At 40.5% G+C, this 133465-nt stretch overlaps 9 protein-coding genes across 15 annotated transcripts in view; 5 read left to right on the plus strand and 4 right to left on the minus strand.

The window, feature by feature from the left end:
• The window catches only part of rnf13 (ring finger protein 13), an 82975-nt gene extending 57107 nt beyond the window's left edge, over positions 1-25868 (minus strand). Inside the window, exons 1-3 of the mRNA XM_084066326.1 lie at positions 25655-25868; positions 17417-17631; positions 15348-15428 (exon numbers count right to left, since the gene is read on the minus strand). Of these exons, the coding sequence (XP_083922452.1) occupies positions 15348-15428; positions 17417-17530 (195 nt within the window). The 5' untranslated portion in view covers positions 17531-17631; positions 25655-25868. The remainder of the gene's footprint in view (positions 1-15347; positions 15429-17416; positions 17632-25654) is intronic.
• Positions 25869-40172: 14304 nt separating this feature from the next.
• LOC311051373 (G2/mitotic-specific cyclin-B2-like) lies at positions 40173-45429 on the plus strand (the record flags this gene model as incomplete). Its single annotated transcript, XM_084065937.1, has 9 exons — positions 40173-40220; positions 41511-41636; positions 41820-42161; positions 42893-43093; positions 43633-43791; positions 43894-44139; positions 44687-44827; positions 44977-45087; positions 45424-45429. The coding sequence occupies 9 exons, from the start codon at positions 40173-40175 to the stop codon at positions 45427-45429; spliced, it is 1380 nt and encodes a 459-aa protein (XP_083922063.1).
• A 5115-nt stretch (positions 45430-50544) lies between these two features.
• Positions 50545-51978, plus strand: LOC311052103 (glutathione synthetase-like; the record flags this gene model as incomplete). The annotated part of the gene is made up of 1 exon (XM_084066914.1): positions 50545-51978. One exon carries the CDS (start codon positions 50545-50547, stop codon positions 51976-51978), a length of 1434 nt encoding a protein of 477 aa, XP_083923040.1.
• Positions 51979-59957: 7979 nt separating this feature from the next.
• LOC311051785 (EEIG family member 2-like) lies at positions 59958-78721 on the minus strand. 4 transcript variants are annotated; one of them, XM_084066426.1, is made up of 13 exons: positions 78478-78721; positions 74095-74215; positions 73676-73705; positions 73153-73269; positions 72542-72588; positions 70983-71086; positions 68595-68693; positions 67806-67829; positions 64927-65170; positions 64033-64169; positions 63167-63239; positions 62384-62454; positions 59958-61998 (listed from the first exon to the last, which is right to left on the minus strand). In XM_084066426.1, the coding sequence occupies exons 1-12, from the start codon at positions 78621-78623 to the stop codon at positions 62412-62414; spliced, it is 1185 nt and encodes a 394-aa protein (XP_083922552.1). In that variant the 5' UTR covers positions 78624-78721; the 3' UTR covers positions 59958-61998; positions 62384-62411. The 4 variants fall into 4 exon arrangements, with proteins under 4 accessions (XP_083922552.1, XP_083922551.1, XP_083922553.1 ...); XM_084066425.1 differs by having other exon boundaries at positions 59959-62454; XM_084066427.1 differs by lacking the exon at positions 67806-67829 and having other exon boundaries at positions 59959-62454.
• A 3023-nt stretch (positions 78722-81744) lies between these two features.
• On the plus strand, positions 81745-99973 carry LOC311052731 (mitochondrial adenyl nucleotide antiporter SLC25A24-like). The gene is made up of 10 exons (XM_084067898.1): positions 81745-82257; positions 84354-84480; positions 84720-84807; positions 87459-87570; positions 93221-93379; positions 95826-95978; positions 96463-96570; positions 97315-97482; positions 97796-97946; positions 99217-99973. Exons 1-10 carry the CDS (start codon positions 82078-82080, stop codon positions 99396-99398), a joined length of 1428 nt encoding a protein of 475 aa, XP_083924024.1. The 5' UTR covers positions 81745-82077; the 3' UTR covers positions 99399-99973.
• Positions 99574-103637, minus strand: LOC311052732 (transmembrane protein 69-like). 3 transcript variants are annotated; one of them, XM_084067899.1, is made up of 4 exons: positions 103610-103637; positions 102784-102867; positions 102053-102102; positions 99574-101793 (listed from the first exon to the last, which is right to left on the minus strand). In XM_084067899.1, the coding sequence occupies exons 3-4, from the start codon at positions 102095-102097 to the stop codon at positions 101011-101013; spliced, it is 828 nt and encodes a 275-aa protein (XP_083924025.1). In that variant the 5' UTR covers positions 102098-102102; positions 102784-102867; positions 103610-103637; the 3' UTR covers positions 99574-101010. The 3 variants fall into 3 exon arrangements, with proteins under 3 accessions (XP_083924025.1, XP_083924026.1, XP_083924027.1); XM_084067900.1 differs by lacking the exon at positions 103610-103637 and having other exon boundaries at positions 102784-102923; XM_084067901.1 differs by lacking the exons at positions 102053-102102; positions 103610-103637 and having other exon boundaries at positions 102789-102832.
• A 1757-nt stretch (positions 103638-105394) lies between these two features.
• On the minus strand, positions 105395-108100 carry tm4sf4 (transmembrane 4 L six family member 4; the record flags this gene model as incomplete). Its single annotated transcript, XM_084066401.1, has 5 exons — positions 105395-105535; positions 105933-106110; positions 106506-106651; positions 107387-107476; positions 107930-108100. 5 exons carry the CDS (start codon positions 108098-108100, stop codon positions 105518-105520), a joined length of 603 nt encoding a protein of 200 aa, XP_083922527.1. The 3' UTR covers positions 105395-105517.
• A 2642-nt stretch (positions 108101-110742) lies between these two features.
• On the plus strand, positions 110743-121351 carry LOC311052068 (glutathione hydrolase-like YwrD proenzyme). 2 transcript variants are annotated; one of them, XM_084066869.1, is made up of 12 exons: positions 110743-111154; positions 111896-112049; positions 112829-112982; positions 113881-114087; positions 116655-116807; positions 116909-116996; positions 117707-117878; positions 118829-118985; positions 119218-119400; positions 119886-119970; positions 120198-120293; positions 120703-121351. In XM_084066869.1, exons 1-12 carry the CDS (start codon positions 111055-111057, stop codon positions 120846-120848), a joined length of 1695 nt encoding a protein of 564 aa, XP_083922995.1. In that variant the 5' UTR covers positions 110743-111054; the 3' UTR covers positions 120849-121351. The 2 variants fall into 2 exon arrangements, 1 of the variants encoding a protein (XP_083922995.1); XR_014601465.1 differs by lacking the exon at positions 120703-121351 and having other exon boundaries at positions 119218-119408.
• Positions 121352-125880: 4529 nt separating this feature from the next.
• Positions 125881-133465, plus strand: part of tm4sf18 (transmembrane 4 L six family member 18) — an 11343-nt gene continuing 3758 nt past the window's right edge. The window contains exons 1-2 of the mRNA XM_084065938.1: positions 125881-126113; positions 133068-133136. Of these exons, the coding sequence (XP_083922064.1) occupies positions 125934-126113; positions 133068-133136 (249 nt within the window). The 5' untranslated portion in view covers positions 125881-125933. The remainder of the gene's footprint in view (positions 126114-133067; positions 133137-133465) is intronic.

A 133465-nucleotide genomic window follows, 5' to 3' on the forward strand; every position in this document is an offset into this window, starting at 1 on the left:
TGATTTGAGGGTTCAAGCCAACACAAACGTTGCTGCCGGGCAGAAACCTCTAATCTACATATTTAACTTTTTTAACTTTCTAACAATCTAACTTTTTGTGTTTATTTTGTAAATGTATGTCCTACTTGATCATACTACAGTGTCACACAAAAGTATCAAAAGCAGCAGATCTACAAGCTTGTCGATCTGCTACTTTTGATATTTTTTTATTTGATTCCTGAAAAGTAACAGTTTTTAACATAATGAGGATTCCACCCAACAGAGACTTTAAGTTGAAAGCTCTAGTAGGGTCTAGACTTTTGACCCTACTACAGGAACATCCATATTAAAATATAAACCAACAGGTTTTATGCCAGCCAGGCCATGCCCTTTTCCGGCAACACCGTCTCCCCCCTCCTGTTCAATTTCTAACGTACGGATCTACTGACAGGAGTGAAAAACAAACCTGGGGTGAATCTGGGGTGACAGGGCCTTCTCAGTTCCTGCCCCCTCCCTATGGAGCTCACTCCCATCTCATATCAAAGCTGCCCCCACCCTCCCATGTTTAAAACCACCCTCAAAACCCACCTTTTCAGACTTGCTTTCCCTACCTAATTCTAATGCCCTTTTTTTTAACCTTTTATTTCTAAAATGATTTTCTTTGTGTTCTTAGTTTTTAACATTTTAACATTTTTTTTCCTAATTAAGTTGTTTTAATTTTGTTTCTGTATAACGTATTGAGTATTTAGAAAAGCACTATATAAATTGTATGTATGGGGGAGACAATAAAACATATCCACCTAGTTTGGTGATGTTTGGAAAAACTGTCGATTTATGGCCAATCCCCATACAGTTCAATGTCACACATGGTTCAACAGTGTTAATGAAACATTGTATGAGTTTTGGGATGTTTGGCCCAACAGTTGTTGACTTTGGTCTATTTATGTGCTTAGGAGGTTAAGGTTTAGGAGATTTATATGGATATATAAAACATAATTGTATTTGTGAGACTTTTGTGAGACGGTTCAAAGGCTATGGCCAATCAGTATTTTCTTTTTTTGTCTGACTGAGCAGTGGGTGAGACTTCTAAGCTGCCAAGTTTCAAAACTGTAGCCATTACGGTTTCAGAGACCCAGATATGTTTGCCGGAGAAGAAATAAAGAAATAATAATCCTAACAAATACAGGGTTCCCGCAGGTTCGCTAATGGACCCCTAATAATTCTAACAGATACAACATGGTTTCAACCCTTCGGCCTTGAGCCCCGAATCAAATCAGGACAGAAACAGTGTGTGACTGAGCCAACATACTCAGACAGGCTTGTTGGCTTCCTCAATTCTCAATGTGATTTTCCATTGTTGTAGTAGTGAGGGGGGGGGAAGCAGCTGGGGGGGTTTTCCAACTATTCTGCGATCCTGCATGGTGATCATACTTAATCCTGTCATTAACATCCTCTATAGGCCCTGTTTACGGCTCAGCCCCGGCTTTAGACGGGGGGACTGAGGTCTTATGAACTCCGGCTTCTCATATTAAAGCAGATTAAGGCCTGTAAGAATCCACAGTCAGGTTCATCGATGCAAAATGCTCCCCATGTTTTCCTGCCTAAACCATGAGACCCATGAAAATGAAATGAAATGAAACATGACGACCCAAATACTACTACTACTGTCTATTTTCTATCATTGCAGGCAAACTCTCCCCTGGCTATTAGGAATCCCATCGGCAAGATCATGATCGTGTCCGATCGAAGCATGTTTTAAGTGATTCCGATCAGCTTTTTTTTTTATTTATCTCTAGACTAATGTGAACCAAATAAAGAAGTTTTTATTTTACTGGATTTTGGATTTACAGGCATGCAAACAGGGCATGGATGGAAAGGGTGACAAGGGGGCCCACACATTTTTTGGAGGGCCCAAATGTATTTTCATGTGCCCATAATATTTTAGAGGGTGGGAACACCACAATGTTAGGCTATATAGTTGCCCAATATACTCGGGACAACAAAGACATGGACAATAGCAAATAATAGACTAAAAATCTTTTCCTATGAGAAAATCGTATGGTATCGAATCGTGGGTTGAGTGAATCGTTACAATAAAAAAGAACAGACAAAGGCAGAGAGAGGAGGGGGTTGAGAAGAGGCTGAAGGGTGCTTCAGAAAGAATGACAGAGTGCAGGACAAAGAAAGGGAGAGACAAAAATGAATAAGACAGAAAGAGAAATAAAGGACAGGATGCAGAGAGACAGACAGACAGACAGACAGACAGACAGACAGACAGACAGACAGACAGACAGACAGACAGACAGACAGACAGACAGACAGACAGATAGAAATGCTGACTGGACGTTTGCCTGGAATGTTACACTGACTCGCCTCCACTGATGACTAATGTCACATTTTACATGAGACAGCTGATCCTGGGACAGCTCAGCACTGTCCTGAGTACAGCATACCAGAGAAGCCTGATTTATACTTAGTTGTGTGCCAGTGTCGTGCTCAGTAAATAGCAGATCTACAAGCTCACAACGCGCCACAAATGTGACGCGTTGTGAGCTTGTATATCTGCTATTTATGGCATGCAACACCAGCATACAACTAAGAATAAATCAGCCGTAACCCACCAGCAAAATATTATTATTACACAATGTGAGACAACCAGCTCATTCTATCAAGAGTATCAGTACGCCACTCATAGCTATGAACATGTCGTTGCTGTTGGGTGGAAACCTCATATGTCCAAAACTACTACTTTTCAGGATTCAAATATAAAAATAGCAAAAAAACAATAACAGAACTACAAGCTCAAATCGTGCCATGATGCGACGCGTTTTGAACTTGTAGATCTGCAATTTTTGCCACTGTTGAGACAGTGTAGTATGACGAAGTAGGGTATTACTTTACGAAAAGTTACAATATGGAGATAAGAGGTTTCTGCCTGATACCAACTACAGTTACAAGCACCGTAAGTGCCAGCTACCTTTCTGGAAGACACTAGAAGATGTTTATTACTATGGGTACTGAGAAAGAAATTATATGGCTGCTTATATCTAACCTTTATATTTTATCATCACTTATAATACTTCTACAATACATTATGATATTTGGTAGCCTGCAAGAGCCTAGATGTCTCCACTGGGCCTAATAGCAATTGTTTTGGTACAGCCTATCTTGTTATGGTTCATTTTGTCCTTGAAGCAGCTACAGTCTAACTATGTTCTCTGCCCTGGGCTCTTGGCAGAACTACCGTACCACTGACCTGAGTGTTATTGTACTTTTCCCCATGATATCATGTACATAAAGCATAATCATCACCATCTAGAATGTTGGGAGGTACAGAGTTGTTATGCATGTACATTCCTTTCTGTTCATGCCATACAATTATTTCTAGGGACCCACTTGGGTTAAAGTGGATTTAACTTATGACCTTAGCTCAGAGCATGTGCCATGCCATCCTGCCTGGCAACGCCACGCTGGGTCCCGCCACTGTGTCTGTGCTCACTGCATGACAGGATGTGACACGTAAGGGCTGTTTCCTGTCACCCTCTCCTACCCATGAGATGTCCACTTCCAACTAAACTAAACTAAACGTCCGGGGACCATTATGGATGTCCCCTATCTAGATTTAATTTGTAGCCTATGTGAGAGTTACTTATAGAGTAATTTACATTCCTCCTCTTGGCAGTGGCAGAGGCTCGTGATCTTGCAACTTGATAGGGGGAAAGCTTGGCAGCTGCCGTTTAATGCAGTGGTTCTCAAAGTGGGGTCCGGGGACCCCCAGGGGTACCCAGCAAAATGTGGTTGTTCAAAAAGAGCAGATGCACAAGCTCACAGAGCTTGTAAATCTGCTATTTTTGAGTATTGGAAAATCTTGCATAAATTCAAATTCTTTAACACAAATCTTCTCTTCTGGGGGTACCTGGCAAAAAACATTTTCAGATGGGGGGTCCATGGCCAACTACATATACATTTGGTTTGAGAACCACTGGTTTAAATGTGTTCCTTCAATGTGTCTTACGTGTTTCTGTATGTCATCGTTGGCGGGCAGAACCCTTGTATCTCAATATTTCAGCTCTTCCTATTTTTTCGTGAATTAGTTTTACTAATTAATTTGCCGTAACCCATTGAAATGCAAAAGTATCTATCGGTTTCTGACGTTTTGTCATTTTTTTAAAATTCAAAGTGAAAGTTGTTAAATATGTCTGTGGGTTTTATAAATATTTAACCAATGAAGAGTATTTAAAAGATCTTGTGACAAACTAATTACAATATTGGATCCACTGGAACACAGGTTCCTTTTTCAATTTCCTGAAAAGTAACCGTTTTGGACATGAATATCGTTGCTTCTCGAGCAGGAACCTTTTGTTATATTGCGAGCATAATATTGTGTTTCATGTCTTTGCTGTGAGCCACAGCCTCCCACAAAACATTGATGATTTTTTAATTTGAAAAGACATTGTTTTTCAGGACAGTTTATTTGGTTGTTCTGCTGTTGAGCCATAATGTGCAGCTTTTGTGTGCTTTTACACAGAAGGTGCTTTGATGTGAGTGGAAAACTGGTCGGTTGTATTTTCACACATTCGGTCATTAAAACTAGTTTTTTAATAAAACGGGCCTTCTAGGCCATTCTCATCCAATCGTATTTGCCCTCGTTTATTTTTTCTCTAACATTCTCTTTACTTGTTTTTCCTTTAAGCTGCACTATGAAACCTTGCTCTTCTACTCCGGTTTTGAACCTGGTTTCCTGCGCAAGTGCTGCCATTTTTACCATTGAGCTAATAGAGCCAGTCTGATTACACCGGGGATAAATGGAATCTTGACCATCAGGTCAAACTTCATGTCATATCCTGTATCTAGGTGAGACATGACCTTTGACACAATCTAAATGTCTCAGCAGAAGAGCAGGGAGACAAAATACAGCAACCCCAATTGTACAAGTAATATTAGCATTTCTAAGTATTAATATAGCATCAAAATCAGTTTAACCGCTATATATATTGTATATAGATTGTACATCTACAATCTACATGCTCACAATGTGGCGGGATGCAACGTGACACAAATCTTGTCCCTGGAACAAAATATTTTCAGATGGGGGTCCGCGGTCAAATATTTATTTGGGTGTACTTGACATCAAACAGTTTGAGAACTGCTTTTGTGTTTGTGTTTGTGTTAACTGCCTAGATGCCAAGATGTCATCATGTCCACATGTGGTCAGCATGGAGACTGAGCAACTACACTGTCCCTACTCATTATCATCATTATAGACTATAACTATCTACTGTGCACTGCACCACAAACATACATACAATAATAAAAAAAAGATTGTGTACGCGTGTGTGTGTATACGTGTATATGTGGGTCATTGTCTACCTGGTATCCTATAGTTTCAATGTACAGATTATTTTGGATAGTATATTGTTTAGAATGACGCTAGGTTCTTGGTTTAACTGTGATCCTAGTTCACTGAGGCACTACCACGGTCTCTCTGCATTTGATGTATGTGTTTACCTTGCATATAGTATACATAAACACACACAAACGCACAGTTAAGCACAACCCTTTAGAATGTCAAACTGGTTATCTGCATGTTTACAGATTCAATAAACCGAAGAGACTGAATTAAGACGTCCCGAAGGGCTGCATCTGGTCTATGTTCAGGAAATGAAAGTGGGCGTGAGGAAAAGAAAATAATAACTGAAACCAAAATGGGATGTTTGGTGACTTATTGTTGTGAAAAGGCTACAAGGATACTCTGACAAGAATCATGAAGAACTTCATTGCCAAGTGATGAGGTTTGTTTAAGGAATTCACAGCGGCACACAATGGTGCAGCTAGTCAGTGACAACCTAACATTAAACAACGGACACAGGACTAACAGTACAAGTATGTGCACATACAGGACTCACACAGTGCACCATGCAATCAGTGGTAGAACGTTGGTACAAGTCCACATTTTCTGAGGGCACACCAGGTGCCAAACACATCCCGCACTCAAGTTATTTTCCCCTGGGTGATGCCTGTCTGAGCCACAGAACTTTCTGCGCTTTCCGTGTGTGTGTGTGTGTGTGTGTGTGTGTGTGTGTGTGTGTGTGTGTGTGTGTGTGTGTGTGTGTGTGTGTGTGTGTGTGTGTGTGTGTGTGTGTGTGTGTGTGTGTGTGTGTGTGTGTGTGTGTGTGTGTGTGTTACTGTACTTGTGAGGACCAAATGTCCCCACAAGCATAGTAAAATTTGAGAAATAGACCTTGTGAGTTCTCACTCTCAAGAAAAAGATTTGGGGAGTTAGGTTTACAATTCGGAAAAGGTAAAGGCATTTAGAGGTTAGGTTGAGGGGTTGGCTGCGAGCCAGTGTCACATACCAAAGAATTGCCGATCTACAAGCTCACAATGCATCACAGCTCGACACATTGTGAGCCTGTAGATCTGCTAATTCGGGGCAATTTTTCTGATATTTTCAATGCTGTCCTCAAATATTTATTTCCTGTGTGTGCGCGCGCGCACGCGTGGGAGAAATAAAAAGTCTAGCCAATGCCCTCAGAAGCAGATATTTCAGAACTTTTAGCCTCTTGGATATCTAGCAACATTCTTCAGTCCTGACCACAAATCCTTTACAAGTGTATTGTGGATTGTACAAATAGTGAGAGGATACATGATGTATATGTACGGTTATGTACATAGTGAAATCCCCAGTATTATGTTTTATCCCGACAGTATAAACATTTGTCTATACAGTCAGGCTCAAAGTGAAAACAACACGGAGGATTTTTCTTTATAGTCTGTAGCCTACTCTGTATTGTGTGCAGTTTGCGGTTAGGTTGGGATCCTTTACGATTCCGGTTCCTTAACCATTCCCTTTAACAATATTTTTCAAATGGACCTTTACAGGTATGCAACCAGTAGCTTGGGTCCATTTGGTTCCATTTGTACACTCTCAGAGTTATATTGGTCCTTGAAAAAAAAAAAAAGAGAACCACCGGTATTGTAATTGTATAGCAGACGTGAAATCCACATACCAGCTCTGACAGTGTGATGAACCGGTTCCAGTAATGATTCCAAACGTGATGGAACCGATTCCGATTCCTCAACGTTGGTTCCGGATCCCAAGATGTACAATGAATAAAAAATTATTCACTGCTTAAGTTTGATGTTAAAACATTATATTAATAGTGTCAATAGCTGTAATGTCTGGCCTGTCTTTGTCTGCATTGTCTGCTTGTTCTGTGCTGTAACCACAAGCAAACTGTTTCTTTAGACCATGGTGTACACTACACAAGTACACATACTGGAAATGGACTGAATTGAAAATCTGAATTAAAGGGGTAGACTTTGCCGAGTTTGAACCTGAATCCTATCATTCTATGATTATGAGGAGGACATGTGAAAATCAAACATAACACTTCCAAAATTGCATCTCTCAGAGTCTCGAGAGCTTACTCCCTAAGGTGCTGGAAAATCTCCTCCCGACATCAAGTGTTGTTGAAACATGTCAGTTTATGTAGGCTAGTAAAGCTTTATCCTCACAGCAGAGCAACAGGATTCATATAGAAACAAACATGTCAGGTTTATGTAGGCTGGTAATGTGTCGTGTAAAAAGAAGACTTTTTAAACATGTAGGCTATCAAAATCAACAGCACAATGGAGCGACGAAAGGTTGACAGCGCGTGGAGCGCATTTCCAAAAAAGGTTGGCTCTGGTGCGGTTCATACCACATGTTTGAGCATGCCCTGGCCGGTCCACAATGGACGGGAAGCTTGTGTTGTTGTAGCTCATCGTTTTGTAAATTTTAACTCCCCATTGCAATTAGAACAGCAGACTCACTCCAAATTCTCCACCGTAATCTGAAGACTCTCCTCTTCAGACTCCACCTTAGCCTGTAGCACTTGGCCTAGCCTTGATAACCATGCGGTCTTATGCAAAAGGTTAAAATGTAATTTAGATAGCATGTTATTTAGACAGAAGCCAGGTTCATTTGTTGACCTGGCATCCTATAGTTTGTATAGTTTCAATGTACTGATTATGTTTTGGATATTATACTGTTTAGACTGATGCTGGGTTCTTGGTTTACCTATGATCCTAGATCAGGGGTTCTCAACCTTTTCAGGCCGCGACCCCCAAAATAATGATATTATTTCCCGCGACCCCCCGCATGCAATGCGCGGGGTACTGTTTAAGCGCGCGCACATTTTTTTTGCGGTTCTGGGCGGATTGGTTTTTTTCCCCGTTTTTTTGTTACTTTATTTCGGTTTTAGGGTTAGGGTTAGGTTATTTAATTATAATAGGTTATTTGATCATTATTTATTATATTACATTAAAAATGTTTTCCTAATGTTAATAATGAAATATTTGTATCTTGAATTTAGTAAATTAACTGATAAAACATGAATTAATAATAAAATAAAAAATATTTTGTTAAACTTTTTTTTTTTTTTTTTTTTTCACATTCACCAAAAAACCTGGCAACCCCCCCCAAATTATTTGGCGACCCCCAGGTTGAGAACCACTGTCCCAGATTACTGAGGCACTACACTGTCTCTATGCCTTTGATGGATGTGCTTACTTGCTTACTGTGAGTCGCTCTGGATAAATAGCGTGCCTAAATTGTAACCGTTTCTTCTCTTCTCCAGTGTGTCTTTGCCAGGTTGTGTTAGAAATCGGTGACTACATTTAGTTTAGTGTCTGTGTTTGCTGTCTCTCACGATGTTAGTACACGTCCATCGTGATGTCAAATTTGAGCAGACATTGGCCAGAACTGTTAGTAGCTGGTAAGGTTTCCCAGCACCTTGGAAGGTTTCATGTCTAGTTTTTCACATGCTCCTCACAATAGAGCGGGATTCCCATAAAATAAGTCGGCAAATATGCCCTTTAAAGTGCAACACAACAAAGTAGTGTGAACTTGGTGTGGTGAAGGTGAATCCAGCAACAAACAGCTCCTGGTGGTATTATTGTTGTCAGAGGAGACAGGAGGAGCTTTGTTTCCAACAGATCTCCTCATGGGGAAAATCATCAGCAGACGAGCCAAGCTGTCTTGTGATGCCACAGGTTGTTGCTCCAGGGATGTTCTGGGCTCTGATGCCATCAGGCTCTGCTGCTAACCTTCTGGTGCTAGGCCTGTCACAATTATTACATAATTGTCTAATCACAATTAATTGAGAAAATAAATCGTCATAATCTTTTCCATGTTGAAAAATGTTAATATATTTTCAAATATAGAAAAATCAGAAATAGCAGATCTACAAGCTTAACTCATTTAGTGCCATTAACGTGTTTCACGTGTTTTTACCGCTATGGTAATGACGTGTTTGGCGTGTTTTCGAAAAAATAGTTTAAAACTTTTGAGATATCATCATCTGAAGATTTGCAGCTCCATCCACTCCTTGTTTAACTTAGAAATGAAAAAGGCTGTATCTAGCTTCCTAAGCACTTTTTGTTTTCTGTGAAAAAAACTCTGGCACAACATCATTCTGAAATAATTCTGGCAATTCTGGCACTCAATGAGTTAACAGGCATTGTAAGCATGTAGATCTGCTATTTCTGCAATTTCTTATTACGAGGCCTAAAAGGCAAACAGAAATTACATTTGTTTCTTTTTATTCATATGTTCCAATGTCCAAAGCCAAAAACACAATTAAATCACTAATTCATTATTTATGTGACAATTAATCGTCAAATTAAATGTATAATTGTGACAGCCCTAGGCTCTGCTAGGTAGCCTCTGATACTAGCCTCCAATACTAGACTCTGATGCTAGACTCTGATACAAGGCTAAGATGCTCGACTCTGATGCTAGACTTTAATTATAATGATAAACTCTGATGCCAGGCTCTAATCCTAGACTCTGATGTAATACTGTTTGAGGCTAGACTTTGATGTTAAATACAGCACAGACAACACACTCTCACTTTTTTTTTTATATAGGCAGCAGGTACAGCAGCTAGTTCCTTGTGTCCCAAGTGCAACAGATTCACTCAAATAAGTATTTTTTTCATAAATGTAGATCAAATTCCCTTCAATCTGAAAACAAACCCGTTTCATTGAAAATCACAGCCTGTGCTGTTTTTTCCGCTCAGACAAGCTGGTGGTGGTGGGTGGACGGGCGGGCGGGCGGGTGGAGGAGGAGACAAAACGCAGACAGACTGAGCCAAGTGTCCATAGGGACTCAGACAGCACGTCTACACTGGCAGCCAGCCTCATGCAGAAAGGGGAGGGGCTGTGTGATGTGAAACGCAGCAGGCTGAGAGCCAGCCAGGAGGGAGAATGAGGGAGAAGAGGAGGAGAGGTCAGGGAGGGCGGAGGGAGGATGGAGTGAGCAGCAGGGGAATGCCGAGATGCAAAGTACTATAAAGCAGCGTAATAAGAGGGGTGTGTGTGTAAATGGTGCATTTATACAGCGCTTTTATCCAAAACGCTTTACATTGATTGTGCCATTAACCCATTCACACACACATTCATACACCGATGGCGGAGGAAACCATGCAAGGCACCAACCTGCTAATCGGGAGCAATTAGGGGTTCAGCGTCTTGCTCTTGCACTTCGACACTAACTCTAGGGGAGCGCCCCAGCCCGGGATCGAACTGGGAACCTTGCAGTTTTCCAGTTCACTCTACCCGGCCACTCTACCCCTGAGCCACTGCCGCCCTGTGTGTGTGTGTGTGTGTGTGTGTGTGTGTGTGTGTGTGTGTGTGTGTGTGTGTGTGTGTGTGTGTGTGTGTGTGTGTGTGTGTGTGTATTAAAGCAAAATAAAAATGGCTGATCTACAAGTTCTCAATAGATCTGCTATTTTCGGTGCGCAACATGCTTCCATAGAAGACATGCTGGCTTCTATGGAATCCAAATGACTGAAATCAGTCGTGGCGACTGAGAACTTTGCGTGTGTGTGCGTGCATCGGTGCTTGTGTGTGAAAATAAACATACTCTCTCACACATACAATGCAAATCCCAACTTATCTAAATGAGATATTTACCCGGAAGAGCTGTATGTAAGATAAAACAATGATGTTGAACCACTTTCAATGCAGCGAGTCCATGGGACTCATGTGCATGACTGACCAAAATCTAATTAGAAGATTTGACTGTCCTGGCAAATGTTCTTCTAATATTCAAAACGCCCCCACCCCCTAAAAAACGAATGCAACACAGGCGATATTTTGCTATTCTGTTTACTGGAATGGATCGATAAAATGACAGTCTACTGTGCACAAAATAGGCACTTCAGAATAATCCTTCATAACATGGAGCGTGTTCACTCCAGGGACTGGGGCCCGGATCCCAGTCCAAGGTCCAGTTGGTTTGCTTAGTGTGAACACTGTGTACCATAGACCCAGACACGGATCACCATTTCCACTATTTTTGAAAATGTTTGAAAATATATTTTCAACATGGAAACGATGACGACGATATTTTATGCGAAATAACTGTGATTATCTCAAATAATTGTGATCAGGCGATAATGTAATAATTGTGACAGGTCTAGGTATGACCGTTTAAGTTTGTACCGTGTCCGGGTAGGAGTTTGACCGGCAGTCAAACCGTTGCATCTTTCTTCAGTAGACCAGAGAGAGACCCTTTTGCATCCATGCTTGAACAGCATGTAAAAATAGTTATCGTCAAATAGTTATGACATCACACACCAAAATAGCAGTCCATTTAGATTTCACAGCTGATGTGTACCGTACCCGAGGACACATGAACCATACACTAGACTGTACACGGGCACAGAAACTTGCAACAGCTGCTATAAATAAAAACTGCTGAATTAAAGAACTGCCTTTTCAGAGATATACAGTACGGGAATTTCAGTTATTAGGTTCCAATTTAGTCAAGTGGAACCTTTATTCCTCCTTAGTTCTAACCATTCATAAGTCAACTTTTAAATCATTAAAATACAAGCATGTAAAAGTTTCATTGACTCTATCTATATCATCTATTTGTAGACTGCGAGTGCCGTGACTTAATTTGGATCACAAAGGATCCATTTGTGTGGCCTTGCTTGCACCATAAGTCCTCGGGAAGGCTCCTCTATCTCCGACAAGTTTAGTTTTCTTCCTGTCTAACGCCAGTAGTACCATAGAAATATCATCAACATACCCTCTCACTCGCTATGTATATACAAGTATCGGACATTTCACAGACTTTGTACTAGGAAGCAGGCACATTAAAGTTTGTTGCATGTCTGGTCCTACTGATTCTGATATTTGTGTTTTCATATACAGCACGCCTCTGGATAATGTCTAGATCAGTGGTTCTAGTGGGGGGGTGGGGGGTTTCAATACATTTTTAATCATTTTGAATTTTCTAACACAAATACTCTCTTCTGGGGGTCCCTGGCACAAGACATATTAATTTGAGGGTTCCAAATGTGATGGAACCAATTCCGGTTCCTCAATATTGGATCTGGTTCCTCCGGTTCCGGATCCCAACCCTAGTTGTAAATGGCCAAATTACAAACCCTCTATGTGACCGCAGTGTAATCCGAACAACGGTGCCACGCTGCCACCCCTCGCCTAAAGCAGGGCAAATTTCCAGGAGGTGAGAAGGGGTCTGACACGGACCAGCTCCTCTTGTGTTCTACAGGTGTGAAAGAAAGGGTAACTCGGGACAATGTTTGGGCCTGATTGTTCATATGAGAACACAGCTTAAGGGAGGGACAAAGATACAGAGTAAGAAAAATGCAAGCCATTGCAACCATCACACACAGCTTTCTCAAATCAGAGGCTCACACACACACACACACACACACACACACACACACACACACACACACACACACACACACACACACACACACACACACACACACACACACACACACACACACACACACACACACACACACACACACACACACACACACACACACACACACACAGTATTGGGTGTCTGGTCTCAGTTAGATCTCTTATTGGTCTAACCTGTTGGGCAAACAGCGGTGGGCCAACAGAAGGACATTACCCAACACTCTGAAATGACATGAGCCAATGTGGTCAGATAATATGATAATTACATTCATTCACCCATTCACACACGTTAGCAAAGGATGTGTTGTAAGAACAGACCTCCCAGGCAGAGAACAACTTAAGTTGTACACACACACACACACACACACACACACACATCTGAGGCATTCAGTCTCAGTCTGAACGAATCAAATGACTAAGGACACTAAAATAAGCGTGGAAATGTAATTATACTCCATGATATAAATGGTAACAATGTCGCAGCAACTTCAAACGTTCCAGGTTGCTGGAAGTGGCAATCAGTTCAAAAATAGCCCCCCAGTAGGCACGCACGCACGCACGCACGCACACACAAGAAGTGATGTATTAAAAGAAAGTGTGCCATTTTTATATCGACATTTAATGCAGTGCATAAACAAGCATTCCGCTTATTATAAGCGACTTTGGCTTATAAATATTGGTAGTTGCGTTTTCCCCCCGTTTTTCTCTCTCGCTTGTTTCTAAAGTGTAGTTGTTAATTTGGGCTTGCTTCCTAATGCTGTTTAAACCAGTGCTTTTCAAATATTTCCATGTCAAGGACCCCCAAATTGATATGCATTTTGTCCGCAGACCCCCCCCCGCCCCATCTGAAAATATTTGGCACCAGGCAGGGAACCCCATAAAGGACTAATGTTGTTAAAATCATTCGAACACATTGTGAGCTTGTAGATCGGCGATTTTCAAATAGCCGATATATATACGTAGGGCTCACGTGGTTAAACTGATTTTATGCTACGTTAACTCATTTTGCAGGGGAACCCCCTCAAGGACCCCTGGGGGTCCCCGGACTCCACTTTTAGAACCACTGGCATAAACAAGCATACACACACTTGCAGCTTTTCCTCACATCTAGTTAGTATGTAGACAGATGCCAGGTTAATTTGTTGACCTGGCATCCTATAGAGAGTGTGTATTTGTATAGTTTCAATGTACAGATTTATTTTGTTTTGTTGATATTATACCGTTTAGACTGATGATATGTTCTTGGTTTACCTATGATCCTAGATGACCATTTCTATGCATTTGATGTATTACCTCGTGCTTACCCTTGTTTACTGTAAGTCACTCTGGACCAAGAGTGTCTGCTAAATGCCTAAATTGTAGATTGTTAGTGTGCGCCCCTCAAAGAGCCTTGCTAGAACAACACACTGTTGACAGCTGAGAGAGAGAGAGCTGCCACAATGGGCAGCTTTAGAGCATCAGACATGAATCATGGCCACTGTTTGTCTTCTGTACGCTTCCAACTGAACCCTTTACAACACCGTGACATCATCACAGAGCCGCAGCACACAAGCAGCTCATTGTAATGCCAATAGCCAGCTAACACTAGGGCTAAGCCGGGGCTAATGCTACAGTAGCAGGCTGAGGGAGGATTTGGGAAGAAAATGACAAAATGACAATGGGTTTTGTTTCCAGAAAAAATAGGTGGCCCTCATTTGAGAGACAGAGAGGGGGGACTCCCTATTTTTAGAAAATGCTTAATAGTGCAAAATAAAATATGAAAAGGTGACACTTGTTTAACCGGTAAGTGGTAACAAAGGTGCTTGGATGACAAAACGATGAACACTTATACTGATTACTAGAGCTTGTAGGGAGGTGTTATTAGTTATTTAATATCGTAATATGGGTGTATAGTTTAGTTTCGAATAGATTGTTTGTATTATTTCAACAGCAACACAAGCACCTACGTCTCACAACCACAACAAGGCTGTAATGATGACCTACATCTTTGACCCATGTTCTATATTGTGGTTGCAATGTTAACATTTAACTGTAATAGCCTTGTATATAGAACACGTGTCAAGTCAGTAAATAAGCGGAAGAGATATTGTACAAGTAGTTTTACTAATGATTTGTGAAGTCTTTACAAGTCTGTCAAAGGCGCATATCTAGGGTCGCCAACTACTGGAAATTCAAATAAGGGACGCCCAGAAATCTCACTGTAGATATGTACAGTTTGTTCAAATTATATTAACCACTAGGTGAACCCCAGCATTCATATCATGGGCGGGGGGACGTCGGGCAGAAATGTCTAATCTCCAATGATGTTTTTTCGTAAATTAATGCCCTACTTGATCATTCAACAACGTCACACAAAAGCATCAAAAGTAGCAAATCTACTAGCTCGAAACGCGTTTTGAGCTTGTAGATCTGCTAATTTTGCTATTTTGAATTTGACTCCTGAAAAGTGACAGAGACGATATGTATATGAGCTGTTTGAACTTGTCATTGATTGATTTGCAAAAACAAGGAACACAGTGTGTCCCTTATCGGTTCAATTAGGGACACAGGTCTTTTAGTTTACAAATAAAGAGACGATTCCTTATTTCGAGGGCCGGTTGGCAGCCTTACGCATAATGATCCCTTTGTGTACTGACCTTCAGTCCATCGCTGGGAAGACGGTAGCCGAAACGTGCCGGAAGGTCATCGAAGTTCCCCGTTTTGTTGTCGAATGAGTACTGAAAGAGACAGTGGAATGTTGAGAGCTGTTAACTTTGTATTATCCACTTCATTAGGTTAATGTCCTGACTCATGATACTATGCATTTATATGTGTGTGTGTGTGTGTGTGTGTGTGTGTGTGTGTGTGTGTGTGTGTGTGTGTGTGTGTGTGTGTGTGTGTGTGTGTGTGTGTGTGTGTGTGTGTCTCTGTGAGTGCGTCTCTGTATGAGCGTGTGTGTGTGCGTGTGTGCGTGTGTGCGTGCGTGCGTGCGTGCGTGCGTGCGTGCGTGCGTGCGTGCGTGCGTGCGTGCGTGCGTGCGTGCGTGTGTGTGTGTCATGGCCACCATGCCCTTATCAGTGTGGCATTATGCCCCTCCAATAATTATAATAATAATGATAATAATACATTTGATTTATAATGCACTTTACATTTGAAACAAATCTCAAAGTGCTACAATCTGGGTGAAATATTTGTATAAAACATGACAAAGATAAAAAAGTTTAAATCACGTGAGGGCATAACGTTTAGGAGAAAGACAAATGTAGCTAAATAAATGCTTTATTAATAATTAAAAGCATGACGTGCCCTGCCTGCCTAACAGTACCGTTTTAACAGCGGGCGACTCTCGGGCGATCGCCGGGCGACACTCTCATAGACTTTCTTTATCTTTTGGACGATGTCGCCCGCGATCGCCCGAGTCGCCCGCTGTTAAAACGTACTGTAAGGTCACAGTGAATAAAGTTGTTATACACCCGTGTCTGTTATTGAGATTATGTATTCTTATTGGCCAATAAATGTTAAAATGAGTTTCCCCCTGGAATGTTTTGTCTATTATGACGTGCAGAGAATAGGGATTTACAATGTGGTTAAAATAAGATCATGTTTCACCGTTAATTCATTATTTCTATGTTGTTCACATGTTGTGCTGACCTCCCCCCCACAGAAAATGGGTATTGTCATAAAATATCATTACAAAATAACTGAAAAGGAACAGGCGTTTTATTGTAACAAACACTAATGTGGCACAACAACACAAACTACCTCCATGTTTGTGCACAATTGTTTCAATGTGTGAGAAATGGTGATGGAATCTACTGGGGCAGGAATTTCATGGCCACCGTACCGCCACAGTTTCGCCTATTTTTGTGTGTGTGTGTCTCTCCCTCTCCCTCTCCCTCTGTGTGTGTGTGTGTGTGTGTGTGTGTGTGTGTGTGTGTGTGTGTGTGTGTGTGTGTGTGTGTGTGTGTGTGTGTGTGTGTGTGTGTGTGTGTGTGTGTCTCTCCCTCTCCCTGTGTGTGTGTGTGTGTGTGTGTGTGTGTGTGTGTGTGTGTGTGTGTGTGTGTGTGTGTGTGTGTGTGTGTGTGTGTGTGTGTGTGTGTGTGTGTGTGTGTGTGTGTGTGTGTGTGTGTGTGCGTGCGTGCGTGCGTGCGTGCGTGCGTGCGTGCGTGCGTGCGTGCGCGCGCGCGCGTGCGTGCGTGCGTGCGTGCGTGTGTGTTCCCTCAACAAATTCACAACACCAAAGTGGAAATGATGCAGTTTCAGGCCTGGTGGTATGGTACATAGTATGTATACATACTGTATTTATGTATATGCTAATACAGTATGAGTGTTATGTAAACGATAACAGACTGTGAGGTCTCCTGACTCCTGATATAGGAAAATAAGGTGAAGAACGTATCCATTTTAATGGACACCTGCAAGCCAATCAGAAACAAGTACATGCACATGGTACATATGTGAGCATGGAGTGTTGGGCGGGAGGAGTAGGATGAATTCTCTATGCCCTCCCGGTGAGGGCCCCTCACAGGCAGGTGAGCCAGTAGGATACAACAGCAGTGTGGGGAGGAATTAATTGCCATAATGACTAAATTGTGAATTTGAGAAAAAAAGCAAAAAAGAACGTATCCAATTTTTGAAAAATCTTAAAATAACTACTGATATAGAAGGCATTTGTAGAATCAGCCTCAGGTCTTAATGGGTTAATAGGGTTTATAGATTAACTCACAGCAGCGATGTCTGCCTCCACTGGCAGCAGGTTGAGGAAGGCAAAGAGCTGGACAGTAAAGATGGTGTAGATCTGTGTGGCCGACAGCATCAGCATGCCCAGAGACAGCAGCATCTTGGCATCACGCTATGGTGCTCCTCCACCGCAATGCCTCACACGCACACACAGACCTGCCTGCAGACAGACCCCCTGGACACCGCCAACAGCCCTCACACCTGAAAGAGACATGGATGGACAGAAAAAGAAAATGAATTACCAAAACCCAGAAAAGTGGTTCAGTGGTACAAGTTTTAAAGTAAAAACAATGTTAGGAGCAATGCTGTTGTGCAGACTTTTATTCTTTTGAACCGTCACTCTGTGTCCAGCACCAGGGACGAACTGGATGTGCACATCCCACTTCTGAACTGAATGACCAAATCCCCTCACTTTAAGCAGTGAAATCAGAGTTAATTATAACAATGAGATGAGCCATTCTTTGTTAGGCTTATCCATACACAATTTTACATCCTTATCAAACTTGTTTCTGCAATAAGTATGCTTTGATGAACGGAGTCGTGCTTTTCGATTAAACATGATCATTTATCAAGTTATGTTGGTATATCAATCAGACTATCAATCAGCAACATTTGAATAAAAGTCTGTTGTTAACATTCCAACATCATTATGCAGCATGTTTACATTCACTGTATATCTGTATTCATCTGCTTCACAGCGCTCCTTTCTTTTTCATTATAATTGAGGTCCAGTCTGTGAGGCTATGTATCGTCTTTCTCTTCTGTAATACTGACTTTTCAAACAGCAACAGTATCAAAGAGGTCATGCTGCCTCAGCCCACCATTATGAGGTGTCTTCTGGCTGCCTTCCACTAGGGCTGTAAACGAATATGCCTCCTGTCTGTGGGCGATAGCTACCCAGCACAGTACTTCCTCACATAGTAGTTCCCACACTGGCATTAACACAGCACTAATATTCAAATACTGAGCCGCCCTACAGACAGGAGGTGGTGTGCACGGCGCTCATGCTTGGCACAAATCCGGGGAAGTCGAGAAGGCACTTTGGCCTATTGGCGTTTAATTTATGTTAATTGGAAACCAAATTAAATAGTGGTTGCAGTGAGCCTTCATCAGACACGCATACAAACATTCTCCTTCATATACTGTACTCATTGACTCCTCTCTAAAGGAGAGAGGTTGTGCATTTTCCCTCATTAAATGGATTTAGAAAATGCAATTGCCATTTTAGTTACTAATCTCGGCTGCATTTAATCTTGGTATCCCCACTTTGCTGGTAACTTGTTTCCAGAAGAGAGCTTTCCAACTCAAACACATACTATATATTACCTTGGAGAAATCAGAAAGTGGCTAAATGAGTTATCCTGTATTTTTCCACACCTACCCTAATTAATTTTTAGTTTTTTTTTTTTATAGACAAGTGGGATTCAAGTTGAAGAGTGTGCTATACAAAAGTGTAACTAATCTAGTTTGAAATGTGGGTGCAATGTGCTGCATCAACCTCCGTGCACCTGCTAGTGTGTTAAATGTACAGGTTAATCTATACATCACAATTTTAGCTCCCTTATTTCATAACGGTAGAATATTGTCTGTGGCATTAAAACATTACATTTAATAGAGAAGGCTGGCAGCAGTGACTCAGGAGGCAGAGCGACCATCTGGGAACTGAAAGAAAAGACAGATAGACCAAAGACCACAAATGCCGTTTACGTCATGGTTGTTTGACGTTAATGTTCAATTAATAGCATCTTTTTGCTTTTACATCGTTTACGTATTATGGAGTTTTTTTATTAATCGTGCAGCGATGTATAGGGGTTAAACCCCTTTTTTAATGGAGCCAAATGTATCCCTCCCTTTTTAGCATCTAGGCTAAAAATCCCATGAGTCCTGTACCCTCAGCTCCACCCCCCCAAACCCCAACACGATCTCCCACTAACGTTCCATCAGTCTGAGCACCAACAAAAGAAAGCAAAAACACAAAAAATAGTAGCCGGATAGGTTAACCAAGGGGTGGAGCCAACTGAAGGCCTTTAGTAATGATGATAGGCATGTGATCCGGTGAGGAGAAACCAGGCAGTAAAATCCTACATGTTAGTTTAACCCTGACATTGCTGAAACTGACACATAAGGGTGTAGGCTCTGTAAAGCCTGCATTTACATTACTAAACTACATTACCAGCAGGTCATAGGGTGTTTGGAAGAAAACACATGTGAGAGGAACTATGTCATCATGTGTTAATGGAAAGCAGAAACAGGATCATCAGATACTGCTCTGAAGTACTCTGACAGTCTTGTGCGAGTCATCTCAAAACCATCCATTCAAATCGAATTAATATTTCCATTAAGGCATGCTGCAGCTTAGTCAACAGTCTGCTATAAGTGGACAAAGACAGCATTATTCTGACTAAAAAAATAACATGTCAAGGGTGGTGCAGTGTCCCATTCATCTCCTGCATAGACCGTCTTCAAACAGATAGATTGGCGTCCAGATGTGTTGTGGTTAAGACTAGGCCTGTCACAAATAATTGCCTAATCACAATTAATTGAGATAAATGCAATTATTTTGCATAATCCTTTCCATGTTCAAAAATAGTGGAAATAGCAGATAGCAGACATAACGTGCCCGATGCGGCACGTTGTGAGCTTGTAGATCGGCTATTTTTATTAATGTTTTTCTGAAAGTATAAAGTTATTATGTGTCAGTCATTTCTTTGTATATTTAAGTTATTTGTCATATCTAAACATATCATATCCCTGTGCAACTTCAAAGCCTAAAAGGCAACCAGAAATGTATTTTCTATTCATATGTTCCAGTGTTCAACAACAAAAACAACAACAAACAACAATTATTTGTGTAACAATTAATCGTTATGTAAAATGTCAAAATCGTGACAGCCCTAGTCAAAGACCCCACATCTCTGGTGCCTCAGGTCCCCCTTCCTGACCTGGGATTGATTCCAGCCTGGCCTGTTCCTCTCCTCTGCAGTCTCCTAGACCACCCTCTACTAACAAAAAACTAAACAAAACAAAACGGAAAGCCTTGGCCTGAGAAGGAATGGTTAGTGAGGCCATGTGCAGGGCGTGCGGTGTGCTAAACCAAGATAATCAATCTCTTACAAGGTAATAATTACTGACTTTGAACCTAAATAAAGTCAGTCAGTGAGTCGTCTCCAAGAGTGCCATACAAATCAATTTACCAACATGGATCCTGTAGCGGATTTCCTGGATTGTCAGTCAGGGTGTGAAACTGTCAATGTCCAGGATTTCAAGTTGAGTCAGCTGTCTAAATATCAAAACATCCACAAAGTCCCCCATAACAAACACACACACCGACACAAACCTCACAGTTACACCTTCATCAACCCTTTTGAGATGGTATAAATTTGCCAACCCATTCAACAACAATGCATCACACCACAATAATGACACCTCTAATCTGTCATGTCACAGCATCACTGTCAACCACCTGAAGCTCCATGTTCGCGACCACCAGCCACTGTGATTTACATCCAAGAGAAGTCCATCTGCAAAAGTTAAAACACACAACTGTGTCTTCAGCATCAATCTCTTTCACCATGTTAATCCTGTAGTGCCGTGGTTCTTAATGTGGTGACCATGCTGACAACCTTCCCAGCTATTCATTACCTCCGCAAAAGGAATAAAACTATAAACCAAGTTATCTGTGATATCTTCAAAACCCCTTGTGTGTTTCTGTGCTATGCGAAAGGCAAGGCCGACTTCACCGCGTTAAGTGTCACGTTAACAACCGGTAACAATGATTTACCTCGCAATCAGATTCAGAAGCACTTTATTGCTAAGAATGAGGATCAATCATGCAAAGGAATATTGCTTTGGCACATGCAGTGAAGAAGACACAGATTTAAATGGTTAGGGGCTAGGCACGCTGGGCAAGACCTAGCCGGTTGAGTGTCTAAAAGGAAGTACCAGGAAATGACGTTGACGCTTTACATATCTGTTTACATTCTCCGTGAATGAAACGAGTGTTGTGATTGGACGAAAAAGATAGTTTCCGGGGGAAATACGTACGACGGAAGTCACACCCCTGTAGACACTATCTGCTTTAGGTCGTGACCAGGCTTTTCTCTTCGCAGATGAGTAAGGCTGGGAACGAGGCTAGGGGCCGGGGCTAAATGCAGAACTGTTGACGTCATGGACATTCAGGATTCACAACAGCGCAACAGGACAGGACATTGTTGCACTGTATACGAAGGTCAGAACATGATTGTCTTGTAGGTAACATACATTACGCAAATTAAATTGTACTCTGAGCAGAGGAGATAATGTGTTCACAGTGGTTGATATGTTCCCAAATTCACCAGCAACTGTCACTGCTTTAACATACACGTTTCTATTTTCTTCATGGGTTTCCTGCTTAGAATAGCTGACAGAGTTAAACACCCATTTTCCATCTCTCCTGCCAAACATTTTAACAGGACTTTGTCTTTGTGCAACAAAGTAAAATTGCTGGAGTCCTCCACATTCTGCTTACTGCATACATTCTGTAGTTCTTTAATTAAGGCTCTCAAGGGCAGTATTTCCCAAACAGTGGGTCGGGAGTAAATATCTTCTTTTTTCCGTTTCCTACATTTAAAAAAACATCTATAAATGATTTCAAAAGATTTAAAAAAGTTTAAACCAAAATAATCCCAACTTTCCATCAATTAAAAACAATTTAAGTTTAAGAAGTTGCAAAAATAGCAGATGTACAAGCTCACTTTGCTCTCTTGTGAGCTTGCAGATCTGCTATTTTCACCAGTTTGGGTCCCGGGCAAACGTCTAATTTCTCTTTTGGGCCTCGAGCTAAAAGGTTTGGGAACCACTGGTCTTGGGTACATGTCACAGCCTAACCTGACAATAACTTCTTGTTGAGACAGTGGTTTAAGTGCAAAAACCTCAACAAAGAGAACAAACAACCCACAACCTCTCAGCGATACCTTTGTGAGCCTCTGTGAGATTGTGGAAGTACAATCAGCCCCATTCAACAGCTGCGTGCATCATACCACCACAGCCATGACCATGATCCCACCATTTGTGTCACCTGCCCTTTATACCAGCCTCAGTTCACCACAGTCACTATCAACTACTTGAAATCGCAAACAACTGCCTGTAGAAATGTACATGCAAGTCCATCCATACACAACAAAAAGTCTTGCACACTGAAGGATTTACATTGAGGCTCTTTGGGTGCAAAAATAGTCCATTACTTACAAAAGTGCAAAAAGTGAGTGTGACATGGTGAAATTAATTGACACAGAGAGCGGACGGTCTTCAGACCATCATCAACACTGTTAAAGGAGTAGTTCACCCAAAAAATTACTTATTTTCTATCAATTACACAGCCCATGAAGCCTTGAATGATTGGAGATTTGTTTGTTTTTGTTGCATTCCTAAGCCAATCATTTGATGACCGGCGGACTCTCCGGTAGGAAGAGTCTCCTAATGAGTCTCCTATTGATCGATGACCCGGTCATCAAATTATCGTCGCATTATATCAAATTATTGCTAATAATTATAGGTTTTCCATCCAAAGAGGCCACAGTGGCTCATGTATTCCCAAATTCAACAGTTAGTTCTTTAATCATTTTACCAGCCCAACTTGAATTTTTGGAGGCTCAAAGGAGCCTGCACATAGCTAGCGGTTTCCTGATGGAGTGCCTGGTAGAGTAGACACCCACAACCAAAATTCACCAGAATTTGCGATGGTAAATGCATGAAATTATATTGTTGCTGTCGGACAGAAACCTCCATATTTTAACTTTTTGTGTTTTTTCGTAAATGAATGAATGAATCATACTACAGTGTCACACAAAAGCAACAAAAGTAGCAGATCCACAAGCTGGAAATGTGTCGTGAAGCAACACGTTTTGAGCTTGAAGACTCTGCTACTTATGCTATTTTTGAATTTGAATCCTGAAAAGTAACAGTTTTGGACATGTGAGGTTTCCACCCGAAAGAGACGATATACAACAGCCCTCAGCAAAATGCTAAACATCTGAGAGTTAAAAGCTCTGCTGTAGTGTATGCTACTCTCTCCCTCCCTCTTTAGCAAGTGATGTCTTATTAACTGCCTAAAAGCAAAGCATAGCTAGCCTTGTTACATAACTCTCCATCACTACTGTCCTACTAACGCCACTGCAGTCCCAAATCCTGCAAACAAGTCCTTAAGCCTCAGTTATACTCAGTTTCATGACGGTGTCGTGCTCAGTAAATAGCAGATCTACAAGCTGGATTTACGGCATGCGTGTTGCATGCCGTAAATGCAGTGTGCAACTAAGTATAAATCAGGTTTACGAGGCTGAGGGTGCTTCCCAGACAGGCTTTGCACCGTAATGGTGGCATAAAACATTCCCTGATAGATGAAAATTCATTTCTGACTGGAAACAGCTTCATGAGTTTGAAATCGACCATTAAAGTATTATAACAACATCATTATTAAATGGTTTGGTGTTCATCAACTGTGTATGTACGTCAACTGAAACTAAGACAACATTCAAGTCACACCTTAAATGTTAAGTCTCAGTGCTTGTCGTAATAATTGTACTTAAGAAGGTATAAGTCACCATTGCGTCATTAACGCACCAAAAGATACTGGGAGTGTCTATCAACATCAGCACCATTAAACAGTAGTTGTTTAGTATGAACTTATATTTGTTGATGACATGTATTATTGTGTACATTTTTTATGCTATGTTGATGAATTTAATACATATACCACAATGGAAATGAGTCCACAGGACTGTTTTGTGTTATCCTTTTAGCAGTCTTACTGCACCACGTCACGTGCTGTTTACATTTCTGACTAAAAAAGTATCAATCAATAAATCAAAGGGATATTTACCAACCTTTAATGATCATGGGGGGAAGGGGAAATGGACCTTTGCTCCAGACCTCCACAACAATTGTCTGCACTAGGGGAAGTGAAAGTAGCATAACATAACTTGAGGCCAGCTATTAAAAGATGCAGAGTAGCTTCTCCTGTGTTAACCAGCTATTGACACAAGTCTCTACAGAATGAACTGACACTGAGGTCATCTATTCTACTGCACCACTGCACTGTAATGACTAGTTGTTCTCTTTGTTTTGGAAAACATACACACTTTATTTCACAAACTGCAACCATTGCCAAATCAGTAATTATTGTTTTAACCATATGAACGTTGGACATATAATGTGTACACATTACAGTACATCCTTACAGTGTTATCCCTAGATGTACCAACTGTACCATTGATTGTGCTGTTTCAACAAAACAAAACATGTTGACAGCCTCAAAACACAACCGCAAATAGAAATTAATTGATTATTTACCTGTTATACGTATATCATTTTCCATTATAGCTCAAGTCATCAGAATAATTATAATATGTGTCCATCCATTGTCATTTATGGCTGTGGTGGTGGGGTGACCTAATGTTCAGTTGTTTAGGCTCAGCTTACTGATAGTGCCTTTGAAGTTAGTCAGCTAATAACAACATGTAATGTATCATAAAAAATTGCACCAATCTAAACCTTACACGAAACTCTAACCACATACACCACACAATTCAATTCAAATTGGCATGAGAAAACATGCGTTAACATTGCCAAAGCAAGTGTAAAAAAGAACATAGAAACAAACTGTAGGAAAGTATATACAGTTGGTGGGGGTCCAGCATTGTGGGTGGGGGTCCAGCATTGTGTAAACAGAGCTAAGTCACCTGGCAACAGCTGGAAAAACTGGCTGTTAGAAAATAGCCAGTTTTTCTTCTCTTAGTGTACCCCTCTTGTCCTATATGTATTGCTTCTAACTTTATATATAATATATATATATATACAATTATATAATAATATATTCTTTGTTTTATGGTTGTTTGCCTGTGGTTCTGTGTCTCAAAGTGGACCACAATGGAAACAAGCTTAGGCTTTTTTGTTGTATAGTTACAGTATTTGCTGTCTCTTACACACACACACACACACACACACACACACACACACACACACACACACACACTTGCCACCGGCGGGCCTGCTTCTCAGCTCATCAACAATAATATGAATTAATGACAATAACACGAATTGATCCACCATGACACAGATCGACAGTTGCCACACACACACACGCGCGCACACGCACTCACACTCAACAACACAACGGCGTTGTTTCCGAAACGTTCTGTACCCGAGTTAGCACCATGCTAGGCTAACTACCTTGCTGCTTGAATCTTACCTTATTGTTATTGTCGTTCGTTGTCCGTGGCCGTCCCTCCCAGGCTGCTGCCAGCACCACTGCACTGTGAAGAGGAGTGTTATTTAACGGTTGGTAAAGACGTTCATTTCGTGGTGCAGCAGCGGGTCATTAGCGGTGAGAATGTCAACATTAATCCTTTCCTTTCTGCTGCTGCTCGCTCTCTCATGTGAACAGTGTTGCCAGATGCTGTGAGAGTAACAAGCAACCCTATGAAAACAAGCCCAAAAGAAGTAATCACCACCAGCCTTTCCACCGCGGAGTACAAAAGAAGAGAACCCGGGCCGTCGCCCTTTAATCACTTGAAAATAGCAGTTCTACAAGCTCACAGATGGGAGGCGTTGTGAGCTTGTAGACCTGCTAATTGACTAGCTACTAACAACAAAAAAATCTTGAAGACATTTTAAAAAATGTGGGATTATTTGTGAAATGTTTTTAACAACACAAATATTGTACGTAGGTCCCTAGCTGGCACAATATATTTTTAGATGGGGGTCTCAGGACAAATACACATTAATTTGGGGGTCCTTGACATGAATATGTTTAAGAACCACTGGTTTAAACAACATTTAGGAACAAGCCCAAATAAGCAAGTACACTTTAGAAACAAGCCCCAAAAAAAACGCAACCCGCAACTATCAATATTTACAAGGGAATATAAAAAAAGCAAGCCCAAAACCGATTATAATGAGCAGACATGGCAACACTGTCTCTCATGGGTACGGAAGCGTCCGCCACTCCACCGCTTTGGACACGCCCACCAACCGAGGGCGTCGAATCCCATTGGACAAAGTGACTGCCGATCATCCCCCTTGCCCCCCGGAAGTGGTTTGAGACGTAAACATATCCACGTGATGGACCCGGTGTTGCCATGTCCGCTTATTATAAGCAGCGGGGGGGGGGGGGGGTTTGATTGAGTAAGACATGTTAGTAAGTTAGTAAGACATGAGAACAGTACATGACAGTACATAACAGTACATGGAAGTACAAATTCGCAATACAAAAATGTCTACTAAACTGGATAGCTCATTAAGCACTTAGCTTGTTTAAGATGAGATCCCCATGCACACAAATCATGTTGACATATAAGAGACAGACAGATATACACACTACTATACAGAATGTCATACAATCAGTTTACAGGATACTGGTATGAAGGGTGAAAAATATGTACAAAAAAGAAAGAGAGGGGGGGGGGGTAGGTTAGGTTAGGACATGGGGTAGGTTAGGACTTGGACAGGGGCCATTTTTGAATTGCAGCCTCCTGAAGGTGTATCTTTAGGGCATTTTTGAAAGTGAGTAGGGTTTTACACTCCTTTACTCTTTTTGGTAGGGCATTCCACATTTTAGATGAATAGCATGAGAAAGAGTTCATTCCCTTTGTTGTGCCAAATCTGGGTTGAACATGGTTTGTGGAGCTGCCTCTGGTGTTATGATCATGGACTTGATTAACATTTTGGAAGTATTTTGACAAATACAGGGGGATCCCAATGTTGTGGTGTATCTTGAAGACCAGGCCCATAGCAAGTTGCTGTACTCTGTCCTCAACCCTAAGCCATCCAAGCCTAGTAAAATGATCAGGGGTTAGATGGGTTTTGTAATTGAGGCCAAGAAGTAGCCTTACAAGTTTGTTTTGGGATGTTTGGAGCCTTGTTTTTAGGGCCTTGGAGGTGTTGTGATACCATGAAGTACATGCATAATCATAATGACCTTGTATGAGGGCCCCTACAAGAATCTTCAGAGTATTCTTACTGACTTTACGAACAAGTCTCCACATCCTCCGTGTTATTTTGTGGACCTTTTTGATCGTCTTTTCAGCGTTTTTGTCACCTGAGAGGTTTGCCTCCAAGATGGAACCCAGGTAGGTAATTTCCTCCTTTCTTGTGATAACATTTTCACCCACTTTGATCGTGAAACTCTCAGCCTTTCTAAGGTTAGGGTTGGACCCAAAGAGGATGGATTCAGTTTTACCCAGGTGTAATGAGAGTTTGTTGTCGGAGAGCCAGATGCAGATCTTGTTGAGTTCAGTGCTGAGAGTTTTCTCAACCTGCAGCCTGTCCCTGTCCGAGACCAGCAGAGCCGAGTCATCTGCGAACAGGAACAGTTTGCAGTCGCAAGCTGAAGACATATCATTCACATATATCAGGAACAGTAGTGGTCCTAGTATGCTTCCTTGAGGAACACCACAAGTCACTGGGAGGGGAGGGGACTGGGTGCCGTTTACTTCCACCACTTGCTCCCTCCCTTCCAGGTAGGATCTCATCCAGTTCACCGACGTGTCATCAAAGCCTATTGCTTTGAGCTTATTGATCATAATTGGGTGATTAACGGTGTCAAAAGCCTTCTGGAGGTCCAGCATGACCATGCCGTAATATTTGCCCTTGTCGACATCTTGTTTGATAGAGTCGTTCAAATAGAGAAGGCATGTGTCAGTGGAGTGGTTTGTTCTGAAACCAGATTGGAATTCGTAAATTAGATTTTTTTCGGCAAGGTACTTATCAACCTGTTCATAGACTATTTTTTCCATGACTTTCGAGATGGAGCTAAGAATAGAAATAGGGCGGTAGTTGCCAGGGTCTAATTGGTTTCCTTTTTTGTACAGAGGGGTCACTCTTGCTTTTTTGAAGTCGTTAGGGACCCGTCCCTGTATGATGGAGAGGTTTATTAGGTTAATGTAAAGTTAATGTAAAGTTGCTTGTCAATATTGGTGATTGTTGCGGGTGGTGTTTTTTTTAGGGGGGGGGGGGGGGGGGGGGTCTAAAGTGTAGTTGCTTGTTCTGTTTTTTTTTGTTTACTAATGTTGTTTAAACCAGTGGTTCTCAAACATTTTCAAATCAAGGACCCCTAAATAAGGACCCCCCATCTGAAAATATGATGTGCCAGCCAGGGACCCCCCAATTTCTGTTAAAAGGTTTCAAAAATATTGATCCCCCCCTTTTCTTTTTCTTTTTAGATCTGCTATTTTCAAAAAGCCTACCTTAATAGTCGCCTTACCTTTGGGCTTGTTTTCATATGCCAGAGGTTGCTTTTTACTCTCGCAATATCTGGCAACACTGATGAAGCAGCGCTATGGTTTGCTGCCATTTACAGTCACATGAATTTACACAGTGATCATCAGTTCTATTTACACCAGCTGTCCTCGTTGGTGTAAAGTAAGTAACTGAGTACATTTACTCATGTACTGAAAAATATATTACTTTTACTCCACTACAATTCTTTGAAAAGTTTAGTAACTAGTTGCTTTCTAGATATTGATTATTATTACAAAACAATGACATACATTGCTTCAGCCCTTTTGGCCATTTGTAAATAGCCGATCTACAAGCTCATAATGTGTGGAGATGCAACGCATGTCATACTTTTGGACTTTTGGTACTTTAAAGTACATGATTTTGATACCAATACTCTTGTACTTCTACTCAAGTACATTTTTTATTCCGGACTGTTACTTGTAACAGAGTATTTCTACATTGCAGTATTGACACCTTGACATAAATTAAAAAAATGTGAGTAGGCTACTTTTTCCACCACTGGCAGTCCTAATTGTTGTGTTTAAATCAAGTTCACTGCACTTAGATGGACATTTCGATTGATATGACAACATGGATGGAGCTCAAACAAGAGGACAGATCATAGATCTGCTATTTTCGGAGTGTCGGTTTAGGGAGAAAGAGCAGACCAAGACAGTACAGAGCCAATGGTCAAGTGGGCTAAATATCGAGGGTTTAAAAGGTTAACTATCTGAAAATGCACATTAACAAACATGGATCCAGCTATCTATGAAAAAAGTCTAATATGGCACATATCTGGAAGGACAACACCACACTGCCCTGGGATCTTCCCCAGTTCTGTCTCTGCTCTTTTTTAAACAAGCTTTTTAGTTTGTCTTCTTTATTTTGAGACGTTTTTATATTAGTTTAAATTAATTTAATCTTTTCCTGTTTTGTTTTTTTGGAAAGCTGCATAGATAGGTTATAGATGACTGTTTACATGCTTTTTTTTACTACATCAGGATTGACAGGGAGACAACAAGCCAATCAAAAGACTTACTAAACAAACAATAACAGAAACATGAGGAAGGACTCAACAATTCTCAAACATATCAACAAAATCAACTGGTTTCAACTTGTTGGTTTATTTTTTCTACTCCACCGCTTTCGGTTGGTTGATTTTGTTTATTGCGTTTTAATAAAGTCAGTGTACAACAGCAACCCTGGAAGCACTTGCCGGAAAAGTGCATTTAATACATAAAGAAACATGAAAGAAAAAAAAATTGGATGAATATGTTTTGATTCAAATATGTTTCTAGTCTGTGAAGTTGCTTTGTAATATTTTTTTTATGTACATTATTACTCTGTCATAGTTATGTACTACTATGTGTTATTTATAAGAATGGGAATAGCTCGAGCATTTGTGCAATTTTTGTTCATGTATTTTCTAATGTTTGTAATACTCGCTTTACAAAGCTAATGTCTTGAACACCTTCTGTGGACTTTAGGACAAAGACTTTCCTACTAATGTCGTCCTACTCACCTGTCCAGGCCTGAAATTTGTGTAAAAAAAATGACAGTCCAATCAAATGCCACCATGTTTGTGTAGTTATTTATCTCAAAGTGCCCAATGTAACTGCCAAAGCTTTAGTTCCATGAATGTGTCTCTGCCTAAACTCACTTCCTCCATTTAACCTGCTTAAAGGGTGTAAGAGCAGGAGCCCAAGGGAAAGTAACAAGAATGGAGCGATCCTGTAATTGTTTTGAATATGTAATCGATTGAACTGTTTGATGGGGACAGTTTTGGTCTTTGTAGGTTTTAATCTACTGCTGGAAGCCCAGTTGATATGATTAGTATTGCTTGTATTATTATTATAAATGTTATGTTGAATGTAACAGTAATGTACAGCTTCAGGTGTTCTACAGAGTTGCATGTTGAGTTATTTCTTAGTTCTACACAGAACAGGTGCAATGTGATGGACTCATCACGTCATTGTGTGCTGTAATGTTCACTGTTGCCTTGTTCATTTTAGCACCTTTTACTTTTAATTACTTCTACTGTTGTGAATTTTGTTTATGTATAATTGTGTTTTAAATGAGCAACACCAGGGATAAAAAAAGAAGTACATCTGACATCCATCATCAGCCTTTTACCCCAGTTTTTTAATTTTCTTCCATTCGTCATGTATTAACACACAAACACACATACTGTAGCCTACATGCTCACACAGATGCCCCTACTTGGTGTGCCTACATGTCTTGCAGACTGAACAATATGTTGCGAGCAACAATCGTTATCGCTTGTAACTTTAAAAGTAGGTTGCCGCTCCTGTTCCAGGGGTCTTTGGCCGCTGTCTTTCATTAGATGTTATCTTTAGATGTAACGGTCAACACACTGCGTTTCAATGTATGCTCTCTCTCTTTAACCTCCATTCTTCTGCCCTCCAAAACCCAGAGAGCAGAGACACTATAGTGTTTATTACCCACAAGATGTAACTTAATTTGTCCTCTGCTTCTGTTTTCCCATTGTGGCTAAAATACCTTTCTTAACAGAGGAGATGCTTAATGATTGCACAATCCTGTGTGTACAGTACAATAGATCTCTTATATTTGAAAGCCTGAACGTACAAAATGGGCTGTCCCTGCTAAAGTTTGCATCTTAGGCCTTTTGGAGGTTGGCTAGTTTGCCCATCCAGGTAAAAATAACTTCACGTACTGTCAGAGTGCATATACATGCACAATTGCACACACCCGTACACACACACGTACACACACACACGCACACGCACACGCACACACACACACACACACACACACACACACACACACACACACACACACACACACACACACACACACACACACACACCATTGTCTCTCTCTATGACTGTGTTGTGTATCTGACAGCACAACCCTACAGCAGATTGTTTTGTAGTAAAGGCTCTACCTGTTGTCTTGCCTGCATGCTGCTTTAGTTTAACAATGTATATAGACTTAATTTATTTTCCATTACGTGTATATTAACGATCATCGTATCTTCTGAGACGATGATTGGTTTCATACATTTAAATGTGATTTGTTTTTTGCTCTAAAACAAGCAGTATTTTTTTAGGCGATGAGGGGCTTTTTCGATTGTTCACAATCCTGCACTCTTTTTCCATGTGTAAATCTATCCAAATGTGTTTGTATAAAAAAAAGAATAGACCATAGAGAAAAACATAGAAACGAAGAAGCTGATTCTGGATTGTGATTGCGTGTACCTTGTTGGTGGTTCTATCTTATTTCCTGGCTCCGTCATCCCCGGGGTTTGCGTCCAGGACTTGTGGAGGGGCTAAGGGGAGTTTCTGTAGCCTACGCCACACGTCTGCTCTTGTATATGAGTATATCGTTGCTGTCGGGTGGAAACCTTGCATGTTTATTATTTTCAAAACATTTTAAAATAGTGAAAATAGCCGATCTACAAGCTCACGTGTCGCATTGCGACACGTGAGCTTGTAGATCGGCTATTTTCACTACTCTTGTGTGACACACTATGATTAAGGCAGGCGTTAATTTACGTTAAAAAAAAAGAGGTGTCTGGCCGACGGCAACGATATGAATCCAAGGGAGAGAAAACACGTGAGTATCATGGATGGACGTCCCTTCAAATCGTTCCCTTGGTTGAGGAGTAGGACACAGGAACTGACCCCAGTCCAGAGTACGGACACCATAACAAGATACTGTTGGAGAAACAACTCCTGACTGATTCCAGGTCTCATTGAGCTGTAGCCAACTACTCTTGCTGTCTGTAATAGTGAAAGTAGTTGATTATGTCACAGATCTAGGATCTATATACTATGTACACACTGGGGGCATTTTTTTTTATATTCCTTCAAGTGTATAGAGGTGAAAACAAAAACAAAATCTTCAATTGACTGATGTCTGTTATTTGTAGACATGGTCATGGAGATACAGTATGTATAACCCACTGACAATAATAGGGTTACTTTGTACAGTTTGATTGTTATGATGATGATGATGATGTTGACGATGATGATAACGCAAGCCCTGACATCACATTTTCTCATGGGTGATCATCCACTCGTTTTTACTGCTTGCTGAAACCTCATGATGTAAACGTGCTAGATATCTCTGCATCTTCCTCTCTCCCCTCTCTTGATGTTGTAACCTTTCTCTGACCTAAGTAGGGGAACGTGATAGTACCTGTAGTTTGCTAGGTTGTACTTTGATAAGATACAGAAACAAGATACAAAATGACAAATATGTTACGTGGTTAAATGTGATTTTAAGATAGATAAGACTAAAAGAAAGGAAAAGTCTTACACTCCGACCCAACCTCTGAGTTCCCTTTTACGGAGTAGTTTGTAAATGTTGAGTGTATAACACTGTACTATGATGGTTTTCCTGATGATATTTGTATTTCTGTATACACTTTGGTGATTCTGTCTGGGTTTTATAAACCACGCTTATTTTTAAAACTCTCGCCCTGTGTCTGGCCTGTTTTCTTTCCTGATCTATTAATTCTCAGAGTGACTACTGTGAAAATGTATTTCATGCAGACTTGCAATATCCTATGTTTCAGTATGGAACATGGAAACTCAGCATTATTCCACTACACCATAAAGCGGTGGTTCTCAAAGTGGGGTCCGGTGACCCCCAGGGGTCCTTGGGGTGGTTGCAGGAGGTCCTTGGCTAAATTGATTCATTAATAGCATCACAATCATTTTAAATTAAGGCTTTTCAAAAATAGCACATGTAAAAGCCCACGGTGCGTCACTCCGGTGTACTATTTCACTCCCATAACCAGACCTGCATGGAGGCAGTAGTTAGTTGTTTTGTGTCATCAGTCAAACCTCAAGCCTGAAATGAAACTTTTCTAAATCTCAGATATTTTTCTACACTTGATATCGTCAATCTTCAGTTACAAGAATGAAGAGCTTTGCATAACTTACATTTCAACACTAAAGCCAAAGAGAAATAAAGAGATGAAGCTTGATATATGATTATCATATAAAATGCATTATTTATTACACAAGCTAGAACAAACTTAAACTGCTACTTGAAAAACATGTAACTGCAACTTAATGAATGAACACAACAATAAAACACTTAATGTAAGAAATAAAAGCTCAAACCAAAGTCAATGTACAATATAACAATATTATTTACAGAAATGTTACAGATTTCTTCAAACAAAATATTTAATAATACTCAATTTGCAAAACAACACTTTACTATTTACAAACAAAAGATCATGAAAGCATACTTTATGTACAAGATAACATGACTATACTGTTGAAGTTTATTTAAAACAAAAGATGAAAGCATTACTGTAAAATAAAACTACTCAAAGGAAAGGGTAACTGGTTGTCTAAGACTAGGACCCATCTCGCAGTGGTGTCCGATAAGAGCTTAACTTAAATATCTAACCCGTGTACTGAAGTAAATACTCAAGTACCGGTACACAAAAGTGCAAATTACATTCTCTTTTTAATACCAAAGCATGGCTGTATTTAAATATAAAACATCTCCCCAAAAAATTTAAAGAAACCAAAAAATACATTTTCAGAAATAGTGAAAATAGCAGATCAAAAGCTCCCACCGCGTTGCACCGCAACGCGTTGTGAGCTTGTAGATCAGCTATTTTCACTAAGATTGAAAAAGGGCATACATTGTTAATTCATAATGTCAGTGCCAGTGTGGCTGAAAAGTCCTGAAGTTCGTAGAAACGGTAGGTAGTAGGAGATTCTGGAGGCACTTGGCAGACTATCTTCACCGTTGGCCGGGTCCAGGTCTCTTGGTGGCGAATCTGGCGACGCGTGATGGTCTCTGTGCATGGAGAAGAAACACAGGTGTTAGTATCAATGTCCAGCCCTTTCTCGACTGCAATACGTAAATATCTTGCTAATCAAAACCACATGAATAAAGCATACATAGAGTAAGCATACATATATAAGTCACAAAAATGATTTGGGGGGAGTTCAAATTAAGCTCTGTTTGGTGCCTGTATACGTCGGTAAGCTCCCTCCTTAATGAAATTAAAATATAAAAATAAAAACAAGGATAATATTTCGCAATTTAATCTTGAGTTGTAGTGAATAACAAATTAGAACATTTGGTGATTTACACATTGTTTGAATAAATAATTTGTGTACATTATAACTAGTAACTATGTCACTTAAGGTGAAGTTACTATATGAACGTTTTGCCAACCCACCTTCCTCCGGATCATCCTGCGGTTGGTGGGAATATCAATGACGATGCACGTCCTTCTGCTGGAGATGTAATCTTCATCGATCTGTTGGAGAAAATGTAGTGATTTGTAACTTGAGCTGATTTGCTTCATAAATTAAACTAAATAAACTTCAGACAGTTTTAAGTGGAGGTAAATGTACACGCATGCCACATCACTGGTCAATCGCTTTAACTCAACAGGCAACACTGTTTTTAACTATTTCACAATTACAGATAAACTCATGGATGCTTTTTTACATGTCTCTGCTTGCCGCTTAACCACATGAACTAAATTCAGAAACAACAAATAGCGTGTGGGGCAACTGGGCAAGCATTCGGCAAAAATTGAAATTGTACATGCTCACAACGCGTCGCGTTGGGAACTTGTAGACTATTTTTGAGAAAGAGATTTAGTGCAGAGGGGAAAAAGGAGGGGGGGGAGTACAGACCCCTAACTCCAGTCAACAACGTACGGTTGGTTAAATGAAGCCTTGAATTCATGAAGATTTTTTTGTTTTTGTCGCATTCCTAAGCTAATCATTTGATGACTGGCGGAAAGTCTCCATGAATTCAAGTCTCCATGGGGTGTGTAATTAATAGAAAGAAAGTGATTTTGGGGGTGAACTATAATCCCTTTAATTTTCCTCTAAGATGGATGACTGGTCTAACTAGACTAAACCATGTAACTGATGTATTTATCAATTAATAAATGTCTCTATTGTAGAGATCTGTAGTAAAGGTGTACTTACCAGAAGGTGGTGTCTGGCTAGTGGCCTCTTGCCTCTGCAGGCTACTCCTTGGCCGCAGTCTCCTTCGCAGTCTCCTCTTCCTGGGCAAATCCCTTCTGGCCTGGTGTTGTTGCCCGTGTTCTGAGAGCTGTGTTTCTGCCGGAGGAAGCTTTGCATGCTCCTGCAAAAAAGTGTGAGATGGGAATAAGCAGTGTAAGAATGAACTCCAGTCAATAAACAACAAGGTCACATAAGTGCAGAGAGAACAATGTAGTGCCTCAAAGAAACTAGGATTCCAGGTAAACAATGAACCTAGCATCTGTGTATACCAAGGGTTCCCAAACCTTTCAGGCCACGACCCCCCCAAAATAATCATATTTGAACAGCCCACCCCACCCTGACAATAACTTGGAATTATAGGCACTAGGCAGTATACATTTAGTTTGACTAGGTTCCACAGATAAACATTGTGAAAACAGCCGAACTATAAGCTCACAACGCCTCGCAGTGTGAGGCGTTGTGAGCTTGTAGATCGGCTATTTTCACAATGTTTGCCTCTTTCGTACGTAATATTTGACAATTTGGCCAATTTCGTATTAGAAAGGTCTTAAACGTCATTAAATAGAAAAGTGCAGAAACCCTGTATACACTTATACTGCATGTTGGTTTGTTAACTGTTAAGTGAGAAAACAATGTTGCACATTAAGATAATCGGGGTCCCGACCCCCAGTTTGGTAACCACTGGTCTATACAACATGCTATAGTATCTAGATAACATTCTTAAACATTTGTGGTCAAGAAAAACAAATGTATTGAAATAAAATAACAAAACCATGAGAACAAGTGACCAAAATGTATCTACATACTTGAACCAACCAGATCCAGTTCCTTGCTTCTTCTTGGCAACGGTAACCCTCTTCCTGGTGGTGACCTGTTGGGGAGGAGAAACAGAGGAGTCGGTTTCCGTGTCTGAATCGTCGGTCAAACACGGAAACCAACTCACCTGTGGCTGAGTGGGTGCTTCTCCCGGTGAGGCATCCTTCACTGGCACCCTCCTCAGTATCGCCCTGGGATTCTGGTCGTCGACCACGGTGCACGTCCAGTTGTATGGAGCGTCCTGTGTGAGGAAATGCATACTTGAGCTAATTTCTTTCAGTAAATGTAACTGCAGGAAATTGTTTTTAAATAGCATTTTTTGTCTAATGTTTCTTTCGAGACAGTCTACAAGCTCAAACTCACTGTGAGCTTGTAAACCGGCTATTTTTTCATGTACAAAATATAGAATAGGGTTAATGTATACATTTTGTAATAATCTAAATCTACAAAGTAGTAACTAAAATGTAATAATTGTAGTAGAGTAAATATTATTTGGCTGTGAAACATGGTGGAGTAGAAGTATTCAAAAATGGACATACTCAAGTAAAGTAAAAAAGATTCCTCTAAATTGTGCTCAAGTACAGTAGCCTACTTGAATAAATGTACTTAGTTACTTTCCACCACTGGTAGTAAGGATGTACTTACTTGAAGGCGCTCGGTCCGAACCCTCTTCAGAACCACCCTGGTGTTCTGGGGGTTGTTGGGGTCCTGGATCAGGACAGAAGTCCAGGTGAAGCTGGCAGCTGCAGCATTCTGTGGGAGAAAATGTAGAAATGTGTAAATTAAGCTTATTTCCTTCATACATTGAAGTGCAAGAAATAGAAGGCCATTGCATATATCGTCTCTGTCGGGTGGAAACCTCTAAAACTGATACTTGTTTGAGTATTAGAATTCAAAAGTATCAAAAATAGCAGATCGACAAGCTCGATTGCGGATCTGCTATTTTAGATACTTCTGTGTAACACTGCAGTATGATCAAGTAGGGTATTCATTTACAAAAAAACACAACAAAATAAAATATGGAGATGAGGTTTCTGCCCAACAGCAACTATATATATTTTTTTTAAACAATTGATTTGAAAAATTGATAAATGAAACTTAGCCAGGAGCCACTGCTCCTTAACGTGGAAAAGGTTCCGGCATCTCGTACGGACGCTTCCTCTCTCCCTAGGGTGCTCCTATGGGAACGTCCCACTGGGAGGAGGCCGAGAACCAGATATCCCCACGCTGGCCTTGGAACGCCTTAGGAAACCCCAGGATGAAGTGGCTAATGTTGCTAGTAGGGAAAGGAAAGTCTGGAACGCTGTGCTGCAGGAGCTGTTGCCCCCTCAACCAGACTCCAGATAAGTGGTTGAAGATGTATGGATGGAAGATAATACAGTTATTTATTTCATATTTACACAGTAAAATCCTCAGTGTTCATTTGTCCGTTTGTAACTCTGAGAGTGAATGATTATACTGTTTATGGTCCCCAGCACAATATAGTATCAAAATCAGTTTAACCACTTTAACCCTATATACATTACATCACCTTATTAAAATAGCCGATGTACAAGCTCACAATGTGTCACGGTGCAACGCGTGGTGAGCATGTAGCAAAAAACTATTTTAACAACACAAATCTTGTATGGGGAATTGGGGATCCCTCCTCCTTGTCACAAAAGATTTTCAGATGGGGGGTCCATAGCCAAAGACATTAATTTGGGGGACGTTGACAAAAAGAAAGTTTGAGAAGCACTGATTTAAACAGTAACATCCTCAGTGTTAAATGGCCGTTTGTAAGTAACTCTGAGAGTCAGCGAATATAACCGTTAACATTTGGGTACATAATATTTGAACCAGTCCATTTGCCTAAATGTGTACAATATCAGAGTTAAATTAACACCGAGTAATATAGGCCTATGGAACGAACAGCAACTCGTTTGAAAGATGCAGGACAATATAAAACGACTCCCATTATTACAATGTACATGAAGGCATTTAGCAGATGCTCATAATGTATCCACGGGCACAGCGACTCGAAAAAAGTGCAAAGTAAATTAATCCTATAGTCCAGTGGTTCTCAAAGTGGGGTCCGGGGACACCCAGGGCCAGGGGTCCTTGAGGGAGTTCCAGGGGGTCCCCAGCTAAATGATAGATAGTAACCAAATGAACCCTTAAGGTTCTGTAACCTCAGACAGTGTACAAATTGAACCAAATGGACCCTAACGGCTCCATTTGTACACTCTCAGAGTTAAATTAACATTGATTTTACAATATAAATTGGGGTCCCAGAGATATAAATGTCATTACATGGGGTCCGTCCGTAGGACCGCAGCCTAATGATGCATTTCAAACTGGGGGTCCTTGAAATTAAAACGGTTGAGAATCACTGCTAGCCGTAAAAAAACTTCTCTTATGGGGCTCCCTGGCACATCTTTTCAAATGGGGGTCCGCAGGCTAATAAGTGTGAATTTGGGGGTCCTTCCTTGACATGAAAAAGTTTGAGAACCACTGGTAGCCAACATACGACATCGAACGAAAACATGCTACCTAGGCTAACTAATGCTAACTAACGTTAAATTAGCCTTCACCAGATAGGGACTCTAAACAAACCGTCTTAAACGACGTGCTCTAAAGAACATTATAACACATTCACAGCCTCCATATTGTATTAATAAAGATGTTAACATACCGCCTCCATGATCTCAAGTAACGTCGTTGGTGTTGAAGTGAAGAAGAAGTTAGAAGTTAGTAGTCAGTCAACTGTCTGCTTGTGTCAGAAGGTCTCTCTCAACAAACGTCCAGCTCTCAGAGAAGATGTGACAGACTGAAGGATGAACGTTAGAGCATCACGAGATCATCTCAGGCACCTGCTGTCATACGTCACAGTCACAGCTGAAGACCCGCTGTGATTGGCCAGTCAAAACGGTAACCGCCCTCTCACGTGCCGCGAGAACAGACGAGAGAAGATCTACAAACTCGCAGTGCGTCGCACCTGCAACCCGCTGTGAGTTTGTAGATCTGCCGTTGACGCAATGTTTATTTTCAAAATGCAAGCTCTGACGTTTCCCATAATGCACAGAGCGGTACTTATCAACTGATGTCACATCAATGACCGAATTGTATTCATAAAGTTGCCAAAAACTCATTTCAATTTAGTATTTTTATAATATTAATTTAATATAATATAAATTCTTGTTTGTATTTTATTTTTGACGTTTAAACCTACTGTATTGTGTGTATAACATTGTTAAATAAAGTTGAAACCTCTAAAATGCCACGGTTTTCCCGTGTGCGGGTGGGTAGCTGATCTACAAGCTCATGACATGACGTTGACGCTGCCCTTTGTGAGCTTGTAGATTGGCTATTTTCCCCACACGCTACACTCAACTTTGAATGACGCAATGTGCATCCTTCAACAACCAATGAGCGGCGTGCATTCCGCGGGCGGCCGGCCAATAGGAGGAGGCGCGGGCGTTTGAGAACGTTAATATGGGAAGCAACGGCGGCAAAGCGTCAGTCGGTGTTTACTGTCACAACGGAGAGCATTCGACTCGCTACTGCTGTAGTTTAGTTAAGACTAACGGTTAACTGTCTGTTTGACTCGCTACTGCAGTAGTTACTAACTTTTTACTTCGGTGAATTGTTGTTATCACTTGTTATCACACATTATTACATTATCATCACAACATGGAAAACGCTGTTTTCGTCGTGTCCAAGGGGGAACCCAGCGATGCGGTGAGTAAACTGTTTTTTTTTTTTAAACTAGAGTTAGCTTGTTGTAACGTTCTCCCGGGCCGTTAGCATGGCAGGTTTAACAGATATTAAAGCTGACAAGGCGTCGGTTCGGCGAGCGACGACAGCGAGGCTCCATCCATCCTGTTCGTGCCCGGTTTAACGTCAACAAGATGGAGCTTCGCTGTCGTCGCTCGCCGAACCGACGCTTTGCCAGCTTTAATATCTGTTCTGGTCGGCAAGCGAGTCTTTTTGGTGTCGTTTGTGGTTTTGCTTGTGCATTTTTTTAACCTGAAAACGTTGTGAATCCTTTAAACCTTAAGTGCATTTTTCACGTTGCTTTTTAGCTAACGAGTTTGTAACGGTTTCTGTTTTTGAATGTTACTGAACAGTTATGAAAAACAACTACAGTTAAGCTTGTTCTCCCGTTAGGCTAAACGTTAGCCATGGTTCACATGACGCTTGTATGACAGTCATGTTTCAGGGCTAGCTAAACGTTAACGTTATGGTGTTGGTGTCGCTCGCCGAACTTATCTTCCAAGCTTATAACCGACGCTTTGTCAGCTTGAAGATCTGTTCTCTGCTGGTCGACAAGCGATGTGCATTGAGTTTCAGTCTTTTGTTTTGTGGTGTTTCTGGCTTATTTAACGTTATTTGGTTGTGTCTGTGCTGTTTTGGTTGCTGTTTGGTGATGTTTGCTGGTTCAACGGCTTTAAAACGTTGGTTGTTGAGAGAATTTTGAATGTTGTGAACGTTGGTGAAGTGTTTTGAACCTTCTAAACGTAAAGTATAGTTTGATCGTTGCTTTTTAACTACATTCAGAATTGAACGGTTTTATCGTATCTTCGGTGAGTTCAGCGTTATGGTGAGTAAAATGTGAAAAATAACTAGAGTTAAGCCTGTTATTCTCCCGTTAGGCTAAACGTTGACGTTATGGTGTTGGTGTCGCTCGCAGAACTGATCTTCCAAGCTTATAACCGACGCTTTGTCAGCTTGAATGTCTGTTTTGGTTGCTGTTTGCTGGTTCAACGGCTTTTACACGTTGGTTGTTGAGTGACTTTTGAATGTTGTGAACGTTGGTGAAGTGTGTTTCTTTTTAACTAAACACCTTGTTTTTAATGTCTGTTCTGGTCGGCAAGCGACATGAATTGAGATCGAGTCTTTTTCTCTTTTGGGTGTTCATTTGATCCAGTTTTGGTTGTGCATTTGTTTTTGATGAATCTTTTAAACCTCAAGTGCATTTTTAACATCGCTTTTTGTAACGTTTTTTGTTTCTGTTTTTGAATGTTACAGTTTCAACAGTGGATGAACGTGCAGAACCCAGCTGCATACATGGGGAAGAGGAAGACCAACGGTGCTCCAAAGAGAGCTGCTCTTGGAGACCTTTCCAACTTTGCCAACAAGGCTTCTAACACCAAGGTAATATTTAAACTCCTGATTCTCAACCTTTACAATTTCACAGTCCCCAATTTGATACCTTTTTTCCAGATCCCTACACTGAAATCCTTTTGTTAATTTAAACTGACTGTTAATTTAGACAATGACGTTGTTTACATTTAATTTGTATACCTCTAATGTAAGGTTCCCTTTGTACACTCTCAGTTCAAGACAGTACAACAGGACAAGGCCCTGGATGCTGTCTACACAAGAATCCTACAGAGGATCCCTGATGTACCATTGGTGAACGTGGACCACATCAGAAATGTGGACCTCTGCAGAGGCCTCCCGAGAGTCGCAGACAAGGTCAGGGAGAGAACGGTGGCTGGGCACTGTGGCAGACACCTGAAACTGATGGCCAGCAAACTGACACAAGGCACAGCTAGGAGGGTAGAGAGGCGCACCACCTATGTAGACACACTGCAGCGTGGCAGCAGAGCTAACAACACTGCAGAGCTCCTGATGGGGGATAGGAAGTTGTGGAGAGCATCCATCCTGGAATCCCGAGTAAGTTTTTGCTAGTCTGCACAGTAGCATTGCATATCATCGTTGTTGGGTGGAAACATTCTCTCCATATTTCAACTTTTTATGTTTTTATATAAATGAATACCCTACGTTGTCGTGTCATTCAAAAGTAGCTACTCGACTAGTCACGACACGTTGTGAGCATGTAGATTTGCTATTTTTGAAGATAGTCAAATCCATTTAGCCCTGAGGAAGATTTTCTTTTTTTAAACGGCCTCTAAATGCTAACCTTCTGAAAAAACTCAATTCTTTATTGAGTTTTTTTTTTTTTTTTAATTAAAAAAAAACCTAAAACTAAAATAATGTTGCTATATACATAGCAACATCTGAAATGACAGATGCTTAAAGGTATAACAGTGTATAGGCTTTCCAAGTCTAAATAGGTTAAGTGCGTGTGGGGTTTTATACATTTTGAACCAATGACCAGTATTAACAAGAGCTTGTGACTAAATAATAACTACATTGCATTGGAATTGGTTCTTTTTTCCATTTCCTCAAAAGTAACAGTTATGGACATTCATGGTTTCCACCCGACAGTGACGATGTACACTCATACACTCAGAGTTACTGAGTTACATTTGGACCCCTGGTGGTCTCTGGACCCGATATTCAGAACCATTGATTTAAACTATGTACAAGAAACAAATTACCTACAGTTTGACTTCAAAGAAGAATGTGTTTTGAATGTATTTGTATTCTTTTCTCCTTCTCAGAGGACTGGAGTTGCCAGAGTTCAGGCACCTCCTCAAGTGTCTCCCTCCACTGGTCCAGAACAAGCTGCAGATGTTTCCATGAAGGAGGCCTTCCCTGACCCGCTCCTCACAGTAGAGGACATTGATGCAGGAGACTCACAGATGTCCCTCCTATGTTCTGAATATGTCAAAGACATATATGCACATCTAATGGATCTAGAGGTATGTGATGCCAGAGGCATGTTTTCTTTACTACATGATGTGACTAGGGTTGTCATACAATCATCACTTTACTTGACGATTAATTGTCATACAAATAATTGTGAATAACGATTTAATTATGTTTTTCCATTGAACATTGGAACATAAAAATGTAATTTCTATTTGGCTTTTAGGCCATGTAAACAAAAAATGCACTGGGCAGATTTGACAAATAACTTAAATATGCAAAGAAATGACTGACAAGTACCTCTACCAATGATTAAAAGAAATAATGTGCTATGGCCATAATAGGCCACATTTCGTAATTTTATACTGAAAATGTGTAAAATAAATGTAAAACAATACCCAATCTACAAGCTTACAACGCGGTGCGACGCATTGTGAGCTTGTAGACCTATTTACACTATTTTTGAACATTTTTGAACATGAAAGATATTATGGCGATAATGCAAAATAATTGCGATTATGTAATAATTGTGACAGGCCTAGATGTGACCTGGTGTCATGCAGCAATGTAATGAAGTCTTTTGTCTTTACAGGTAAAGCAGGCTGTGCGACCTGGGTTCTTGAAGGGCTACGACATAACGGCACAGATGCGAGCTAAGCTAATCGACTGGCTGATCCAGGTTCATTTAAGTTTGTATCTGCGGCAGGAGACACTCTATCTCACAGTTGCCATCTTGGATCGTTTTCTGCAAGTAAGGGCAACTTACAAATGAGTTTGCCATTTGATCTGCTCTTGTCTTTCTTTCTTTTCTTTTCCTTTCCTTTTTCTAATGAGCTGTTGTGATGTATTACAGGTTCGGTCAGTTTCACCAAAGAAGCTCCAGCTTGTTGGTGTCACTGCCATGCTGGTGGCCTCAAAGTACGAGGAGTTGAGACAAATAGGTGCCCCAGGGATCCAGGACTTTGCCGACATCACAGACAACGCCTTCACAACCACTCAGATTAAACAGATGGAGCGTGTAATGCTGAGGTACCTCAACTATGAGCTGGGGTTTCCGCTGCCCTTGCACTTCCTCAGGAGAGCATCCAAGGCTGCAAACGTGAGTCACTGTTCACATGGTTCACTAACTAACATACAAGGTGTAGTGATCAGACTTGACTCTCTGCACCAAGGCTTTGTCCAGACTGCAGGCAAAATCTGATCTTTAGGACTGACTGTCAACACTGTTATTTGCAAGTGGTTAGTTTGGATTTGTGTATAAAATAGCAGATCTACATGGCACAATTTGACATGTAAGCTTGTGGATCGTCTATTTCCCACGAGCTCCAAGGTCGTTCGCAGTGTCAGTGTTCAGACTGAAACACACATTTAGAAAACAGATTTGAATGACATTTCAATCCACCTAGGAATGTGGTTCAACTCTGATTAGATTTCCATGAGGTTTTATGCTGTTCAGACTTGATGAAACAACTCTGATTTCCAATCTGGTTTGGACAATTATCAGATTTGGGCTGACGGTGTGAACATAGTCTAAAAATGAACATAGGTGGTGACTGGTCAAATGGTGGTTAAAATAAAGCATGTAGAAGGGTATTTTGAATTGTATATGCAAGCAGGCTTTTAATAGTGTTGTTTGTTTGTTCTAGTGTACTGTGGAGAGACACATGCTGGCCATGTATCTCATGGAGTTGACACTCCTCGACTACGACATGGTTCACTACCGGCCCTCTGAGATTGCTGCTGCTTCACTGTGCCTCTCTCAGCTGCTGCAGGGTGGCCTGCCATGGGTGAGTTCTATAGAATCAATGTATATGTTGGCTTATTAGTACAAATGGCTAGCTTTACATTTTGTCTTTGATTCTAGTTTTTGTTCCCCCTCCAGAGCAGTATTGCACCTCATATGATGATCCTAATGATTGTTTTTCATGTGTTGCAGACTCCTACAGAGCGGCATTACACCAGGTATGACGAGGCTCACCTGAAGCCAATAATGCAGCACCTGGCAAAGAATGTTGTTCTTTGCGACGAGGGGGAAACAAAGTTCCAGGTGAGTGGGCAAACAAAAGTATTCAGAAGTTGATGGAGTAAGATGTGGATGTTTGAATAGATGAATACTAATGCTAAGTTATTTAGAAGTTATTTAGACAGATGCTAGGTTCATGTGTTTATCTGGCATCCTATAGTTTCAATGTACAGATTATTTACGTTTTGATATTATATTATTCAGACTGATGCTAGGTTCTTAGTTTTCCTATGATCCTAGATTACTGAGACACTACACTGTCTCTCTGCATGTGATGTGTTGTACAGTATGTGTTTACCTTGGCTTAGTGTTTGCATAGATGAATAGTGAATACTAATATAAATGTTCCCTCTCCACTAGGGTTAGGGTTAGTATAATGTAGTATAATATAATGGAGTGAGATAGGGATGTTTACATATATTAAAACTAATGCTAGTTTTCCCTCTCCACTAGGCCGTCAAGACTAAGTTTGCTGAGAGCAAGCTGCTGGTGAACGTCACTCTGCTTTCTGAGCTGCAGTCCTGTATTGTGAAGAGCCTGGCTGCTCCCCTGCTGTCATAGCTATCAACGAAGTGATACCACCTCTCCACCTCCAACCGCCCATGCTTCAGCATATAGGTCTTTAGCCGGGTGGCGAAGACGGCCCCGCAGATCTCCGATTTGACGGCGTCGCCCTTCTGGTCGAGAGGAGTCAACTTAGCTTTTGACTCCACCAGCCGGATCTCAACCCCACTCATAGTATCCCAGCGCAGGTAGAGCACCGCTCCATAGGAGTCAGAGCTCCCGTCGGAAAAAGTGACCCCCCAGGGTTTACCCACCCAGCCAGGCGGGGTAACACTCCTAGGGAAAGTGACAGTACTCAGCCGTGCATACTCTTTGAAGAGTTCAACTGCCTTCCCGCGTAGCTCAGTAGATAACGGCCTGTCCCATGTATCCTTCGTTAATGTCCCAACCTCCTGAAAGGCCCTCCTGACAAGGATGACGCCCTTTTGCTTTAGAGGCGTCACCAGACCAATGGGGTCATACAGACCAGCTACCTGACTCAGTAACTGTCGGCGGGTCAGAGGATTTGATGTCCCCTTCAGTGAGATCCAGCTCCATGCGCATCTTCTTCTTCCTCATGGAAAAGTTGATTGCCACCATGAGGAAGAGACTGTCTTCTCCCACACGGTAACCAACCCCCAGGGCCTTGTTGTCCTCCTCCATATCTGTACAGCTATTATTATGTAAATGTGTCAGAAGACCCATGCTTATATATTCCATAAGCAATGCTGTTGTTGTTTTTACTTATCTTTATTTTTATTCCCCCATTGTTTTGTTTTTTGTTTTGTTGACTATTTATCAAGTTATGACAGACTACGACTTGGGTCAATTCTATCACTCTGAGTTATATATATATATATATATATAAATCGATAACAGTTTTGATAATAACTGTTAGGAATCAATAATCCCTAACAGTTTTGTTTTTGAGAGTGTGTGTGTGTGTGTGTGTGCATATATATTACTGTTATAGTGTGTGTGTGTGTGTGTGTGTAAATATGTAAATATTTATGTGTAAATGTTTGTACAGTATAGATCCATGTAAATATTTATATAATAAAATGATCCGTTTGAACCATGAGAATTGTTGGTTCTAATCTCTTTTCAGTAGTGTGGTAATGGTTATGTTGAAAATTAAAAGAAAGTTGTGGCACTAGGTATAATTCACACGCCCATGAAACCACCCGGTTTACTAATGTACTTTTTTCATTTGTATAAGAAATTAATTGAATAGACAAGTGGTTCCTCTTGGTGTGCCTTGGGATTGTTTGACACACACATTATTTCAAATATACAGTATAATATACAACTATATATTTTTTTATAATTATTTTGTGCGCACCCATTTCCCAATACAGAGGCAAATTATATACCCACAAAGAATATTTTAACCACTTTCAACCTGGCCTCCTTATTAAGGCATTTCTTTATATGCTCTATATAAGCTATATGATATTTTTTCCCAGACAAAAGATCTACAATTTCATATTGTGCCATACTGAGCTTGTAGATCGGCTATTTTTGCTATGAATACAGGTGTGCCTTGAGATTTTGACTTGTCTGTTGGTGTTGTGTTGGGCACAAAAAGTGTGAAAAGCTTTGGAATAGACAGCAGTGGGGAACCAAATTTGTGGTAAACTGTCTATACCACTGTACTGTATAGTAGTAGGCTAACACTGGTTCTCAACGTTGGGTTCTGAGCCCACCAGGGTTCCAATAAATGAACCCTTACTAAAGTGCATGAATGGAATGTATAGATTGGGGTCCCAGAGATGACAAACTGTATCAATGGGGGTCTGCGGCCAAATTCATATAAAACTGGAGGTCCTTGAAATGAAAAAGGTTGAGAATCAGTGGTGGTTGAACTCACACTCCTCCAAGGATGGATGCAGCTCTGTTGAGCATGTAGCAGCACTAAATTAAAACTGACAGAAACCTTGAAAGACCAAATATTGGCATAGATATACTTTCAGGATTTCAAGGGCCTTAATAGAATATCTGCCATAATCTGCAAGAAACCCCATTGGTTTTAGTGCAAAGTTTGAAGGCAAGACACCAGACTGCTCCTCAGGGGAATTTAGGTGTCTTAATGACCACATTCAGTGTACAGTTCCTTTATCTTTTCACCAAAACCATTCCTAAATGTAAACATTTTCTTAATGTGTAGTGGTAGTACACTGCCACCTGGTGTCCAAAATACACCACCTTGTAGTTACAATAACTATTATCATAACAAACAGTACAGAAGTCAGTGCTACTGTACATGTTGATGTTAGTTACAAAGCTTAATATTTGTATCTAATTCCTGTTCTTCAAATCTCACTGAATGATCGGAAAGAGTGTTTTCTTTTGAATAATACAAAAATACATTGAAAAACACAATTTTCAAATCAAGTTGTTAGAAAGATGACATCATGATCATCAGTAGATCATGCCTCTATATTTGTACATATCTCCTAAATATTCCTTCAACAAATCCTGATCATAAATCATCAGTTTTGACACTTGCTTTTCACTGCAAATTTTGACCAGTACAACGATGACTCCTCTATTCAGATGCTTCATCTTGTGTGGGTCTAAAAGTAAAAGACGCAAATTCCATCACAAAGGAGTCACTAAATGTTACTGCTGCAATGGCGCCCTGGTACAACTTCTACTGCAAATACAGAGTACATAAATGGCCTCAATATTATTTAGATTCATTAAGTGACATGTTGAGAAAAAACACAGAATCCAACCGTGTGCACAAAGGAGATTAAATGTCTAAAAAAGCATGCTGAAGGTGCTTCTAGGATCAGGAGGAATGCAGGCTTAAAAAGAACAGATCCGAGCACACATGTTGGCATTTTAACTCCATATCCTCTCCTCCACTTTTTTGAGTGCTCGGATCTCCTCTTTGACATGTTAAGTTATTGTTTGTAAAAGTTCACACCATCAGACAAACTCACTTAAGCCAAACATGGTTGAGGAAAGCAAGGTTCAGAGTCATATCAGCGATCTGGTTTTGAACAAACAGCCTCCAAAGCAACACTTGCAGACTAAAAATAATTGTCACTGATAAATCGATCAACTCTTGATAACCTTGGGAAGTTTTCTACCTAATGTATGTGATTACAAAATGCAGATTGTAGGAGCATTTGACTCTTGAGCCCTGTTCCAGGTCCAGGACATGGAATCTTTGCCCATGTTGTTCTGCAAACAGCTTCAATCTCCACTGGAACCTGAAGGACATCTCTTAGTTGTGATGATTGTAGACTTATGAATAAATTGTAGAAAAGTGAGTCTTGCCTTCCTGTGCATCTCTCTAGTGTCTCTTACCCTCCCTCTCAGGCAATTTGCTAAATCAAATGTGTGCATGTGTTTGTATTTAGGTGCCAAAATATAAGAGTGTGTCAAAGATGATGTGATAAGATGTGTCAAATGTATAAAATAATACAAATGCCAAAATGAACACCTGAGTTGCCATTAGATTTTTTTTAATTATTCAGTGAAACAATGAGGACTATGAAAGTAAAGAATTCAACAATATTATGTGAGCCTCCACAAAGGTAGATTCAATAGTTTTATAAAAATCAAAGACAACTGAAATCAATTATGTACAGGCTACATTTATGTATTTACATAAATACCTATCTTCTATACTAAAGGGTTTGTTTCTAACTATTTACAATGTACAGCATATTGTTATTCTTATTAAGAATATCATTATGTCAACCTTAAAACTATTTACAATTTACAGCATGGAGTTCATATTATATATTCATATTAACATGGTATGGTATTTGTGTGTGTGTGTGTGTGTGTGTGTGTGTGTGTGTGTGTGTGTGTGTGTGTGTGGGGGGGGGGGGGGGGGGGGGGGGCGCTGAGCTGCACAGATGTGGAGTAAAGGATCTGTGGGGAGAGGGGAGATTGAGAGGAGAGGAAGAGGGGAGAAAAGAGGAAAAAATAATAAATCATTAAACCTTCTTCACCACTTCAGAAACATATCATCACTATCACCATTGTGTTTTCTGTTATGATTACCATCATTATCATCATCATCTGAATGTTTAAAGCCTCCTGACACTCTTCTTGCTCTGAGCGCTGGTATTATTGAAGGAGAGGAATAATCGACCAAAATAATATTTCTGAACTCTTTTTGAGGAGTTTATAACAACACTGTAGATAAAGTGTAGTATAGAGTTATACTGGTATTCAAATAAGATAGCTTGCTGATGAATGGGTATATTTGTAAGTAGTCTATATTCTTATTCTAAATCACGGGAGAGCTGAGGCATAAATTGGATTTGTCCGTTTTGGAATTCCTCTCAAATTTGACTAAACATACAGAACAGATTATTTTGTTAAAGACAACTTTCTTTTTTCACATAGTAATCTGGCCAGGCCAATCTAAGCTTTGTACTGTGAAAATGTGGAGCTATTGAGAGATCATAATTATGTTATTATTATTATCTGAACAAACTGTTGCTATCACATGCTATCACCTGACAAATACAATGTATGTGCTTTAATATGAGACCGTTGGAATTAAATGTTTCACTTTCATTGCATCATAGTGGGAACAGGCTGAAACTTTGCCCAAATATGGAGTCATATAGCCTATACGTCATAGATAATGTCATAGATTTAAATAAATTTCATGTGTTAAAACAAGTATAATAATATTAGTATCACATTATAGATCTACCTCATTTGTTTGCTGTTAAAAGGCAGTCAGTTTTTCCTCTCTCGTGCTGCCCAGACAGAAACTCTGAGCTCTTTAGATAGCTCATTAAAATGGTAGGGTGTGCACATCGAAAAAGAAGTGATCAAAAAATGTGTGATCTCTTTTTTCTCCCTGAACCAATTATCTGACAAAAAGGCATTCCATCAACTACCAGTACTGATTACTGAAACCTGTGGATTTGCCTGTAGCATTACAAGGACAGGTGAATAACAATGGCTGCCAAAGGAATACCAGAGGACATGTTGATGAATACTAAACTGGTCAATGACTTGGAGACAGTGGCAAAAGATGCAGCTCTTATACATGGAGTCTTAATGCGTACCAAAGAGAGCCCCAACTCTTCAGAGATGGTGACTTATGCTCCTTTCACACTCTTCCCTTCCCCTGTGTCCAAAGCTGTGTTTTTGCAGGCTCTGGCAGTGCAGACGCACTTCAATTTGCTGGTGGACAAAATCAGCCAGGACTCTGGGTTTCTGGGGGAGGCTCTTGCCAGCACCATTGCAGTCGATGATTTTACTGGAAAGTTGTTCAGTATCTATCAACAGATTCAGAACGAAGGAAGATCTCAGTCTATTGTGTTGGGTCTGAATCGGTCTGACTACATGTTGGACCAGAGAGAGGATAGAATTTCATCTCTGAAGCAAATTGAGATAAACACCATTGCTGCAAGTTTCGGGGGTCTCTCCTCACGGACATCCGATGTCCATCGGCATATTCTTAGAGTGGCTGGTCGGCTGGATGAGAGCCGACGTGTTTTAGACAACAACCCGGCAGCAGGTCTGGCCAGGGGGATAGAGCAGGCCTGGGAGCTCTATGGATCAGAGACAGCGCTTGTCATGTTCTTGGTCGAAGAGGCTCAAAGAAACATCTTTGATCATCGGTACATTGAGAATGAGCTGTGGAAGAGAACTATTCCTACAATTAGAAGACGTTTTGAAGATGTATGTACGACAGCATCCCTTGACCAGGACAAGAGACTACTCGTAGATGGACAGGAGGTTGCAGTGGTGTATTTCAGGAACGGTTACATGCCTCAGGACTATACCTCCGAACAGAGTTGGGAGGCTCGTCTGCTGATGGAGCGCTCTCTGGCTGTAAAGTGTCCAGACATCTCAACCCACCTCGCTGGAACCAAGAAGGTCCAGCAGGAGCTGGCCAGACACGGAGTCCTGGAAAGGTTCTTCCCTCAGCAGCCCGAGGTGGTGGAGCAGATCAGAGCCACCTTCACTGGCCTCTACACACTCGATATGGGCCCCGAGGGAGACCAAACGGTGGCAATGGCTTTGTCTCAACCACACCAGTTTGTCCTGAAGCCCCAGCGGGAAGGAGGCGGTAACAATGTCTATGGATCAGACATCTGCCAGGTACTGGAGCGAGTGAAGGAGAGCAATGAGAGGTCAGCGTACATTCTCATGGATAGGATCCGACCAAGTCCTGTGCACAACTACCTGCTGAGGCCAGGCTCACCTCTCAAGCTCAGCAGCTGTGTCAGTGAACTGGGAGTGTTTGGAGCTTATGTTAGGCAGGGCAAAGACATGGTAATGAATGAATGTGTGGGTCATCTGCTGAGGACAAAGAGTACTGAACATGCTGATGGAGGCGTAGCAGCCGGAGTGTCTGTGCTGGACAATCCTCTCCTAGTTTGATAACTCCTCTGGACTCTGTTGGAGCTGCACAACAGGACAAAGTCTTTAAGTCTCACTCAATAACTTTCTATCGATTACTTTTTAGATTAATTGAATTATAGAACAGGTAATTTAGCTTTAGCACTAATATATTATACTTAGTCACACAGCGGTGTTGTGCAAAGTCAAAGGTAGTAAACATAACAGATGTACAAGGCCACTATGCTTCACATCATGATGCATAGTGTGAGCTTGTAGATCTGCCCAAAATAGATTAATTCATTATTAATCATATGAAACTCAAAAGATGAGTTTGATTAACTGTTGCATCCATATGTTAAAGAAGAGCAAACAAGCTAAAAAAAAGTGTCTTCCGAATCTTTGGCGTGTAAATGAATAAATAAATCATTTACTTTTGGCTACTCCTTGGATATTATTCCACACACATACCAGCCATAGTTAAAAATAAGGATACCAGCACATACCACCAGAGGGCGACTCACCAGGGCTGCCATGTCGGCTTATTATAAGCGACTTTGGGCTTACTTTTCTGTAAGCCCAACATACAAGATTTGTGTTGTTAAATGTTTCAAGTTTCATGTTTTTTCAGGAATATTTTTGTCTTTTAAAATAAAATAGCCGTAGCTTACCTAGTCGCTTCTTTTTGGCTGTTTTAATAGACCTGGTTGCTTATTTCTCACACAAAATCTGGTAACCGTGAGGGCGACTCACTTTCCATTCTAAATCATTTTTGCGACTGTCGTTTTGCGACGTTACGCGAACGACTTACGACTCAACGCCCCCCTCAACCCCAGCCGCGCACGGGGCCCAGCGTGGCCGCGTGTATATTGGGGGACCCAAATCGCCGGAGTAAAACTGTGGAAAAGTTTTTTTGAAAAAGGAAAAAATTAGAAGAAATAATATTTTCTATGTTTCAGGGGGTCCACAGGGGGTCCGCGGACCCCCTGCTGGTCCACTGACCCCCTGTGGAGTGTTGGGACGCGCGGGGACACCCCTGGAACATTGCGGACCCCTACGGTGGTTTTATTTTTGTCATGAAGGTGGTTGCTTGTTTCTGGCGCTTGTTTTTAGAGAACCTGGCATGCCTGGCAACCCGACTGACATCACTGACGTATCCTTGGTATTTGTACTTCCGGGTTGCATAATGATGACATCACTGTCGAGTCCTTTGGTGTCATGAACCTAGAACGGTTTGTTTACCACATTAGCCTGGGCAACGTGCTGTGCTGTGACCGTCGCTGTTTGTTTGTGTGTTTGGGATGAACATGGCACGTGAAGGACGGACATATTGTGATCGAGACATGAGTGAAGTGAAAGTAACGGCCTGGGTGGAACAAAGGAGGTACGTAAGAAGGGGGGGGGGGTTGAAGCAAAGGAGCTGAGTGTGTGGTGTTGTGGAGGAGATGGGCAGAGTGCAATGGCGGCCGCTCGTGTTGTTTCGGCGAAACCCGTCGGCGTTCGGTGTCGGTGGTGTGCACGGTAAACGGTACGAAAGTGATTCACCTTCCGTTTTGTCCGACATTTGGTGAGTAGAACTAATTATGTTGCGCGGTGGAAAAGGTGTAGTGAGCAATGAGATGTCCCCTACGCGACGCGTAAATTCAGCGCGGCCGCCGTGGCGACAGTCAGTTGGCGACATGTGGTCTGGCGGTGCGTTGTTTATTCGATAACAGAGCTGTGGGGTGTCCTCACCGAGGGTGCGGAAGTCGGTCGCCATTTATATAGTTATATATATATATATATATATATATATATATATATATATATATATATATATATATATATATATATATATATATATGTATGTATGTATGTATGTATATATATATATATATATATATATATAATTTTTTTGCTGTTTATTTTTTATTTCTTTGTGTAATGATATTCGAACTGTGGTGCCACTATATGTCTATGAATTGAATACCAAGGCCCTCATTGGAAACAAGTCCGCAAGGACTTTTATGAACGGACCTGTTAGACAAAGTATTTTAAATGTAAATGTGTTGTTTTACATTCTTTTGCCTAATAAAATATTCAATCAATCAAAAATTTGCACCACAATTTTATACAGTATGTAGTGGGGGGTCCCTGCTTCATCACTCTCTGCGCTAGGGGTCCTTGGACTGAAAAACGTTGACAACCACTGGTTTAGATCATTCTCAAAATAAATAATACAGGCCCCAAAAAGGTCTTGGGAATTAGGGTACTTTACTAATCTGTAGCACCCTCTACTGTACATTTGTTTAAACATGTTTTTGTTGTTGGACTAAAACCTTCAGACAGAGATGGTTTAAAAATTCTAGAATATACATTTGCCTAATTATTACCTGGTTAATTTGCATGCATTATTATGTGTAAAACAAAGTAGATTAAAATGCAATCAGTTTTCTGTGTTAATAAACAGATGGATGGTGATAAATATGTTTGTTTGTTTGTTTATTTATTTATTTTACATCTTTCTTCTATTACTTTAGTATTTCTTTGAGTCCTATTCAGAGGTGTTCACATAATCACAAGAGAACAGCAAACCAAAGTTCTTCAGAGCATAAGTACAACACAAGATAGCACAAATGGATAAAAATGTAGGCCTATAATGAACACGGCTACAAACAACAACACAACTTTCATGTCCACAAAGTGTCTTTGGCGTAATTGTGTGGGTGGCTGCGGTGGCACCTAATACAACCACAACGAAACACACAGAAGTATGAAAAGAAACACATAAAAGCTTGTTATGAGAGACACAAATTAATTCCAGGTTCTAAGGATATGTGTGTGTGTGTGTGTGTGTGTGTGTGTGTGTGTGTGTGTGTGTGTGTGTGTGTGTGTGTGTGTGTGTGTGTGTGTGTGTGTGTGTGTATGTATGTATGTATGTATGTATGTATATATATATATATATATATATATATATATATATATATATATATATATATATATATATATATATCTTATCTATATATATATATAGGATTGGATAAAAGCGTCTGCTAAATGACTGTAATGTAATATCTATATCTATATATATATATATATATATGTATATCTATATAAATATATATATGTGTATCTATATATCTATATATATATATGTATATATATATATATATATATATATATATATATATATATATATATATATATATATATATATATATATATATATATATATATATATATATATATATATGTATATATATATATATATGTATATATATGTGTATCTATATATATATATATATATATATATATATGTGTGTATCTATCTAACTATATAAATGGCGACCAACTTCCGCACCCTCGGTGTCCACACCCCACAGCTCTGTTATCGACTAAACAACGCACCGCCAGACCACATGTCGCCAACTGACTCGCCACGCCGGCCGCGCTGAATTTACGCCTCGCGTAGGGGACATCTCACTGCTCAATACACCTTTTCCACCGCGCAACATAATTAATTCTACTCACCAAATGTCGGACAAAACGGAAGGGGAGGCAGCTTCGTACCGTTTACCGTGCGCACGACCTCATCACCACAACAGCACGCAGCCGCTGCGGGGCTTTTTCCCTTTTTTTCCAAACTTTTTCTTTGGTCACCATTTTCTCCAGGCACCATTTCTGGTGTAACGTCGGGTGTTTCTTTTCACCAGCCAATCACCTTTCACGTTGCCACGTCCGTTGCCACGTCGCGCTGACGTACGCTAAACAAGCGCTGCCGTGCGCACAATGCAAACGAGCCCAAAGGCGCGCCAAAATCAGCCGACCATTGCTTAGACACAAAGTCAGACCTGGCAACGCAGCCTACGCCAATCATGTGTGAGAGATCTACAAGCTATGGGCCAGAGACGCCACCGTATCTTAGCAACAACTACAGCGCTCACTCTCATTGGTCGTGTCACGCTAAGAGCAGTCTCCAGACAATGGCATCGCAGACAGCTTGCTGTTACTGCTGTAGCCATCAGAGGCAGTTGCAGCACGACGGACAGGGCGCTGTGATAGCTGCCATGTCGCTAACGCTAACCTGGTTGTCATGCCTGCAGCGGCTGTGCAATCACTTTGTCAACAATGCACGTTCGTGTGGTGAATGTCTATATTGCTGCTCAGTTCGTCCATTGTAGATGGTGTATGTTTGTGTGTGTCTTCTGGAGAACTATGTCGCTCCACAGCAACTACAGTAACTAACGTAATGGCAGGACCGCCCCGTGCAACAGATGTTAGGCTGCATTATGGTCATGTAGTAATTTCAGATAATTTCCCTCCGATTAGAGCAGTGTTTATCAACCCTTTCACGCCGCCCACCCCCCCCCCCCCCCAAATACACGTACTTCATCTGGGACCCCCCCATTCTGTTTGACTCCGTTCCACAAGTACATATTGTGAAAATAGCCGATCTACAAGCTCGAAACGCCTCACGTTCAGAGGCTTTGTAAGCTTGGAGATCGCCTATTTTCTACATGATTGCCTCTTTCTTACATTCTTTGCCAATGTGGCCCATGTTTTCATAGCATAGTTTATTGACTACTTCTGTTGCAGAAATGGCCATTTCCTTTACTTTCGGTTTTTTATTGTCTCCGCCAGGCCGAAAGGCATGGCGCAACACTATGTTTCACCCCCTGTCCGTCCGTCTGTGATAGCTAATCTCTCACATCGTTGACTTGATCGCAGCAAAATAACAGCCCGATGTGGAGAGTCAGTGAGAGCTGGATAAACGACGTAAAATGTGTCAAAAGGAGTCTGTACGGCTGTCGATAAATGAACACATGACGTTGGTGGGAGAGCAGATATTGTGTCTTTTGGACAAACAGCAGCGTGGTGCTGATGTTTGTTGTGTGAAGCAGCATAATGTCAGAGTGTTTGTGTTGGAGCGCCTCAGTGCGGCTGCAGAGTTCATGTGCAACCTCTTCCAGAGAGACACAGAGACACTAGAAACTCTGCTGGGGAAAAAAAACACTGCTGGGCATTGACTTTCCTATGGACATTGATCTACACACTGCAGGTATATCTGCTACACACACAACATCAAACTACACACTGCAGGTATGATGCAGCGTTTGCATTACAGCCAGCATGCCAGCGTAGTTCCCATATGGTTTCAAGGTGGGCTAAACCATATGGACCCCATGTCAGCAATGTCAGCGGCATCCACTTCAGTCCCAACTGCGATGCCCATGCAGGCTATAAGTAGCTTCTACCTGGCCCTTAGGTGGGCCCCAACTAGCCATGTTTATGTGGGACCAAGGCGGGTCCTAACTGGGTTTGCCCATGCAGGCTTTAACTGGGTTCTACCTGGGCCCTAGGTGTACCCTAACCAACCACAGTGCAGTGCCCATCGCTCCAATTGTTGTGACGTCAGGGCTCTCAATACTGCACATTGGTGGAGGAGGAGGGGCCGCAGGGCGACCGCACACATCGCTGAACCAATGGTAGCCCACGGATGTTTCCTCTGTGGATTTACAATCTGCCCCTCTATGCCACATATCATCCGCACTACAGGGTCTTCACTGACCGAGCCACGGCCCCACTGACCCTCATGACGCTACGCCACTTAAACGTGCGGCAGCATGCGCTGGGTTGCCAGGTTTGCACAGCCTGCGCCAGAAACAAGCAACCACCTTCATGAAAAAAAAAAAAACACCGAAATGGTCCGCAATGTTCCAGGGGTGTCCCCGCGCGTCCCAACACTCCACAGGGGGTCAGTGGACCATCAGGGGGTCCGCGGACCCCCTGTGGACCCCCTGAAACATAACAAATATTATTTCTTCAAATTTTTTCCTTTTTCAAAAAATTTTTTCCACAGTTTCACTCCGGCAATTTGGGTCCCCCAATATACACACGGCTGGGCCCCGTGCGCGGCTGGGGTTGAGGGGGGCGTAGCCCCCCGAAACTCTAGTATATATATATATATGTATGTGTGTGTGTGTGTGTGTGTGTGTGTGTGTGTGTGTGTGTGTGTGTGTGTGTGTGTGTGTGTGTGTGTGTGTGTGTGTGTGTGTGTGTGTGTATGTATGTGTGTATGTATGTATGTATATATATATATATATATATATATATATATATATATATATATATAGGATTGGATAAAAGCGTCTGCTAAATGACTGTAATGTAATATCTATATCTATATATATCTATATATATATATATATACACACATACACACACACACACACACACACACACACACACACACACACACACACACACACACACACACACACACACACATATATGAGGTCAGAGGTCACTTAGCTGGGTCTGAGGTTCCAGGTTTTCCAGCCATGCCAATAATTCTGGAAAAGTACTACTCCTTATTAAGTCTGCATTGCAATTGCTAAAAGTTGCTAAACCATGATGACATTTCAAACACGAGTACACTCTTGATCAGAGCCATAGTTGTGCCATAGAATTGTGCTCAGTTTCTATAATCAGTTTTCTCACATTGAGACGGTTGAGTTTTCTATGAAGATAAAGGCACTGTGAACACCCTTTACGTCTGAGTGTTGGTTTTACAAATATTGAACCAATGAAAAGTATTAAAAAAGTGCTTCTGACTAAACCTCCTAACTCCATTGGATCCTCAAACTGTCGAACAAACTACATAACTCCAACTTGTGGAGTTAGGTGGTTTGTCCCCCATTGATTAGAATGACGGATTGAGGTCAGACGGAATCTCCACATTAGGGGTCAAAAACCTCCTAACTCCAATTGAGCTGGATTTGGGTAGAGTGGTGATATAAATAAAAATTCAAGTATCTGCATGTATAAAGTCACCATACTTTGATGTGGCAGTATTGTGTTGTTCTATAAACATGTTTTTTTTTATTTCCTGAAAAGTTAATATTTTGGACATAGCTGGTTTCAGCAAAGATATATTCAGTAGCCTATTTTCAGAGAAGCTCAATTTACAATCCAGAATTGTGCTAAAGGCTTGCCCCAAAACACACTGCCCCCATTCTTTCTGCGGACCGCTCGCCCCCAGCGGTTCTTGTATTCTTGTATTTGTTTTACAGAGGTTAAGTTTAGGAATAAGGTTAGGGTTAGGCATAGTTGGTTACGTATGTTATTAGGTTAGGTGTAGGCATAGTTTTACTGAGGATACGTTTAGGAATACCTGGTGGCGACCATAAGGTCACTGGATTTGACCAGGGGCGAGCGTGTTTTGGGGCTTGTACCTTGAAACTGTACAGTTTCAACAGGTTGAAGGCACTTTAAATGGTGTACCAATTTGGGGCATGCAATTACTATGCTAAAAAGAAGAAAATAGGATCTGATGCGTTGTGAGCTTGTAGATAGGCTGTTTTCAAAATGTAGATTGTGTTTATTAAGTGGTTTTATTAAGTAGTCCTGATTTGTAGCTAGCCAACATGTGATCAGTTCTTTAGTTTGAACTCCAGAGCACTGCTTTGACACCATGTTTGAACTTTGAAGAGAGTGTGCGTGTGTGTGTGTGTGTGTGTGTCAGATCAGCATACTTGTACAAACTGTAGCATTGTTCTTTGATCATTTCAAAGGGTATTAGTTGATGAGACATAATTGCCATTGTCTGTGTTCAGCTGGCGAGGAAGCCTCTTATCCAAAGAATGAGGCCTCAAGTTCTAAGATCTAAGAAATCGAGGGGGAAAATAAATGTTCTTTGTACTACCTATAATTCTAGAGTTATATGCCAAAATGTAAAGTGGACTGGTATAGTGGCACCATGAGGTATTTGAAAAATGTAGCACATTTTGCATTTAGGTTTGATGAACGTGTTCATCCCCCAGCCGTGATTACACCCCCTGGACATGACGCCTTTTGTATGACCCGGCCGGGGAATCCAACCCCAACCTTCCAATCTCAGGGCGGACACTCTAACCACAAGGCTACATCAATTACGCATGGTATGTTGGGTGGGCTATAATTGTTCAATCCTCAAGTATTAATAATGCATATATGGAGAAAGGTTAGTTCAACTGGCAGAGAAATACCATATACTGTAGGAAGATTTGTTTTTTAATTAACATTTTATTCAACAGTGAAAGGTACACATTTATAGCATACATTACACTTGTTAAACAAATATTGGTCAAAACGACAGGTCTGCATTGGGAAACACTGGACACCGTCAAGACAGCAAAGAACATCACTTTACATTTTAAAAGCTCCATATATAAGCACAGCTTCACAGAAGAGAAGAAGCAACCATGTTTGTAACAACATGTTAGGTACCTGTCTCACACAGGTAAAATAAGTGAACAATAAACAAATACAAGTTTCGTTTTCAATAGAGGTCTCATTGTAATTTTTTTGCTGCAAATACTACACTGTACTAGGTGTGGTGGTTCATAAAACAAATGATCTCCCAAGTTTTAAACGCTAAATACATGAGGTGGAAATATTTTGAGTAACAATGGCGAAATATTTTGGGTAATAATGGCACAATATTTGCAAATGAATTACACAAGTGTTTTAAAGACAAAGTAGCAATAACCTACCTGTGATGGAAATACATAGTCAAAGCGTTTCAACTAACAAAGGACATCTAAATCATGCAAAACAAACTGAGAACACTGTTCATCTTACAGATAAAATACTTATTTTGACACTTGTGCAGAAACTGTCTTAAGATGTATGGTTAGGCAAGTACTGTATAGCTACCCCTGCTATGGCTTATGATGGGAGAAATAGGTCACACCAACTGTATAGTCTATAGTCATATGCTAATGATTTAATAATACTAGTCTGTCGCTACAGTTTACAGGCAAAATAAAACCAAGTCTGTTAAACGAATGGTTGTAAAAGACACCGTAATCCTTGTTCTTAAACTTGATAATGCTGCAAAGAGATATAGATACATTATGGCTCTCACAGTGTCCCTCTGATGATGTTCACTACAGGTGACATGTTAAGTACTTCTCTGATGGCAGTGGATTTTCCATCCTTCATTGTACATTGCTAGCATTAAACCACAGTATGCATCAGTTGGACAATAATCAGTTTTTGGCATCAGTGTGCAAAACTAATTCTTGCAGCAGTTCATCATAAGACCATCCATTTGTTAATTGTTATGAGCCTCCCTGACCTCACATGTCTTACCCCAGAGTTTTGATTAGATTACTTTGCCAACTTTAAAAGAGTCAAATATTTGAGCTGCAGTGCATGAATAGTGCATAACCAATTGACACGCTGGAGATATTGATAATCCTCCCTGCCTGCAACCACCTGACAGTAGTTGGCAAGAGGTAATGGGTAAGATTTTTAACTTGACGAACCATGAACGTTAAAATCCGGCACTGCAGTCACCTCAGCAAAGATATCTTAATGCTCTTTGTCAGTATGACCTCAGCGTACATTACACTGCTGTTATTCAAAAGAAAAATACTTCCAGCACAGAGCTAGGTCACCTTCACAGCACAATCTGTACACAGACTTCCTGCTCACAACCAGAACACAATACTGATGTCAGCATTACAGTGGATGATCATACAGTAAAGTGTGGGCAGGTTTTCCACTCAGTTGATAAATGGGTTGCCATCCCTAACAAGAGTATACGTACACGTACAGTATATCACACCCCTTCATTTATCCTTGATGACAGGATTACTGTCACTACAGTGGCCTTACCACTTACAAGTCACAATCACACCCTTCGTCTCCTTCACACAACCACATGCACACAAAAAGGCTAAGGTTGATGCTATGTCTTTGTAGTAAAATATCCCCATCAACTTTATAACACAGATGGGTTCAACGACTAGCTTATTAGCAGCGTATTGGTTAACATAAAATATAAATTTAAAAGACAGTCCAAAATAAAGAACAGATGTCATCCTCAAGACAAAAAGAGAACAGTCAGGAATGTATTCAGAAAGCATGGCATATTCCTCTTCAGCAACGTTTTCAGTTCATTCTGATAAAGCACTCAAAACCCATCCACCCATAGTCAGTTATCGAGGGAGGGTTTGTCCTTTTCTTCCAGTATGTACTAGTCTTAAATGGGTTCATGTTGAAGGCAAGGTGATAAACAAAAAGCACCTGGATAATCTACCAACATATGGAAAGAAAAATAAGTGGTCAGTTTTGTCAGCAGAACAGTAAACACCACGAATGCACACTGACACCCAACGGAAATTAAAAGGTTGAAGAGAAATCAAGGAGTGGCGAGTACTGTCAAAGGGTCACACAAGCATTGAGAATGGTCAGCAATCTGATCCCCGTGTTTGTTCTGAAGGCTCGTGCTACTGAGCCAAGTCTGGACTGTAAGAGAGCTACAGTGCACATAGTCTAAAAAAAGCACAAGAGGGCACTGTTGTCTCTACCCTCCACAGAGTGGTTTGCTTGTTGTGGCGCTCATCAATGTGTGTGCTGTCTGTTACGATTAACATTAAAACCGACGACCATGATCCTGACTTTTGGAATTCTGCATTACCATTCTCCATGTGTGGGAATCGTCAGGGCTAACGTTTTATCACCACCTGCTCATAAGCTCCAGCGCCAACCCTGGAATCACAAGAGAAGATTAAATTAACATTCTCTGGGGTGTCCTGGTGGCACATCATACAGTCTATAAGATTTGCACTATCTAGGGTTGTGAGACTTATAACATCATATTTCTTTGAAAAAATGTCTTTGAAGATTTCCATTGAAAGGACTTCTCTGAGGATCTTTTCAGTTAAAGTTGTAGGACTATTCTAATCCTATCATCTTGAATAAAGTAAATACTTTTTGATTTCATTTCTCAACCCAAGCCTTTTCATATAGCTGTGAATTTGTGATGAAACATTCCATTGACAGCAGAAAAACACATCCTTGTGATTACTAAGAATATGACCAGTTTCCATTTGAAGTTCTCAAGTTGATTGCTGGTTAAGATGTGCATCAAAAGCAGTATGCCGGAGGGGAAATAATGGTGACTCATAAGTGGCTCATAAGGTAAACAGATTGCACCCTTGACATACATTTGTAAAATATGTTTGCAGAATATCCTTCAATGGACACATTAACCACATTAACACATTAACCACTTAAACCCTATATACTTCATTGACCGGAGTCCCCCAGGGGTCTATACTAGAGTCCCTTAGCTTTTTCCGCCTACACCGTAGCTAAAAATATTTATTATTAATATTTACAAGCTTGTATACAGCAATTTTCGAAAAATGTTCGCCTCCAGAATAGAGACTCTAGGGTTCCAATACTATGCAAAACTCACCTGCTGTGGATGTGTGGATGGCTTCCAAGGGCTGTGCTTCCCCCAGGGCCAACAAATAAACGCAAGCCTTCCTCTGAAACAGACAGGCACATGCACACACTTTTAACTCAGATTCATGTAGTAGACAGAGGGAACAGTAACAGTCTCCTGCATATTCCTTGGCATCGGTAGCTAGGCAATCTAAAAATAATCCTCTATTGACAGGACCACTTTTCCCAGCTCAGGGCTGAGCTAGATATGACCTTGGTAAGCCTAGAACATCCTCTACATCTCTCAGACTCATTTTCTGTTATATTAGTGTGCTATAACATGACCTGGTATACATGAATACTTGATTCTGATGGAGGGGTGTTAATAAAGTTGTATGCTCTATGGTGCCCTCAGCTGAAAGTAAAAACTTATGAAAGTAAAATATTATTCAGCTATTACAAGATGCGGCTAGCATAGTTTGGCGTTTGGAAGTGGTTTATTGATTTTGGGATCACTATGGGATCATCAGCCGGCAACAGTCAATCAATTATCAAGAAAATAGGTAGTTACAGAGATTCAACAGCTCTGAATTCCTTGTGTTCAGTAAAATTATTCTAGCCTACTTCTTATGTTCACTACATTCTTTTCACCATATAAAAAAAAGAAGCTTAGTTTGGATGGCAGGAGCTTTTGAGTGCCCAGAGTCAGTGTTAACATTTTCCATGAGAAAGAATTCATATGGTGCATAAGTTCCTCTTTTGTTATATTTGTTTATAAATGGTTAGATGATCAAGACTACCCAAAGGATATCAATTATGCAATCATGTGGCATTGCTATCTGTGGATAGTTTGCCTGTCCTGCTTGTTTTTCAGTGTTTGATTTATTTGTGCCTTACCCTCAGCGCTAGAGTCCATAAGTGAGGCTGTGAAGTCTTGACTTTGGAGAATCTTCTCTACTACATCGTCGGCATCTACTCGTGTGTCATCCATTCTCTTCAGCTGGGATTCAATAGAATCCTGCTTCACCATGTGTCTGGAGGACACACAAGGGATTACTTCTGTGTTCACCAATTGATTGCATCCATCTCTACTAACTTGAACTACCTGCATCTTTTGGAAAATAATTTAAAGAAGCACTAACCCATTTTAAACCGCATCTTTTACCTCACTGATAGACAGTTCATAAACCTGTCTATCAGTGACATAATTGATAGGGATTCCTAGCTAATAGAAACTACAGCCTTTCTCTTACTGGAAAGTTAGCATGCTTAGATAGAAGCCCATTGTTCTTGCATTGAAAATGCAAGAATAAAGTTTGAAATCTTGTTTGAAATGACCAAATCGGTCTACCGATGATGTCACTGCTAGGCAGATGTCCACAGCCCTCCTCTGAGACAGAGTGAGTAGACATAAATGGTGCCATCATGTAATGAGCATTAGTGAGGCCCAATTATATGAACATAGGTTGAAAATGGCAGAAGTGGTCCTTTAACAACTTTTAATACCACTGCGAGTGAAATGTAAGACCAGTTTTGCATAAAATGTAGTCATCGCTAAATACGCATGTCTGACAAAGCAAATGGAAGTGAATACGACGCGGTTTTCAAATAAAGCGAAGCTGGCTACCCAATTTTCTTTCTATGAAAAGCAAACAATCTATGATCACTGGAATTCATATTTGCCTGTTGGCAACATACTTTTTCAGACTTTACAATGACCTGCAGATACCCCACCAATACAACAAAACGTTATACATTTCCTCACACTTCCTACTTGTGGATTAAACTCACCGGTTGAGCCGTTCACAGGATGAGGCACTCCGGACCGGTGTGCCTGCTGGGGTGGTGGTGGTGGTGGTGGTGGTGGCGGGTACGGGGTGTTCAGGAAGGGCATGGCAGGGCCTGGTCTCCCTGTCTCTGTCCTCACTGGGTTCAGGGAGGCTGCCGATGCCTGTGGAGGCACTGCCGACTGAGAGGTTCCTGCGATGGCTGAACTCTGATAAGCTGGAGGAGCGGGAGTGACCTGTGCTGTAGCCTGGGAGGGAGTGAGGCAGTGATGGAGTATTAGTTCTTAAATGTTAAGGCAAATTTATAATACAAAATAACTGATGTTCAACTAATAAACACATCGTGATGAGGCGTTTTTCAATTGAAAATCAGTTATGTGGTGGTGGGATAAGTCTGTAAAGTTTGTTCAAATCATATTGTCATTTTAAACTGTATTGTCTCTGCACCTACATTATGGTCATCATATTAGGTTTATGATATTTCTAAGCGAGCAGTCATATTGCATATCTCCTGAGACACATTAGCCTGGCACGGCCAGACTAATATCACTGAGGGCTATTTTTTTTTGTTGCACTGGCAGATTTGTCTGGTTTCCAGGGTAGAGACACATTAGTGCCATTAGATGTCCTAAACTTTGTTTATGATATAGTACCAACATTATAATTTATAATAGCCTAGTTATGATATCATATTGGTTATGTAAGGGGGTCTTTAAAATTGACCGGTTCATCCTCCGGGGCTTTTTGGTCAATCGCGGCACAATTAGAAAATCCAGACAAAAACATCCAGTCATATTGTCTGCCATGGTTTGCCCATTTAAATGTGAACCCCCCAAAAAATCCTATCAGAGGAGTGGTACAGCACAAATTAACACAGGAATGTCTCTGGCTGGCAGCATCTCAATGGTCCAGGTGTTACCCGTTTAGTAGCCTCGAGCTCCAGGCTTTTATTGTTTAGTTTTGCAAAAAAATAAAAGCCTGGACCAGCGCGTCGGTGTACCCGATATAGGAAGTGTTTCATTTCCCCAACCAACCAGAGTACAGTGGGCGTCGCTCGTAATGTTGTGTTGACAGGGCGGGGGCTGACGGCCAGATCGGTGAACCAATGGGATCACACGCATTCTCTCGCCGGAGATGTTAAACACGCCCCTTTAGGTCAGAAAACAGGAGCGCTGGTGCAGCCTACCCGTTTAGTACTAGGCTACTATTACTTTGCAACCACATCTAACAAGATGGGATAACAGTATTGAGAATGAGTTTGGAAAGAGATGCCATGATGCAAAAGACAGACGGATACATTTTCATCATGTTGAAAGGGAAATGTATTTGTCTCATTGCAGCTATGGCAAAGAAATGGCATTTGGAACTTTCTGACAAACTACAAATGACTTGACTTTTCCAGCTAATAGTGAACTGAGAAAAATAAGGAGGAACTGAAAGCTCAACTATATACTGTATGCATGTGCCATATATAAAACTTATGGCGTCACGTGTATTGGAAGTCCCATACATTATTTTTGCATTATTGTCTCATGTGCATAACAATTTTTCAGAATGTGTCTTGAATTATTGTTTGATGTGCAAAACACGTTTTTCATAATGTGCCTTGCCTTAATTATTCATATTAAACTATACAGACTTATATTACTCTTTGCTTGCATTATAGTTTTCACTATCTGGGTAAGATCTCACCCCACTTGGAAAACAAGTAGATCTTGTGCTAACATTTACGGCACAAGATTAATTCACTGTGCATGTCCTGCAACAAATTAATTAACTCATATGAACAAATGACTGTTTGTTGTTGAAACCCCAGGTGCCATGCAGTCAAGTACCTTTTAGGCTTGTAGCGTGTTCAATCATTTAGTAGTTGAGTAAAAGCAGCACAGCAGCACCACACACTCAAATTGTATTACAGTCAGCAGTAAAACACATCACAGGTCCTGAATGCACTGAAGCAATGAGAAAGCAAACCTCCCACACACTATCGACAGTAAAGTATATAGTATAAAGCATATACTGTGTATATCTCATTTGTTTATGCCATTTACCCAGACAAATAACTCTAATACAGACCACAGTCTTAAGACATAGAAAGTGCATTCATCATATTAAGATGGCAGTTAGGGATGTTTTTTTTACCACATCTTGTCAATCCCCTCAGTCTCTAATCCTGATCTGATCTGCCGGTAATGGAAACTCGAGACATAGATCTAAACTGCTCTAACGGAGTGATATTGGCATCTCCCACCCCTAGCTTATAGTACATTTCCTACATTCTAAGAGAGAAAAATGTAACTTTGCAGTTTACATACTAAGGACTACTTCACCAACAAACCACTGTCCTTTATACCAATGGAACTTCACTTTAAGGTGTACAAAAAGAGTTGTAGACCATTTATACGGTGTATACATTGGAAGATCAGGAAAAAGTGAGACACTGAGATTCTATATAATATGACAGACGATCAGACAAGGAGTCAGATGGAAGTGTTCCGTGGTCACTGGATATGGAAAACAAACCCTTACTTTAATCATTGTCAGATAGAGCTGAGACAGAACTGGGGAGAACTGGATTAAGGTTTATATGGCAGCAGTGTTTACACCAGGCATGCAGAGAAAGGTTTTACATGCAGAGAAAGGTTTTACCAAATTTACAAAGAAGAGCGAGAAAAGAAGAAAATATCTAGAAATGATGGGGCAGGGTTTTTGATGAGACTTTGGATCAGTTCCAACTATCCCACAGAAATTGAGTAAAAAGTAGGAGTGAAAACCCAATAGCGACAATCAACATGTTTTTCTTGTTCACAGAACCCTGATTTTCCACCATCTGGGAAGGCAACTTGGCCTTAATTGATTCAAGACATCTTCAAGAAGCCTTACCGTTTGCATGTGCCCTAAAATGTACTGGACAAACAAAATGGAAAAGTTAGCATGGAAGTGGGAAAATCTGACTTTTATACTTGGCTGCAGGGCTCCGACAAACTGACAGGCCATGATGTTCTTTGTCTGTCACTGTTGCCTGTGTGATGAAAATGATTTGGTATACCATAGAATGGGAGCAGATCAGATAATCTGATTGCACAGGGCATGAAGCAAAGGATTTGGCATGTAATGTGTGCTAGGGAGTTTGTTTGTTCTTATAACTCAATTAGTTTCTTGGCATTAGAGCCCGACCGATGCCAGCTTTTGAGGTCTGAAGCCTATCCGGATTTTGGAATAGACCACCGATCACCCATGTTTTGACCGATATTTTGTCCAAAAAAACAAAAACAAAAAAAACTGCAACACTTTCTGATTTGGAAAACCTTGAATTGATTAAAGCTTCTTTTCAAAAACTAACCTTTTTGAAAGATGAAAAATAAACAAAAATAAAGTGATTAAAAATCAGTTGCATGATCAGCTGCATAATTGCCTACACCAATGTCGCCAAAAAAGTTAAATAATGGGCAATATATCAACCAGACAGATATATTGGCTGGGCCCTAATTGGCATTACATACTTATTTGTCTTTCCTGCCTAGATAGGTTTTGCTCCACAGATATACATAAACTGTCCTCAAAATACATGACATGTGTGCAAAAATGGTCATCAGGAGTGCTCGTCTCTCAAAGTAGGCAAGCCACAAGATATGAAAATCCTACGTTTTTGTAAAGAGAAGGAGAGCCTACCTGAGAGTTTGGACTGTTGGCTAGCGTAACTGGAAGTTCTGGAGTGGCCGCATGCCCCTAGGTCATCAGGAGCAGTGGGACACTTGCCTTCTCGACTCTCTGCAAGGTTTTAGAACAGGCGGTGTGATGATGATGATGATAAGGGCATGGAGTACAATAAGGGTCTATCCTTGCAAAAAGTGGTGTCCTACACCAACCGTTCCTACTAATAGTCAGAATTGAACCAAAGCCAGCAAGTAATGAGCAGAGATGCCACTGAAGAGCAGACATTCTAGCATTCTAGAGTAGGAAACCTTAATTATGAACTGATCATCATTAATTATGAACAGATCATTAAATAAATGATAGCACATATACATACACAATAGTATACGCACAGACAGGATAGGTCAACCATTTTTCTTGCACACAATGTGTGGTTAGGCAACATAGCTAAAATATGAGCAGAAAAGCACTTCATCTAACACAGATAGCAACACACACAGTTCCTATTTTTAACTGAGCGCGAGCCCCCCCAGGGTCAGAGCAGATTGTAGCGAAGCTAAAAGAGATAGTTTAAATGATACATGAAAGAGAGAGAAGCACAACTCTCTGAAGGCTCTGGAGGAGATGAGCACACAACGCTCCAGTGCATGCATTCACACATGCATATACAAGCATAAGAGGATAGAGAAGAATAGAAGAGAATATCTTTATTGTTCACCAGGGTGGAAATTTGTCTTGAGCTCACCAAACACAGCATAAAAAGCAGAAAAGCAGTCCCTCATAAAAACTGTTCATGTCAATGTCTGTGGCTGAAACTCATCAATCACATTGTTGAGTTTAGAAAATTGATGGCATTTGGGATAAAGGCTTCTTGAATAAATCTTCAGTTGCCAGAGGTACTCTATAGCGCCTTCCATAGCTAAAAAAGGCTCAAACTGGATGAAGAGAGGATCTGGAGCTATTTGCCGAGATACTTCTCGCTTTCTTCCTCATCCTTTCTGTAAAATGTTGAGTCAAGAGCTTTTGGGGTTTGCCAATGATTTTGCTTGCCATGGATGCAATCCTAGTTTATTCTTAGATATACAGTTTGTGAAAACATGATTGTACCATACAGGCAGTTGAGCCGTTAGAACACTGTCACCAACAGCTTTATACAATAGTTCTACAATCTGCAGAGAAAAGTCACACGGAGGAGAGGGGAGGAAGAGTCTTCCCAGCACTGGGCGCATACACAGTATATACTGTCACACACACACACACACACACACACACACACACACACACACACACACACACACACACACACACACACACACACACACACACACACACACACACACACACACACACACACACACACACACACACACACACACACACACACACACACACACACACACACACACACACACACACACATTAACTTGCCAATATTAAATGCACTCAAAGGACTCCAATGGAAATAAGCTCTCAAGCTATATTGTGTTCTATCTTTTGACAAATATTGATGTACAAATATATGTTTATGCATTTGCATTTTGTCAATGAAGATGTCAGCAATGCAAAGAAAAGCATACTGAATCAACAAAGACCTTTAACGATGCGCTGCAGTTAAACTGAAGCTCATTTATCACCAACACTTTAAAGAAAAGTAGGGGTAAAAGACATGTCACTGGTTAATGATGATGGACACAAACAAACCCCCCCCCCCCCCATCTACTTAAGCCTGATTTATAATTCATTGTATGATGGTGTCATGCCCCCAAAATAGACGATATTGAGCTAATGTAGACCTGCTCTTTCTGGTGCTTAACACTGTCGAACGGCAGAGCATAAATTAAGCATTTTACTTTCCTGGAGATGTTGTCATGCATTTCTGAGAACAAGCAATTGCCAGTAAGGTCTATTGATCATACCACACTGACGAACCTTTTCTCTGAGTCATTATATTCGGAGAGATTTCAAGTACCGGTATATACACAATAGTAAGTTTGTTTAACTTTTTAAACTTCTTCTTAACTGTGTTTAGCTGATCTTTGATATGAATTTTATTCATTTCACTGTTTTATTATTATTATTTTTTTGTTCTTTGTTTTTAACATAGCACTTTGAGATTTGGTTCAAATATAAAGTGTGTTACAAATAAAATGTATTATTATTAGTATAGGAAATTGTGATCCCTTTCATTTAATACATTTAATAAACTGAAGACCAGGCTTAATGAACAATAGTCACGTCTGTTTCCAAGACCAAAATGATCCTCACCCGCCACAATTTAAATAGTAGCCAGTTAACAGTGTCTGGGAATGGCAGTCAAAAAGACCTAATTAATGCACCCAAAATCTATTGCGTTCTGGCTCTGGTCAGACTGCAGTAAGCTGTAAGAGATGTGGTCAGTCTTACCCTGACAGACTGTTTGCGTGTCCCCTCCTTTTCTCTCCTCCAGTAGGCTCTCTCCATCTCCCTGGAGGAGATGGATTCCTATCAAAGTGGCTGTGGAGGGAGGCCTGGGCAGAGAGGAAACAGTAAAAACATTTGCCAATAAACAAATGCTTAAAAAACATCAAGGAAGAAGAAGAAATAAAACAACAAACAAACAGGGCAGTGACAAGAAGGTAGAGGACGAGGAAAATGAAAAAGGAAGATGCCATCATCGCATATATTTTTGTTGTTGTTGAACTCTTGAATATAACAGACAAAAAAGAGAGACAACTCAAAATAGTCAACCAAATAGTGCCCGTTGGTTACCGGCCTACTCAGGAACGTAAGTTAGGAATGCATGCCCCAGTAGGTCTTGTCAAAAAAATGTTTGCATCATCTGTCGAAAGAAATGTATCTGTTTGTTTGTCCACAAAAGAAAATAAAGTACAAATCATAAAAAAAAGGAATGCATGCCCCACTCGGTTATGTAAAACCCGTTGTACCCCTTGTTAGAGACCCTGTGAACCCGTATGTCTGTTTGTGTCTCTTTTATGCCCATATATGGAGATCTCTCTTTCATGCCCATATATGGAGATCTGTGTGGGATATGGGCATGGGCATATCGGTCAGATCAGCGGTTCTGGACAACCGCCTATCTGACCGACTTTACGCCAGGTACCGCACTCCCTCGTGTCCTCTGCGATACGCACGCCGAGTTCGAAGTCAACCGGTCGGACGGTTCTCCAGGTACGAAGAACAGACACGCACACATGCAGAGATTTGTGTAATATATAGTTAGATAAAACAAAATTTCCAATATTGCTTGCCTACATTTCAATGCTGAATAAATAAATAGAGAGGATATATGGTTGGTAGGCTAGCATATAAACAGAAGCTACTGTATAATTTTTAGGTCATATTCTGCCTTTGGGGCAAGGAGCTTTGCCTATCCTGGCAGTTTCACTGAAAAGCCTGTATCCCTTTTCTGTGGTGTAACAAACTGTCACTAGTGAAGAAGAACTGGTTTTACAAGCTATGGCATATCACTTGTTTACAGTGTCATATTATCTACAACAACAGTCAGTCACAAGGCCCGACTCATAGGATAGCAAATTACTTTTGAACCAGGTATTTATTCTGACTGGAAAACGCCTGTTTAAATAAATGTCCAATTTTAGCTGCACGGTCCAGCAGTTTGCGAGATTAGCTCCGGACACACAGACAGTCAGACACACAGAAAACGTGACACATTGAGACAAGATATTGTGGAAAGGCTAAGCATATAGAAACACCACCCTAGTTTTAACATTTTGTAATAAAAAAAGGACATTTGTATATTCTTTGTAAATCAAAACGCTTAAAAGAAAAGATTTGATATTATGTCATGGATATGTCAGCTATGTGACTATGTTATGTCAGCATAGTTATAATTCAGTACTATATTTTTTCTCTTGCAATAATCAATACTGAAAATTGTACAAACCATACCATATTTAGCCACATTTAAAAGTGGGGAAATATTGCATAATAGCAACACTTACGTTTTAAAACATGGGTCTCCTGACATGAGCTGTGTACTGATGATAACCTAATACAAAAGACAGAAAATACAAAAGAAATATTAATTTTGCATGAGAATTTTATACAACATAAATGTTGTCTGATTTTACACAACATAACATTTAACCTGTCCTGCGGTCCTGCTGTGAATATAGCACTGGTGGTATAAACCTTCATCCTGTTGTGACTACGGCTCTGGGGGTTTAACCTGCCTTCCTGCCGTGGCTATGGCTCCAGAGGAATAGAATTATACTTACAGTACTACAGACTTACATATTCAAGCTTTTAAGTTATATTGATTGGTACCAAAGGGGTGAACAGACGGATGAACAGACCGACCAACCCACATAGCGCTTACAGCCCCACCGCTAGCAGGGCTGAAAAGCTGAGTCGAGTTTAATTAATTACTAGTCTTGAGAAGAAGAAAACAAATCTGGGTTACACACAGTCCCAATATATGTTTAAATACTTGGTTTGCTGCCCCTACGGTACTGTCAGCTATCTTGCAACTTTTGATACCTGGTTAGTTTCGAGGAAACGTGTACACTGGCACGCTTTACTGGAACTACACCACAGCTCAAACAGTACCTACCTTGAGAATGGAATTATCCTGGCGAGTGTTTTTGGTATCATAGCCCTCTAGCAGACATCTGCGCGTTGTATTCCCTGAGCCAGCAAATTCTGCCAAATTCAGGTCAGCAAAACCAAGCTGTAGGAGAGCAGTGAGTGGGCAAACTTGAGGGCTAGATTCATTTCATCCTGTTTGTCTTGGATATTGTTTGATATTCTCTATTGATATCGAAGCTGTTTAGGACAATGACATATTTTTCTTTGGTCATCTTATAAAATATCTATGTGGCCTAACATTCTAAATCCTGTACACATGAATATTAAAATGTTTATATCCCGGGGACTGAGTACACAATATTTAGTATTAAAATGTGTATTGTGTATTCTACCAGTAGAAGTAAACCGACATAACATGCCAAGCCCACTTGCAGCCGGCAGTGTTCTCTCTCACTAGGCCATTAACATAAACACATATGATTACTGTAAATGTAGGTTAACTAATCTGACACACAAGGGTGATAATAAAATAAAATCTTAAGTCTTACCTTTGCATACGCCTTTCCACCCTTCAGCTCCTGGAAAGGATAAAAATCCATAATTATTTCAAAACAACGCCCCCAAGATGTCTTACAGTACCATACAATCTCTAAACTGTTATGATCTGGACCTAAGCCAAGAAAAGTCAGCACTATCCTCATCCATTTGAACTGAAAATGTTTTTCGTTTTAGTTTTGGATCTACACCATAGCAAGGGACAAAACCAAAATTATATAAACCAAATTCCCCTGGAAACGACCCGATGGGCTGCTCCTGATGAGCAGGTTGGTACCTTGGTTTCCTCTGCTGTTAGTGTGTGAATGTAATGCACATTGTGAAGTGCTTCGGATAAAGACGCTATATGCACCATTTATGTCACTGTCCAAACTCCTAAGAAATCAAGCAGCTCCGTAGGGCTATACTGTACCTTTCTGACAGACACTCGACACACACAGGGGTCCAGTATTCCGGTCCCTGCACTGGCACTCATCTTACAAGGGAAAGAGAATGTCTTTCTCCAGCGAACAGAGTTGGCTTGTACTGGTTCCCTGTATGGGGAATAACAAAGACTTGTTAGTGCATTCTGGGTGGTTCAGCAATGAAACCACCATGTAGAGGAAGACTACTCATTATGTTTGGATTTTAAATCCAGCTATAAAACTACCTAGCTACTCATAAGGTGCATTCATGCAGATATGCCTTCATCTTAACCCATTAAAACCGGGAGAGTTCTGTGTCATTTCAGATTTTAAAAATTAAAAAATAGCAAATATACAAGCTCACAGCGCGGCACGATTTTTTAAAAATCTTGAAAGTGTTTGAAAAATCTTGAAAGTGTCAGATAAAGTTTGAGAACTACTGATTTAGAAGGCATTTGTAGAATCGGCCTCAGGTCTTAATGGATTAACGTTATTACGCTCATTCATATGATGGCCCTGTGCAGCTTGTTGGATAAGGACACAAACACTGCCAGGGTCAGGCGTTCCACAAGAAGGGCCAGAGCAAATTGCTCTTCCTGAGGCGGCTCAGGTCCTTTGGTGTGTGTAACAGGATGTTGCAGATGTTCTACCAGTCTGCTGTGGCCAGCGTCCTCTTCTCCGAAATTGCATGCTGGGGGAGTCACATCACAAAAAAGGGACCGTAACAGACTGAACAAGCTAGTGATGAAGGCGGGCTCTGTCGATGGCTCTAAACAGGATGGTGTGGAGGTGGTGGCGAAGGTGAGTACAATGGCTATCATGGCTAACCTCCCCACCACCTACAAAAGGAAATATTAGGGCAGCCGAGTATGAACGGTGAACGCAGATTCATCCTTCCAATACAGAAGGTCAGTCTTTTGTGCCGGCAGCCATGAAGCTGTACAATGATGCTAATGCTCGTGTCCCGTCCAGTCCGTGGTCGTGGTTGAATGACCAATGGGACTCTTATTCCCCACAAACTTATGACAAATGTCTCTCCCATTCTGGTGTCTCTAAATCTTTCATCTGCTGTGTTCTTATTAACTGTTCTTTGTGTCTTTTGACTGCTGTAACTGCCATGGCGACTACATTTCCCTCGTGGGATCAATAAAAGGTATATCTAGCTAATGTATAGTTTGTTACTTTACAAAACACAATCGATTTGAAATAAAGTCTACAATAAGGCAAGACATTAAAGCAATAGAATCACTCACTCTCTCTGTGGCACACTGAGTAGGATGTAGCCATATCTTCAAAAATAAAATAAAAAGATATGTGGGTACCATTCTGATCTTTTCTTGTACACACTTGAATAGCACAGAACAAGTCTTAAAAACGAAGCTATCTGAACTGCAAATGACAGAGTAAGACAGTGTTTGAGAGTTAAGAGAGTGGTTTGTTTTTCAACCAGTGTAATAGACTTAACACATTATACTGCAATTATGTATAATTACATAATAATATGGCTGATATGAGACAACATATTAGTAGGGCTTGATGGCTTCTGTTGTTGTGAGATCTACGTTACGAATGGGGGTCTATAGTATAACTTAGGGGCAGTGCCTCATCATTACAACTAAAAAGCAGCAGATGTGAACAATAATGTTCCCAAACAATGATGTTAACCTATGTTACATATTTTCCTGCCTAATCCTGAGTCAGAGAAAGGGAACTCCCAGCCAGCTGCACTCTTAAGTACCATGGGATTGTTACTTGATTACATCATGAAGCCAGCAGCACTTCTCAGCGCAGCAAAATCAGTTTGTGTGTGTGAGAAAGCCTGTTGTGAGCAGGATAGCAGCCAGAATAAGGTTGGCCTCTCATCTCATTTGCCGGGTCTCATACCTTGTTAAAGTGTGATTTTGAGGGCATAATACAATCAGACAAAAAACTCCTTCAAACTGGACTTCTTGGACGCCAGTGTGTGACGTCGGTCGTCTGACGCATCTATGACATATTACTCCAAGGTTTCAGCCCGATCCAAGCCCCTTTGAGTTCCAGTTTGAAATGATAGTTTTCTTAAATACAAAAATTTAAAACAAATGTGAAACAATTTGTGTAACCTCTTGGCAGTGTGCACAAGAAATATGGCGCTGAACGGTCCAGCAGTTTGCGTGATTAGCTCCAAACACACTGAAAACGTGATACATTGAGAGCTTGTACATTGGCTATTTTCAGCTAAAGAGATTTGGTGTAGAGGGGGACAAGAGCACACAAAGTACAGTTAAGAATAGAGGGTTTACGTGGATAATATATTCACAGCCGGGGTCGTGCTAAACGCCGGTGTAGGAAGTATCATTGACCCAAACAAACAGAGGGGCTTTATATTCAGCTAAGTTAAAGGAACTGTCTTTAGAACAAACAGAGGGCTTGAACCCATCCATCTACATACAACATTGCTCAAAGACAATGCATTCTCTGAGTAAAGATGCCAATGAAAAAGGACAGTGTTTCTTAAATTATTGATCAACATGGGTAACAACATGGGTTACAGAGGACAGTTTCTGCTGCTAGGTGACCACATGACAGGAGTATGTTTACATGTGTGTGGGTCTCAATCAGGGAGAGGCTGAAATGTAGTCACATGTGACACGAGCTGCATAAAATGGTTGCTGACCGAACTACCTGGATGGGTTGTTTTTAAAGTAAAAGTCTAACATCGGTGACATCGTCAATGTGACATTGTGCGACCAACGGTAATGAAATTGATACTGGACAATGATCACACAATAAGCACATTTGTGATCAAGGACAATGCATTTCCAACTGTCACCTATCTGGGGATGGCTCACGTAAAGCCATAAACTATAAATGTTGGGTAATTTGACCCCATCTGTTCTCCAAATCCCTGACTTGTGTTCCCTGCACATAAAATTGCAGAATCATCCCGATGACTCAGATTGTTGGAACAGATCATTATTTCTGCTGAATTTTGTAAAATAATGTATTAGTGAAGTGCATCTTACTTATGCACTATTTACAAGACTATTCTTTAGTCTTGTAAATGAATTATCTTATACTATACAATACACCCCAGTAAATTCCTGTGTCCACTTTCTAGTGTTTGGCTCCCTGCAGCAAAAATGTGTTGCTAATTTACCCTGTTTGATTAAAAGAAGAAAAACTTAGTATGTAAGTTTAAGTAAAGTTGAGTGACAATAATTCAAAATGTTCTCTTTCAACAGGCCACATTCATTATCTTTCCTGTCAAGTGGATGAAATAAGCAACTCATTGCATGATTGATAGCTTATGAACAGCTTTATGTATGCACAACAATGACAACTGTTTGTTTCTGTTTTTCCACAACAAACCAGTTCACTTTGTCAACATGTCTGCTGCACAAGTCACCAAAATATCAAGGTTTTATTTTGATGTGGTCTAAAAAAGGCCCAATCCATCATGGTTTGTTTGGGAATCATACATTATATTCTGAAATAGCTACATAGGTTAAGTTACATTACTAGCCGGTTAACGTTTGTAATGCCATCATAATAAGCTCGTTATTACGAGCTAGCAGCGCAAGTGTGCATGTATTAATTAGTTAACATCTGGTTTAGCTGGCAACACTCCTATCTGCAGCTTAAGGAAATATCAAACACAAGTATTGGTTTATTGTAAGCAATAGCCAGCTGTTTTTTATTAATGTGGTGGACTGGTGTCAGGGGGTAAGACAATGCTATCCAGTTAGCTTCGTTAGCCTGTGTGATGTTGAATGAAAAGCAGCTCTGGTCCAGAGCGTTAGCTGTGTTAGGAGCGGGTGCTATTCCCATGGACTGAAAATACTGTGCGAGGTCTCCAACTTTAGTAAATAAAATAAAGGAAACGATTTAGCTACTCATCAAAACAAATGGCTGTTTTGTGTTGTTGAGAGACTATTCTCCGCGGTGGGAAACGTCTGAGGACCCCACCTTTTCTGTATAATACACTTTTTGGGCAGAAAATAAAATATGTCCACCCGACGGAAATTATTTTATTTACTCCACTGCGCCCTCTACAGATCTGGTCAATATAAATTACCATTGACCAAATCTGTAGAGGGCGCAGTGGAATAAATATAATAATTCCCGTCTTGCGGACATATTTTAATTTCTGCCCAAAAGTGTATTATACAGAGAAGGTGGGGTCCTCAGACGTTTCCCACCGCGGAGAATAGTCTTTAAACAACACAAAACAGCCTTTTTTCAATGATTAGCAAAATAGTTGTCTTTATTTTGACTCAAGTTGGAGACCTCGCACAAACGTGTGGCATTTTCAGCCCATGGGAATAACACCCGCTCTGAAACAGAGCGTTAGAGAGAACTCGCTAACGCTATGGGGACCAGAGCTTAATGAAAAGCAGGCAGTCTCTCACCGTGATGACTCCTCGGAGAAGCCGCCGTCCAGGAGTCTGACTTTACAGAACAGAACACCGTTGACAAAGGGCACCGACGACAGCTCGTCGAGCTCAAAGTCCACCTTGAACTTGAACTTCTTCTTTTTCATCATCATGAAATCCATGCACCGCCTGTCGTCGTTATACAGTCTCTTCTTGAGAGAGGATGTTCTCTGTCTATCTTAAGACCAGAGCAGAGCAGAGCCGTTTTCCTTGTGTCTGTGTCTGAGTGAGTGTGTGTGTGTGTGTGTGTGTAATTAAATCACACAGTGTTGCCAGGGAGAAAACAAGCATCCAGGTCTATGAAAACAAGCCCAAAAGAAGGCCATATTAGACACTTGGCACTTTAAACCTATACGTCTATTTGAAAATAGCCAATCTACGAGCTTGTACTTGTAGACCTGCTATTTATTTATCTAATTGAAGAAAATGCGAAAACATTGGAACATTTTAATTACACAAATGTCGTATGGGGGGTCCCTGGCATAACATATTTTCAGATGGGGGTGCGCAGACAAATACATATTAATTTGGGGGTCTTTGACATGAAATTACATTTTGGAGAATCACTGGTTTAAACAACCCCAAAATAAGCAACTATTTTAGAAACAAGCCCAAAAAACTGCAACCCGCAACAACCAATAATTTACAAGCAACTTTACAGAAAAACAAGCCCAAAGTCCCTTATAATAAAGCAGACCTGGCAACACTGATCACACACGCTCGTCAATAAACTACTACATAAGCATGTGACTTCCTGTTGGTGGACTTCAAAATAAGAGCAAAGTAGAGTAACATCTGATCAGAGCCTTGTATTTAATTGGATTTATTGTCAGATTATTGTTGGATGTTCTTGTCAGATCAGTTCATGTGCCTGATTATACAGGGAAAGAAGCTTTTTAACAGTCTGTTGCCAGGGGCTCTCGCTGTCTATGGGCCGAAGTCCAGACTGATACTGGGGAGGAACGTGAGAGTGAATCCACGTTATCAGTCTGGCCAATGCCACTGAACTCTGACCTTTTCTACTGCAGCGCCCCCGATCTGCATTGGGAGAGTAGAATGTCCCTAATTACAAATAAGCATAAAAAAGGGCCAGAGTCAAACCAACCAATGAGGAACTTGATCTTCATTTTATTGTGTTCATCATTTCATATTTTATGTTATTGTTCTCTTTATGTTATCACTCTCTGTTGTGGATCTTTTGGTTCTGTGATATTACATGAGTGTAGGCTACTTGATCATGAGCTTTCCTTACACAAACACATACATATGTATGTTTGTATCTAATTGTTTCTGAGCATGTGAGTTGAGCTCAAATCAATTCCCTTCTTCGATTCTTATTGTGTAGTGCTTTTTGAGGCTCTTCCCCACCTTGCTGCCTGACAAAGAGCTCTAAATGAGTTGAGCTGCACAAATACAAATGGACATACTTTTGCTTCCAATTCAAAATGATGTTCTCTAATACTTTAAATTTGAAGACAAAGTCGCTAAACGGAAGTAATATTTTGCTGAATACTTTACATTGCAAGACCTCGACGTACAAGACAATTCATCTACGATCAATCGCCAGAGGGCGTAAGAGATCTAAAGACTGAGAAGACAGTACCCCGATTGCTACAGTTTCGCCATCATCAGCACCACCAGCACCACCCCGTGGTCATATCGAGGCACATCTGCTGCTACAAAGTAGGCCTACATTAGTCGGTAGACTCACTGCCAGGTCAGCCCCCATTACTGTGATAGTATTCAGTGGTGGAAGAAGTACTCACATTGTGTACTTAAGTAAAAGTATCAATACCACAATGTAGAAATACTATGTAACAAACTGTATTCAAAATGCACTTGAGTAAAAGTACAAAAGTATTCGCATAAAAAATGACTTAAGTAGGACAGTAAAAGTACTTATTTTGCAGATTGTCCCATTTTACAAGTTTCCAAAAGTAATAGCAGATAGATGCATAGGGCTGAAGTGGTTAATTAATGCATGTTTTGTAATAATAATCTAAATCTACAAAGTAACTAGTAACTAAGGCTGTCAAATAATTGCAGTCGAGTAAAAAGTACAACGTTTGCCTCTGAGATAGTGGAGTAGAAGTAAAAGTATTGAAAATTGGAAATACACCAGTCAAGTAAAAAAATCCTCAAAAGTGTACTTACAGTAAGTACAGTTCTTGAGTAAATTTACTTAGTTAGTTTACACCACTGGCTGTGTTTCTCTCGCTGCCCCCTGGACCTCCAAATTTAAAAGGATATTTTTGACCAAGACAGCTGTTGTTATTATTGCTCGGCTGTGCCAGCTGGCTTTACTCTTGACTCATTGAGTAAGAAATAGATGGCCATATGCAAACTGCATTACGAGATTACAATGTGTGTGTGTGTGTGTGTGTGTGTGTGTGTGTGTGTGTGTGTGTGTGTGTGTGTGTGTGTGTGTGTGTGTGTGTGTGTGTGTGTGTGTGTGTGTGTGTGTGTGTGTGTGTGTGTGCGCGCGCATTGAATGCTCATCAAGTTATTTTATTAGCATGTAGGCGGCGGCCTACTACTAGTACTACCTATCCTGCGATATCGCGTCCAGTTGCGTTGGTTACCAGTATGAAAACACAGGCAACACAATCATAAAGTCAGACTCAAGTAGGCCATGGATCACACGATCACACGACGGTCGCCTGTCACAACCGTCACATGGATGAACTTCAACCTGGTGTTTGTACTTTCTCCCTTTTTGACCCGTACATCTAGATAAACGTTCATATTTCAAATATAACGTGCTTATCCTATGGCCACTGATGTTGCAATTACGTACGGGCCCTCAGAAGTACCCGTATCTTTCGTATTGTTCAATAAAAAGCATTTTAATCCGATCGATGGCCATTTTCTCATAGCGTTATAACGTATCAGAGACTGAGTGCAATACACCTCCCCAACTGATCGGTTCGCGTAGTTGAAAGCATACGGATAAAATGGCCACCGATCAGATAATAATGCTTTTTATTAAACAATACGAAATACACGGGTCCTTCTGAGGGTCCGTACATAATTGTTACGACCTTGAGCATGGGGTAAGAACTTTATATTTGAAATTTGAACGGTTATGTAGATGAACGGGCCAAAAAAGGAGAAAGTGCAAACACCAAGTTGAAGTTCATCCATGACTGTTAGTCATGTTTCAGGGCTAGCATAGTAGACTATTTATCCCAAAGGGTGTGTCTATCCTTTCCCTGCAGAAAAGAGGAGGTCGGTTAAGGCAAAATTGTGCGCCTCTCCCCACCACCGCGCTGAAAAGCTACCTCATCCGGATACGTCCGTAATCCGTCCACCAGTTGTAATTAAATAGGTTTACATCGTATCGTTTGATAGTTTGATGATCTACTATCGAGGATTTGTAAATAAGCATTTTTGTAAGCTGCGCCACATCGCGATCAATCTTTTTGGAAACTATATATAGACGTATCATTTACTGAAACCAGAAGTCGATACCAACCACAGAAATCGGACAGCCTCCACTTCCAGTTTTTACTGATTTCACAGCCTTTTCCTTCTCGTTTTGTGTGCTTGTGGAAGATTCGCTACATCACAGTAACAATGTATCAGGCAGTGAGGAAGATTGTGTTTACTGATGGGCAGTGTGCAGCTGACGCGTCAACAACATACGAGGAGCTGTTTGCAAAGTTAGACACCAATAATGATGGAAAAGTGGACGTCGCAGAACTCAGGGCAGGCCTCACTGCAATGGGGATCACATTTAAGAAAGGCGCAGTTCAGGTGATTGATTGAATACATTGTTAACAGTTTGCAGAGAAAGTACAGTTTAATACAAATACAATGCTGAAAGGATTGAACCCAAGAAAGCACTATGGCTTGTTTCCATTGGGATCCTGTGTATTCAAGTACAGTAGATACTAGGCCTATGACATGTGGGCCCAATAGCTCAATATAGCTACTGAACAACAATTTATGATCACAGTCATCCAGTGGTGGAAAAAGTACTCACATTTTGCACTGAAGTAAAAGTATCAATACTGCAATGTAGAAGCTCTGATATTAAAAGACCGGAATTCAAAATGTGCTTGAGTAGAAGTACAAAAAATATTGGTATGAAAATGTACAGGTGACGCATTGTGAGCTTGTAGATCTGCTATTTTCAAATGGCTGAAATGTATATAGGGCTGAAGTGGTTAGGGTGTTTTGTAATAATAATCGAAATCTACAAAGTAACAAGTAGCTAAAGTTTGCAAATAATTGTAGTGGAGTAAAAGTACGATATTTGCCTCTGAGACGTAGTGGAGTAGAAGGAAAAGTACTGAAAATTGGAATTCATCCAGTAAAGTAAAAAATACCTCAATTGTATATAAGTAGTTACTTGAGTAAATGTACTTAGTTACTTTCCATCACTGCAGTCATCTGCTGTAAAATAATCTGCGGTAAAACAAGAGACACTAGTGTGATAGCTATTAATTGCCTTTTAGTCTAGCACAGGATAAGAGTTCACCCATTGTTATCAGTTTTTGATTGATTGTTTGAGGATGTTTTTCAATAAATCCGTCTAGGCGTGTCATTTGTAAACGTTAATGAATAATGTCAGAAAGGCAGTGGTGGAAAGTAACTAAGTACATGTACTGTAAGTACTTGTACTCAAGTACTTGAAGTAAAGTCTTTACTTCAATTCTGAGGTATTTGTACTTAACTTGAGTATTTCCAATGTCCAATACTTTTACTTCCACTCCATTAATACATCTCAGAGGCAAATATTGTGCTTTTACTCCACTGTCTACAATTATTTGAAAACTTTACTTTGTAGATTTGTGTTATTACTACAAAACATACATTAACCACTTCTGCCCTATAAGTTTCGGCCATTTGAAAAAGGCCGATCTACAAGCTCACAATGCCTCGTGATGCAATGCATTGTGAGCTTGTAGATCTGCTATTTTCAAAAGGTTTTAATACATTTGAAAACTTGAAATGGGACATTCTGCGTAATGAGCACTTTTACTTTTGGTACTTTAAGTACATTTTGATGCTTCTGTACTTTTACATTCCGGACTTTACTTGTAACAGAGTATTTCTATATTGCAGTATTGATACTTTACAAAAAAAAATGGAGTACCTTTTCCACCACTGCAGAAAGGAATGATACATAATCCACTTTGACACTCACCACGTGTCAAAGTTCAAGCCAGAAAGGTGAGGTTTTATTGTGGGGTGCGACTTAAAGGGACGGCCACACCTTACAGATCAAATATTATACATTCCTTGCACAAGTAAGGTCTAATTATTGAACAATTAAGCCACTAATTAGTGCAGAAATCGATAAATATAATCTGCACGTTTGAAATGATGCAGCTGATCTCCATGTGATTATTGGGCACAACACAACAAAACAGAAGCTTTCTGTATCCAAGCAACTATCTGATAAACTAAAGCATAACATACAGTAGGTTTCAGATTACCTTGACAAGAACTGATGCTGAACATCACTTTAATTATTTCGGATTATTCCTAATAGAATTTTATCTAGCTTCACTCACTCACTCACTCACGCACTCACTCATCCACCCAGTCCACCCCCTATTTGTGTAATCCTAGCCAAGATATTACATTTAGCTGATACTCTTGATATACCGTAAATATAGAGATAAGGGGGGGAAACAGTAGGGGGCAGGATAATGCAGCTACAAGGAGATGATATCAGACTGTTCATCTTGTTACAACAAAATACAAGGCAATCCTTGCCTCCCACAGCAAAATATCTTGGCTAATCACAAGCTTGTACATGCCTACATTCCACAATGTCATATTGGTAAAGCAACTAAGGATTTTGAATTCTGACGTTTTGTTTTGTTCCATTCAAATCTTAGAAAATCGTGTCCTCTGGAGACCAAGACAAAAATGAAGGACTTGACTTCAATGAGTTCTCCAACTGGCTGAAAGAACAGGAGAAGAAATTGAAACTGACCTTCAAGAGCTTGGATAAAAATAATGACGGTATTGTGTAATTATGTTCACTTGCATATTTCATCTATATACTGTACTAGATCTAATAAACATTTATAAAAAAATACTTTCTTCAAGCTGAAATTTGGATTCAGACAATAACATGGGAAAATGCAGGCATTTCGCCTCTTAATAATCCACTCAGCTAGCAGCCAGGTAAACAACGAATCACTTCACTCATTTCGGTCATAACAATTGTCAAAATTCTAGCATGTTTCTTTTCAACACAGGACGAATAGACTACCAGGAGATCAAGCAGTCACTGGCTGATCTGGGAATGGACATAACCAAGGAAGATGCTGAGAGGATTCTTCACAGGTATATTTTGTGTAATTTGTACCTATCTGTAGTTCATGAACGCTTGCAGGCATGGAACTTGTTTTGGGGTTCTTCTTCTTCAGCCGATCTATTTCCCTGGAGATTGATCTCTTACACTGGGACTCAAGTTCATTCAAATCAAAGGTACATGGTAAAATCCAGTGTTAATTTACCCATTTGTGACTTCAAGAGTGCACACGAATGTAACTAAATGGACCCTGACCGATCCGTTTGGTTAAATGTGTACACTCTCAAAGTTAAATTTACACTTTGTTACTGTGTATTCTTGTATACCAGTAAGTTTCTTACGTATATATCGCATCTGTAGACCCTGATCGAGATCCGGTTTTGGTGCTGAACTAGTGTAAGAGAATCAGGTGCTATGCTTAAGATGTGAGAGGTGGGACTAGTGTCACTTCCCTGCAGAGGGACTGATAACACAGCCACACTGGGGCTGGGACGGGTATGAAGACACATGATAAAGAGTCAACATATAAAATGGCTAGAGACTGTATCCAAGTGTCAATATAAGGTATAGGATACAAAGCTTGTTAGTATTTCAGTTTTCTTTTACCTTCATCTCATTATCTTGGTACAGAAAATAAAATAAAAAAATGTAAAAAAAAAAGTTGCCTATGCAGTAACAAATTGATATAACGTTTTCTATGATGTAATAAACCTATACTGTAGATATATAAACCTCCTACTTCATCTGTTTAACTGTTGGCTATCCTTGTTATGGTGTTTCAAACCAAATACGAAAGCAAATGTTCACCTCGCTTTTGGAGTGAACACATAGTTACATCCTACTGTGTTGTTGTCACATCCCCAGAAAGAGAGGGATGTGACATGAGTTTATTTGCATAAACCAACCACAGAAGAGAAGACATTATCCACAGCTGTGAGGCAAATGTGCATGGGCTAACGCAACATGAGCAATGTAGTCATGAGCATTAATTACTTAATTTAGACTTATTTGATCCCACAGGGGAAATTCAGCTTTCAGTTTCACCCAGCTGGGGGGGTTATCGAACCTGGGACCCTCTGTTTCCCAGGCGGCCCCTCTACCCATTCAGTTATGGCCGCACCTAAACACGTAAAACATGAATAATCTATTATACAAATGACAAAAGTCCTATTCAGTTTCTGTTTTAGGGCATATGGACTGCCCTGTATCATTTACATGTAATAAATACAACACTATACTGTTGTATTTAGGGAAGCAAAACTTCCACACAATATTTAGATATATTACCCCCTAAAATGGACATGAACAGCTTAAGAATGACCTCTTTAACATCACCATTAGTTATGTTAAATGGGTAGATAACCTGCAAGGCTCATAAGCAAATTATTATGGTTCATGTCATGTAGTTTGCATAAACAAAGCCTTGCCATAATGTACTGTAGATGTGCCAGGTCAAGAACAAACATGGTGAGAAGAACTGGAAAGAGCAGTAGTAGTCCATTATAGGAGTATGACTATGACTCACACATAAGGATTCTGTTGATAACCACAGGGGGGCAATTAAGGACTGACATGGCGGGAAGTTCCCACTTGAAACAAAAGTCATAAATCCATCCTTCATGAGGACAGTGTTGGCATAACTAATTAAGATATTTAAAAAAATACTCACCAATAGACTTAAGTACAGTAAGTTTCACAATTATCTTAATGACCTAATTCACTTTCATTTCCTTAAGACCTCAGTACAGTGTATAGTTGAAAATGTAATCGTGCAAAATCGTTAGTTTTTCTTTCATTGAATTTTTCATACCAACATCATTGTTATTGTGAAGAAGTTTAGGTGAACTATGATAGGCTAATCTTTAACACAAATAAGAACAAAACTACTTCACAAGAACAATGTTTGAGAGATTATCATCTACAATGCTAGTGCAACGAGCACTCTGAAGACGTGCACCATTTGCCAGGCACAGTGATATCACTCTGACAGTTGAAAATTTCCAAGTGGAAAAAATAAAATCGTCTTCCTCCCGACTAAATCCTAGAGAGGATTTCTGTTCATCCCAAATATCCTGTATTTAGGATTGTCCCCTAGATGACGGGATGGTGTGGTTTTGAGTCTTATAACAGTCATTTAATGTGCAAACAGATACTATATGGAGCTTCTCCATAAAGGAACCCAATGTGTGAATGTGAATGACTATCCAGCAATGTTATGGATTCCATGTGCGAAAAGGGCTATGGAGGGAATTATAGGCTACACTGTAGGTAGGGGAAACGGGGAAGGATATAGAGGCAACAACATATTTATTTGTCCCTGTCTTTGAACAAAATAAAGGAGGGGTGGTCTTTCATAACATTTGGTAGGAATGATCAGTAGTAGGCTGATATAATTAACTCTTGCGTGTAAATGGTCATGGTCACAATCAAGGTTACATTACATAATTGGTCATATCAGGAAAGAAAGATGTAGAACAAGAGTTGCTGCAGAGATTGCAAATATTTTGAATACATTGTATTTCCTTGCATAGTTGTCAGCCATTGGAGATCAGTTACATTTATGTTTGGACTTTTTCAGGTGGTATGTGCACTGACTGTGTGTTGTATACTGAATTGCCCCATGTCACTGTGCTCTCCTTTGCCGTTTCTGTCCTATTCACATTGTTCTATTATTGATCCACAGTATTGATGTAGACGGCACCATGACTGTGGACTGGAATGAATGGCGGGAGCATTTCCTGTTCAACCCTGCCACCAATCTACAGGAGATCATCCGCTTTTGGAAAAAATCTACAGTGAGTAAAAACCGAGCATGTTTTTTTGTTTACAGTTCAAGGTTTTGTTGCTGTAATGACAATAAAATATGTGTTATTATAAAAGGTTATTACATTCTAAGGAACACTATTCACAACATCAGTAAACACTGCCTAAAATAATTTATGAAGAAAGACAATAGGGTAGGAAAGTAGAATTGAATGTGATTGTTGTAAAACCCTTTTGCCAGTAGGTTTATTCCAGGCTTCATCTCCTCATGAGATGGAGAGAAAAAAGGGGATACGGTTACTCTGTAATACAGCTGCTGTCAGGTGTTTTCATGAAGGCATTCACATTCACATTTTTGTGCTACATATCTCCATAGATACATATCTCCCCGAATAGTCTTATTCGGGGGGAAATAGTTTTATATGACAAGGTGGAGAAAACACATTATTTTGTTTCTCTGTTAACATCTGTATTATTTAAATCATATCAAATCAAATAAACTTGCTCTCTGTTTGGATGCAGTTTGAAACAACTGAAATGGCAAACCGCATTAAATCATAAAAACATTAAATGCATACCTTATTAACATTACTGGATGAAAAAAATGGGGTTAAACAGCATACTGTACCTTATCACCATGCACCCACTCTACTAAAGAGAAAGTCGTGAAAGAACGTTTTTTTTCTGACGCTTGATGTAAACCAGGACTTGTGCATTACAGTACAATGTCTGTGTCAGTGGATCAAGTTAATTTAATTCCAGTTCCAGAGGTAAGGGAGGAACAGCGGAAGTGAGGATTAGACAAGAGGGTTTGAAAGCGTGTGTGTGCGTGCGCGTGTGCGTGCTCGCACACATGTGTGGTGGGGATAAAGAGAAAAATCAAGCCGAGGAGAATTGAAAGTCAAGACACTTAAGCTTCTCTTTACAAACATCAGTGCATGAAATGAAGGACAAGGAAGAGTAATCGAACAAGTCCTTGTCCTGTACACGGAAATTTTAAATCCATATCACCTGGTACACCTTAGAGTGTTCAATAAATGAACCAGGAACAAACACTATGATTTGCAGAATTGGCAGTGTTTTTGGTACTAACGACACCAAGTGAATTAATTGGTCATTGGTCAATTTACTATGCGTGCTAGGCCAGGTACACGGTCAGTGCCAGTCAATCTAAGTAATCTCTGACATTTGCAATTTCTGGCCCAACTATAGAGGTTAAGTAAACCTGTGCCTGCTAAGCTATCCTCAGATAAGCTATTTCAGACTGTCCTAGGTGGGGATTAGTGCGTCAGTGTCCTGGGACAGGACAGGGGATGAGTGAGTCTGGGACGATAGAGAGTTGCTCACTGACTGGACAGGAGCGAGGTAGCCTAGTTGAGTGGGTTGATGCACTGGCGACCCTGGCATAGCGACAGTCATTGGCAGTGCCATCTCTTCATCTCTACCAGTAACGTTACCTGCATCAAGTCTAGCCGATGGTAACTGGCAAAAAGGAGTTTATTTGCCCTCAGCCTGGCTAGAAATTACAGACACGCGCTGGGACTGACGTTCAATAGCCACTTTATTATTTCACCTCTACTTGAAAAGGACTTATCTCAAGCGGCGAACCAGGGGTGTATAGGAGAGAGTTTCTATACTGAGGGGCTCTGTCACCCCGAATCAGTGACTCAAAGGCTGCAGCAGAGTCAATGGCTCTGCTGCAGCCCCAGCCCCATCAGCTGCACCACAGGCATTGGCATTGGTTATTCATTGATTTCATTGATATTGATGATGATGAGTTCTATGAGGTGGATGTGGTACAGGTAGGTTCAGCTTTCTCTTATTCAGCCTTTGTCAACTGGTAATTCAGACTTGGCTCAATGAGCAAGGTTTTCAGGCCCTGCAGCAGATGGGCAATTATTTTAAAGCATAGATAAAGTTGTTTAAATTCCCTTAGAGCCCACAGTTAGTTTTCTGAATGTTTAGCTTCATTAGCTAACATGAATTCCTACCCTTATTGAAAACTATGCCCAATGCCCAAGACATTTCGCCTACTTGAAATTGTCAACAGTCAGTTGCAGCATGTTTTACATATTTTTAGAATTGAGATTTAGAATTGACAAATTAATTTCCTTAATTTGCAGTTGACAAGATTGCTGTTAACATTACTGTAAAATGCTGTTGCAAGAGACAATCGTAAGACTGTAGGGCCTATTACAGTAGGCTATTCAATAATACCCAGTTTACCAAAGTTCCATGATGAAGTACAGTAGTGTCATAATAAGGCTATATTTGATTGTAGTGTTAATGTTTGTTGCATAAGATTTTCGGATTAGGCGTGTCATGAATGGCCAGAGGATTAAAAAGGTGACTGTACGGGCTGTGAATGTCAATTTAAAGTAGGCTTCATATACCGGTACATCATTTCGTAGATAGTGGGGGCTGTTGCTGGCATGTTATTTAAAAACTATAATTATAGATGATTTACTTTTTTGACATTTACAGTTTGCTTGGTGACCTATCTGTAATATGAACGCTTTTGTGCATAGTTTGGCATTTATTCTTTAAAAAAAAGAACAAAGAAAAGGTTTAATGAAGTAAGGTGTGGTCCCAAATTATGTCATTTTTCATTTAATGATGCTGTGCATTTAATCATTTAAAAAAGCTCAACTGACGCTGATACACCAATCACAGCTCAGAGACTTAAGCAGTCAGCTGTATACCAATCAGCTTAGCAACATTTCAACACAAAGCTCATGTTAGCATCTTAGCTAATTATTGGTGATGTAGGCATTGTTCAAGATCATCATTGTACATCATCACTAGTACATCTACCCTGTAAAAAGATGAAGGAAAGCATTTCAACCGCTAGAGTAAGTTGAAGAAAATAATGTTTTCTTAAAATCTTAAAATGAAGCCAGGCCAAAGCTCACTTGTTAGCACATCGTTGTCTTTGCCTGGCTGACAGGCTTGGAGGCGAAGACTGTTTTCACCCCTGCACATGTTTCCATCTGTCTGTGTGTGTCTGTGCGTACCAGTGTTGATTTTGTCGACTAAAACGACAAAAAATATTCGTCGACTACCTTTTTCCACTGACGAAAAACTAAATAAAAAACTAAACTATGGTACATATATTGACAATTTTGTCAACAAATAAAAAACTAAACTGCTATTTTCAGCATGCAACAAAGTGTAAAATCAGCCATCACAACGCCATCACGGTCCGCCAAAATACATTTTAGTCTACTAAATCAAACTCTAGATTTAGTCGACTAAAATCTTATGATATTTAGTTGACTAAAACTAGACAAAAACTAAATCATTTCAGATGACTAAAATATGACTAAACCTAAATGGAATTTTATTCAAAAGACTTTGACTAAAACTAAATCAAAATTTGCTGTCAAAATCAACACTGGTGTGTACCTAATCTCGGACATTGCTGGACAGACCGGCATCAAACTTTACGTGCACACTTCCAGTAAGCCAAGAAAGACATTCCACCCATCCATTTTTCTAATGGTGGCGCTATACCAGGGTGCTTTACGTTTTGGATATAACTCTTGAATTATAGTAATACTATCAAAAATCTTTTCCCCCTGGATTCCTTGGTTAGAATCATGGTGCAACTTCCCATACAGGCCATACCCAATTCCACCTAGATTTTTCTGCCTATTAAGCATTTTCTTCAAAACATACTTTTAGCTACAACTCCTATAGATTTAGTCAACACAATTCACACAAATTGGTGCACATTATATCTGGAGAGATGTAATAAACTTGAATCATTCAGACTTTTCATTGGCTCTTCCAGAGTGCAGCGTCACATATTATGTATCACATATTGAGGGGTAAGAGACATGTAAATTACACCCATAGGGGGCTTCATAAATACTACAGATGTCACTGTTTGTAAACTTTGTTGCTGAAACATTTCTTTTCTCTAAATTGGGTACAAATGTCTCGCGAGTCATGTAACGTCAAACACCGTCAAACAGGGTTCTGATATTCCATACTGTTTGCCTGTAATTTGCTTCAAAAATGTGTGCGCGGTACTACAGTACACTCACGAAGAAGACGAGCATTCTTGTCTTTTTTTTTCTTTTAAACTTTATTTTTATTATTTTTTCTTAGAGCAAGTTAGGTCATGTTGGGCATCACATATACATTAAATGAGTACATTTCTGGTGTAGTTAACACTCTTATGTTAAGGGCTATTCAGTCCAGATGAAGGGAGAGGGATCCTTATTTGAAGTAACTTCAGTCCTTTTGTTGAGAGATCTCAGTTTGTTTGTCTTTACTGTTAAAGTCCATGGTAGTTTGTTGGTAGATATTCCAATGTTTCACTCCTGATTTTTGGGCAGGTTTCCAGATATTTGCAGAAAAAATAATAATAATAATTAAAAAAAAATATATATACACACATATACATATACACATACACACACACATACATATGCATATACATATATATATATATACACACATATATATATGAAAGAAAATACACCTAAGCACGTATACATAAAAATAAAGAGCAAGCAATAAAGTGTACAAAAAAAATAAAAAGTATATAACATAAAAATATAAATCAAGCAACGAGCACTCTTTTCTTGTTGGTGATGTGTAGGCACTGTTCAAGACATACAGACTGTAAATATCACTACTCTCAGCTGATGCTGAAGATCAGATCAGCACGTTAGCAAACGCATTTAATGTATTTTGTGCTTTGCTTGTGTTTTTAAAAAAACATAAAAACAAACTGCACACCTAGTGTTCAAGCTTCAACTGTGTTGATTAATTTATTAATAACATTTATTTTACCAGCAAAGGGACAGAAGGGAAGGGATGGAATACTAATACTAATGTGGATTGATAATAACTATTGGCCTGAGTAGGCTAATGTCCAATTCACAAACCTCACGATTGTGATGGATCACAATAGTGAAAATGTGTCTAATCTACACAACACACCAGTAGAAACCCTGCCCTTCACTTGCACGTCACTTGCTTCCTGCACTGTTGGCCCACTGCCCAGAGGGATCTATTTAATGATCCTTAAGAAGTAGGCTACTGTACTAGTGCAGGAAAGATGCAGGTTGATGGGCCTTCTACAGTAGTTGCATACAGTGGTATAGGCAGTTGCGCACTGTCTGCTCTTTCCCATGCATTGAAGCTTTATCACTGCATGGTACGGACTCGACTCGATTCGACTGGCTTTTGGTACCAGGTTCTTCATTTTTCATTGCAGCTAGACCTTTTCACACATATAAACATTCTAAATGAGTACCAGTTATTGCCTTTTGCAGTACTGTGTACCTAAACTATGTGATCGAAATAAATAAGTGGAGCATATCACGAATGTGTGGACTTGCATAATTTTGATCGTATGTTGATCTTTCTCTTGCACCTGGATACTTACTGTAAGTGAATGTATCTCTCTTATATAGGGGATCTATACCCCCTCAATGTAGCTTGTCATAACAGTGACGTGACGTCCAACCCTCTGAGTAGCAGACTGCTAAGAGCCTGGAAATAATCTCTATATCACCTATACAGTCTAACAAAACCAGTTAATGACAACGCAATATTGATTCATTTCACATTTACAGTGGCAAGTTGTATGTTTTATATGTCTCCTTCAGTGGGGAGAAAAATATGTTTTGTGTAACATTCTATTCTTTGCTCCTCTGTTCTGTGTAGGTGCTTGATGTTGGCGACAGCCTGACCATCCCAGATGAGTTCACGGAAGAAGAGAAGATAACTGGTGTATGGTGGAAGCAGCTAGCGGCAGGGGCTGCAGCAGGCGCTGTGTCTCGCACAGGGACGGCCCCTCTGGACAGGATGAAAGTCTTCATGCAGGTGTGGCCAAATGTATATTTTGTTGCTGCTTTTGTAGAATTGTTTGTTATCACCATTGCTATAAATAGCATTTTAAATGGATTTTATGGGCTCCAGTCTTTCTAACTATTTCAGACCAACAAGGCATGATACTGCAAACAAAGTATTCCATGTTCAGTTGCAAATTGAAACTACATTCAATTTCATTTTAATATGAAGCATTTGTTTTCGTCCAAAATTACTGATGGACTGATTACTGACTGATAGACTGAGAGAACGAGCCCAATCGATGGTCTTGAAGGGCGGATCCAAAACCAGGCGCTGGATTCCAACGCCGCTTCCTATTGCTTCACCAATCTATGTCCCCGCCTCCCCTCCCCTTCCCCTTTAATGGATTGTTGATACCCATTATTCTGGCAAAAAACAAATTGAGTTTTGATGAACATATTGCTTTATGCTAATGAAATACACACCAACAGCATCTGTGGCAAAAGCCACCTCTGGGTTAGGGTCAGGAACAGCGGGAGGAACAGTCTTCCGACGGGAAACAGGGTGCCCCTTCCAACTCGGACCAGCTGTTAACAGAAAAAATAAAATAATAATGCTGGGAAGTCACATTGTGACTGGAAGGGGTTCTGCACAAAAGTCAACATGTGACTTCTAGGCAGTGAGACTGTGTTGTCCAGTCTGATCTGTCATCACGCATGCATAGAGCTAAGTGTACTTTGTATGTTTTTGTCCGGGGATGTGTTTGGTATTCTGGGCCCATGTGCACGTCAACGTTCGGCCGTGTCCGCGTGGGCGCACGCTGTTCCTTCTTTGACGAACACAGCGTGTGGCCAATTGCATTTTAGGGGGAAAAACAACCAGCTGTACTGTAAAAAGATTTATCATGGGTCCAGGAAGAACTGATTAACTGGTCACATGCATCATGAAGTTGTAGGGGACGTGATGTCAGAAGCGCCACAACACCCTATACACGAATTCACGGAGCGCTGCCCTGCGCGCAGCCATTGCTGCGGTGTCAACGCTCTGCGGACGCGACACCGCAGCAATGGCCGCCTACAGGCAGCTACAGGCAGCGCGTCTGTGGATTCTTCTATAGATCAACTGCCACCTCGGTGGAGACCTGTGCTCTACTGTCACATTTTGTTTCTTTCCAGTTCCCACTTCTGCTTTATACACAGAGCATCATCTGTTCTATTCTTGGATTATTTTTAAAAATGCAAAAAATGTTTTTGTTGTTTTAAATTTTATATATTTTCTTTATATTATCGTATTCTTTGAGTGTTGTCAAATTCTCAAATAGTGCTTAAAGGGATATTTCACTTTAAAAAAAAATTGGTAATTTTATCGTCTACTCAAGCTTATGGGAGCACCCCGGACAATTTTTAAGTTGCTTGATTCAGTATTTAGATATTTGATATTCATTTTATCAGACACGCCCTTCCTATACATACCTGTCCAAAAAATGTTCAAAGTGAAATATCCCTTTAATCTAAAAGAAGTTTAACATGTCTGTGGAAAATAACTTGATTTGAATGATTTTAAGCCGTCAAAAAGAGGAGGGTCTACTCTAGACAGAGTGATATATCTCAGGGATATCTCATTGTTCTATACTCCATTTGACTCCACACATGACACCTGAGCTGATGACTTAATGAATGAAGCAAATCATGCCTTTATTAATCCAGACTGATATTTTTATTGCTATCTGTTTATTTTACATGTTTTGTTTACATTACATGTTCAATATGTACACACACACACACACACACACACACACACACACACACACACACACACACACTACAAGTTACTACAGTAGTAGTAATTAGTAATACAGTAAGTAATGAAGTGTAAAAGGACGTTCCCAGGCAGCACTATAACTATAATGCTATATTATATTGTTTACCGTTGTTCTCTATGTAATTGTATTTGTCATAGTCATGGTGTGGACTCTGCCGTCCACTTGATTTAGAAGGATTTTTAAAACTATATCTCTATAGTGCTTGGTGCGAACGGCCCTTTAAACCTAATTAGTGTAAAACAGCATAAGTATACTGTACTACACAGACATTGGTGTGGTGAATGACCATAGACTAGGTTATAGTATATACATTTTAGAACAGCATCTTCCCTGCATGTTATTGAGGTAGGATATATCGAAAATAATACAGAATATACTAGTACAGAAAATAAATCGATGAATATATTAGTGACTGAAGATGTACAAAATATACATTCATCAGAAGGATGAATAAATTAGAAACCAAGTATATACATACGTGCAAATAGTATTCCGTGTTAGGTGGTTCTGACCTAGGTACAAACCATAAACATAACCATTTATGCAAGGAGGTTGTGCACAATGTTCCAAAAATCCTAGTAATCTTTATACTGTAATACTGCACTAGTAACATTTCAAATGATTCCCCATGAATTTAAATTAAATCTTTCTCTACAGGTGCATTCCTCCAAGAGCAACAAAATCAGCCTAGTTGGGGGTTTCAAGCACATGTTAAAAGAAGGCGGCACTGCCTCTCTATGGAGAGGTAATGGTGTGAATGTCCTGAAGATTGCCCCTGAGACGGCCATTAAGTTCATGGCCTATGAACAGGTAAAGACTCCCATGTCCATTTTATTTTCTCTAAATTGGTTACTGTGTACATCTGCGATTTCATTAGAAAATTCTCCTCCTCCTACTAGGCAGGGTGTCCTACTGGCAGGGTGTCTAATTGCAAAATTCAATTAAGGTTGCAGGAGAAGTCAATGATGCATACTGTACCATTTGATTTGAGGAGCAATGTTTCAACTTTAATACAGAGGCAAATGTACTACTTGATTTATTATGATTTATATCATTGAATTAATTGTCTCATGTATGTGGACTGGTCATTTGAAAAAGCAAGCAAAAAAACAAATAAATTAACTAGCCTCCTCTTAACATGAATACATTCATGTGTATACAAACTGTACACATAAGGAGCATTCATTGATTTGTTCTCCATCACCATGAAAGGACATGGCATGACTATAAGATCAGACTGAATGGGCTGCATTCAGATTATTCATGCTATGTTGTTTGACTGTGTTTTCGGCAGTATAAGAAGATGTTGACCAGTGAGGGGGGAAAGATTCAGACTCACGAGAGGTTCATGGCCGGTTCACTGGCTGGAGCCTCAGCACAGACTGCCATCTACCCCATGGAGGTGAGAGGAAAGCAGTCTTTTAACAACAACGGAGTGTAAGGTGTTTGTGTGTCTGGTCGTAATGCATCCAAACAGTCTACCCCATGAAGTTGGGACTGTGTGTCATTGTTTGTGCTGATTTTGTAAAAAGCTAGTTATGCTCCTCCTACTGTAGTATGCTACTCTCACAGAAATCCTGTACTGTCTGATAAGTGGAGAACTAATAGGTTTTCAGGGTATAGTGTGATGCACTTATTAATATTTAAATAAGATTCTCACCATATTACAAAAAAATGCTTATTGTACAATTAACTTCCTGATTACATGAAAATATATTTTTAATAAAAATGTGATTGTTGAACAGCACACCATCTTGCCTCTGTTGGAAGCAATAGACCTAACTAAATATTTAAATATCCAGCACAACAATAGACACACATCACTTAAATGCACATTGTAAAGGTTAGAGAGAGTGACTTAGTATAAATATGACAGCAATTATAAGATTCAGAAGATTGAAACCAACCTCCTCAATATGGACTCTCGGTTTTCTACTACATCAAAGTGGTTTGCCAGTCCATTTGGTGGGATGCCTGCTAAGAACCAGAATGCATAATTTATACACCATCATATGCCGATATATCGTGCACGGAAAATTGCAGATCTTCTATTTTCGGTACACAACACTGTTGTACAGCTAAGTTTAAATCAGGCTGAAGAACTACAGTAGAAATACTCAGTGATGATGATCTTTTGTCTATGCAGGTGATGAAAACCAGGCTGACTCTGGGGAAGACTGGACAGTACTCTGGAATGTTTGACTGTGGCAAGAAAATCCTCAAGAAAGAAGGCTTGAAGGCATTCTACAAAGGCTACATTCCTAATATTATAGGCATTATTCCATATGCTGGGATAGATCTGGCAGTGTATGAGGTACACGATGACTAAGGATACTACAGTATATAAAATATATAACAAGTAGTTAGACTGTATATTGTGTGTAAACTGTACACACACACACACACACACACACACACACACACACACACACACACACACACACACACACACACACACACACACACACACACACACACACACACACACACACACACACACACACACATACATATACACACGTACTCTATTATAGCTTTGATTTGTCCAACCGATTCTGTATCTATGGCTTTCTGGCAACTTGGACATAATTTGATCTCTCAAAATTCTTTCTGCCTACCATCTCTAGAGCTTAAAAAATGCCTGGCTGTCCCGCTATGCCAAAGACACAGCCAACCCTGGGATTCTGGTGCTGTTGGGCTGTGGTACCATCTCCAGCACTTGTGGCCAACTGGCCAGCTACCCTCTCGCTCTAATCCGCACCAGGATGCAAGCAGCAGGTAAGATATCCACAACAGGGTGATGGGGTTCACTTCTCTTTCTATTGAGTTAACAATTTTAATGGTCTGTCATTTTGGAGTATAAATATAATAAAACATTAGAGGTTCTTTATTTTATATTTTTTGTTTTAATTTTGTGTTACAAAGTTAAAGCTCTATTTCTGATGGTACAGTAATTGTTGCTATAGAGCATTTATTTTTACATGAGAACTACTTTTAAAATGACAAGCTCAACACGGTCTACTATCCAAAAAATAGTAAGAATCCCATTGCTGAAAATACTTTGCAAGGGTGATAATAATAACATTGTTTCAAATTAATTTATTAACCATTCCAATTACTCCACATTAGAAGGAGCTGAACTACAAAGCTACCTTCAAGAGAAACCGCTGATCGCTTGCATCTCTCTCTTATTCCCCCTCAGTCTCTTATATGATCTCTCTCGCTTGTTGACTGAGTGTCCCTTCAATTCCTTGTGAAAACCACAAAAAGCAAGCAAGGCAAAAAACCTGAACCTATTACAGCACCTACACAAGCAATATTAGCTCAGTGTCCCAATACCAAAAGGGCACCCATACATACAACCAATACTACAGCGCTGTCCATGGTTCTGAAACACCAAGCGTCATTCAGTCAGGACACACAACGCACACACCAACCACCGAGCCGTCTGCACAGAGTTTTACACTACTAGCTTTGAAAACAAAGCTTTGCATTGGGGGATTTCAAGCGAGTGCAACAGACTGGCAGAGCTTCAATTCATCTCCGTCTCAGAAAATACATTTTCAGGTGGGTTACAAATTTCATCCAATCGGAAGAAAGAACCCCACAAAGATAATGTTTCAGATTCAATTTTACAGTATTCCAGTTCCAATTATGTTTACAATTTGTTTTGGTTTCATCGCTTCCGATTTCTCTTGTTCATCCTGTATGCTGTAGTGTATGGGTTCTCTCTCCTGATTGGATAAAATTGGTCTTCAAATCTGGAAATGTATTTTCTGTTTATTAAAGAGCTGGAGAAACACGGAGAACCCTGTTATTGAACAAACACTATACTATCGAGTGTTTGTTCAATATCAGGGGTCTCCCCGTTTCTCCATAGCAATGCTTACTATCAGAAGATAGAGCTAATTAACACTTATTTTAACAAAATAATATTACACAAAGTTTAACTCACTGTCTTATTTTTATTTAATGAGCTTGTCTGAATTTACCTCAGATCTGGACAGTTTGTCATGTATGTTCATCAACTTTTTGACTTCTTTCTCAGCATCTATTGAGGGCTCAGAGCAAGTGCCCATGGTCAGGATGGTGAAGAAGATTGTAGAAAATGAGGGTTTCTTTGGACTCTACCGCGGTATCCTGCCCAACTTCATGAAGGTCATACCAGCGGTCAGCATTAGCTATGTGGTGTATGAAAACATGAGATCTGGCCTGGGCATTCAAAAGTAAGAAGCAGAGTAATCCATGATGACTGTCAACCAAATTGAATGGGTAGCAAGTGGCCATATTCACATGGCAGCCACCTTTCTCTCACGTACATATTCAAGGGATGGAGAACCAATTTACTTCACAGGAAACAGCCAAAGAAAATATGTTAAATGTCAGGGTTTCTTTTTATTTCCTGATTTCCTTCCAGATGTATCCAGTCTTCCAAATTATATCATAAACAAGGTCCTAGTAACTCCTATGGGAGTTGTTTCATATATGCATAGATATATCTGAAGAAAGTGCAATATTGTATTCACACGTTGAATGTCCCCATTATGTTAAATGTGTAACAGAGAGGCCTGTGATCTTTCACGATTGGATTACACTTGAGTGCCGCTGGTTAAAAGAAAGGCTTCCTTTGTTGTGAAGAGAATTGGAAAATATTTTGCACTTTTCTTATGTGCCTTGAGACTTATTCTATGTTGTCAGATATCTGTGGACATATCTGTTCCCCACCATCCCATTTGTCTTGCCTTTCGTTCCAAATTGTGTTCACTAAATATTTGTGTTTACATTAAAACAATATTTTGTTACAAGTGTGTGTGGATATGTGGTCATTCAGACACAGTTACAGTACTAGCACCTTGCCTTTGTTACTTTTATTTTTTCCTCCCATAAGGTCCAATTTTCTAGTAAATGCAAATCAAGGAGGAATGAAATTAGACATCCATGACCATTTCCTTGTTTAGGGTTGGGTGCCCAAGCATTTATTAACTGGAGAAATTGTGATCGACTCGTCCTTTTATGTAGCTGGATTTTATTTTATTACTTGTGCCCACCAGACTGAGTGGTACAGAAACTGGACAATGAATTGATGGAAGCTTGTCTTGCAACAACTCAAAGTGCAATTTTATCCCATTTGTGAGTGACGTTATATTTATGGTATCTCAGCTACTCAGAAACCCAAGTTTATTAAAATGTGGGCTTGTCTAATCCAAGAATTCAGCCTTTTTTTTACTTGCAACAAAATGTCTTAAGTTTTACATTAAATATTTGTTTTGCCACTCAAGAGAAGACAAAGAAAACAAGAGGAATTACTCTCTTTGAGCTGAACTTGAGCTAAAGGATATGCTTCCATAGATGCATTCAATGTGTATTACAAAACATTCTGTACTAAGCAGTTATAGAAATGTAGGCTTGATTTGAGTACATCTCATATCGTGTGATGTATTCATCGTGTACAAGCTTATGTTGAAGCTCTGTCTCAGGATGGGTAGTTAACACCCAAGCCCTAAGCACCGATTACTCCTATTAAGATCTTATTATGTAATGCCTGTTCTTGGCCTATTAAAAGGACAGAGTTGTGACGTATGACAAAGGATGTGCTCAGTTTCAATACTAGATGTGCAGGCCACTACTAGTGCTGACCGGAACACTACGGCATGCCAATCAACTAGAGGAGTGAGGAGGGAAAAGAAGGATAATTGTTTATGGTTTTTCTTCTAATAGCACCAAATTCACATTTTATGGAAAGTCTTGACAGTCTAACCCCCCCCCCAAAAAAAAGTTCACAACCTTTCACCTTAACCTTTCATAAAATGTACATTTCCATTTAGAAGACAAATAGCCTAATTCAGAAAATGGTCTTCTCTGGGTAAATTCCACCCAGTATCAGTGTGCTAATCAGGGACACAGAAGCCACAATGGTAAGTATGGCGCGCAAAGCTTTGAACCAACTGGGGTAAGTTGGTAGCAGAGAGAGGTCATAGTGTAGACTAATTCCAAGTCCCATGATTACAGTGATGACTGCTGGACTGATACTGTCACTGAGCAGCATAGCCACCCAGGCCAGCAGAGAAGGAACCACGCTATTGGCCAGGTTAATCCAGTCAGGTTTCGCTGGGCTGCTCTCTGGAAGTGCAAATCCCCAGCGTGCTCCACCCAGGAAGGAAATGATGGACGCTCCATACGCTAACTGTGCGTAAGCCACCTGCGGGAGGTAGGTCTCAGTCAAAGCCATTATTAGAGGAGCAGCGATAAAGGGGATGAGCCCAGAAAGTCCCAGATACATGGCTGGTTTGGGGCTCTTCCAGATGTCCTTCATGTCATAACGCAGCAGATCAAGCTCTCTGGGTGGGGGCTCTGGCTGCTGCCGTTTCTTCAACCACACTGCAGAAGTGTGGAAAGGCTGCGTCCTCACTAAACCAGCAGCAGCATGAGTCTGGATCCTCTGGAAGGGTGCAGGTCTCGATACACTGATAAGAGCCAAACTATGTGCCTTTAAACCAGCATCATTCTTCCTAGAGGGAAGCTTGGCTGATGAAGCCCAACAGGGCTCCAGGGAACTAGATACACCATCAGGAACTCTGGCCAAGGCAGGTATCCAGGACATTTGTGGGAGACTGGCCCTCCATAACTAAACAGAAGTGGCAAAATGGAAATACGTCAAATGTACAAGCAAGGAATAAGGATATGATCAGACCAGAGAACACGAACACACACACACACACTGTGCGCACACTCACTCACTCACTCACTCATGACTCACTCACTCACACTCTCTCTCTCTCTCTCTCTCTCTCTTAACAAAAGATATTTTGAAATTACAGTTGTTGCCTAAGATTAAACAAGCCCTAGAATGATCCAAGCATTTAAATGAGATAAACAACACGTACCTTGGGAGCAGTCAAAGCATTTCTTCTAACTATAGCAGAAAGCATTTTATCTGTGGAAACAGGTGAACAGATTAACTGTCTATTTCCATCTCATCACAAAGCGCATGCACATGACCCTATCAACACAGAGGCACACATGACAGGAGTGAGGACTCAATCCCTAATTCCGCACCACAGTATAATCCTAAACATCTCTTATCCGAGAACAGGATCCCAGATATCTATGTTGTTGTTGTTGTTTTTTATCTAGAAGCAGTGTAGTCTAAGTCTTAACTGCATAGTGAGAAGGAGAAATTGTTCAATGAAAAGCGTTTAAATCTGATAGGTGGCCATTTTCTCATGGAGTTGTACTGTATCAGAGTGCAATACACCTCCCAACCACTAGGGTCGCGTAGTTGAAAGCATGTGGCGAAAAAAAAAATGAATAAATGGCCACCAATCGGATTAAAATGCTTTTTATTGAACAATAAGTAATAAACGGATACTTCTGAGACACCGTAGATAATTGTAACATCCGTGGCCATGGGGTAAGCACTTTATATTTGAAATCTGACCGTTTATGTAGATGTAGGTGCCGTAAATGGAGAAAGTGCAAACACCAGGTTGAAGTTCATCCATGACGCTCGTGACAGACGACCCTAATGTATCCATGGCTTTGAAGAGACGGACTCCGCAAGGTTACAGCAATAGCCTGCTAAAACAATCTAAACAACACAAAGTGATATTCTTACCTTACTTTCAAGTCACGGTGGACCCACTCATAACGTGATCATTTGTAATGTTCGTCAGGGTCAACTGGAGTCCCTTACGCTAGGCTAACTGTAACATAGAGGTATAATATAACTAGAGGGAGGATTGCCCCGCCCCCAGCTATCATTTCAATGAATGTGCTCCCTGGCGCGTTATTATGATTCCCACACCGCGTCGTGGCAAACCCGCTGAGCGGGCGCTGTGATTGGTCAGTAGTCGCTGTGATTGACAGTTCTCGTTTTTGCTACTATGCCTATACCTAACCTCAACCCTAACCCTAACCTCAGTAAAACTATGCCTAAACCTAACCCTAACCCTAACCCTAACCTCAGTAAGACTATGCCTAAACCTAACCCTAACCCTAACCCTAACCTCAGTAAAACTATGCCTGCCGGGGAGGCCAATCAGACACGTAAGGCGGGTCTAAATCCAGGACGCGGCGTGGGATTCATAATAACGCCTCACGCGTGTTTTGAAGCACCCGGAAGCCTGCCGGAAGTAGAATTATTGAGACGGTTTTGGGTTGGCGTAAAGTTATGAGCATGCGCACTAGTGTCATTTTTGCGTTCTACGGCAGCCCGTGTGTCAAGGATTGAACGCGAGATATTTATGAAATTCACTGGAGATGCCTATGTATATGTAAATGCATATGTATTTATGTATAATATGTTTACATATTTATATCTCTATATATAAATATATATCAGTATGTTTTGCTCGCGCATGTATTTCTCCCCGCCTGCAGTTCCAGCTTTGGCCACTGGGGTGGCAGCTTCAAGATTTCTCAGCGGCTCTGGGGGCTTGAACTGTAACTGTAAACGTGTACGTCATTTATTTCTTCCGGGCTCGCTAGGAACTTTAATGTTGAAGGAAGGTTCCACGCAGTGGTGGGAAAATTACTCTTTTTTTCCCCCCCACTTAAGTAAAAATCAATACTGCAATGTAGAAATACTCTGTTTAGTAAGTAAAAGTCCGGAATTCAAAATGTCCTTGGGTAAAAGTACAAAAGTATTGGCATCAAAATGTACTTAAAGTACCAAAATTAAAAGTACTCATTATGCAGAGTGTCTTCATTTCAAGTTTTCAAATGTATACAAATCTTTTGGAAATAGCATATCTACAAGCTCACAATACTGCATTGTGAGCTTGTAGATCAGCTATTTTCAATGCATAAAGTATAGGGCTGAAGTGGTTAATGTATGTTTTGTAATAATAACCTTGCTTGAATAAAAACATATAAGAGGTACTGTAGTGGTGGAAGAAGTTCTCACATTTTGTACTAAAGTATAGTACTTCGTACTTGTACTTGGTTACTTTCCACCACTGTGTAGTAGTTTACTTTTCACTGTGAGTGAATGCATTACACATATTGAGCAAAATTCATCCTATGAACTTGGTGTAGTACTCACAAATGTCCACAAGAGAGCAGTAATGCAACACTACTAACTAGGGCAGGGGTCTTCAACGTGTTTCAGGCCAAGGACCCCCTCAGCTGAGAGAAAGATGAAGCAGGGACCCCACTACATTTTGTATAGCATTTTGCAGATTAAACCTTTTCATAGATTTCATAGATGGCTTCATAGATTTGTTTGACAGCAGTGACAGCACTGCACTGTCATCAGTGTTGGATTCGTGTTAATGTGTATTTTCAGACAGTTAACCACTTAAACCCTCAATACTTAGAACACTTGTACTTGATCTGCTCTTTTTCCCCCTACACCCAACCTCTTTGCTGAAAATAGCTGCGAGGCGTTGTGACCTTGTAGATCTGCTATTTTTGGCTAATGTTCTCCTCAGAAAAGGAATTCTAGGGTTCAAGTGGTTAATACAAAAAAAAAAGTTCCTATCACACAAACATTTGGTGGCCCCCCTGTAGTAACTTTGAGGACCCCCTAGGGGTCCCGGGCCCCCTATTGAAGACCCCTGAACTAGGGCGGTCAGACTCAAGAGATGCTCATTGAAAAGAGAAACACTATGGAGATAGAAAATGGATTTTCTCACATGTTTGCTGATTCTGTGTCTGTTTTTCTTTATAGGGTGAAAAAAATTGAGATTGTCCTGTCCTGTATCCCATAGACTGTCCATGTATTTTGTTTATGTGTTTAATGTACTCAATTTGTGTACAGAAGAACTCAATAACCCCATAACACAAATTGCAAGAAGCAAATCATCAGTGGTAATAGAGATTAGTATATGATGGAGCTAACTAGTAAACGTATACCTCTCTAATTATTTACTAGATAGATAGCTCAGATAGCTCAGATTGGTATGAATAGATGGACATTCTGCTGGAGTTTGTACATGAATAAAATGAAGTGGGGCTCATTTGTCACTCACTCACAGGTGAGCAGCAAAATATTGCAATAGAGGACATAACCTTTTAAATCACTTGTATTGTTTATGTAATTACAGTGTATTTAGACAGTAATAACATGCATGTCAACAATGAGTTTCTATTCTATTCTATATATACCTTAAGGTTTACCCAAAACCAGTGACCATATCATTAAATATAGGCTACAAGGTCAGATGTGTGATACTGGCTTGCTTGATGTGTAAATTTGTATTACTGCATTATGAGAAAACAAGTCTTTGCTAACTGCAACAGACATATTTGGACAGAAGAGATGCAGGAGGAATAAGTCCCATCTTCTAACTTCAGGACAAATGGAAGAAGAAATGGTAGCTCCAGCATTCCAACGTAGAAGGAATTGCTCATGCAGCATCATGACTCTAAAAGACACAAAATATGGACAGCTTTGAAAAATTACTTTCACAATAGAATGAATTGCGGATCACTGCATTCTAGCTACGTGATAAACGGCAATTTACACGGGGAAAAAATCCAAGGGTGTCATTGGATTATTTTAAGTTAATGTTGGATTACTTTGCATCCCAAATCTATTGAAAATCAAATCAAGTGATAGATCATATTATATATATATATTATTCTCAAATATTTATCAAGGGCCTTTTTTGTTTTCTTAATTATGTCTCATCTTCACTGTTATTAAACACAGCCATCATTCAACATCATTCAAGGTGTGCCAAATACAATTCTCATAATAAAGTAAAAACCAAATCAACCTAAGCTTGGACAAAATGTAAAGTCAATCTAAACTATACTGACCCCACCGCAGCAGTCCCCACACAGGGCTCCCAGCAGGCCGTTTATCACCTGGACGGCACATAGCACCATCTGGCTCAAACCCACGACCAGCAGTACAGAGAACAAAGACAGATGCCAGGACACCACACCAGCTGGTTCGACACACTTTGACCAAATACTGTGGTCTTTTAGGTAGGCACTGGGAAAAGAGAGCAAGAAGACAGAATGATTGCATATACACAGAGTATGGCCGTGTTTCCCAACACAACAGCAACTACACTGACATACTTGTTAACAATGTAAAGGGGAAATCAAATAAAGATTTGATATTAAGAAAACAGTATAGGAAAGGGAGTTTTCTGGCCCACGCCAAGGCGAAATTACTTTTACAGCTTCATCCCGCAGATGGCTGCACAGATGGATCTGATAAGCACACAAGGGGCAAATATGAGGGGTTAAGTGTCTTGCTCAGAGGCACTTTGACACGTAGAGTGGGCGGGCCGAGAATCGAACCGGCAAAACACCGATTCCCAGATGGCCTCTCTATGGACTCAGCTACGGCTGCTCACCCAAAAAGTTGTAATGCTCTCTCACCTGTCAATGAAAGGGTAGATCCACTCGTCGTGAGTAGTAGCATTAATGTTACACCGTGGTCCCTTGTTTATAGCCACGGCAGATACTATGACGGAGTAACCTGCCCCCAAAACACCCACACCTGCAAACAGTATGGAGCTCAGCATCTAGAGACAGAGACCAGCAGGGAAGTGGGTGGGATGATGAATGGAGAGTGAACAGTACAACACAAGAAGAGGAAGAGCAAGGTTGATACAGGGACAAAGAGGAACACACAGATGAGGACACAATAAGAAACGGGAAGAAGATAACTTTTACTCAGCTAGTCAGTCAATAAACAATCCTGCATTTTAACTATTAAATAGCAGTTTAAAAAAAAAAAAATTTGGGATGTGCTGAGATTATTTTGCCGATACCGACTCAGAGTGAGATTAACTGAAAGACAGAGAGATGTCATAGGCGACACAGAGCCACTGAGATGGGGTGTGTGTGAGTGTGTGTTCAGTTCTGGATCACTTATTATCCACATGCCCATGCTCACACATACATTCCTGAGGTATTGATCTTTTTTTTAATCTGTGTGTGCACTGTAGGCCTACTAGTACAATAGCAGCTTTATGTGAGAGATCATGTGAAACCCCATTCATTGGAATTTCCTGTCATATTAGCAACCAAATCTCTTATCCAAAATATCTCAACTTGATTTGGTCTTAAACAACCTAAGAGATATTATTATTATCATTATTAATTATTTACAAGTCAATTTTTTTGACAATTGACGTGGGTCAACATGATGCACATAATAGATAGATGGATAGATAGGTTGATATGGTTGGCCTATGTTACAGTTGTAACACACCAGAAACTTAAATCAGTTAAATCGACAAATTAAATTTGCTCACCGCAAATCTCCGCCCACAGCTTTCATTACCACAGCAACCACAGCAATCGTTGTTCTTCAGACCCAGGAAGACCAGAGCTGGGAAGATCATCTGATGCACACACACACACACACACACACACACACACACACACACACACACACACACACACACACACACACACACACACACACACACACACACACACACACACACACACACACACACACACACACACACACACACACGATGAATTCCTTTTTCTCTCTGCAACTCAAATTGACAGACATATTTACCCCAGCTTACATCAAAAAAGAGAGTAGAGTACAGTACAGTATATAGAAAAGTGTATTTAAGTGTGTACAAAAAACAACCTAATAAAAAACTAAATCATCTTTCCCAGATATAAATAAGTAATAAAAAGTCTCACAGATTTATTTTTGCATGTACTGTTATTAATGTGTCCTGTAGTTTAACTACAATGTAGAGGACGATTTGTGTGAAAAAGTGAATTCCCTGTCAGTCCAGTTCCCTGTCAGTGTGGTACTGCTAAAACGTACTCACCAGAACACCAGATCCCAAAAGTCCACCACAGTACCACACCTCGTCTGTGATGTGTTCACTGTCCACAGTGTGTCCCGCGGGGAAGAACAGCAAGATGTTACACAGCACACACACGACGGCCAGCGGCAGCAGACTGATCCCCAAGCATTTTGCAAAACCACCCGAGCACATCCTGTCACCTAACAGTAAGGCTATAGCACTTCTACTGGCTGTGACACTTACAACTAAGCTCTATTAAAAGTTTGCTTGTAGAATTAGAAGCCTCAAACCTCCTCTTATCTGGTTTTCTAAAAGACACTTTTCTAATTAAACTTAGTTAATTCTGCTCCACAGCATGGACTGTGCTACTGCACAACATCCAGTTCATCAAGAGACTGGACACTAATGTACTTCTCTCCACACCCGTCGTCTCTCTGTCTCTTCTTCAAACGTTGTCAAAGCTAGCAGTTTCTCTCCGGTCAATCTGAATCAGAAGCCAATCTGCACTTGGTCTGGTATTGTATACCTGTGAAGAAGTTCCTATCCGCTGTGTTTCTGTCTCTATACTTCTTACAATAAAAGTGCAATTAAATCGTATCCTGTTAAAGCCCCTGTCCTGTTGTAGGCCTATCTACCCCACTGGTCCTGTTGCTGGGTTAGTTTTAGTAGGGATGAGGTTTTATAGACCCCTGTTGGGTGTAGACATGATGTCACCACTTCACTCTTATAACAGCCACCTTGGATATATGGCATGATCTCTCTCTCTCTCTCTCTCTCTCTCTCTCTCTCTCTCTCTCTCTCTCTCTCTCTCTCTCTCTCTCTCTCACACACACACAATTTTTGCATGCACACATGCAAACACAGAGACACCAAATTGAATGACCCCTCAACACACACACACACACACACACACACACACACACACACACACACACACACACACACACACACACACACACACACACACACACACACACACACACACACACACACACACACACACACACACACACACACACACACACACACACACACACACACACACACACACACACACAATGGTTAATGTTTGACCATGTATCTACTAGAGATGAGAGACTGAAGGGGAAGAGGAAGGGTGGTTGTGTATGCATCTGAATCAATAACTCCAACTAGGCCTAGGTGCTTACTATAGAGAGAATTTACAGGAGTGCCACTGTATCCCTCAAACCACCGGTGCTCATGGCACCTTCTTCGGGGTGCACCCTGAGGCGCCAGCAGACACACATTGGTGTATTTTAATGTTTCAAGCCTGTTGAATTAAAGGCCTTTTACTTATCAAACCTACCTGCTTGGATCTGTATTTCTTATGCCCTTTTGATCAAAGATTCTCCTTTCTCCTGAATGGTTACTGGTTGTAACATTACATTATTTTATTAGCCTTCATATCATTTACCGTGTATAACTTTGTCCCTATTGTTTTGGGTGAACATTCATCGAAAATAGGCAAACATTCTGTGAAAATAGCTGAGCCTACTATTACGATTGGCTTTAGGCAAAGATATTTGGTGTGGAGGGATACAAGGAGGGTCCAAAGTTAGACCCCTGGGGGACCACAGTCGATAAAGTACGCCTAGGGTTTAAATGGTTAAGCGTAGGTTGTTTTAGGTGTGTCACATACAAGAATGATAGGCTTACTTCAGTGATGGAAGAAGTAGGCCTACTCACATTTTTTACTTAAGTAAAAGTATCAATACCCTATTGTAGAAATAGTCTGTTACAAGTACTTCTGTATTAAAATGCACTTGAGTAAAAGTCACTAACAAATCACAAATACAAATTATTGTAGCCTATTTGTTACTCGTTAGTAGTACAAGTACTCGTTATGCAGAAGGTCCCATTTCACAAGTTTTCAGAATGTATAAAATGTATTAAAATGCCTTGAAAATAGCAGATCTACAAGCTCACAAGTCACAACACATCGCTTTGCGACGCATTGTGAGCCTGTAGATCGGGTATTTTCAAATGCCAAAGTATATATATAGGTCTGAAGTGGTTTTGTAATAATAATAAAAATCTACAAAGTAACTAACTAAAGTTTTCAAATAATTGTAGTGGGGTAAAAGTACAATATTTGACTCTGAGATGTAGCGGAGAAGAAGTAAAAGTATTGCAAATTGTAAATGCTCCAATAAAGTAAAAAATCCTAAAAAGTGTACTTAAGTACAGTAGCCTACTTGAGTAAATAGTTACTTTACACCACTGGCTTAATTGACATAGAATGTATGTATACTATTGAGGTTCTCACAATAAGCCATACAGAATATTTAAAATAATGCAATGTATTAGGCTACTGTAAAAGGAACACAGAGTAGGCTATTGTGCGGCTGTTGATTAGACAAACCACCAGGAATGTCATAATGATTTGGTATTAGAAAGTTATACTTTGTCAAATCAAATTACAAATACAAATTATTGTAGCCTATATATTTGTTATTACTACAGCAATAACATATACGATATTATTATGATTAATATTGTTATAATATAATAATAATAATTAAAATAGTATTATTATTACTACATTTTTTATTTATTTATGTATATAGGCCTATTAGTAAAATAATTCGTTTGTTGATCTTGTGGTGGCTCCATTTCAATATCTTTTTTTATAGAGGCTCAGGCATGGTCGGTGGCTAATATTTGATGTTGAATTTTTTTAGGGCTTTGAATCGCGACGTCACAACAATGCGCCAATATACCCGGCGGTCGCCTCGTCGCAGGGCAATGAGAGCATCAACACTTAAACTTTAGCATCAATCACGCAGGAACAATCTTGTTGCGTTGTTGTGAACTCTATGGTGGTTGCATGTTTATTCCAGTCGTGCAGTCAGTGTCGTTTGACCACGGTCACGATGAAAGAAAGAAACATGTTAACATCAACAACAACGCTACCCATACACGATGTGTTAATAACAGAGAAGCGAGCACAGGCGCAGCAGTTGAGGAATGTAGTTAGTAACTCTATTAGGCTTCAGCGGGATTGACTTGCGACTTGTAGATGGACTTTGGACACGTTCAAACGGAGTTTAATTAATGTTAGACAGGGAGGCATAAAGGTTTAGGCACGGGGTTTAGGGATAGTATCATCTGGGCTGGGGACAATAATGGATGCAGAGTTGATGTTCTCCTCTCGTCGTTCACCTGTTATATGTTTACACGGCTGTGCGGCGTCCAGTCAGTCTCTGGCTACCAGCATCGGACTGGGTGAGAGACACAGAGAGAGAGAGAGAGAGAGACCTACGTTTATATATTATATAGTTACTATCTAGTCTATTTCTGACACGGATAGATGTTAGGTGGGCACTGGGCATCGATGTAAAATTGGCTATTTTGTCCAAAATGTTAAAAAAATAGAATAATATATTTAACTTACGTTTCTTAAGTTTAAAATCATGTGAAGTATTCATGATGTGAACATGCATGGTACATCATTATCAGACTTAATTTTATCCTCCAACGTTGATGCCCCAAATTGACTACAGGTTTTATTGCAATTTGTAGCAATTGTAGAAACATTAGACCTTAATTGTCGAATGTTTGTGCATGTTCTAATCATGTATTGTATACTTTACTTAAGACCATTTTTGATTTCTTTTTACATCAAAATGCTCAGATGTCCCTAGTGCCCACCTGTTACCTCTGACACAATGTGACAGCAAATGCACAATTTTTATGGTTGTGTAAACTAGTTTTCCAAGTTGCAACACAGGTCGCTTTACACATTTCTGTATTCCCTTTTAATTATTCATACATGATTCTGTTTTGACTGTCTGTTTTGTGTGTGTGTCTAACAAGGCTATGTACTAAGACTGGCTGTATCTCTGTGTAAAGTTCATGTGTGTTCTAGTAATGATTAACAGTGACTGATATTGACTGATTAATATTCAATGTGTGTGTGTGTGTGTGTGTGTGTGTGTGTGTGTGTGTGTGTGTGTGTGGCCCCAGACGTCTTAAAGCGTGGTGGGAATGCAGCAGACGCAGCGATTGCCATAGCAGCAGCATTGTCTGTGACTGAGCCATTCAGCACTGGCCCAGGTGGAGATGCCTTCTGCCTGTTTTACAATGGAAACACCGGAGAGATTGCTGGAATTAATGGCAGGTAGAGACGAGAGACTCTCTCTTTGTCTGTTTGTTCCTATCATATTTGTCTGTTTTCCAACAATAGGTTTGCCTGGTCCATTGTATGAAACTCTTTGTGTGTGTGTGTGTGTGTGTGTGTGTGTGTGTGTGTGTGTGTGTGTGTGTGCGTGTGCGTGCCAGTGTCTTTAATTCCATCTGACTGCACCCCACTTGCTTTTTGTCCAAACCCTCACCCCTCACACCAAATGACTGTACACTCAATGACATTTTAGACTTTGTCGTTATGAGTATCAACTCGTGTAAGGCAGTAGATTGTTTTCCAACAAACTGAACTAAGACAGCCTTAAATGTGTCAGCAAGACCATGTTAGTTACACACTACTTCCTGCTGGTCAAAACATCAACAGACGAAGCAAACTGGAGCCCAGTCTGTAATGTATTCCTTTTCTTTTCTTTAAAAAAAAAAATTGATTGACTTCTCCATCTTGCAACTCTGCACATACAAATATGAAGTGACGAGACAGAAGGCATTCACATTTCATTGCGTTATTATGGGTGATATTTAGGTTTGAAGTAAGCAGATATGATCACTCTTATTCTCTCTTCACTCTTAGATTATAATGAACTTGACCTGCATATCTATGGATTGAACCGACACTGTGATGCGAGAACAACAGATCTGTATTCCCTAAGAGTGGAAGGGCGAGGGGAATGAAATTGCTTGAGTGGGATTAAGCGGATCTCTGTCTCTCTCTCTCTGACTTCCATTCTCACCTCCACCCTGCCCCATCTTTCTCAGTGGGCGTTCCCCTAGAGCCCAGACGCTGGACTTCCTTGAGGGGCGTGGTTACAGTGCTGAGGCCCCTCCCCCAGCATTCGATGCCTTAAACATCACAGTACCAGGAGCACCTGCCTGCTGGTGTGATACTGTACGACTGTTTGGCAGTCAGAAGGTATTGCGAGGTGTTTTTGTTGATTTGTGTACCTCTTTGTATGCTTGTGCCCTTGTGTATATGTACTTGCACTATACAGAAGGTCTGTATTTTATGCAACATTCAGGACAGCCGCATGTACACAAACACAGTAACAGCAACATCAACATCAACATTTAGTATTCTATGCTGCACATCATCCTACTATGTTCACAGATGTCTGATCCAGGTAAAATTTCAGCCTAGGCTTGTTTTTAAATGGTAATCATTTTGATGTTGAAAAGACCAAGCCTATAAATACTGGAGTAGCTCATTGGATTTGTCACCCCTTTTCTCTTAAATTGCATTAATAGAAATTAAGCATCACAATAGTTCAGGTAGGCACGGAAGTTGCTGTCCATATACCTTTCTACCACAAAGCGTCCCATTTAAACAGGCTGGTGCTCACTCTTACAGCTTCCTCTTACACTCACACATTGTTTTGCCTGCTATCACCACTCCCAGTTCATCAGTGTTCAACCTCCTCCTGTATTAGCAGTTATTTAAATAATGTGACTCAGCATGATCATTAAGTTCATATGTCTATGATCATTAAGTCCTGTCCTACGGTGGTTTTATGCGCTCAGAATCAAGTCTGTGTCATGTTTATACTGATTTGTTCTGGCATCACGGGAGCAAAGCCACACTGACAAATACAAATAACATTTGTAACATTTAATGTACACAGTATATCCCAATGACAGTGTCCTGACTGATCTTAGTTTGTTCACCTAAGAGTGTTAAGGAGCAAGGAAAAGTCTTGCCTCATCTTGGTGTCTTAATATCCACGTTTACTGTCAAACTGACACACTTCCCGGCGCTCAGTCAGGCTTCCTATGAGGTCATGTGTGATGTGTGTTTCCTCTTCCTGTTTCCCCAGCTCTCCCTGCAGGATGTGTTGAGTGGGGCGGTGGAACTGGCAGAGGTGGGGTTTCCCGTCCACGAGGTAGCGGCTCATCACTGGGCTCTGGGCGTTGCTGCCCTGCGGCGTGCTGGGAAGGAACTGGGAGAAGACCTGCTGATTAATGGCCAGGCGCCAAGTCATGGACAAGTATTCAGAAACCCTGCCCTGGCGCACACCCTGAAGGTAATCCTTGAAAGTCTTAAAAACAAAACATTTCATGACTCCAATGGACAAAATGATACAAGACCTGAAGCCGATTCTACAAATGTCTTCTAAATCCCACCAGTATTCTGAAAAACGTATGTTTCTATATCAGTGGCTCTCAAACCTTTTCATGTCAAGGACCCCCAAAATGATTTGTATTTGGCCGCCGACCCCCATCTCAAAATATTTAGTTCCAGGGACCCCCCAGAAGCAAAGATTTGAGTAAAACATTTTCGCTTTAAAAGAATATATATATTCAAAGATTTGCACACATTTTCAAAGTGTAAAATAACGCTTTTTAGCTCAAATAAAAAAATGTACAGATGCGTTCCAGGTCTTAATGGGTTAATTTAAAGGACCAATACTGGGACCAGAATGCAAGTCGCATGTCAGCCCGCTGACTTATTGACTTCTTAGAAACGTAACTGCTATAGGAAGAGGCAAGGCAGGTTTATTTCAACAAGCCGAAATTGGGGAGAAAATGAACAGCTCATAATAATAAATAAAAAGATAAGTGAGGGAATGGTCGGATGAGAGAGGACATAAAGAATGAGAAGCACCGAGGGAGATGTGGGTGGGACCATTGGAGACTGAAGTGAGGAGAAGGAAGGGGAGGAACAAAAAACGGAAAAGAGAAAAGTGAGTAAAGGAGAAACAGCGTGGGAATGGAGGTAAAGCTGCAGTAGAAGAAAAATGGGTTAAATCTAAGACTAAGAAAAGCAGGAAAGATGAGCTCAATGCTATGACTGTTGAGAATTCCTTGAAACAGCATTTAGACCAGCCTTAAAGGCATAGTTCACCCCCAAAATGACTTTCTTTCTATCGATTAGTCACCCCATGGAGACTTGAATTCATGGATATTTTCTTGTTTTTGTCGCATTCCTAAACCAATAATTTGATGACCGGCAGCGGTTCCGGTAGGAGACACAAAGAGTCTCCTTTGTGTCTCCTACCGGAACCGCTGCCTACCGGTCCGCTGGTCATCAAATAATTGGCTTAGAATGCGACAAAAACAAACAAATATCCATGAATTCAAGTCTCCATGGGGTGACTAATCAATAGAATTTTTTTTTTTGGGGGGGGAATTATCCCTTTAAGGGAGAGACTAGAATGCATGGCTTAATGCACAGCTTTAGGGGCTGCAGACCAGGTCACCAAGCTCGGGGGGCTCCAAACCCAGGGCCAAAATATAGTGCTAAATCGGTGCAGAAATGCGTCGGCAGCACCCGTCACAACATTTTCCGTAGCCCTGGGAACCGTAAAGGGTTAATCTGGCCCTGCTTTAGTGTGACACTCCTCTCTCTGTCCAGTGTAGTCACTGTAGTGTACGTTTGAATGTCGTCATAGTGATATTTAGAGCTATGCTCATTCTCTGCTTTCCTGTCCGAGAGGCTTCAATGGAACGTTTGTGTGTGTGCCTGTGACCACTGTGTTTGTGTGCGCGACGCGCACACAAACACAGTGGTCACGTGCACGCGGGCAGACGCGTAAGATCATTATTTCTGTCTCTACCAGGTTATGTAGGTGAATGTGTACTCGACATTGATCTGCCAAGTATTGATTGAGGCGCACCTTTACTTGACTGGCACTAACAAGCTTAGGCATTAGTCCATCCATGCAACCCCCTCCTCCTCCTCCACCAACACACACACACACACACACACACACACACACACACACACACACACACACACACACACACACACACACACACACACACACACGCTTTCCAGAAACAATGAAACAATAGTGGTGACCTTAGGCTTATATTGATGGATGGTTTCCATGGCACCATAAGGCCATTCCTCGGCCATGACTCTACAGTCTCCCACCTACACACCCTCTTTGTCAAGTGAATGTGTTCCTTGGACTGATGTACACCACATTTCTGTGCCATCGTAGCATTCCATTACACTTTTACCTACCATCAAATCATTCAAATATCATCTTCCACATTGCCCTGCTTCTGTCGTCATATATTATAGCATAGCAGACAAATGCTTAAATTCTCCTTTTCAACAACATTTGGTCACAATTTTGATAATATAGCTTTAATAATATCTTCACCTGTCATCAATTTTACGGATCAGAATGAGAATTGACTGATGTTGTCCATCGATGTTAATGTGTACAGACTCTACGTTTATAAACCTGTAGATGGACCAGCAGACAAAATAAATGGGTAGAAAACCAAATCACTAACCAGCCAACAAGAAAGACTTGACAGAAATGCATATTATCAACTGCTGTGTCCCCAGGAGCTGGGACAGCATGGTAAACTAGGCTGGTTCCACCTTATACTGTGGATTTATCCATTAGTTGTTCATTTACTTTTAACCCCCCTTTCTCCCAATTTAGTCATTCTGCCAATTACCCAATTTCCCTTGTACTGTAGTCCGTTGTCGCTGCTGACCGCTACTGGTTGGTTCGTTAGGGAGGGTGTAGACGAGCACGTCTATTCCGATACACGTGAAGTTGCCATAATAATAGTAATACAGCTTTGTGCTACTGTTAATTAATTAGTTGACGAATGGATGTGTCGACAGGAGTTGGGTGAGCGTGGTAAAACAGCTTTCTACCAGGGCAGAGTGGCCCAGGCCATTGTTGATGTCATCGGCCAGAATGGAGGAGTCATGACGCTGGACGACCTCAGAGGTCATGACAGTGAAATGATGACACCCATCAGCGTAGAGTATAAGGTATGGTGCTTAACACACAGCTACATTCCAATACTCTTAACTTCCAGAAGTTGGAGCTAAAAGCAAGAATACGAATGTGACTCATTGTCTCATGGATTCAGGGCGTACGTCTGTGGGAGCCACCTCCTAACAGTCAGGGAATGGCTGCCCTCTTGATGCTTAACATCCTGGAGAATTTCCCACTTAAAGGTAATGACAACATAAAAAAATATCTCAAAGAAAAATATCAAGGGTCGTCAAGAGAATGTGACAAAATATTGAAATATATGTGTGTGTGTGTGTGTGTGTGTGTGTGTGTGTGTGTGCGTGTGCGTGTGCGTGTGCGCGCGTGTGCGCGTGCGTGCGTGCGTGCGTGTTGAAGGTGAAAATTGACATTGGTCGATGTCATTACCATAGACTATCAAAGCAGAAACATCTGCAGAAAGTTAAATGCCATAGTATTTTTCTCACAGGGTGGAAAACTGGAAAATTTGTGCCTTTTCAAATAAGTAACGCGAAATGAAATGTATCCAAGACATCATATAATCGACTTATCAACTGCTTAACTTTTGAGAGAATAAGTGAAGATGTTCCTACCATCCAACATGGTCTTGATCTAGTCATATGTAGTTAGAAGTAGACCTTTCTTGAAACATAGACAGTGACAAATAGGGAGAAATTGTTATAAATGACTATAAATGTCATAAAGTATCGAGGAAGATTTACAAAAATTATGGTGTGTGTGTGTGTGTGTGTGTGTGTGTGTGTGTGTGTGTGTGTGTGTGTGTGTGTGTGTGTGTGTGTGTGTGTGTGTGTGTGTGTGTGTGTGTGTGTGTGTGTGTGTGTGTGTGTGTGTGTGTGTGTGTGTGTGTGTGTGTGTGTGCGCGCGCGCGCGCATGTGTGTCTGTGTGCACACAAAGCTCTAGGCCACAACAGCTCTGATTACATCCATGTCCTGGTAGAAGCTATCCGTCTGGGAACCACAGACACACGGCATAACCTTAGCGACCCAGATCATGTGACCATCCCTCTGGAAAATCTATTGGATAAGGACTACAGCTGCCAACGAGCCAAGGGAATCAACATGGATAGGTGTGTGTGTGTGTGTGTGTGTGTGTGTGTGTGTGTGTGTGTGTGTGTGTGTGTGTGTGTGTGTGTGTGTGTGTGTGTGTGTGTGTGTGTGTGTGAGAGAGAGAGAGTTGACAACAGAATGTCTCTGCTTGCTCAAGAAGATAGGATTATTGACGCTTTTCTACCCTCTTACCTTCTATATCCGGCCTTTGATGCCTTGTCCCACCCAACCTGTCTGCCTGCTGTGTCCTTGTCCCGCCCAACCTGTTGGGTTTCTGTGCGTGTGTGTCTGTAATGTGTATGTGGCTGTACTTGTGTGTATGTGTGTATTTTGGCAACAATGAGTTTATTCAGGGGCTATTACCGTAGACTTTGAACTTGTGCTGTTCGGGTGAAAAACAAACACACACAGACATAAAACTATAAAACACTGTTGCTCTCACATGCAAGCCGACTCATGCACACACATACATTTGTACTCTCAGTTCTGTTCTTGTTAAAGCGTAATCACCTTAGACAGATTTCCGGGATTTCTGTAACCTATATTGCAATGCAACACATACTGTACAAACAATCATATACATATGTAAACCCTTTTCTTGTGGAAAACAACAACACCTAATCCCAGTCCAATCCTTCTCCTAAACTCAACCCATCCCTAGTTTAATGTTGATTTTACAGTGGCTTCAAACTGGTTCTTTGATATCTGTACCATATTTATAACAAGTTTTGTAATTGGCAAGTGGAGTTCGGTTGTGTGCGGGCTTTACATTTATTTTTTAAAGTAGAGATAAAGCTGTCACTCATATGATACAAAACCTATGACTGTACTGTTACACACATTTGTTTGACTAAACAGAGGAAGGCCAAGGTAAAACATTCAAATCATTCTGTAAACTTGGTGAGAATTGAAGTACATAATGTGTGGATAGTACAGTAGCCTCTGTCTGTCTGTCTTTCTATTTTGACAGGGCCATGGAGGGGGTGGAGCCTGGTTTGGTGACAGGAAGTGACACAGTGTATTTCTGTGTGATCGACAGCCAAGGAAATGCATGTTCATTCGTTAACAGTATCTACATGAGCTTTGGAACCGGTCTGGTCCCATACAACTGTGGGTTCTCACTACAGGTCTGAGAGAGAACGTCTGTGTGTGGGTGTGCGTGTATGCACGTGTGTACTATACATTAATTCATTCTCTAGTAGCATTATTTGGGCTAACGAGGGAGAACGATAGTACCGCTGCTAGAGAAATCAAATGACATAATTAAATAATTAAAACAATATCTCTCACCACTGACTGTATCATTACTGTCTCTCATCTTTATCTCTCTGACTGCATTTCTCTCCTTCTCTCTTGCAGAATCGAGGTAACAACTTCAATTTGCGTCGTAACCACAGCAACTGTATTGCTGGCGGGAAGCGTCCATACCATACCATTATGGCCGCCCTCCTTACCGACTCCGTCCCCAAATCACACAAACCCCGCCTCCTCGCTGCGCTGGGGGTTATGGGAGGTTTCATGCAGCCACAGGGACATGTGCAGGTAGTACGGTACACACACACACACACACACACACACAAAATGTTTTTGTTTTGTGCCATGTGGCAAAGTCCATATGTCCATAATATAATATGCTATTCAAGCACATTAAGGGGGGTGGGGCAGTTAGGGGTTAAGTTGGTTGCGATTGGTCACATCAACGCCCCTCAACAAGAAATGACTAGAATGTGCGCTTCACTGCGCCGTCTAAGCAGACCCATGTCTGTATTTGGACGACAGAGAATTACTCTGAGACGGATTTTAATGTGGAGTTGACGGGTGCGGCCATCGGCTGCTTGGCGCCGCCACTCACTCGCCTTGCGGCTCGCTCCTCGATCCTCAACCCCTGAATAAAATAACCCCATGGAGAATCTTGCTCTGTGATTTGCTGCTGAACATTGTTTATTGTACTTTACTTTATTACACGTTATGGGTTGGGATTTATCTTTTGATTGAAGGTTTTAATAGTTGTTGTTTTTTATATACAGGTGTTGCTTAACATGCTGGAGTTTGGGATGAACCCTCAAGAAGCTCTTGATGCACCAAGAGTCTATGTACACTTTGACCCCTCAGGTAGGCACACACACACACACACACACACACACACACACACACACACACACACACACACACACACACACACACACACACACACACACACACACACACACACACACACACACACACACACACACACACACACTTTGAATGTTGTCCTGCTGTGACAGACAGTCACAACTTTTGTATTAGACACAATTTGGTTATTAGAGTCTGACTGATTGTTCACCTTGTTTGCATAGCTGATCAGGTGTTGGTCAATCTGGAGGATGGTGTGGACCAAAAGGTTGCTGAGGAGCTGAGGAGGCGGGGCCACCGTGTCAATTGGCCAGTCTCAGGTAATGTATTATTACTGGTACTAGAAGCCGTTGTTACTTTTAACTATTTTATGATCAACATTATTTAGCGAAACTGGTATTTTAGTTTTTAGTATTGACATTTTGCCTGGTTGTTGGTAACTGGAAGATCTTTTAATAAATGGAATATTGTATTATTTGAAATAGTTAATGTCAAATTTAAAATCTGAATTTTCCAGTTTCTGATGATGAACATGAAAGCTGTGGATACTGTATATGAAGCACAACAAATAGGGATAAAACAAAACAAAGCGTATAAACATTGATTTTGGTGTCATAACACCCAGTGTGCAAGTCAAACTTATCTGTCAAGATGACAGAAAAGTGTGATGGCATCCGTAGACCCTCACTCGTTTATTCATTATTCTTTCATTCATTCATATACTCCCAGGACATGAAAGGTATTGTTTTGGGCGGGGCCAGATCATCACTGTGGGGGATTGGTGGAACCCATCTGTCCGTCAAGCCGATCATCCAACCAGAGTGCTGTGGGCGGGGTCAGATCCCAGAGCAGACGGATGTGCACTGGGGTACTAGACCAGTTTTTTTCTTAATTTTTTCACAACATGCTAATTTAATAGAGTTAATACATTCTATTCATTGATTGATTGAATTAATATTTTGTTGACACATTTGTTAAAGTACAGCAGTACAAAGAAACGGCAAATGGATGAGTCACAAAAAAAGCCAATGGCTTGTTTCCATTGTGGTCCATTAAACATTCAACACTCAAACAGCTGAACAAACAACAGTCCAACAAACAACGATACAAAATCAAATTGAACCAAATGGACCCATAATCTGGACACCATACTGGGGGTCCTTGAAATTAAAAAGTTTGAGAACCATTGGCTTATCATCTGTGACTACTAGCTATGAAACTGTGTGTCAGTGAAGACTCTGAAGAGTTCTCCTGGGAATTCCTGCTTTTACTGGAAAACATGTCTAGGGTTTTCCCATATTGTGCCAACCTGTGTTCTGTGAAGTTGTTTATAACCATGAGCCCCCATACATGTGCTTCTGATCCTTCATCCTCTAAACTTAAAGGGATTCTAGGCAACATTAAGCCTAAAAAAATAATATATAATATATATATATATATATATATATATATATATATATATATATATATATATATATATATATATATATATATATATATATATATATATATATATATATATATATATTGCATTTTTCCCCCTCTATCAGCCACTATATAATGATGCTGGGGTGTTTTCCTGCATTGAAACACAGTCCTCTTTCTGAAATCCGTATTTTCCCTACTATTTATGTTTGTCCTGGGCGTAAATTAACGCACGCATGTGCGCGTCCGTGCGCGTCCGTGTCCGTGTGAACTTTTTACTTTCGGTTTTAAAACGCTCTCAAACTTCGTTTATGAGGCACAGAATTTACTTTTAAGATAGCGTTTGGATAGAATTTAGTTGTTTAACTTCATATATGTGGTCAATTTATCATGAAAGAGCCTATTTAAAAAAAAAAAATCAGAGAACCAGCAGGGGCGGGCAGTAACACGCATTGTATCCGAAGAAAGCAACCTCTTTTCGGCATGGCCCCTTCAGAAGTCTCCTTAACTATGGAAGTCCCTCCTGCGTCACCCCCTGGTGGTCGGGGAAACGAACTGCTGGAGGCGCGGTGTTTGTTTATTTCTGAACCTGCCGTCAATCCCTTTAAGCTTCAAGTCCAAAGTCACTTCATTAAGTACTGCAAACACTGATTAGCATTCCAACGCTGCCTTACACGTTTAGATCACATCTTCGGTCATACAGTGCAGTGGTTCCCAAACGTTTTAGCTCGAGACCCAAAAGAGAAATGTGACGGGACCCAAACTATTGAAAATATCTGATCTACAAGCTCACAACACGTCACAATGCGACATGCTGTGAGCTTGTAGAGTTGCTATTTTCACTACTTCTTAATTGTTTTAATCCATTTTGTTTTATTTTTGTTTTTAAATATTTTGAAATAATCTTTAAAATGTAATCGTGACCCACTGTTTGGGAAACGCTCATATAGTATGATAATGTCATAAATGTAATGTAATAATTATAATGGTACAAATAGTTAGGGATACTCTATAGCTTACTGTTAAGCTAAATGTCAAAGGTAAAAATTGACATAACTATAAGGTGCTAGAGTGAAAAGTAACTACTGTAATTTAGGGGTGCAGTGGAGTAGAGAAATCTGTAGCAACTGTTTACACTTGGTCTGTTGTTTGTCAGAAATACACAACTTCTGCTGCCAGTGTTTTGTATGCCTCCTTCAATTATCTCAGGTTAGACCACAGGTTGATTGCATTTTATTTTATGAAGAAAAAAGAATGCAGTAGAATTTAATTAAAATTGATTTTTGGAGAAATCCAGCAGTGTTAGATTCACATTCTTTCTTAACATTGATTGTTTTTTTCACTGCCAACTTCAGAGAATACCATAGATAATTATTTTTGTGTATATTAATGTAATAAATATATATATATATATATATATATAAATGTATACGAGACAATACAAAAACACATCAGACACGCATGGACACAATCACACATTTGATTGTGATTACCATTTGATTGTCACTGTAAAGGAAATTATTAAAATATTATAACATTATAGTTGTCTTTTATTTTAATTTGCTCTTAATTAGCCCACCAGGCTAAGTAAAGGGTACCTAAAGGGCAAGATTATGCAACAAACTTAAATAATAAAAACAAAACATGTTTGCCGGTGTCTGACGGCAAATCTCGCTAACGTCCTATGTTTACTCGTGCTAGATCCCGCGAGAGTGTGTTGCTGGGAAAGAGAAAGGTTGATAATAAAGTAGATTTTCTCCTGATTTGTCTCTCTGAGAAATGCCATTTTAGTATGAAAATCTTGTGTGGCTTGTGACGATCGGGTCAAATATTTAGTTCAGTGACCATTAGGCTAAAGAATGGTTCAAAAGTTGTGTTCACGTTCACTCTTCCATTGGAATGAATAGACTCCAACCTGCTTCCGGTCTCAAAAAGGTGGTCACCTACTCCACGCGGATACGTATGGGAAGTAAACCGGAGATGGTGAGTCTTGCCCATTCTTGTCTTGGGTATCAGGCTGATGTCAAGCAGCAGGAAGTAGGTCATTGAGGGACTTCCTGCTTTCTGTCTGAGTCATCAACCTAAGAGCCCCATAGTAAATAAACGTAGATAGCTCATTGTCCACTGCTGTTCATTGGACCGATAAGTCATCCCGGCCACCATATTGTGGAAGGCGAGCCGTGTCTCCTATATGCCCCACCATGTATGTCTATTGAAGCAGGAGGTCTCTCTCTCCATAATTCAAATAATCCTAACTCGCTGGATTTTCAACACATGTTCAAGCAGTTTGGTTTAGAGAGAGAAAATAGAGTAGAGCGTGTGTGTGAGAGAGAACCATGTTGGTCAGAGTATGGACATGCCATCATGCACCTTTGTTATTCATATTGTGCTCTGTGGACGTTCTGTGTATGGATGGATGGGTGTGTGATATTATGGCGGGTGTTGTATGTGTATCCCTGTGCACCTATGCATGTGTGACACTGGGCGGTGTGTGTTATCGGCAAATGTATTTTTAGTAGCAGGGACACGCCTTGCTGTCCCTGACCACATCATGCTGCCTGAGCTGAAAACAAAAAGAAATGGAAGAGGACAGAAGAGAGGAGAGGAAGGGGTATAAAAGAGAATAAAAGGGGCAACGGATAGATGTGAAGATGGAATGGAAATGAATGTGAAAACCAGTATAGATCGTTCAAACATGGTGTCAGGTAGCAGAGGTGGGTTATGAAGAAGACTGAAAAAAAGGCCAAAATTACTGTGCATAAATGTTATTTTACCAAAGTCTTCCAGGGTCCCTGTATTGTAAGGCCGACTGTATGCAAGTGAACATTGTAGGGTAGTCATGTTATAGTAGTAATGTTACTCATCCATTGATTTCCATTCATTTGAAGTCCATTCAGTAGCCTGTAAAATAACCTTTTAGGTTCCCAGACATGTATTTTGTTATGGTTTGTATGTCTGCTGTTGTAGAGCAGTGCATGTTGTTTGCTGTTGATCTCCTTACTTGCCGCGATCCTTCCAGTGCCATGTGCCATGTGTTCTGTCCACCCAAACACTCACATACTCTTTTATAAGCTGCGTTAATTAGGCCTACTGCTTGTTAAATGAGCTCCTTAATGGAATTTCTTAGTGTGCCTCGTAGCTGACAACTCCAGATTACAGCCCAGTTGATCTGGATCTGCTGCATTCCAGCTGGATTATAAAACACATTACAACATATGACCCCCCCCCCCCCCCCACACACACACACACACACACACTCACTCACTCACTCACTCACTCACTCACTCACTCACTATAAATATAGCTCAGCCTCTGACACAGCATCATGCAGGGTCCAAATAAAGAGGTCATACATCCAGTAGAAGTTGATATGACCTGTTGACCTAGATAGAGTTGCTGAGTTATCATGTTGATCGAGAGAGTCAGCGAGAAGGGAGACAGTCACAGTACTGACACACAGCCCTGAACAAGGACCAAACTGCCAGGTCAACTGTCTTCATTCTGCTCACAACAGAGCACACATTTGGTGTTCTTTTTTTTTAAATATCTTTTTTATGTTCAAATCTCTTGCACATCTCCTGCACTATGTACTGTATACATTTATTTGGCCAACCGATTGCTGTATGTACATACAGTACTTTATATTCTGTATTTCCCGGTTGCTAATTTCTTCTGCCATTACATTATGCATTTGTTTTTCTGGATACTTTTCCCCTGACTGCAACATAATGTATAGTTATATATCATACCTCAGTAAATTGTATGTATACCGGTACGTTCATACTGTTTTTTTCTTTTTCTTTTTTTCTTTTTTTGCACACAAATAAGGTTATTTTAGAAATGTTCTACAATTACAGGCTGTACACACTTGATACACTGTTTCACTTTAATGAATTACTATTGTTGCTAAGTTTTCTTAATTGCATTATAAGATTTCACTGCACTACGGCCATTGTGTTTACATATGCTGTGTGCGTGAGTGTAGGCTAGGCAAAATGATTTCCATTTAGAAGTGGAATTGACAAGTTAATGAGACACAGTATTTCTGAGGGAGCTTTTCTTTTCTTTTGTCCAGAATGTTGGACACACACACACACACACACACACACACACACACACACACACACACACACACACACACACACACACACACACACACACACACACACACACACACACACTGTGGTCTCTGTTCTTGTGGGATTTGTCATATTTCTCTAGCTCAGCTCTCCACAGGGGTTGTTCAGACCCCTTCCTGTGTGTGTGTGTGTGTGTGTGTGTACGTGTCCACATGGGCCTAAGTGTATGCTCTCCTGAGGTGCCTTGCGTCATGGCAGAAGTCCCTCTGTAAGGGTGGAGAGTCTGTTGATACGTACGTACACGCATGCACACACACATTCAACAGGCCCCCATCAGTATTTGTTCATTTCCTCTCCAGCTGGCCTGACCCACCCCTCCTTCTCTTTCTGGCTCTCTCTCGTCTGTCCATTCCCTTGCTTTCCTCTGGTCCCTGCGGTTGTGTTTTTGGGTGTGCTATGTGCTGTTCAGTGGGATTTGCGAGGTCTCTGGGGCTGGCCCTGCTGCCCCTAGCCTTATGCTCTATTGTAGCCAACCTGCTGCTGCTGTTTCCCATGGGAGAGATCACCTACATCCAGGAGGACCACTTGGCCAAATTCATCTATTACTTTGGTGGACTAGGAGGTGGAGGACTGCTGGTGAGTAGAAAGTATTCCGGTCTTTTAACCACTTAAACCGTCTATTCTTAGTCAAAACGGACCTGAGTTACAACTGTACTTAGACCACTTTTTTCCATCTACGGTACACCATATCTCTTCGCCAAAAAACACCCGATCTACAAGCTCACAGTGCGTCGCATGTGACACGTTGTGAGCTTTTAGATCTGCTATTTATGGCAAATGTTACCCCCAGAATATGGATGCTGGGCTTCAAGTGGTTAATCGTCTCTCTATATTTAGAGCTAATTATAGAAGTTTCAGTTGAAAGGGGAAGGTACTGGTGAACCAGCCAGGACTGTTTTTAGACCGTTTTTAGGGGTGCTCCACTTATTTTTGACAGTATGGCAAGTTTGGGGTTGCTGCTTATTTTCCTTCTGACCAATGTGTTTTCAACAGTTTGGCATGTCCAAATATATGGTTTTCTGTCTGGGTTTTGTAACTTAATAGCATCTTGTGTTTCAGTTGTGCTAGACTGTCCTCCATCCTCCTACCATCAATAGTATCATACTTATAATCTCCTTGTGTCTGTAATGGCATGGCTAATTTCATAATATACATTCATAAACATTTCCCATCAGTGCAATTTTGTTTTGAGACACTTTCATTGTCCTTAATGGGACAGCAGGGACCCAGGAAGTGTTGTATGTATTCAGGTATGCTGAAATAATAATGTTTTCATGTATTTTAATGCAACTGTTATCCGGTGGCCTTTAGGGGCTGTTCCCCAAAAGGTCTGATCCTAGAATTGTCCCTCTGGTGAATGAAGATGATTCTTTGCACTTTTCTGTTTTGATAAATTATCAATTTTCATTAGAATTTAAGTGGCTAGTTCTTGTGCTGTCACGAGGGACTTCAATTCAATATGTTCCATTCAGCTGAAATCTCCATTGAGTTTAGGTTACTTATTTTCTTGTGTTTCCTTGTTGAGAATTGTGGTTACTCTGGCATTATGTTCAGCTACCCTAGTGTGCCTATTCTGGGGCAAACATTCGGCAAAAATAGCAGATCTACGAGCTTGGGATGTATTTCCGTGAAGACATTTGGTGTAGAGGGAAAAAGGGAGCTAGCTTAGTATACAGTAGACCCCTGGGGGACTCCGGTCAATGAAGTATTCTGTAGGGTTCAAGTGGTAAGTTGAGACAGGCAGCAGGGGTCAATTAGTGCACAGTGGGTAGCTTGTACTAGAGTAGACTGATGAGTGTACTAGAGCAGGGGTTTTCAACTGATTATGAACCAGGGACCACCACCAGGGACCACCACCCTAAGAATCAACCTGGGGACCACTGTTGTGTTGGGTGGGGATATGGGCTATATCAAGCCCTTATTGGTCATTATTTAACTGAAATATGCTAGTGGTCCAGAGCTTAAAAAAGGTAGAGAACCATTGATCTATTATTATTTCACGGTTACCCTAATTCCGTTCTCTTACTTTATCCAATATTCCATATTAAACTCTTGTTAACTGATACACTGATTCTATGAGCGCCGAGCACACACGTTGTGCGATATATATTTCCCAATGATGACTCAACCAGGCAATCTGGTACTCTACTCCTTCTTGAGATTCAAACTCCCTTTTTCGGTGTAATTCCTTCACTTCAAATAAATTACAACATTGACGTGTCATCATAGGTCACCAGGTCATTTAGTTTCTCAACAAGTGGAAAGATTTGTAATAAAAATAAAAGACAGTCTTCTCTTTCCTATGTTTCTAAATGCATGATCAGGGACCACATGCAATTCCCAGTGTACTAGACTATAATGAGTGTGCTAGACTCTAATGAGGGTACTAAACTCTAATGAGTGTCTAGAGTAGACTGGTGAGTGTACCAGACTCTAATGAGTGTACTAGACTCTAATGAGTACTAGACTCTAATGAGTGTACTAAACTCTAATGAGTGTACTAAACTCTAAAGGTTGTTACACACCGGGGCGATTTTTTCGTGCGAATAATGCGTTTTTTTTTAAAAACCTTATAAAGTCAATGGCTCCGTACATGGAGCGAAAAAGCGAAAAACCGAAGCCAAAAAGCGTCTTTTAATTATTCGGAACGAGTCCGAATTTTGCGTATATTCGCTATTTTCGCCGGTGTCGCCCGGTGTGTAAGGACCTTAATGAGTGTACTAGACTCTAATGAGTGTACTAAACTCTAATGAGTGTACTAGACTCTAATGAGTGTACTAAACTCTAATGAGTGTACTAGAGTAGACTGATGACTGTGCTCATCTAAATGAGGCTGAATTCAACTGATGCACACGCTTTGTTGTTGTGTTTTCTATGTTTTTCCTTTGCATTTTTATTGTGGAAATGTTTCTTTTAACAGCGGCAACACTGTGTACAACAGTAGTACACTGCACTTTTTTTTTTTCCAATGTTAATGTATTCATTTGTTTTGTGAATTAACACTCAAGATTTGAGTGTTAATTTACAAAAAAAGAATAATAAAAGAATAAAGTAACATTGAAAATGTTGTTTGTGCATTTATGATTAGTTGTGGCTTTAGTGGCATTTAGGTCCAAATGCCACTTTATTTCACATTTGTGAATTGAATATATTGATTGCATCTTTTGGGGGAGTTGTTTGCCTCTGTTTTTCATTGTGAACAAAGGAGTGTTGTGTCAATTCATGGTGAAATCTATGTGCCCTATATCTGATAGTTGTACCCACTACCCATTGACTGAGCAGAAAGGAGCCGTTCTGCTTGGTTTACTTATAGAACAGAGGAGATATTGTATTTTCCTGGACCAGATTAGACTTGTTGAACAGTAGAGAGAGCTGCGTTTGTATGTACAGTACTAAGTGTCACACTATAAAATGTTTCATTTGATTAGTTCATTAATTTGTTCATGGAAAAGATCCAAGACAAAAGGAAGGGTTGCATAGTTTGTACAACTGCAGACACATAAACACTGTATAATAAAAGTCAATATTTATGTTTGTTCCTTGAAAGCATAACCTACATAAAGACATCTTTGAGCACAATTTGTATTACAAATAATGTTTATTACATAATGGCACCCTGTCTGGGGCCAGTTAGGGTGATCGCCCACTTAACCTGATATCACTATATATTGTGAAAAAATAATGTAAATATGTAACACAATTGACTCATTTTGGTCAGCAAAATCTGATGCAGAAGACTGGGAGGGACAGGGGTAAAACTGAGAAAAACAGATATGACATGCCACTGAAACACAACAGAAATATTTGAAATAAAGAAAAACTTGAGTTTATAATAAGACCTTGCATAGTATTTACATACACAATAGTTCCCTTAGTGGCAGCATCTCAAATATGTTTCTATCTGCAATAGCGTTGTTGTTTATAACATTGTGCTGGTGAAAAATGAGCTGTACTACAATCTACAGTACATTCTGAAAGTGTATTTTGTTGACTTTGACACATGCATTTGCCATGCAACTTGCTGAGAGCATTCATGCTCCCTGGAGAATGTACCCTAACATTTTGAGTGACCCCCATGACCTTTCCTCTTGTGCCATTCTGAGGCCTTGCACACAACATATCTCATAATCTGATAGGTAGCTTGTAGGATTAACGATACTGACCCCATGGCCTTTACTCTAGCACTCTCTATGCACCAACATTTTCACTTGTTTTTGTTATGTTTTGTTTAGTTTTGTACATTTACATAGGGCCTTTCTCTAAAGCATTGGTTCTCAAAGTGGGGTCCTTGGTTCCCATCATTTGCAGTATTCATGAAAGAGGAAAAGAATAGAGATAGAAAGCAAACAAGGAAAACAGGTCAGAGGTGTTAAATGTTCCTAATATGAATGGAGTAAATATATACTGTACATAAGGTGCATCAATTGCCGCTCTGCTGACTGTTAATACAACTCAGAGAATAGATTCTGTACACAGTAGCTCTTGTTAAAACTGCTTTGATTGAATTGATTCCTTTAATTATTTTTAAAGGTCACTACTTGGGTCTTTCTGATATCCATGAGGATATATTAATTCAACTCCAATTGTTCCAGTTTGTTCACTTAGTTTTGGAGCTATACATTCAGTTACTGAACTAGCCTATACCGTCCAGACTAGAAACATGGTTGTGTCCAGGCCTGGAATTTCGTCATTTTAGGGGCAAGGCCACTTGGCCTTTGGTGTTGTCCATTTTTTAGGGCACAAGGGCCAAATGCCAGGGCAGGAAGGCCATAAAGAAAAACAAGATTTTAGTCCATCCTACTATAATTCTAGTAACCTCTGTCTGTCTGTAGTGGTGAGTGAGTGAGTAGGTGAAGCTACCCGGTTCTCCTCAGTGGCTGGACCAATTGCTCTGATTTTGCACACAGCCATTGACCATTACCATCTGAACTTAACTGTGAAGCCCGTTTTTCAATTTCATCAAATCTCAGCTTCTTATTAGCGCTTTTGTGTCAAAGAATGTCGCCATGGTTACGGGGCTGCCCAGCTATGGGACGAACTGCCTCCCGGGTTGCCAGATCATGTGCGCATATCCCCCCACGGATGCGTCGACCGGGTATGGTCTAGTTGAAATAATTAATTGATTTTAAGGGTTAAGGAGGATTTGGAATTGAATGTAGACTATCTGCAGTGAACCAAATAAATGATGGTATCCATGCTCAGCCCTGGACCAATCAAAGTTACTGTATTGGTTTAGAGATGGGAACTCAGGGAGTTAAGAATTCAGAATCTCAACAAAAGACACTGGTGTCTATATGACAAGAGAGAGACACTGGTGTCTACATGACAAGAGACAGAGGAGAAAGTGGTACAGTCAGCTGGGGCATTAAGGCCACTGTGGCCTCTGGGCATGCAATTTCTCCGTGGCCTCCCTGAAATTCCTGCCTTGGTTGTGTCTGTAGATATACTTCAGTAGTGTAAACAGAGGATTCATCAGGCTATAGAACATGCTAAATACTTTAGATTGGAAAGGTTATAAATGTCATCAGGGTTATTCTGGGGATCTGTACGCACCATGTTGTGTCTTTGTGACCCTTGCCCCCTCTCATCTGGCTGTTTTTCTTCTCTTTTTGTCAGTTCTGTCTTTCTGGAAATGGCAGAACACTCACAGTCAAAGAGCAAAGTTGGACCCTCTGGGGTGAATCTATCTATAGCTATCTGTCATCCTCTCTCTCTCACATCCTCTTTCTTTCCTTCTCACTCTCCCAGCCTTCCTCTCTCTTTACCCCATGCTCTCTCCGTCCCTCTTCACACTGACTCACTCCCTCTCTGTCTTCCTGTACGTTAAGGATATAGTTCTTTAGGGGGGGCATCCAGGATGTTTATGTGTGATGTTTTGATCTGTGTGTGTGTGTGTGTGTGTGTGTGTGTGTGTGTGTGTGTGTGTGTGTGTGTGTGTGTGTGTGTGTGTGTGTGTGTGTGTGTGTGTGTGTGTGTGTGTGTGTGTGTGTGTGTGTGTGTGTGTGTGTGTGTGTGTGTGTGTGTGTGTGTGCGTGTGTGTCAAACCTTGAGAACTTCCCTCCCTCTGTGAGGATGTGATTTAGAGTCCCTGACCTCTGTGATGGAGAAACAGAGAGGAGAGAGGAGGAGACAGGAAAGAGGAGACGAGGAAGGAGAGAAAGAGAGAGGGGGGAGATGTGAGGAGGAGAAGGGCAGGAAATGCCATCATACAATGGGATGTAGAATTGTCATATTTTTCCCTCTTTCTCACTCTCTTTGTTTCTGGGTTGTTGTTGTTCAGTTTTGTGTAAACTGGTTAGTGAAGATATTAGGCACAGTTTTACAGATTACATTCTGTGCAGTTGCTTGCACACTTTTTCATATTCATATTTGGCTTTTTGTAAATATATATTTTTTAATTTAACATTATCAACACTAGTAGCAATAAAAACATTTATGTTGGTGGCTGGGGGGGGGGGGTAATTTCTGGTGTTAAGCTTAGACTTTATACAGGGACCGACAGGTGCTCTTTTATGGCGGTCTTGAAGGAGGGTAAGGAGTCACACTTTTTGATGTCTGTTGGCGAGATCAGTGGAGCTCCTGGTGTTGTGCCTGTGTGTGTCATTTATATTATTGAAGTAGTTTGACAGGTACATGGGTGTCTCTGTAGTCTTGCGTATCTTGTAGACCAGGTCCATTGCAAGTTGCTGTACTCTGTCCTCTACCCTGAGCCATCCCACCCTAGCATAATGGGCATGCCCATATATGGGCGTATACTGATAAAGAGTTGCTCAAATTAATTAGCATCATAAAAGCAGTGATCATCAAAATACTTCAGCATTTTAAATGCCCTTCTTTGTCCCTCTTATTGCCCTGGGAATCCCCTGAAAATGTACTGTCTTGGCGATGGCAGGACATTTGAAGTTTTGAAATGGCACATCTGTAATTATCAGTATTATTATATCTGGATTAATTAAAATACATCCCCTCAAAAGTGAACTGCAGGCACTGCTCTCTTTGGCTTTTGATTCTGTTTGCTTCTTCATCAATAAAACCTTTAATTATGAATTATGTCAGTAGGAAAGCAGAAGAGTAAGTGGAACTGATCAGACGGCATGTAATAATGCAGAAGCAGAGTCCATAAATAATTTGTTGTAATCCCACACAAATGGAGAAAATATTGTGGATATATACTGTAGCCTATTATCGTCTCTGTCGGGTGGAAACCTCATATGTCCAAAACTATTAGGATTTTTTCAGGATTCAAATACGTGTACAAAAGTAGCAAAAGTAGCAGATTTACAAGCTCAAAACGTGTTGCTTGTGGATCTGCCCGACAGCAACGACACGCAATATTGTATTTGTATGTATTGTATGTGCAACTTGCAATGTAGCAAGACAGTGGGTCAAACCCGAGTACAGAGTTAGATTAGAACTCAGGATTTTACAGTGCAATGGAGCAACTCTACTGAGCAGACATGCAGGACATTTCTTTTTTTTAAAGGCATTGTCTGAATCCTTTTTTTAAGTGTTATTTTCTTCTCATTCCAGATGCTGGTTCCAGCTGTGGTCTTCACCACCCTGGGGAAATGTAACTGCTGCTACAATGAGGGCTTAATGGTGAGGAACTAACCCTTCCATCATTATTATTAAAAGTCCTACGCACAAGTGGTTCTCAACAGATTTCCATGTCAAAGACCCCCAATTTAATGCATTTGTCCGCGGACCCCCAAGACTTTTGTGCCAATAATATTCAATATTTGTGTTATTAAAATGTTTTTTCCAATAGTTGATGTATATAGGGGTAAAGTGGTTAAACTGATGTTGATGCTATATTAACTGATTTGGCTGAGGACCGCCTGGAACCCGCTCAAGGACCCCTGGGGGTCCCCAGGCCCAGACCAGACTTTGAGAACTACTGCTACAAATTGTACTGAAGGGAAGCGAAG

Source organism: Gymnoscopelus microlampas (assembly GCF_963454915.1).
Source record: "Gymnoscopelus microlampas genome assembly, chromosome: 9".
NCBI classification, from domain to species: Eukaryota; Metazoa; Chordata; class Actinopteri; order Myctophiformes; family Myctophidae; genus Gymnoscopelus; species Gymnoscopelus microlampas.

Coding starts and splice junctions, on each gene's coding strand:
- LOC311051785 (XM_084066426.1), bottom strand. CDS start 78,623: ATGGATTTCATGATGATGAAAAAGAAGAAGTTCAAGTTCAAGGTGGAC. Junction 71,087..72,541: donor GGAGACCCATGTTTTAAAAC/GTAAGTGTTGCT, acceptor CTCTCTGCCCAG/GCCTCCCTCCACAGCCACTT. Junction 62,455..63,166: donor CATCCACACATCCACAGCAG/GTGAGTTTTGCA, acceptor TTGTGATTCCAG/GGTTGGCGCTGGAGCTTATG.
- LOC311052068 (XM_084066869.1), top strand. CDS start 111,055: ATGGATGCAGAGTTGATGTTCTCCTCTCGTCGTTCACCTGTTATATGT. Junction 111,155..111,895: donor GGCTACCAGCATCGGACTGG/GTGAGAGACACA, acceptor GTGTGGCCCCAG/ACGTCTTAAAGCGTGGTGGG. Junction 112,983..113,880: donor GACTGTTTGGCAGTCAGAAG/GTATTGCGAGGT, acceptor CTGTTTCCCCAG/CTCTCCCTGCAGGATGTGTT.
- LOC311052732 (XM_084067899.1), bottom strand. CDS start 102,097: ATGCTTTCTGCTATAGTTAGAAGAAATGCTTTGACTGCTCCCAAG. Junction 101,794..102,052: donor ATGCTTTGACTGCTCCCAAG/GTACGTGTTGTT, acceptor ACTTCTGTTTAG/TTATGGAGGGCCAGTCTCCC.
- LOC311052731 (XM_084067898.1), top strand. CDS start 82,078: ATGTATCAGGCAGTGAGGAAGATTGTGTTTACTGATGGGCAGTGTGCA. Junction 84,481..84,719: donor CTTGGATAAAAATAATGACG/GTATTGTGTAAT, acceptor TTTTCAACACAG/GACGAATAGACTACCAGGAG. Junction 97,483..97,795: donor TAGATCTGGCAGTGTATGAG/GTACACGATGAC, acceptor TACCATCTCTAG/AGCTTAAAAAATGCCTGGCT.